The 144,179-nt window shown below is 38.6% G+C and overlaps 2 protein-coding genes across 4 annotated transcripts; one reads left to right on the top strand and one right to left on the bottom strand.

Annotated features, from left to right (window-relative positions):
- The first annotated feature begins 47,078 nt into the window (after positions 1-47,078).
- Positions 47,079-61,424, top strand: LOC114648594 (dynein light chain Tctex-type 1-like). The gene is made up of 5 exons (XM_028797715.2): positions 47,079-47,194; positions 53,761-53,802; positions 54,967-55,090; positions 59,685-59,762; positions 61,105-61,424. Exons 1-5 carry the CDS (start codon positions 47,132-47,134, stop codon positions 61,173-61,175), a joined length of 378 nt encoding a protein of 125 aa, XP_028653548.1. The 5' UTR covers positions 47,079-47,131; the 3' UTR covers positions 61,176-61,424.
- A 5,085-nt stretch (positions 61,425-66,509) lies between these two features.
- Positions 66,510-131,565, bottom strand: tmem181 (transmembrane protein 181). 3 transcript variants are annotated; one of them, XR_007934420.1, is made up of 18 exons: positions 131,143-131,565; positions 92,365-92,468; positions 89,933-90,000; positions 86,851-86,941; positions 84,152-84,273; positions 83,713-83,832; positions 83,463-83,543; positions 82,286-82,385; positions 80,882-81,012; positions 78,557-78,648; positions 77,534-77,591; positions 77,139-77,241; positions 74,770-74,821; positions 73,883-73,965; positions 71,594-71,683; positions 70,172-70,238; positions 67,056-69,039; positions 66,510-66,989 (listed from the first exon to the last, which is right to left on the bottom strand). XR_007934420.1 is itself a non-coding variant. In XM_028797712.2 (17 exons), exons 1-17 carry the CDS (start codon positions 131,271-131,273, stop codon positions 68,955-68,957), a joined length of 1,578 nt encoding a protein of 525 aa, XP_028653545.1. In that variant the 5' UTR covers positions 131,274-131,565; the 3' UTR covers positions 66,510-68,954. The 3 variants fall into 3 exon arrangements, 2 of the variants coding, with proteins under 2 accessions (XP_028653545.1, XP_028653546.1); XM_028797712.2 differs by having other exon boundaries at positions 66,510-69,039; XM_028797713.2 differs by lacking the exon at positions 131,143-131,565 and adding an exon at positions 124,521-124,657 and having other exon boundaries at positions 66,510-69,039.
- Between the last annotated feature and the right edge of the window lie 12,614 nt (positions 131,566-144,179).

Here is a 144,179-nt window from a genome sequence, read left to right as displayed (position 1 = left end):
TGTTGTCAAAATATATTATTTTTATACTAGCTGTGCTACACATCTAAGATGAGTTGAAATCTAAGTAATCAACACAGAATTCAGCGTTAACGTTTGCAGTGCATCATGTAATGCATATGTCTCTGTTACATGCCATTTGGTATGGGTTTGTAAAAGCAGTGTGAAGGTTTGTGATTAAATGACAGAGACATAGCAACCAGACAGGCACACAGACAGACACAGACATTTATCCTTTTATTAAGATTGGTAGAGACGTGTATGTTGTGTTATTTGGCAATTCGTAATTGGCTCATTTTAGGTATGTAATATGAGTATACTCTACGTCGGGCTGCTATAACATCCAGTGCTGGCTTTTGCCTGGCTTGTAATGCAACCAGGTGACTTAACCTTGTAATGTCAAGGCAAGTTTTGTATCAGATGAATGAGGACCATAAGACTTTCCTGCAAATGCATGCATTTGAATCAGTTCATTAGCTGGAGACAGAAAGTCTTTGCTTGGCCATTGGCTGAAAAAATACATATTTAAAACACTCTTGGATTTTAAGATATTGTCAATAATCATTAATTATTTGGATCACTATAATTAGAAGTACGGTTAAATGAAATCCAAACATTTATACCTGGTTCTTTCCTTGCATCCAATCGAACTTTTGCAATAAGCAGGTTCAGAAAATGAATGAATTAAATGTACAATCTAGCTTTTTATTAGGCAAAAATTCATATTCCATAATAACAAAAAAAGAAAATTTGAATTAGTGATTAAGTCTTTGAACTGTAAGCCACAAGATTGTTGGTTCAAACCCACTACTGATTCAAAATATGACTGTAACTCAGCAAATTAACTTACCAGTGCTCTCAATGTAGAATTTTAGAAATAATCATACTCAGATAATTTGTGTGTTACCTGGATTAAAGTATTAAAATGTATATGTAAGACTCCTTTCAGAGGCTTTGGAAGTGAGGTACAAAATGTTCCTTAAATTAGATTAATGCACTTCTTTTTACTCTTCTGCAGTAAAGATGACCCCAGCAAGCATTCGCACGCACAGTGTAACCCCCTGCATGGTTATTAGATGTCTCGGTATGAAATCTGAGGTCCTCTGACATTGCTGCAGTCACTATTCCAAAAACAAACCTGACTCATGTTTCTCCTGGAAATAATAACTGTGGACGAATACCTCTCATCAGGTTTCTAATGATATTCATTCATAATTAAGCACTTCGCTCTGCAAGCAAACAACAGGACAGCACAAAGGTTTCAGGCCAGGTGTGGGGTCACTCGCACACAAAACGCTGAAAGACAGAGGAATTGTACCCTGACACTCTTTAATTCATGTGGCTTCAATTAACTGTCAGGTACCGCTTCAGCTCTTCCACAACAATTTCCCTTGAATCTGACTTAAAGTGGACATAAATCTGCCGTTTTCCAACGTATTCCCCCTTACTGAAGGTTTTTCTTTGGTTATTTCTCAAACTGTCTAACTTTAATACCCTTTCTTAAACCTGAGAGCTCCTTTAGACTTTCTTGATTAATGGATACCATACTGTTTTTTTTTTGCAGCTCCCTAAATATTAGGGCAGCATTGCCTCACCTGTCAAGATGCATGGGTCTGATTCACAAACCAGTAAGCATGTTTGGTGCTTGGACATTCTCCCTGTTTCTTCATGGAGGTTTTTTTTGCAGGTACTGCCTTTTCCTCTCAAGTCCTAAAAGAAATAACTAAAATTATCTCTATAAAGTATCATCTTTGTCTGTTTGTTTGTTTGTTCGTTCTTTATATACAGCTTTGTTTTACAAGCCACAGACTTGAGACTTGCTACATAGGTACTTCTCACCATAAATCAGGTTTTGGACAAATTTGACCTTCCCCATTAAGGTGATGGATGTGGCCTGAAGTAAAGGGAGTAACAAGAAATCTTACAGTGTGATTTGTTAACAGAATATCAATGAAGGCTTCTAGTAGTTAAGCAATACCACCTTGAGCAGAGAGGGGGGCACCCTCACTAATACCCTTTCCTTTTCAATTCGTAGCTTGGAAACTCACCAGCTAGACGAGGACTGAGCCAGCTTCACTTCCATCACAAAGCCCTGCCCTGGGTCAAAACCTTGAAGTCACCGGAAACAAACGTTCATTTGATTACCCTCTGGTAAGGTTAGAACAATGAAGGCCTAGCCATTTTCTCTTTATATAATTGATACAAATTGTTTTCACACTCACATCCATTTTTCTCTAACCTCTTTTTCCTTCATCAAATGGAGTTACTGGATGGTAGCCTAAACCTTTTTATGTCCGTTACTTCATCTTTCAGATTACCACAGAAACAGGACCACTTGTCGTGTAATGGTTGTCACATTTGCCTTTCAACAAAGATATCCAGATTCCTGCCCATTTAACATTTTCTTTAATCAAGCATTTTCTGCAATATTTTTGTCATGGCCTGAAGCCTCCCCGGGTGAGGCCATATTGCCATCATGGCTGTTTATTAGAATTTGGAGTTCTTTTCATGCAGAAAATGAAAGCAGGAATAGCTTTCCAGTACTAAAAATAGTTGTGTTTAACAAGTTTAAAGATAATAAAGTTTGATAATATACCTTTTTTAGTTGCTTTTTACATTTTCACCCTTTCATTTTCTGGCAGTGCCAGGTAATTCAACTACTTTTATACACTTCTTTTGCAACCACTAGTGGTGAAAGAAACAATTCACGCAAAATTGAATTTGCATCAAAACTCAATGTTTCACTTCACAAAAAGTTGCAAAACAAGTAGCATTTCAATGCTTTCAAAATTCATGCCATTGACACAAAAAATATGTTTATTTCCTATATAGAAGCATTTCCAAGCATTAATTCACATTAGTGTCCATGTGCAATTAAGGGCTTATGTTGAATGTTTGTGTTCTGCCATATTTCTTCTTATCCTTTCTTATCCTTTTTTTTAATTATATTTTACTAGCAAAATACCCGCGCTTCGCAGCGGAGAAGTAGTGTGTTAAAGAAGTTGTGTAAACATATATATACATAAACATATATACATATATATACATATCTACATATACACATATCTACATATACATATATATCTACATATACACATATCTACATATACATATATATATATATATATATATATATATATACACATCCACATATATATACATATATATATATACACATATCAACATATATACACACATACATACACACATATATATATATATATATACACATCCACATACAGACACATATATATACATATACATATTTACATATCTACATATATATATATACATATCTACATATATATACACATATATATACATATCTACATGTATATATAGACATACATACATATATCTATATCTATATATATATATATATATATATCTATATATATATATATCTATATCTATCTCTCTCTCTATATATATATCTATATCTATCTATCTATCTATCTATCTATCTATCTATCTATCTATATATATATATATATATATATATATATATATATATATATATATATATATATATATAGAAATCCCCGCGAAGTACTGCTTTTAAATTTTTATTAAGAAGAAAAGAAAACCTTTTTAAATTGAGGGAAAATATACCAATAACAATTTGTTAAGGATCTGTTTTTTTGTGAAGCAGCCTTAACACAGCTTTTCCGCTGTTTTATAAACAAACGCCATATAAGGTCTTCCTTTTTCCTTGCTTCGCCAAGGAAGGAGCCTTTTTATTTAATCCACATGTTCTTAGCCTTTTTTTTTTCTTTTTTTACGATTGTTATAGTTCTGTTTGTATACCACGTTGTCAGTTCAGCACTCCGGTTGTAATTTGATCCAGCCGTGCAAGCTTACTGTTAAGAATGCAACATATACTTGTACAGGAGAAAAGCAATCTTGCCTCAAATCAATGGCAACCTTTTGTTGGTCTATGAACTTAATTTAAACTTTAGGTTTACACGGTGCTTTCTTTCCGAAGTACCTGCACTCATGAATATGTCTGTATGCGTCAGTCTCTCAAATCCCCGCGCTTCGCACCGGCGAAGTACCGCTTTTAAATTTTTATTAAGAAGAAAAGAAAACCTTTTTAAATTGAGGGAAAATATATCAATAACAATTTGTTAAGGATCTGTTTTTTTGTGAAGCTGCCTTCACACAGCCTCTCCGCTGTTTTATAAACGAACGCCATATACGGTCTTCCTTTTTCGTTGCTTCGCCAACGGAAGCAGCCTTTTTATTTAATCCACGGGTTGTCTGCTGTTTTTTTGTTCGTTTATTACGATTGTTATAGTTCTGTTTGTATACTACGTTGTCAGTTCAGCACTCTGTTTGTAATATGACCAAGCTGTGCAAGCACACTCTTGAGAATGCAACGTATAGTTGTACAGGAGAAAAGCAATCTTGCCTCAAATCAATGGCAACCTTTTGTAGGTCTATGAACTTAATCTAAACTTTAGGTTTACACGGTGCTTTGTTTCCGACGTGCTGCGTTCTACGTGCTGTTAGCTAAGACCCGGCACTTAAAAGTTTCTCGCTACAGCAATTTAAACTTGTATCTCGCGAATATGGCATTGCAAACGGCAGCGCGAGCGTTTCTCATTAAACTTGTATCTCGTGAATATGGTATTGCAAACGGCAGCGGTAGCGTTTCTATAAACTTCATTTAAACTTACGTTTTACACCATGCTTTGTTTCCGCAGTATCGAAGTGATCACTCGTGCTGCATTCAGTCAGTTCACATGAGCCGCTCTCTTGTGCCTTCTCAATTGTGTAATGAATGTTTTCTTCAGCGCTCTTTGGGTCTCTTCCTTGTTTTCAGTTCACGTGATTATGTAGGAGGCGTGATAACGCGATACGCGACTCCGCCTCCTCCATTACAGTATATGGACAAAAAAGAGGTTCCAGTTATGACCGTTACGCTTTGAATGAAACCTGCCTAACTTTTGTAAGTATGCTGTAAGGAATGAGCCTGCCAAATTTCAGCCTTCCACCTACACGGGAAGTTGGAGAATTAGTGATGAGTCAGTCAGTCAGTGAGGGCTTTGCCTTTAATTAGTATAGATTTATACGTTGACACCGAAGGGACTGCACCTAATTTTGTTGTAGTTGTTACAATGACAATAAAGATATTCTGATCTGATTCTGATCTGAATTCCACATACATCTGCCTGCCATTTCATCTATACTAATTAATAAAAGGCAAAGCCCTCACTGACTGACTGACTGACTGACTGACTGACTGACTCACTCATTACGAATTCTCCAACTTCCCGTGTAGGTGGAAGGCTGAAATTTGGCAGGCTCATTCCTTACAGCTTACTTACAAAAGTTAGGCGGGTTTCATTTCGAAATTCTACGTGTAATGGTCATAACTGGAACCTGTTTTTTGTCCATATACTCTAATGGAGGAGGCGGAGTCACATATCGCGTCATCACACCTCCTACGTAATCACTTGAACTAAAAACAAGGAAGAGATTTACAGCACGAGTCAAACGCGGGAACGAAGGTAAATGACGTTAATTTTTGAGTGTCTTTTAATACTGTGTAAGCATACATATTAACACATGTGCAATTAAAAGTGTGCATTTACGGGGTGATTTCTCAGGCTTAAAAGCTCGCCTTTTATCAAACGCGGGAACAAAGGTAAATGACGTTAATTTTTGAGTGTCTTTTAATACTGTGTAAGCATACATATTAACACATGTGCAATTAAATGTGTGCATTTACGGGGTGATTTCTCAGGCTTAAAAGCTCGCCTTTTATTAAAAAGGTAAATGCTAACTGTTTTCATTCTGAAGGGCACAAACCACGTTGGATTTTGTAATGATAGTTGATTAGTAAGGTCTATTAAGGGACACTTACAGAATGATTAGTAATGCCTGTGAATGCCGATGCAAGTAGGAGAATGGGCGTGAACTAAAGAACAATTAGTAACTTGTACAGTAAATGTCTCTAAAGTCTGTCTATTAAAAAGTTATTATATCTTTCAATCCTGTGTATTGATTAAACTACGAACCTAACAAGATCACTACATGGTGGCAGAAGTGGCGGATTGGAAGAGGAATGTGAAGAAGAGGTTCAGCTTTTGAACGAGCCTCGTGTCTGTGAGTAACCCGAAAACGTGATCAGAAAGCGCTAAGACGTTCTAGCAAAAGAGAAAAAAAAATATGTTAGGATTACAGCCCCCACCAAATCTCCAGTTAAAGGGAAATGTAGCTGAAAATTGGAAAAGATTTAAACAGAGATTCGAGTTGTATCTTGCTGCGATTGAAGCAGATAGGAAAAGTGAAAAAATGAAAGCGTCTATGCTTCTACATGTAATTGGCGAAGAGGCGCTAGAGGTGTATAACAGTTTTCAGTTTGAAGAAGATGGAGACAATATGAAATTGAACAAAATAGTTGAAAAATTCGAAACGTATTGCAACCCAAAGCGCAATGTAACGTTTGAGCGGCACAAGTTTTTTTACATGTTTCCAGAAAAGCGGAGAAACAATAGACCAGTATGTGACTGAATTGTGTAATAGGAGCTGTTCTAAGAAGAAACCGTCAAGACATCAAAGGACCAATAACCTCTAATCAGAACACTAACACCAGCGAAACAAATATTAACGAGAAAACAAGTATAAATCAGGAAAGAACATCTCAACTGCAAACACAATTAACCAGAAGATCAAAACGTCAAGTAAAACCACCAGAATGACTCATTGAGACATGTTGAGGATTAAAGGAACATTTTCAATTAAGAAATGCTGAATTCCTTTAACAGTTGTGCTTTTTATACATAGTTTGAATGCTGGATGTATGCCTGAAATGTTCTGGATAGTTCAGTTGTTTGAAGTGATAAAGAATTAAACGTGTGCATTTACGGAGTGATTTCTCAGGCTTAAAAGCTCGCTTTTTATTAAAAAGGTAAATGCAAACTGTTTTCATTCTGAAGGGCACAAACCACATTAGATTTCAGCCGTTAAACATGCAAAAATGGCAGTACACCAGATAAATAAGCGCAACATATTATCAGTTGTATTGTATGCTTACAATACATATAGAAATGTGTTAATCGTTAACTAATAGTATCGGATGGTGTTTTTCGACTCGCGCCTTGATTTAAACGATTGCATGTCTTGGTGGGTTTGCGTAGCTTATTGTCAATATCTTTACACCTCTTTTTAAGACTTATTGACTGAAACGGGCTTTCATGAAAAAACTTAGGGCTTTGCTACAGGATACACCCTCCACAAGTTAAGGAAGTAAAAATAAAAGGTATATATTTCTGTTTTATTTAAACCTTTTAAGTTCGTATGCATAGCCCCATTTGGCTGTTTAAGTTTGTTTTTTTTTTCTTCAGTAATATTTAATCTCCTTAAAGAAAAACAACATATGCTTTTTACTTTTTTTGTATCTCTTTAGTAATATTTTAGTGTAAAAGGATAACGAGTATTGAAACCTTTTATGTTACTTTATAAAGTTATTTTACACAATGTTGAAAAATTAATAAGAAAGCTACATATTTTGGCAGCTGCTGCTTTAATTTTCAATGAAATGAAAAAAGCTCTCCAAGAGAAAACCTCAATGAAGATGAAACAGTTTGCACTATCTAAAAAGGAGAAACCCTCATTTATAAAGGTTTGCTGCAGATGACTTAACTGAAAATAAATGAATAGTTCCTATGTGTATAATACTTATTTATCTATTTGACTTATGCCTTTATTCCACCAACTTGCAACATCTGAGGTACAATTTGTTACATTACTTTTGTTTTTTGCAGCACAGGCAGGTGAAGTGACTTCCTCAGGGTCACACAGTGGTGTCAGTACCAGGATTTGAACTGACAAGCTCCGGGTTTGCTGAAATATTACTGAAGAAAGAAAAAAAACGAAAATGGGCAAATGGGGCTATGCATACAAATGTCCATCCATCCATTATCCAACCCGCTATATCCTAAATACAGGAGCCAATCCCTGCCAACACAGGGCACAAGGCAGGAAACAAACCCCGGGCAAGGTGCCAGCCCACCGCAGGGCGCACACACCCACACACCAGAGACAATTTAGAATCGCCAATGCACCTAACCTACATGTCTTTGGACTGTGGGAGGAAACCGGAGTACCCGGAGGAAACCCAGAGAGACACGGGGAGAACATTCAAACTCCATGCAGGGAAGCGAACCCGGGTCTCCTAACTGGCACCTTTCACTGCACCACCATACTGCCCGCATACAAACTTAAAAGGTTTAAATAAAACAGAAATATATACCTTTATTCTTACTTCCTTAACTTGTGGAGGGTGTATCCTGTAGCAAAGCCCTAAGTTTTTTCATGAAAGCCCCTTTCAGTCAATAAGCCTTAAAAACAGGTGTAAAGCTAAACTTGCAGCACCGCTATTCAATTACACTTGCCTAACGCCTCTCCTAAGGGGACATACTGTGGGATCTGGGCATCAGTCAAAGCACCAATCACAGGCCCGATTAGAAAGCGGGAAGCTGTGATTTGTCGTCTCCCTCCCATGTAACAATCACAGCCCGTGTTACAACGCACTATGTATGTATGTATATATGTATATGTGTGTGTTTATGTATGTCTGTATATGTATGTGTATATATATGTTAATATGTGTATATATATATGTATATATATGTGGATGTGTATATGTATATATATATATATATATATATATATATATGTAGATATGTGTATATGTAAATATGTATATATATGTATATATGTATATGTATATATATGTTTACATAACCTCTTTAACACACTACTTCTCCGCTGCGAAGCGCGGGTATTTTGCCAGTATTTAAATAAAAATCAACTGTGAAAAAAAAAATCACTAGACTTGTTTCTCGTCACGTGTAGACATTTTTGTTAAGCCATCAGACGTGTGTTGTGTTTGTACTGGTAAGAGGACACCCACTTTGCTGATTATGATCACAGTCTTGGCAACGCAATACTAAAGATGCATCAGAGACAGAAGTGAAATTTGAGGCGCTTGGAGTGTTTGAACCCTCACCCACAGGAATCAAGAAACAGGAAAAGATGGTTAGTAAGTAATGGTGTGGAGGGCAAGTAGCTTTCTGTGTTGTGAGTCTTCCTGTGGTGTGATGCAGCACGTCACATTTTTAGAAAAAGGTTTGCACCTTGACAGTGATGTGAATGAAAATTATAAAAAGAATTGATTTTACTGGTGTGCAGGACATTTCCTGCATTATGTAGCTGTAGAAAAAAAATACATGTAAACATAAAAGTGTGAATAGGTCTTTAGGGAGTGATACTCCTTGTTTTCCATCCCAAAAACTGTTTTTTGTGAGTTTTGCATTTCGCAATTGTGAAATCACCAGTGAACTTAATTTTAGTGTTTTGCAAAACTGTAAACAATAACAACAACTAATAATAAAAACAACAGTAGTAACAAATGTACTGCATATAAACACACAACTAGGAGTAGATCTGATTGGATGGGGGCAGCACAGAATTCAGACTCCGGACAGTCAAGGGGTAAAAGTTTTTGAAGAAAATGGCAGAACTGGAAGATGGATGGAAGAGGGACAAAAAGACCAATGGGGGGTGGGAGTGGTCCTCCACAATGCTGTAGGCCTATGGTCCTAGCAGCCATGCGCACAAAGCTCTAGAAGACTCTAGATGAGATGTTAGTTCATTGCCCGGCCCACTTCTACGTATACAGACCTACTTGCAGAGGGCCAGTTTAGAATTGCTGGCAAACACAATCGACCATCTTGTGTAAATGGAAGGAGTACCCAGATAAAACACACATACAGTAGGCAAGGAGAGAATAGGCATAGAAGTTGGAGTTAGAAAACTGGATCCAGAAAGCAGCAGTGCTTTGCCAATGTTTCATATATTTTAAGGGTTTTATTAGATTTGATTTTCTCACTCAAACTTTTCCTCTCAGTCCCATCTGATTGGTTTATAATAAGAAACACTGGAGATCGGTTAAAGCTTGTTTAGGCAGTGGCAAACTTGACAGCTCTGAGAAGTTCCCAGTAAATTCCTGGTTTTCTTTAATCATCATCATTATCATTGGTGTACTTTTTAAAAGTCGGCTCTAAGTTTCCAGTTCTTCCATTTCTCTTTAATTTGAGGCTGTTTACAGGATATCCACATGTGTGCCTTCATTTTTATCACTCACTCTTGAATTCCTTTGGCTCTTCTTTACAATGTACCATTTTTCATTATTTGCTCTTTGTCTGATGCATACCCTCCGCTTAGAGATGAATAGCATTGTAAGAGAAAAAGAAACATTTTATGACGCTCTAAAAAGGTATCTGGTTTCTTTAATAACAGTCATTAAATTCAATCCTTTGTTTCCATTCCAGAGTATAAAGAGAAGCGATTAAGCTACAGCATGGCAACTGGAAGGCACTGTTCTGAAAAACAACCAGGAAGATTACAGTTATTGTTTATAACAAGAGAAATACAATGAGAGTAGAAACAAAACCCTGGGTTTGTATTATTTGCGTTGTATTAGGCGCTAAAACCCATAATTAGCTGGGCATGATGAAGAAATGGAATATGTGAACTTATGGAACACCAAGAAGTAAAGTGGAAAAAAAAAACCCTGCTGGGTTTATTCATTTTAATGAACATGGGTGCTGTTAACTGAAAAGCAGAATTTCATTTGTAAACATTGGTTCCAGGACAAACAGTTCTCTCCAATATAGTATTTTCGGGTTTGGCTCCTATTGGCCAATGTACGCTTCAAATCTCAGCTTGTGTGTGTTTTTATGGGTTCATTATCATCACGTTTGCTTATGGAGGAAAGTAATTCATTCATACTTGAGGCTGCTCCACTCCAAGAGAATAGGTAGAACCTTGAGTGTGATTCAGTCTATATGGTAGGAACACAAAAAAAGTTTAATGGATTCAACCCCCCAATCCCCCAGTATTTTTTATAAAGTGGGCAAGAATGAGGTATCACCTTTCAAAACTTCCATCAATTCAACCACAAAGAGACACTGTCTTTCTTAAAAAAATCACTAACCTATACCTTTCTTGCAAAAACAACATTATCAGTGTTCTCACTGGATAACAAGACCAGTGAAACAGGGAAATATGTGGGAAACAATAAGGGGGAAATTAAGCAAAGCATGGAGATGCCTATAGGAATTTGAATACACACTACAGAACACCAAAGCTGAATAGTGGAACAGGATAGAAATAAAAATAATTAAAAATAACAGTCGAGATATAAGGAAGGTTGATCACATACAACAACTGTTAATAGCCCTTCCATAACCACGCAACCTTAAGGTATTCCACAGCAGATTTGATGCGCAAAACAACATGGACACTGACACTACTAAAGAGACGCCTCCATGGGCAAAATGTAAGATGGCTTTTAGTCATGCAGAATTCTGAAAAGTATTTCAATTTGGTAATTTTTTAACAGTGTCACTTGTCAAGAACACATCAGTATTTGATTTTTGTTTTGTTTTTTTCAATTCATTTCAATATCTTAGTAATTTTTAGTTCTTGTTTTTTTGATTTTTTTAATCACTCTCCATATTTTATGATAGGTGCTACCATTTTACGGATCCAGCAATATTGCTTTGTGATTTTTGGTGTTGGCATGATTGTGCAAATGCAACATTCACAATGAAGCACTCAAAAAAGGAAATACTACGCAAGAGACTTGCTCTCTGTTATGATTCATATAGAAATAAAATTTGCTGTTCTGTATTAAGTTTTTTTAGGGTTTTTGGACAATAGCAAATCTTCCAGTTTATTTATTTTTATGGTTACTATTTCTAGATATACAGTAAATCTTGTTATCATTATGAATTTGCTTTAACTTAATGTCATTTTCTTTTATTATGGGTGTTGCCTTTCTGCAGTCCTGTTGCCACACATGATGCATGGTTGCTAAGGGGTGTGTCCTACAAATCACATCACACGACCACATTGGCACAGTGCTTTAAAAGCCAGTGCTACATGCTCAATGGCACCTGAGATCGCTGTTAGTAGTTTCCAGTGTGTTTGCCTCTTTAGTAATTTTCAGGTTAAGAATTACCGTAAGCGTTTTTTGACTAGAACTTTTGCTTAGCGTTCTGGTTTTGTTGTCTGCTTTTCTTGATCAACTGCTTTTGACTTTTGCTTCATTTAAGGTTTTAATCTCTCTTCTGATCTATTTTGCCAGCTTCTCTTTGTAACAGGGAAGGTTGGGTTAAAAAAAATCAGGTGGGCTTTGCCTATGCTGGTACCCATCTGAACTGCTAGCTCTTATTTTTTTCTTCAGTCCAGTATTTATGTTTTTCTTTTCTTTGCCTTTTTTGGTCCATGGCAGAATACTCTTGTCACTTGTCAGCCAGGGTTTCTCCCCTGGCTGGGGTTCAGATTTATGTTTAATGCAGCTTTTGTTCATTTTTGAGTTATGGTGTTTATGTGCGTTATTTTTAATTTTTGGTTTTGTTAATGTAAATAAGCTACCTTTGTTATGTTCCATGTATTTTATGGATGGTCCTCCAAGGAGCAAGGCCACCTGATCTGGAGGGTCTCCCATAGTTCTAGGTGATTCATTTTGAACATACCTGGGAATGGTGAGTTTACTTGCGTTTCTTTCATTTATTGCTGTTAACTGATTTATGACCCTTATTGCTCTGTTTGGTGACATCGTTTTGGATTGCTGGATTTCAACCCTATTGGCCTGGATTGCCTTTTGTTTTAGGTAACTCTGTTTTGTCTTATGTGCCCTACGAAGCTTCATTCTTGTTAGAAACGTGTTTGTGGAATAAATCTCTTCATTTTTATAAAGGTTCTATGTTGCCAGAATTGAAGGTTGTGGACAGGCAGAGAAAAAACAGTCTCAAAAATGAAGAATTTTTGGGAAGCCAACCGGTTCACCCCTTTTATTCATCTCCAGACGAAACTGAAAGTGTGGAAAAATGAAAAGAAAATGAGTGGCTTAGCGCTGCTCCCTAAGCTGGGTTTTCTCATTAACAACAAAAGGATTATTTTCTTTAATTTGCATAAAACAATGCTCTGTACTGCAGAGATCTCTGGTTTTCTCAATAAGGACCTTTTTCTGGGATGTCCGGATTTTATGGCGGTCTGGTCGGAAGGGGCGGAGCAGGGCTAGGTGCCCTTATTGGGCGGTTTCTCAGCACTGTGAAGGTAGAAGAACAAAAAAAACAAAGTTAGCAGTAGCACCCTTATCATCTCAGCAGAGTATTGCATACCTGAATTGAGCCAGCGGAGGAGTAATCTGATGCGCATGCGTGACAAGGTATATTTCCCTCCCTCTTTAAGTGTTCTTGGAACTGTTTGGAATTTATGTGCTTTGGGACTCCTAGTTTACAACAACCATCAAGTACAGTGCATCTGGAAAGTATTCACAGCACATCACTTTTTCCACATTTTGTTATGTTACAGCCTTATTCCAAAATGGATTAAATTCATTTTTTTCCTCACCCCATAATGACAACGTGAAAAAAGTTTACTTGAGATTTTTGCAAATTTATTAAAAATAAAAAAATTGAGAAAGCACATGTGCATAAGTATTCACAGCCTTTGCCATGATGCTCAAAATTGAGCTCAGGTGCATCCTGTTTCCCCTGATCATCCTTGAGATGTTTCTGCAGCTTAATTGGAGTCCACCTGTGGTAAATTCAGTTGATTGGACATGAAATGGAAAGGCACACACCTGTCTATATAAGGTCCCACAGTTGACAGTTCATGTCAGAGCACAAACCAAGCATGAAGTCAAAGGAATTGTCTGTAGACCTCCAAGACAGGATTGTCTCGAGGCACAAATCTGGGGAAGGTTACAGAAAAATTTCTGCTGCTTCGAAGGCCCCAATGAGCACAGTGGCCTCCATCATCCGTAAGTGGAAGAAGTTCGAAACCACCAGGGGCCTCATGTATAACGCCGTGCGTAGAACTCACACTATAACATGGCGTAAGCACAAAAGAGGGAATGTGCGTACACACAGAAAAATCCAGATGCAGCAATCTGTACGTACGCAAACTTTCATGTTCTTCCAATACATAAATCCCGATCAGCGTGAAAAGTAACGCACGTGCACGCGCCTTCTGTCCCGCCCCAACTCCTCCCAGAATTACACCCTTTAATATGCAAATCAATATAAATAGCCTTCTGAGAAAAGACAATGGGAAAAGCACGGGGGAAAATATAGGAATTTCAGCGAATACCAAGTGGAGGCAAAGGAAAAACGAACTATTTGTTGGTTTAAACAGTGGCATAATCAACAAAAGGAAGTTGATCAAGTGACAGAGTGTCGGAGAAACTCGAAAGCTCAAGTTCACAAAGTCGCACAGTGCCCGAAATAAAAAAGAAATCACATATCAAAGTTGCCGTGAAAAGGCAAGTCGTAGCCCACCGTCTGAGTGTCATATGAAAGCTTATTAGGGTACAGACAAAAAAATAGGCACAAAGTGGGAAAAAAGCACGAAATGTCAACTTTAATCTTGAAATTTCCACTTTAATCACATAGTTTATTTTGCCATTAAAATAGAACATCATAAACTTCATCTTAAAATCGTTTAATTTACTAGTTTCTCAAATCCCATTGTAACTAAAGTAGGACGTTAAATGCTTTGTTCTGTATTTGATCTTCTTTGTGCTCTGTGTGTGAATCAGTACCTGCTTCTTAAACAGGCTTTCTCTTTCTCCAACAGGACACATAATCCATTACATTCGTGATATTACAGCTCACTGAATAATTAAAATACTGAGATGTATACGTGATATCTTTTTCATGATGACAGGAGTTAAAGCATGTTATTAAACATGGGAACACGGTGGCGCAGTGCTTGTTCATATCTCACGCAAGAGGCTTGCTGCGCCATGCGCGACCTTCAATGAAATAATTGATCACAGCAGTACTGTCTCTTTCAAACGTACTAACCTCCAATTCCTGTCCTTACTTTTCTTTCTCCAAATACCCAATCGCCACACAATCAGCTATGTAATAGACGTGAAGCCATTTGTAAGCTTAGAACGCCAATTCTTCAAAACGTTTAAGGAACATTGAAATATCTTCATAGTACGTGTTTAATTATTCTATCCGTCTATCTTTCCAGTGTCGCGTCAGCGCAAGAATACAACGCAATGCAGTAACAATCCCTGAACTAGCTAGCGCTGCGGCACCGTGTTCTCACGTTTAATTATTAACAATACAGATTATTTAAATGAAGTTAAAGTTTTATCTGTATAATATAATCAGCATATTTTGCTGCATTTCATCTTAAAAATGAATACCGTCATCATATGTAAATACGCGCTTTATAAAGTGGCGCAGGTTGTGCAATATTATAACTGTAGTGCAAGTTTACAGTGAGGTAATTCTACAAGGAACACTTGATGGACTGATTGAGTGCGTTTAGAGTTCTTGGGATGAAACCTTTTTAAACCGCGAAGTCCATACTGGGAAGTCTCTAAAGCGTTTTGCCATGGCTCAGGCAGCGTCTGCTTCATGCTGTATACCGATATTTCTCTTTCCGATCAGCTGCTGCTGTGATTCCCCACTCAGATACAGTGATATAAATACTCCGAGTGGTGCAGTGAGAGTAATGTGGAAAAAGATGATCTGCTGTGGCAACCCTTAACGGGAGCAGCTGAAAGAAGAAGAAGATGCAGTGAGAGTTACAACGCTAAAGCAGTTATGGTATATGGAATACTATGGCTATTCCCTGGACCATTATATTGCTGCAGGTTAATTACAATCAGATGCATTACACTAATAAACAATATGCAGTTAGTTTCAGTGTATTTATAAAGCCGCGTCAGGAATGTGGAGCTAAGAAAGAAAGGGTGACCACACAGGAACAGTAGCACTGCTTTGACGCTGGGTGCCGCCAGTCCACAAAACCGAGAGGAGAAATTGCGTACGCCAAGGTATGAGTTACCGTGGAAATGTGCGTGGCTTTACACCAAGTTTAGGTTTTATACATCGCGATTTGAGCGTGGAAACGGGAGTACGCAACATTTCTGTGCGTACGCACCATTTATACATGAGGCCCCAGGACTCTTCCTAGAGCTGGCTGGCCATCTAAACTGAGCGATCGGGGGAGAAGGGCCTTAGTCAGGGAGGTGACCAAGAACCCGATGGTCACTTTGTCAGAGCTCCAGAGGTCCTCTGTGGAGAGAGGAGAACCTTTCAGAAGGACAACCATCTCTGCAGCAATCCACCAATTAGGCCTGTATGGTACAGTGGCCAGACGAAAGCCACTCCTTGGTAAAAGGCACATGGCAGCCCACCTGGAGTATGCCAAAAGACACCTGAAGGACTCTCAGACCATGAGAAAGAAAATTCTTTGGTCTGATGAGACAAAGATTGAACTCTCTGGTGTGAATGCCAGGCGTCACATTTGGAGGAAACCAGGCACCGCTCATCACCAGGCCAATACCATCCCTACAGTGAAGCATGGTGGTGGCAGCATCATGCTGTGGGGATGTTTTTCAGCGGCAGGGACTGGGAGACTAGTCAGGATAAAGGGAAAGATGACTGCAGCAATGTACAGAGACATCCTGGATGAAAACCTGCTCCAGAGCGCTCTTGACCTCAGACTGGGGCTACGGTTCATCTTTCAGCAGGACAACGACACTAAGCACACAGCCAAGATATCAAAGGAGTGGCTTCAGGACAACTCTGTGAATGTCCTTGAGTGGCCCAGCCAGAGCCCAGATTTGAATCCGATTGAACATCTCTGGAGAGATCTTAACATGGCTGTGCACCGACGCTTCCCATCCAACCTGATGGAGCTTGAGAGGTGCTGCAAAGAGGAATGGGCAAAACTGGCCAAGTATAGGTGTGCCAAGCTTGTGGCATCATATTCAAAAAGACTTGAAGCTGTAATTGCTGCCAAAGGTACATCGACAAAGTATTGAGCAAAGGCTGTGAATACTTATGTACATGTGATTTCTCAGTTTTTTTATTTTTAATAAATTTGCAAAAATCTCAAGTAAACTTTTTTCACGTTGTCATTATTCATTAGGGGAGCTGAGTAATTTGTTGGTCCCATTGTACTGAGAAAAAAAAACATTTCTCATTCATTTTAAAATACAGAAAAGGCAACTATAGGAATTACAGAACATGGATTGCTATGAAAAACTCACATATATTAATATCAATTTTACAATTTGACACACTGTGTAGATGCATTTCTTTAATGTTTCAAAAATTGTCCAGCTACTGAAATGGTAAATGTTGAAACATTCAGTATGACACCGGGTGCCCCTGGGAATTCTTCCAGCAGCACTTCCTGGTGTGGCGGAAGTGCTGCCATCCAGGACTTCACAACTGTCTGGGCGCCCCCTAGTGGTGGCCACGTCCTCCAGTAGGGATGAGTGTCCCAGCTCCGGTCCAGTGGCCCATAAGCAGACCCGGGCGGCTGCCCCCTCGTGGCCCAGGGGAGGTATTGTCCATCACGGGGACCATCCAGGCGTCCCAGCTGGGTAGGGTCCCCATCCATCTGGGATAGTGTGTACATCTATCTATCTATCTATCTATCTATCTATCTATGGTTTTATTTATTTATTTTTAGAACTTCTATAAAAAAACAAATTTCCCTCAGGAACAAATAAAGTTCTATCTATTAAAAATTTCTTTCAGAACTGAGCAAATGTCTGTACATATATAGCATGAGCATTAGCCTTCTAACAATGGCTCTTACATGCTGTATCTGTCATCTGCTTCAACTGTGTTAAATTATTATGAATGATATTCCACCAAATAAAGGCAACTCCATATAAAAATACATTCGTTTTACTAAATATATTTTGCCTTCATTGGCACTTTTAGTGATTTTTATTTATATCCTAGATACTCTCTTCCAATCCGCAGATAAAAGGAAAATGTAAACAGGCTGAATTCCCGCAGTTATTCCAATAATTGGTTAGCATGTGGTTGCAGCAAATAGTTGCGTGAAATCCATGTTGTTTATTTTATTTTTATGTTACTCTGTCTCTGATGTCGACTTCTAATTCTAATATTGGAATGACTATTTTTAGATTTAACATTGCTGGGTTTGTGTAAATACTTGAGTTTAATTCATTCATGCTGATTTGAATGTTGCCATCTCTATGAAGTTTGGATTTATTTATATGAGTTTTATGTGCTTCGAGACTCTTTACTTTTTTAAATGAGCTTATTCCCTTTTTAATTCAGTCTGACACCATGCATCTCATAGTACTTATAATTAATACAATGTTTTTCTGATGTTTATTTTTTGCATCCATCTAAATTACTTACATCACATATCATCTTGAGGAATGCCAAGGAATATGATGTGTTCCCTTCATGAGAGTGTTTTAAATTTCCCATTGCCTTCACCACAGTGAATGGTTGCCACTAATGAAAAGGACTCAGTCATGCTTGCAGGAGAGCAACATGATGGCAGTAGAAGTCATAGAAGTCCACTGTTTGAGCATACAGCACTTCATCCCTCTCTGGTGTCATGATAAATGAGAATGCATTAAATGCAGTTATCAAAACAATTATACACTATCTCCAATATTAAAATATTTATATAACATAATATATATAATATTTATATCCATCCATCTATCCATTTTCCAACCCGCTGAATCCGAACACAGGGTCACGGGGGTCTGCTGGAGCCAATCCCAGCCAACACAGGGCACAAGGCAGGAACCAATCCCGGGCAGGGTGCCAACCCACCGCAGGACACACACAAACACACCCACACACCAAGCACACACTACGGCCAATTTAGAATCGCCAATCCACCTAACCTGCATGTCTTTGGACTGTGGGAGGAAACCGAGCGCCCGGAGGAAACCCACGCAGACACGGGGAGAACATGCAAACTCCACACAGGGAGGACCCGGGAATCGAACCCAGGTCCCCAGATCTCCCAACTGCGAGGCAGCAGCGCTACCCACTGCACCACCATGCCGCCCTAATATTTATATAATATAGCATAATATATTTATATATTTGTTATATAAAAAACATATGACACTGAGTAATTATGACTAGGAACTATCCCTACAACAAGCCAATGATGAACTCTAACAAACATCAAAGCAAGGAAAAAGTATAAATAAACAGCTCACATATTCTTACTAATGCACATTAACTAAAATTAAACCAAATTGTCACAGGTGTTTCCAGTTTACTATCGATATTTTAAAGCCTGTAAGTTTGTTCTTTTCTTCAAAATACATGCTCAGCAATACCTGCCTTCAGCATTATCTGCCTTCTTTCTCTCTGTAAAATTGTGTTTCACTGCACAAAGATGCAGGTTTCAGGTGAGTACATGAACAGCACCGAGTTAGACGTAGTTCTCTACGTTATTCCCACTGCTCCTGATTTCATAAACAACTGTTGCTGTTTTTGTGCACTTAATTGATGATGTAATAATTCTAAATGGTTCTAATGATATTTCAACTAAATGTATTTTCATTTATCCATCCATTTGCTGGACCTGCTTAAGTAGATCACAAGGATGATTGATTAGTTGCAGTGAGCAAAAAGTGAGACCTTCTATTACAGGGAACGCCTAGCCCCTCACTTCAACTCAGTGTTACTTTCAATGAAACCATAAGAGAACTCCATGAGTCATAACTGCTTTTTAGAAAACAATCACTTGAAGTAGTACTGTGAGCAAGGTGGGAGCCAGTAGCCCTTTAATTTAGTACATACGTTGTCACACATGTGCGACTAGGAGTGAGCTGAGTGGACCAAGTAGAGGTAATTACTTGCCAGGCCAGGGGGTGGCGGGGAGCACTAAACCTACCTCTGGTATCTTTACAGGCCAAAAATGTGAAAACCTGCCTGATGCAATGACACTTCCAGTTCCCGCCCCTAGACTGAAGTCATTTCCGTTTCCGGCCAGATGACATCACTTCCGCCTTTCAGCTTATAAAGCTGCCATCTTTCCTCCACTAGTCAGTTCAGTGGAGAACTCAATATAGTATACATGAGTGCTGTACAAAAAAACCTTTTGCTGCCAGGGACAATATATGGGTGGCTGCCCCAAACCTTTTTACGTGTGTCAAGGCTATTCATTTTACAACGTACATTCTCAAACATGTTAAATCTGATTAAAGAACACCAGGAGGCAGAGTGTTGATCTGCTAAGAAGGTGAAACATAACTCAGTAAACACGCTAAGTTCTGAAATCGAGTCGATCTTTTATCAAACCAAAACAAAACCTTAAATCATAATTCAAAACACACTGCCAAAGAATCAAATATCAGGGGATCTAATGTCGAAAAACAGAATGCTAATGTCACAGAGACTGAAGGATGTTGGCTTGGGCAGATCAGTAAGCTGTCTGGGTATCCACCTTGTGCAAACTTTGCGGTACCCCAAGTTATCATGCACTATGGTACATGTAGATCCATAACTCATTTGCAAATATGCAGCAACAGCGGACAACACAATCCGTCAGTTTTCGCTGATGAAGGTATTCATCTTGTCGATGTGAGCTTGTGTGTGCGATATTGATGACAACCAAATAGCTTCATCGGTTACATTTGTTCTTCCCACTTTCAATCTTTCTGCCCATTCATAAACTTTTCGTTGAATCTTGCTGCTTGCACTTCTGTACTGAGCCAACATCGTTGAGTGAATTTCAACAGGTTTCACTCCTTCTGCCTAAAAATAATCTAATTTCTGCACATTGCTCAACAACACTGCAATCCCACAGCAGAGCGCCCATGTTCATTTAACCTTGGCTTCAACTAGATTTACAGCAGAGTGCTGTGCTGCATGTGTTCAAACTACCCATAAGCCATCACAAACATGTTGTATTCTAGCTTCTGTTGTGTTCTATTGTTGCTTTTTGTATTTGAGTTGTTCATGTAGATCTAAAGCGTTGCATGCCATTGTCATCTTCCATCCAGATTAAAGACTAGAAAAACAGAAAAAAATCAGAAGGCATCCACTTGCACTCATTCAGAATTTAGCAACTCAATCAAAGTAACTGAAGAATATGGCGAGACACAGAGAGAGTGAGAAGACTCCACAAAGACTGTGATTTAGCTGAGAAATGAATACAAAGTGTAATTTAAATACAGCACACTTTCAACTGCAGAGGAAAAAGAAATACACACAAATAATGGTATCACGCATATGCTGGTGTAAGGGGGTCTGTCAATCTATGGCTGAGATCTGCATTGTGTTCTTTTTACTATAAGAAGTCCAGTGTCAAATGAATAGACAGGAGCCATAAAAAGGTTTGGGGCAGCCTCCTGTATATTTGAAGCAAAATTGAGAATTAAAAGTACAATAGTACAGGTCTGAGTCCACAATAGAACTGTCTGAATGACGCAAAGATGACGACTTTAAAGGATGGCAGAGGAAGTGACGTCATTGAGGCCAGAACTGGAAGCTGTGTCATTGGGACTGGAAGTGGCGTCATTGGGCTCATGACCTTAAGTGGCATCATCGGGCTCTTCATCAAGGCCAGGCGGAATTTCCCGTAACTGGTCTGCAGTGGAAAGAGAGAAAGGATTAGTGCACATTGCCACCCCCTGGTTTTGCATGGAATTACTCTCATTCGAGTCCTTTAGCTGCCTCCCAAGTGCACGTTAGACAAGATGTATTGTAAGTGGTTTATCAAGATAGGCTAAAAAGAGTAGCACCTTTGTGAGAAGTAGCTATTACCTACACCCTTAACTTGAAAGGTATGCAAGCAATAATAATTCCCAATACGATCAGTGGGAGGTTTAGTGGAATAAACTTCACGTTCTGCAAATGGCACACACAACTGCTTTCAAGAAGCAGGAAAAGCAGAACTGCATATTCAACTTGTTCTGCAATGCTCTGTTTTCCAAATACATGTAGGTGTAAACACTTAATGTTAACTTCTGTAGGTGGAAGCCCTTAGCCCAATGTTATATAATGAAGGAACTCAAATCACAAAATAAGACAGTTATTGTCATAGAAAAACAAAATGTCAGACCATCTGTCTTGGTCCAGATAACTGACATGTGGATTATGCAACACGAGTAGCCTGAGACTCTTTTTCTTTTTTTTCCATGGACTATTGCAGCTCACCATTGAGTTCTTTTTTCTTTCATAAAGCGTATAAATATAAACACATCAAACATCTCATTTTTGGATGGAGTATTCCTTTAAGTCAATAAACAAAATTCAATAGTACAGCTCTGTGTTTTCCTAATTGCCTGTGTTGAAGGGTAGGCTGGCATCCCATCCAGGATTCATTGCAGCTTACTACCAGAATTGCCGTCACGTCTTTGTGGGTACAAAATTGGATACATGGATGGATACTTTAGAAAACCCAAATTTAGATGCTCAGTTTCGAGTGAAAAATGAAATGCCAGATCAAGCAATGGAAATACATTTTCTTTTAATTCCCAAAGAACGTATGAGATCAGCCATCAGCTGCTAAAGTAATGTTGGAAATGGTCTTGGATATGTAAGATCTTGTCATTTCAAAGAAAGGGAAACAGCTGAAATGAGAGAAAGGTCAAGTGTCACAATGTGGATCCACAATAAGACAAATATTTTGACAAAATGCATGACAACCTGGGCCTATTTTATGATTTGTACCAATAGTTTTAAAAACAGACTGATTATAGATAATATGCAATGTGATTAGTGGGGATAAAAAGAGTAGAACTATTTAGATAATAGCACATTTAAAAGTCTTGAGTCAAAACATATTCTGATGTGCAGCCACCACAATGAACCTGCCATGGTTTTTCACTCAAAATGCTGACCACAATGAAAATTCATACTTAATATTACCGGTTTGGAAAAAATTTTAATTTTCCTAGATTTCCTAGAAATTCCATAACCACTATAAGCCATTAAAGAGGCATTCTATTTTCTGTCTAGTGGTTTATATTCCACCTCTCTGAACGAGCTTCTTGTATAAAAAAAATTAACTAAATGGAATAAAAATGAGTGTTTTAAAGCAACAGTACACTGCAGAAGAGTGTATTTGGTGTGTAAGGAGCCAAACCAGGAGGCAGGCTCACAAAGTACTATGACTGACTTTTGGTTCAAATTATCTAAATACCACCATCTAGCAAAGGAGCAGTTTCTTAGAGAGTGGGTGTTGTGTCATACTTTCATTGTTTTAAAAGCATTATAGATAGCAGAATGGGTGGTGTGTACCGCTGAAGTGTATAGTAGTTAGGACTAGCAAGAACATTTTGGTTGGCACTGCAGCCTCACATCTCCAGGGACATGTGCTTAATTCCCAGCCTTGTCAGTATCTGTACACATCTGTTTACATGTTCCAGTATCCAAATGGGTTATTTGGTTTATACACACCAAACATGGGCTTGATGTGTTAGTTCCAGTGTACCTGAGATAGTATTGTACTAACAGTGGATCAAGACCAGGCTACACAGTATGATATTAAGAGGAGACAATCCTCAGGTCTAAGTGCTGTCATGGTGAACAGCAAAAACAGATCAATCCCAACTAATCCTCAGCTAATCCAGTTTTGATCTTGTGCTTTTACTTGGTCTGCTCAACTAGCTGTTTGATTGCACATTAACGGAAGTTCACTGGCAATTAATGTTTCACCCCCTCTCAATTAATGATGTGCATCTAAACATTCCTCTCAATTTAAAGGGAAAGATCACAGAGAAAAGATACATCCTTATGTAAACTTACTGTAAAATAATTACAATCATTAAGCTACTTTAGATCAAAATGAGTGTCACTGCCATTATAATAAATGTTAATCCACATATGAAAGTACTGACAACAAGGGGTACACATTAGTATAATCATATTTGAAGCATAATTGTCTCTCAATGACTAATTTCCCTATTACATACAGTAGATAATACAGAAGAGCTGATACTTGTCATGCGTTATGTGCCCCGCATTTCCTGTCGCCCAGTGCTTTCCAAATTCAATCCTGAGATCCCACTGTGGCGGCAGGATTTTGTTTCAACCAGATTCATAGTCAGTGACAACACCTGATAACACGTTGATCTCATTTAATTAGCTGGTATTTTTTTTCTCTGTAGCCAAATTAATCCATCAGTCAGCAAAGTGCATTGGCAGAGTGGTGGCTCTGAGGATAGGGATCTGCACTGGCAAACGGAAAGGTTTCTGGTTCGAATCCCGTAAATGCCAAAAAGAGACTCTGCTCTGTTGGGCCCTTGAGCATGGTCCTTAACCTGCAATTGCTGCGCACTTTGAGTAATGAGTAAAGTGCTATATACAGTAAATGCAAAGAATTATTATTATTATAATGAACAATACTTGTAAAGAATGTCTCATCACAATGCAAACTTCAGAGTACAGCACAAGAATTATACAATGCATATTGTCAGAACTGGAGGACATCCGCAAAGATACCTCCTCGTCGTATCGAAGAAATACCACAAGGATGAAACTGGCAGCATCTCTCAATGAGCACTCTCCAAACTGGCGGCCAACTGATTTCTTAATTAGAGACACCAACTCTTCATCTTTTTACAGAAGATTAATAGTTATATGTATGATGATGGGTATTTTTCTGTTCCTTATATAGTACAATATAACTATTTCTATGCATTGCTTGACTTTTTCTATAGCTTTGATTTAAATTTATTTGATTCAGTATCACGGTTCAGTATAAATATAAAATATGGTTTCCATATTTTTGTGATGATATACAGTATAAGTGCATTTCCATGCCCATAACAATCTGTCTGATGCATGTGAAATTTATTTTGTAACAGTGCCAACTGTACTAAATCTGTTAAACCTGCTCACAAGGTGTTTAAGTTAGTACACAACTTTGTTTCCCTTTCTCCAACTCCCAGAAGCACACTGCAACTTCACTTAGATTTAATCTTGGTCTTGGTCTGCTTCTAGTCTACAGCCCTGGGGCACACTGCAACAGTGCTAAACCCAAATGTTAGTCTTGTTACAATAAATGCGTACTAAGACCAGATCAACATAAAATTATACCAAGTTGATAGCACAATGCAATTGACTCATTAGGCTTAAGGGATATTGTAAATGGGCTTGGTACGAGTGAAGTATGTGTGTGAGTGTGACTTTCTATTCTGGTTGGTTCATGCCTTGGATAGTCAGGATAGGCTCAGCTCTCATTGTCTTTGTACCAAAAATATAAGGCATCAGGGGAGGGCTATTATTCTTTCCGTGGCCCATCATTTCACCTGATGTTTTACCCAATCCCTGTCTATCTGAGTCTGTTGCCTGGTAATGCTAATCATGCAGTTATTATATCATGGGAGGAGCAGAAGAAATAAAAATGCAGCACTGGCCTTTATATGTGCTCTAGCATTGTGCCTTTTCAGTCTTAGTGAAAGTCATTCCTTGTGTTTTGGATTTGATTTCTTACCCTGGTGTTGAACTTTAGTTTGATGTTTTTGAATTATGGGTGCAAGTATGGATACAATAAAGTATGATTTTTATCTGCCATTGTCTTAGCTCCTCTTCATACTCCAACCCATCCTGATCTGAACAATATCTTTGCTAACACTGTGAGCCAAATGGTGATGGGATATCTTTTAATTCTCTGTACAGGCTTGGATTCCACAACACAAACGCCGATATCATGCCCCCTCTAATGGTGTCATTAGTAATTTGGAGTCTAATAGGAGCTAGGAAAAATTGTTAAATGGGTTTTTCATATGCAGTCAGAAGCCTGAGTGGGGATTTTAAATTTGGAAGAGTGAAAAGCCAATGAAAGAAAAGGGATGGCTTGCCAAAAAGAGAATACCCTTGGCAGGCCTGGTTGGCATGTGCCACTACAGGATTGTATGGGGCAGGTAAGAGAATAATGCTCTGCAATAACTCATGAGTTGTGATACTAGGTAGTGGTGGACCACTTATGTACTGAGACTGCCTACAAGGTCCTAACTTTGGACAACAGTGTATAGTGGAGAACACATAGGTGGTTTGCCTAAACCTTTCATGGCTGTGGCAGGGAGCCCAGTAAGGAAGTGGTGAGAATATACTGTGTGAAGAAAATATGCAGATTAGCAGTAAAATCAGTTAATACAAGTGGACACTCCAACTTCTAGATTTTATAAGGACACAGTGACCCTAGAAATGATCAGAGACATACTGAATTTAGGGGGAAGAGAAGAGAGCGGAGAGCTGAACGTAAGTGGTGAGGGAGGACTGCTGTAATCTGAAGTGGGAGACAGACCCTAATGGATTTGAGTCTAGTTGATATAAGAGTGTCACGGTAAGCGTTTATGATTTTGTGTTGTGTTTTTCTCTTCCCTTGACTATCCATCCATTTTCTAAAGCAGGGTCATGGGGCATCTGGAGCCAAGCTCAGCGCATATAGAGTGTGAGGCAGGAAGAAAATCTAGAGACAGGAGGTCTGTCCATTGCAGGGTGAATACATTTACACAGACACATACTAGGGCCAATTTAGAAGCATCAATCCATCTAGCTGTCTTGTCTTTGGACTGTGGGAGGAAACCCATGCGGACAACATGCAAGCTCCACCAGGGAGGACCTGGGATGTGAACTTTGATCTCCTTGTTGCAAGGCAGTAGCACTTCCAGCCATTTTCCCTTATTATTTAGTTAATTAAAGCCCTTATTTTTGTAACGTATCTTTTCGTGGTATGGCATTGCTTTTTTTCAGACAGATAGGCACACAGTGGTAGCCCTGTGTTAGAATTACAAGTGTAAATTTACTGTAAACCTCTTTCATGATATTTCACAGTAATAAAATCTAAGCATGTTTATCTGTTTGTCATGAAAGTGGTACTCATCTGTTTTCTGCAACAAGTGATGTTAAGAATAGATTGCTGTAAAATCTCAGACCAGTGAAGTGTTTCTTGGAAGCTACTAATAAAATTAGTTGTGAATAAGAGCCACACCAGAGCCACGAACATCATGAGCCCTTTCAGAATAGTGGGAATTGAAAATAAATCCTAGATTAACTCCTGGATATACTGACAGTCAGTGGTACAGACTGATGAATGTGTGCTGCTTCTCTGTGTCCACTTACACTATTTAAGAGTTTGTTTGGGAAAAAAAAATCATAAAGAAATTTTCTTGGTGATAAAATTAAACTTTATCAAATTTTAGTGACACCTACTATTACACTTTAATAATATTGTTTACAATTCCATGTTCCAGTTCTTCAAGCATTTGTTAATAAGCAATAATGGTGGCTAGTGAACGGTCAGTAACAAGTTCTTTTTAGGTTTGTCTGTATATATGTCTGTCCATCTGTCCACTTGAAACAACTCCACTCTTAAAGTATCAATGTTGTTTAAACACTTGTTCTTCAAAATTTGTCAAGAAGGCTCAATTATTGTTGTGGTATGTCAAATCCAGCATGTTGTACACTACCACCGATTTTTCAGAAGCACTAATTTAAAATGTATATCGAAGCTTTCTAATCTTTTGTTTGTTTCAAAGCAAAGAAACATTCTGTACAACTTTAATTACTGATTAAGTTATTGTTGAGAGAACATATTTGACCCTGTCTATCTGAAACCCTTGGTATTTGAGCCCTTAAAAAAGATGGGCAAGCACACTAAGCATTGGCCCCCTATACAGAGCTTAGCTCTGGGTCTGCTACCACAGGCCTCTTTAGGATTTTGGGTTCAGTCCCAACTTGGGGTCCCTACCATGAACCCTTGGGCATTTCATTGTCCCACCTCATTCTAAAGAGCACTACATGAGCTCAGTGTTTGTGAAGCCTGCTGCTGGTTAATTCTTCTTAGCATTTAAGTAGAAGATTGTAAATGGTAGTGTGGAGTAGTAGTTAAGGCTTTGGACTTTAAACCCTGAGGTTGTGGGTTCAAATCCCGTTACTGACACTGTGTGACCACTTGACCTGTCTGTGCTCCAATTGGAAAACCAAAAGAAATGTAACTAATTGTATCATAAATGTTGTAAGTCACCTTGGATAAAACCGTCAGCCAGATAAGTAAATGTAAATGACTTCAAGCGGCAAGCATGAAGTTAAGCTCTGTGAATCTAGGGCCAAGGATGGTAAAGAAAAACTATACAGTATATATGCATAAAAGCGTGCTGAGCAATGGTGAAGCTAAAGAAGCTATAAAGATCAAAATGGCTAAGTTATGACAAATGGGTTTTGGTATTTATCAGATGAAGAAGACAGATTTTTCAAAGTAAAGTAATTCTCAAATTCCCAACACAAGTTATTGAAATGTCAGCAGAGTTGCACAGGTGGACCTCGACATAGATTTTAACTTTTTAAGTTTGTCAAGAAACGCTACTGAGGCTCCTTTATACCAACAGCAATGCTCCCGTATAATGCCTCACCAGGACTGTGACAGACAAGTCAGAGGTTTGCGTTCTTTTTATTCATTCTGGGGTGTGATCAGACCATAGTGTGTATGTCAAAGGACAGAGCCGACTATACTTCCTTAGAAGGCTGGCGTCCTTCAACATCTGCAATAAGATGCTGCAGATGTTCTATCAGACAGTTGTGGCGAGCGCCCTCTTCTACGCGGTGGTGTGCTGGGGAGGCAGCATTAAGAAGAAAGACGCCTCACACCTGGACAAACTGGTGAGGAAGGCAGGCTCTATTGTTGGCATGGAGCTGGACAGTTTAACATCTGTGGCAGAGCGAAGGGCGCTCAGCAGGCTCCTATCAATTATGGAGAATCCACTGCATCCACTTAATAGTATCATCTCCAGACAGAAGAGCAGCTTCAGCGACAGACTGCTGTCACTGTCCTGCTCCACTGACAGATTGAGGAGATCATTCCTCCCCCAAACTATGCGACTCTTCAATTCCACCCGGGGGGGTAAACGTTAACATTTAACATTATACAAAGTTATTGTCTGTTTTTCACCTGCATTATTATCATTCTTTAACTTAATATTATTTATAGTATCAGTATGCTGCTGCTGGAGAATGTGAATTTCCCATTGGGATTAATAAAATATCTATCTATCTATCTACTTATTTATTTATTAAATGAGCTAGTGAGAAAGAGATAAGTAAAGTGTTATCTATCTATCTATCCATCCATCCATTCTCCAACCCGCTATTTCCTAACCACAGGGTCACGGGGGTCTGCTGGTGCCAATCCCAGCCAACACAGGGTGCAAGGCAGGAAACAAACCCCGGGCAGGGTGCCAGCCCACCGCAGTCTATCTATCTATCTATCTATCTATCTATCTATCTATCTATCTATCTATCTATCTATCTATCTATCAAAAAGTTTGCTTAAAAATATGAACTACAAATAGTCATAGACCATTCACAGCTAACAACTGACAATAGTGAATCACTTTAGTTGAAATCTGGCATCAATGAACGTTGTGATTGGCTCCAGCAGACCCCCGTGACCCTGTGTTCGGATTCAGCGGGTTGGAAAATGGATGGATGGATGAACGCTGTTTCAGCCACCAACAGGCCTGTTTGTTCACAGTTTTTAGCTACATGTTGTTGCTGTTATGTACTTTACTAATGCATATGATTACATTCTGCTATTATTGTTATTTTTGAATATGTGTAATTGTTACAAAAATGTTTAGTGAACAAAAAAAATGTATCTTTCTTTGATTTCAGTAAATAATCAAATATTTAAAATGCTCTAAATTTCAAACCAGCTATCAAAGTTCCAGAACACATCAGATTGTTAATTCATGCATTCATTTTCTAACTCATTATTAATCTCTGTTCACTTTAGAAATTACAGGCATAGTGTTGTTATACTCTGTTAGGAAATAGGTGGCACCAGGCCAAGCCTAGTTTCTGTTTTATTTTCAGTACCTTTTTCTAAAGGTTCCTAGAAACACCTGTCACATTTCAAGGACTGCTTGGTTCCTTGACCCATTTCTGGAATCTTCACCATGGGGAAATGCCTGCTGTTTTTGTCACAGATTAGTTTCAGCAGATGTTGTCTTACAAATGATCATTTTATAGTAGAATTGTTGTCGATGGGTGCATTTTTGTTTAACAGTCACTTTGGTCTCACTAACGTTCCCAACGGGACATCTGGCTTTTTACTGAAGCTCTTTAAATATATGGACACACATTATATATATATACACACACAACTATGGTCTGAACACACACCAGAATGACAAAAAAGGAAGAGAAATTTAAAAACAAAGAAAAGAAAGGCCTGTTAGTGGCTGAAACAGCATTCATTGATGCCAGATTTCAACTAAGGTGAGCTGTGAATGGTCTATGACTAATTGTAGTTCATATTTTTAAACAAACTTATAGATAGATAGATAGATAGATAGATAGATAGATAGATAGATAGATAGATAGATAGATAGATAGATAGATAGATAGATAGATAGATAGATAGATAGAACTTTACTTCTCCCTTTCTCACTAGCTCATTTAATAAATAAATAAATAGACATACACTCCATGGTCTGATCACATTCCAGAATGAATAAAAAGAAGCAAATTCCTGACTTTGCTGTCTCAGTCCCAGTGAGGCATTATGCAGATGTATTGCTGTTGGTATAAAGGAGCCCCAGTAATGCATTTGACACACTTCTGCTGAATAATTCATTGGCTGAAAGACCTCAGTGTTAGTGTGTCACAGAGAGGATGTGCAGCATTGTTCATAATTGCACTCGGGTTTGTTTTAATTCTCTCCTTTGCTACGACTTCCAGGGGATCCGTAACACATCTAATATCTGAGCCAGCCCATTGGCTAATACAGACAGAGAAGACCGAGAAGGAATATTTTAAGGCTGAAATGAAGCTGTAAAGAGAAAGGTATCTTTCCATGGGTAGTACCTCAGAGAAACTGGGGGAAAAGTGAACAAGGATGAGACCTGAAAATGGCTGAGGAATGGCAGCCTCAAAAGAGATTCTGATACTAGCTGTCCAGGGCCAGGCACTGCATACCAAAGAATTCAAGAATCATCAATAGCAGAGAGTACAGCAAATATCAGCTCTGTAAGGGGAAAGAAGAGACTGTAGACCATCTAAGCAGCACTTGCATCAAGTCTGCACAGCCAAACTACAAAGAAAGGCATGATAAATTAGCACAAATTTTACACTGAAACCTGTTCAAGAAACACAACCTCTCAGCTACTGGCAAGTGGTGGGAACACAGCGTGGTGAAGGTACTGCAAAAGTAGGACATCAAGAATCTCCAGAACTCAGAATCCAGACAGACAAACATCTGGAACATACCGGATATCACCATGGATGCAAAGATGCAGGTGTAGCTGATAGACTTGACAAGCCCCCAGAGACAGCTGGATCAAAAAGAAAGAAATGGAAGAGAAGGTGAAGTATTAAGACCTGAAAATTTAAGTGCAGCAATTACGGTAAAAGGCAGCCACAGTGGTACAGATAGTAATCGGAGCCCTAGTTACGATTCTCCAAGACCTGGAAAAACACTTGAGAATGGTGGAGCTAGACAATATAAGGCCAAGCCAACTTTACAAGGCAGTTTTATTAGGCAAAGCACATGTCTTGTGCAAATACCTCTGAGATTACTAAGTTCTGGGTTCAGAATCGCTCTACAGAAGCACCAAAAACATCTGTCAGAACATCAAGTGACCACAGACAATCATAGATAATAATAATAATAATAATGATAATAAAAATAATAATAATTTAGCAGATTCTTTTATTTAAGTCAACTACCAAAAAATGATGCATATACAAGTACATTCGAGACCTTAGCAAAACAGTGCATAGTTAACAAATAACTGAGAAAATAATCAAATTGACAGCTAGGAGATTATTACTGCAGTGAGTGCAACAAACGACAGCAAAGTCAATAAATAAACATTAGAAAAACGTTTGATAAGATAAGAGCAGGCCACTCTGCCCAACAAATCTTGCCAATCCTATCTACGTAATTCCAAAACAACATTAAATCGAGCTTTGAGTGTTGAATAAATGACTGACAGGTACAGAAAAAGCTGTTAGACATCCAGATACGGCTAGCTGGTTGGTAGAAAACTGAAGCAGCCTTCAAGAGCTGTAATATTAGCCGGCTTGGAGAATGGCTCCTGTATTTATTTTATCAATTTGCATTAAATGCATTACAATCTTATATTAGTAAGGCCGATGCTGCCTGCTTTCACTTCAGTGAACTTTTCTTAGTGCGTGTTAATCCACAGAATGGGTTCAGTTGCTTCCCGGATGTAATTTGAAATATTGATGTACGCTGGGTGGGAGCGCCATCTGCTGGTATCAATTGCAAAGTATATACTCTTTTGCTCAATTTGTAAAATAGTTTACTTTTAATGAATATCTCAGACGTATGTGTATTATTAGTACATATTTAACAGATGTCCTTCTTCCAGGTGCCTTACAATAGATGCATACATTACAACTGTTTACCATCCCTTTATAGTTTTTAAAAATTAAAGTCAGTAACAGGAACTGAACTAGAAACATTATAGTTTACAGCCCAGTGCCCAAACCACTACACCGCAATGAGTGACCCACATAAATTAACAAGTAAAAAGTAGAAAGAAATTGTCTGAATAATTGTAAAACCATTTTGGATATCCATGCACATTCTAATGTAATTGTTTTATGGTCTAAACCTCTCTTGACTTTGGTGAGATCCTTGAATGAGGTGCCAATCAAACTTTACAATGTTCATAAAGTATATTTAAATACAGCTCTGCTTGACAGTTTGCTTAATAAAATAGGTACAGACATAGACAATCTGTTATTTTCAATAATACCTGAACTGCTTTTATTAATCTGTTTCAACTTCTATATTTGTATATCATTACAAGGGCTAGTGATACTGGTAGTTACATTTATAATTACTGTAAAGAAAAAAGGTCACAAAGTTAACTTTTAAAGACAAAAACAAACAAATGTATTGCCATTTCTTTGGAAATCATTAGGCAGGGCATATGGAATGTATTTGTGGGGCCATTTATTGAATATTTTGTACAGATTAGGTCTCCAGTTCTCGAGAAGATCAGAATGACATTAAGGAAAGTCCCGAGAAAATCTTCACCGTTTCTCTACCACACCATGATACTTCCAAGAACCAGAGCCTGGCCGCAAACTCACTTCCGGCTGCTTTTCCATTACAGGTAAGATACATCTTGCCTGAAGAAGGGGCCTTAGTTGCCTCGAAAGCTTGCATATTGCAATTTTTTAGTTAGCTAATCAAAGGTGTCATTTTGCTTGACTATAACGGAGAATTACAGTAATTGTAAGTGATATTTATCTCCATTCTTACCACACAGTGCATAGAACATACATGGAATACATTATTGCTTTACTTATTGTTTCTGTGCTGCTTTCTTAAACCTATTCTTGATTTATGGTTACTGTTTTATGAGACGTAGAACTTTTGTTATTACGGACTTTTGTTATTTGCCAATGCAAAGCATTTTATTGTAAAATGAAGATTTCTATATCGTATTGTACTTTGTCAATAATATGCGCTTCCTCTGCAGGCTTGTACACTGCCTACTCAAGATGGTGTAAAATTCAAGCAACATTTTTAAAAAAATAAAGATGTTTATAAATGGTAGGAAAAGAAATAAAGGTTTAATTATGAGCTACTTGCCTATATGTCCCCATAGGCTGTAACCAGTCAATGACACAAGTAATATCCTCCAAACTACTTCAGGAAAAAGATAAGTACGCACAAGCAGTAAACCAATTATCACCAGTTTAATTATCACTACCGGTTTAACGGCCATTTTTTTAGTTATAAACAGGTTAGCTACTTGCTCATGAAATTGTTTTCCTCTTTTCTTTTAGGGCGAGAACCATTCATTCCATATTATCAGATACCACCTCCAATCACATCTTCTTTGTCCTCTCTCTGGGCTTCATCCCCACCACCTTCATCTTGGTGCACTCCTCCACCCATGCCCAAACCACCTTAGTCTGTTACTCCTCTGCAAAGCACTTATCACCTCCATATATAGTCTTTCTCATCAACCTGCCATTCGACTTCCTCCATGTCTGACTCTCCACACAACCTTCTAAGCTTTGTTTCATTTAGCCTTCATTGGCTATGTCTCACACCCATAGAACATAACAAGTCCTCACACAGCTTTCATTAACTTTACCTTTCAATGCCAGAGATGCAGAGCGAATGACAGCTCCCAGAATTTCTCCCATACACTTCTCACCCTGACTATCCCTGCTGTGCTCATACCTCCATCTTAACTCAACCAGTCACCTAAGTAGCAAACCTTCGCCACATTCTCCTAAACAACTCTTTTGCTGATTTCTAAATTTACACTCACTATATCAACATTCTTCACACATCTTGCACACTTTCTACAAACAAAGGTCACGTCTGCTGCCATCATACTACTCTTAATGCCACTGCATATTTTATTCACACACTAAGTAGAACCTGTGCTTTGGAGGTGTCCAACCATCACATAGGTCTTTCCTGTATTTATTTCAAGTTCAGAAGTAAAAAGAGTACTAAAAAAATCTACTCAAGTAGAAGCATTGTTACTTAGACAAAAATGTACTTAAGTAAAAGAACAGGTTTTCTCATAAACAAATTCAAAAAACCAAATTACAATATAGAAATTTTACTACAATTAGGGGGTTTCACCCCCTGCTCGCTTTTCGAGTCAATCCCCTGGCCTGCGCTACACACCAGCCACTTCGCGCCTCTGCCGCTCGTGTTGTGAAGAGGGGGGGCTGAACGCACCCCAAGGAGAAGTGATCGCTCCTCCGAAACCCCCTCTTAAACAGTGATACAATGGGAAACAAATTCAGGTTTTTTTTAGCTCCTCTTTGCTCGATCTGCTGCTGGCTTGCTGCTGCTGCCATGCCGCATGATCTGCATCTCACGCAGCGCACTTCTGTCATATCACCTATGTCCATATATTTGATCTCTTTCGCTTTTGCCTTTTTAGCAATATCGTATTGAATCTTGATTCTGTGTTTGGAATTACATCGTGACAACGCAACGTATAACTGCCAGTGAGTGAAAATTGTTTCTTTCTCTCTGCAAGGAATGTGTCTGACAATATCTCGTGGGATATGAAAGTGTCTCTCTGAGAAAATCACATCTCATCTCCTTCCAAGATTTTTTAATAATAGAGAGATATATTGAAAAGTTGCCCAAACAAAAATGTAAATCCTGTATAACATGGAATGGCCCTAAACATCGTCTAACTGGATAAACCCCAAATAACCCAACATTTCACAATCCATAGAAGACTATTAATTACATAATCAACAACTGATTCTAAATGCCCATTCAGAAGTCCAATTCAGTTAGCCGACATGTTTCGGCAGTTTTGCTCCTTTCTTCAGGGCTACAGATTAATACAGATAAATAGCTTATTCAAGAAAACAAAATCTACACTCTTAATATGGCTTATTGGCAAAGCATACATAGTTTGAAAAAATATTTAATATAAATTAAGCATAATATCTTATTATCTTTTTAACTGGCAACCCCACTTTCTTTTCTTTGTTTCATATGTAACAAACTGGGTATGATTCTCTAATAAATTTACATAAAGAGATTTTCAATATTTCTACAATCTCCAAGTTAAACTTTAATATTAGATTCAAGCTTTCCTCCTAAACTAAATAAAGATAATATTAAGTAATGTATACATTACTTCTGGTCCCATGGCCTCTAACACTTAGACTATCAAATCTTACTAAACAAAAGGAAAATAATAAGGTAATTCCCTCATGGAACAGTAACCATAAGAAAGTCATCATGTAAAGTCAAGGCATTATGGGAGCAACAGGTAAGTTGCAGCCATAAGAAATAATTAAGAACAGGAAACAAATGTACAAAATCAACTAAATAAACAAGAAAAGAAAGCTCAGGGTTATGGCATTGCTCAAGCATGAAAGGAATAAATAGCCAATGGTTTTCATTCCTAATAAATCGGAGTTGTAACCTAAACTTCCCATTGACAGTGGTATATTTACAGGCCTACACTCAGACCTCATTGGACCCTTTCCTTTTGCAAAAAAATAAAAAATAAATAAAATTTTTAACAGATCATGAGTTCATGTTCATTCAAATATTTCTAAATGTCATTAAATGATAATTCATACATTAGCTAATGTATTACGTTTTATAATGAAGCACTGGGCAGACTATTTCATGACATTTCAAGAAAATACAAATAAGGATTAAATGCACCAATTTCTTTGTTCTAATTGTCTAGGGATTAGCTTGTTCATTCTTAAACCTACATATTCTGAACATTTTCTGATAAAAATTTCTTTTGCCTATTTCTATAATTAATATTATTTCATAGACTAGTAAAATATGATCTAACATTGGCTGATAAGTAGAACTTATTATTAATTAATAATTTTGTGATTTTTATTTTTGTATTCATGTGTTTGTGTGTCAGCATAAATGTTAAATATTTTTAGGAAAAATAAAACTTTTTTTTAAATTATATTGTTCCTTGCAGTTTTGATAAATTGAAAAAATAAAAAAAAATATTTAAGATTAAGGAAAAGCTGTAAAATACCATTGCTGAAAACAATTACTTGTTGATACCACTGTAGTGTAATGTTTTATCATAAATCTGTAATTAAGGCAATAAATGTGATGTTTTGATTCAGTATGAGTTGTTTCTGCCATTCATTTTTGTTCCAAGGATAAAACTAAACTGTTTAACAAACTACTCCTTACATCACATTGCTTTCTTCTGTCCTGGTCATGTTGAAGTCCAGTACCTATTAATGCATTAATTATCCATTTACACACCTTTATATTGAATGAAGGGTTGCATCTCTAGATTAGGTACTGCAAAAATCTCCACAAGTAAAGAAGAAATGGTTTATAAACATGTGCCCACCTGTATAATGCATGAAGAGTTTCAACTTTATATTGGGTACGAATAAATGATTAACAAGTGTGAAAGCATGCAAGAATTCTTGCAGCATTACAAGCAGGCCAGAACATGAAATAAGCAGTTTAACAAACTGCACAGCTCATGAGCAGCACACTTGTATATGATAAATAAAACATGTGTAACTAATATTTAAAGATATTTATCACTAATCAGCTAGACATTAGTGAATGTAGTCTCAACATGGGTAATGTGCTAACAAATGGTACAAAATGTCTTACTAGCCATTTGTTAAATAATTTCTAAATGTTTAAAAATATATATTACCTAATGTATGGATTATCATTTAATGACATTTATAACTCTTTGAATTAACATGAACTCTTGATATGTTAAGCATTACATAATGCTTATTAATGCTTTAATAACCAAAGTTATTATAAAGTGTTACCTAATAATAAGAAGAATAAAAATAATAATAATAATAATTATTATTATTATTATTATTTAACAGTTAAATTACTGGCAGCTGAACCACCTATCAATAAACCTTCAAAAACAGGTCAGAGACGACTATGTGTTTTAGATCAGTAGTATCAATGCAGTTACAGTAACAATTTTAATTTTATTATCATTATCACTAGATTCAATTATTTCAATTAGTTACAGGTACTTCAAACCCAGGTGGGAGAACAACAGACTCAGCTTGCCAAGGCGGAGGTGCGTACCTGGGTACATGAGGCCATCCAGCAGGAACAGCTGAACAGGAACAGGTATTGTTGCCTTTAGATCCAGATGACAATATTAGACATTTTTTCTTATCTTTGGGCCTAACGCTTCCCATCATCACTAGAAGTGAGTAGAATGGACACATACTGGCACCGGTGCTGAAAGGGCTGGCTCACCAAGCTTATTACAACCTTGAAGAGAAGGCCGGCATGGACTATAACCAACTAAAGAACGAGGTGCTAATGAGGTAGGTCTGAACCAGCAGGCAAGGGCATGTAAGGAGTGGAGTTTTCATCAAGGGAGATCAGCTCTTTCCCAAATTTTCAATTTATGGGTCAGAGTCAGGCATTGGCTAAAGGGAAAATGACTCAAAAAAAATGTCCAAGCTGGTTGCTTGCAACTTCCTCCTGAACAGCCTCCCCAACTTCCTTGCCCAGCCAGACATTCAAACCATGAACAACCTTACAGCAGCCCACAAACGACACTGGGTAGCCTCGTAAATCAAGTGCTTGGAGCTTTCCATTGCTCACCTCCAGTCCTGGATGGATTGCATCGCCATACAAAAGCCTATCCACCGCCAGACGGAACCATTGGTTGGACCCAAGGAGGACCTCATACCCCTCTCCTGTTGTTTCAATTGCAGGGAGGTGGGCCATACCACAACATGCTGCCTTTACTTCAATGAGCTGATGAAATGTATCTAGGTGCGAGGAGAGAGATATTGCTTCACTTCCAATCCTTTGTTCCTCCCCTACACTGGGGTGAACGTAATTAATTGGCATGAGATCACAGCAATGATAGATTCTGAAAACAACATTTCCATTGTTGTTGGCCGTTTCATGCCCCCGCAACAGTGGGAAACTGGTATGACCAGTCTGACCTGCATTCACGGAGAAACCCATGGGTACATCTAGGGTCTCATGCATAATCAGCTATCAAGAGGTTAATTGTATAATCAAGGTTGGCTGTTATGCGCAGCCCACCCTACCCTGTATTTCTAGGGTGAGACTGGTCGCAAAGTAAAAGAAGCATGAACCACCGGAGAAAAAAACTGGGCCTGATCATAGATGGGGAAAATCCATCTCAAGCTGTATCCACAGAGAGTTTTCAGTCAGCCATACAAGGGGATGGGGCTAATCAGTAATCATGGGCTGTCTTGCATTGATTTGTGCTGACGCCTCTATGGAGACAGAGGTCAAGTCATCGCAGTCCGTTGCCATTTTTCAATTTTGTCAAACTCCACCATCCTTTAAATGAGAACAATGATTCCCTAAAGTTTGCCAAAAATGTAGTTGTTCTGGTTGACGGTCAACACACCTCTCATCCCATGTCACCTGGTCCTCACTTTGTACTAAATAATAATTTTCTAAATTGTGTAGTGAAACATGAGGGTGAGGTGAGGATGCAGATTATAATTCCCCATACCTTCTGGTGACAGGTCTGTGAATTAGCTCACACCCAGCTAACTAGGTGACCAGTTTTTTGGTCAGGAGTAAATGAGGAGGCTTTTATGCATCTTGTCCAAAATGTCAATTACTGTGCTCCTCTGATACCCATGTCACTCATTGATATTCCCTTTGAGTGTACGGAGTTGATATTGTAGGTCCCCCTAGTAATCCCTCAATGCACAGCCATAAATATATGCTCATGCTATTGATTTACACCACATGATACCCTGAGGCAATCTTCGTGAGATTTCCAAATTCCAAAAAAATCGCACAGGAACAGGTAGGAGTCTTTGCACAGTATGTCTTCCCTAAGGAAGTACTAAGAGACAAGGGAATGCCTGTCACCTCAGAAACGTGCAAAGAGGTTGACAGGTTACTACAAATCAAGCACTTGAAGCCCTCAGCATATCATCCTCAAACTGATGCTCTGGTAGAGTGGCTTAATCAGACACTCAAACAGATGCTACACAAGGCAGTGAGCGAGGATGGGACAAACTGGGATCAGCTACTCCCCCTCATTCTATTTTCATACTTGGAGGTTCTACAAGCCTCTACGGGGACCTCTCCTTTTGAGTTGTTATGATCGTGGTACAAAGTTCCGTGAATTCCATCCCAGAGATCATCTCATGTTGCTCATTTCCACATCCAATTCTAAATTATTGGCCCATGGGTAAGGGCCCTTACAAAATAGGCTATATGCACAGGGTAGTGCTGATGTACTTCCTTTCTCCACAGTGCAGCTGTGATTTTTGTTTAGTGGTGAGAATGCTCATGAAAAAGAAATTTAACTTTCAGCATACAGAGAGCTCTACAGCTGAACATTGTTGTGTACCTTTATGTTAAGCTTCCAGTATGTCAACAAGATACTTAGTTTTCATACATTTTCCTTTGATGCAGAAACCCAATCTAAAAGGACTGTTGTTATCCAGAGATAGAACTTTACAGTTGGTCAACAAACCAGAGTTTGTAGTAAGTATTTTTAAAAAAGAGGATTTTCACGTGCCACGGTCTGAGACGGCAGCAATTGTTGAAGAAGGAAGCGGTTCCTGTGTTGTTTGAGTGGAACAATTCCTCCATTCCACTTTCGAGACTGGGGTTTTGGGAGAGGAGAAAGCAACTGATGGAGGATGACACACCAGACGAGGAGGAGGAGAAGGATGATAAATCCTCCAGGACCACGACTATGCTTCGGCTCCAGATCCAGCAGATGTCTACCTGGCACCTGATGAAAACATGTCTTTCAGAAAGGAGATCCTCCTGCTGAGGATTGAGACCCTAACAATGACTCAATGGTTTGGCATTCACTGTTTTGCTGGCTCAGACAGAGACATTGGCTTTTTTACAAGGTAAGATGTATAGTAGCACCATTGCCAAGTAAGTGCTACAATGAATGGACTCTCTGCTCTTCTCATGGCTTTTTGAGGTAGCTTGCTATCCTTAAAAGGATTGCTTGCCTTTTGCTGGACTAGTAGGAAAAAGCATGTGCAACTGTGCAGAGTTGCCGTTTTTATTGGCGCTCCTGCTATTGATGATGTAATTCCAACTCATTATTTTGGTGACTCATCAATGGCTAATATAATTTGTCTAGGACAATTACAGTATTAAGTCTACATATATTCACCTGTCCCTGAATAAAGTTTAATGACTAATTATTGAAATTCTGTTTTTTTAAAGAAGCCTAATGTAGTCACATATTTGTCTCATGTAATGTAAGTTCATAGTAGATGCAAGTTTTAATACGAAGTTTAATAAGAAGTTTTTAATACGTCTCCTTTTTAGCTCCTGACAATACTTGAATAATGCAACTTACATCATTTACTGTAAGACTGAGCACGTCTTGAAGCGTTCAGGTGAAAAACTTCATAACTAGTCTGTTCTAATATCAGCGTCAGAAGTGCAGCAGCTGGCTGACATGGGATATGGAAGAGAGTGGGCATATATCCTATTAAGGAAAGAAAGGGATTGTTCAGTTATTTGGTGAAACAACCAAATTGCCAACCTCACAAAAGGACTGTTGAAACCGAGGAAGGATAGGGAACCCGACCCATACACCAGACAATCCCCTTTTTTCTTTGCACAAAAATGTGCTCTTAATTTCAAAACCAATTTAACAGTCAGTCAATGACGAGAGCTCAAAGAAGCCATCTTGTCGGTCCAGGAAGTGGTAGATGAAAAACCCAGAATGACCGCTCCAATTACACATGACATCATTACCGTGTCAGGAATAGTCATCCAAGAACGCCTGTACTGCCTCCATAAGGCAAAACATGCAGAAGTGGAGCTTGAAATCAAGTGAATGCTGGGTCTTGGTGTGACAGAGAAAAGTTTTAGTTCCTGGTCTAACCCCACCGTTTTGGTCCCTAAGCTAGATGGAAGTTGACGCTTCTGCAATGACTTACGTCAACTTAATCATGTCTCCCAGTTTGATGCTTATTCAATGCCATGCGTGAATGAGCTCCTTGAGCGGCACAATTCTTGACCACTCTTGAAATGACGAAAGGGTACTGGCAAATTCCTTTAATGGAATCCACTAGTACCCCTAGTGGGCACGGGCAGTATTGTGTCCTCTCGTTCGATTTGCATGGGGTCCCCACAACTTTCCAGTGTTTGGTGGACTGAGTGCTTTGGCCTCACAATTCCTACAGTGCCCCCTAACTTGGATGATGTCGTTATCTATTCTTGCACCTGGGAGGAACACGTACAGCCGGTCTTCAGAACAATTCCGTGTAAATTTTATTGTAGATTGCTTTGTCTCACATTCACAGCCTTGATGTTTGTGACAATCAACCCAATGGGCCTGGGCCCAAGTGCGAGAGGATTATGCCAGCTACAACCTGGGCATCACAGGCATTCTTTTGGCTATAAAGCTATTTAAGACTTAAAAACTCCCTAATTATTATCATATTATTTATATTATATAATTAAATTTATACCATATTATTTATTATTTATTTATATTATATTATTATATATTTATAATATATATATATATATATATATTATAAGTTTTCGATTCCCGGGTCCTCCCTGCGTGGAGTTTGTATGTTTTCCCCGTGTCTGCGTGGGTTTCCTCCGGGCGCTCCGGTTTCCTCCCACATTCCAAAGACATGCAGGTTAGGTGGATTGGCGATTCTAAATTGGCCCCAGTGTGTGCTTGGTGTGTGGGTGTGTTTGTGTGTGTCCTGCGGTGGGTTGGCACCCTGCCCAGGATTGGTCCCTGCCTTGTGCCCTGTGTTGGCTGGGATTGGCTCCAGCAGACCCCCGTGACCCTGTGTTCGGATTCAGCGGGTTGGAGAATGGATGGATGGCTGGATATTATAAGTTATGATTATTTCTGTTAGAGACTGGATTTTATTCATTTACTACCTGTATTAGTGGGCTTCGCCTGGAGTATTTTCCAAGTGAATGGGCCTCAATTATAAAGTTATTGGTTAATTGGATGCATCAGAAGTACTAGCTAACCAAATTAGTGTTTCTCTGTATACATTATTTCTATTTTTTTTCACTTGAGCTGCTTGCTATTGAACAGGCTACATGCAGTCCTTGGTGTTGTTGGTGTGAAACAGACTGCAGCCAAACATCTGTGATAAAATATCAGGCAACAGACCAAAAAAAGTTTGGGGATGGTCACCTCGTATACTGGAAAAACAGCAGAGCGAAGAAAACACGTTTTACAAAGCAGAGTTCACAACTGAACTGACTAACAGATTAAGACTGTTTTATAAATATGGTGGGTAGGAGGAAGAGGTGGAGTCAGGACAGCCAGAACAAGAACTGCTGTGACAGGAAGGGGAATTCTGGGTAGCGGAAATGAAGTCATCAGGGTTGGTTGGAAGTGATGTCAACAGTGGATAGATCAATGGTAATGTCATTAAGAGTCAGGGTCTTCGGCTGGGCTGAACAGGGATAAGAGGAGATAGGATCAGGTGAGAGCGCCAACTCTCGTTCTGGCTGACAAACAACATTATTTGAGCCTGTAAATTGTCCCCTATACATATGTGTGTGACACTTCATATTAAAGCAGTATTTGGTAATGTTACAAAGGTAAGTCAGTCCTGATTAAAAAAAAAATTTCTCGATTACCATCAAAGCCTAAAATTAGTACTCCCTCAGAATACAGTGGGTTTGAATACTGTAAATGTTCAGTGTGATTTGGCTCCATCAGTTAATTTGCTGTGCATTTTTTATTGATTGTTTAATTTTATTTTTATTTTCTTGTTATTTTTTTAACCTTAAAAAGCACTGATCATTGTTTGGTATTGCAAACTTAATGATGATATGCATTTGGACAACAGTGTTTGCTTTTTCTAAAAAAAGACTATGCACTGATGAAAAAATAATGCCACCAGTTTATCTCAGATTTCTTCAGTATATGCAGTTGTACATCTGGACCTTCCCCTGTTTTTCTATCTTGATTAGATCTAGTTTGCCTTCTTCTCTCAAGATAGTAATAGACACATTTGCATGAAATCTTTAGCTTATTGGCAATTTGTCACATGGTATAGCCTTCATTCTACAAAAAAAAAAATAGACTGAAATATTTCTTGAGTAAGCTCTTTCATTTTGGCCATTTTGTAACTCAGAACTGAACTTTAGCAATGCCAGTACCTTGTAACCCAAGTGAACAGAACAGCTGGTGTCAGCGGTGCTAATGCAATTACGAAGGTTTCTCTAATAACCAATTAGCATTTAAACATGAGTAATTAAGGATAAGCTAAGGGAGCTTACCATTTAAATGGTGAAAAAACTGCTGCTGAAAATGTGACTTTGCACCCATATGTGAATAATAAAATGAAAACTCCGTCATTTCATGTAGAAATAGCCATTATAAACACTAGTAAGGCCTTGGATGAATTTTAAAAGTCAATTTAATGGTATATTGATTTTTAACAAAAGGTATCAATTTCAGTCAATACATGTTAATTTTTAGGTGACCCTAAACATTTAAACAGTAAAGCATACACACCCTAATCAAAGGGTAAGCGTCTGTGTGTCTCTTTATGTGTTCGACTGTTTGCTATGTCTCTGTCATTGCAAAAGATGGCTGACCACAAACATTTTTAGTAATACTGTATAATGCATTGCATTTGTCATTCCAATAGATGACGCATCACAAACATTAACCCTGCTTTTATGAATCCCATACCAAATAAAATATAACAGAGACTAATGCATTGCATAGTCTACTGCAAATGTTAATGCTGGGGTCTTTAGTTTATTACTTCGATTTCAACCTGTCTTAGAGGTATAGCACAGCTAGTGAATATATACACTGTGTCCTCTGTAATGTTTGGGACAAAGACACATTTTTCCTTGATTTCCCCCTCTGCTCCAAAATGTATTCAAATACCCTTAAATTAAAGTCTGCAATGTGCACTTTAATCACATCTGAACTGTTTCATGGGTAATTTTTAACTGTGGAGCAGAGGAGTAAATCAAGAAAAAAAATGTTTCTTTGTTCCAAATATTATGGGGGGGCACAGTAAATAGTAGCAGCTGGATGGCTGCTCAGAGGGTTAGGTGGGTACAGAGACGAGATTGATAGCAGTGAGGCAAGCACTCTTCAGGGAAGACAAAAGAAGATGGGTGGAATCAGAGTGAAGTGAAAGATAAGCGAGAGCCTGTGTGGGGAATTAACTTCTTCTGAGGGAGTCATGGCATGAAGAAGTGTGAGACTCAGAGGTCACATTTGTAATGGTGGATAGGTTGATTTACCAGGCGTTTCCTGTGGCTGAAACAACAGGATGGTTTAACTTGGAGTTATTGTCTTGTTTGCTTGAAATAAAAACACCTGATTTGGGTTTCTCTAAGTTGATGTGTGTGTGTGGTGTTACTGTCATCACATCTAACATGTGGTGTTAGAAGTGGGATGCAGTCTGGACAGATGGCTGAACCAAGTACAAACAGAGGTCTGGCACAAGGGCCAGTGATGGTGACCCAAATGTATTTGTTTCCAGGCCAGGGAGTGGCCCACAGGATTTTGGCCATGCTTCAGAGGAAGGCTGCAATGACCCTGTCCGCCAGTTGTCCACAGATAAGGTACAGCTTGCTAGAGGAACTTCATTATAGCCATTCACTGGAGATGACTACTAAGCATACTGGTATCCTATGCCAGCAGTGAGGGAATCATACAGAAGTTTTGTGATGATGAGGAATCTGGTAACTGCGCATGTGCCACTAGGAGAAAAGCTGAAGGTAGGTTGGTTTGATAGTTTGAGATCCTGTAAAGTGTATAGGAAACGCTTCCATGTTATTGTCTGGATTGCAGGGAATATTGAGTTGATGTGGCTGTGGAATTCATTCAGCTGGTCGCTTTTTAATATGATGAATGTGTTATCGACATAGCGAATCTAAGGTGGCTCTAACTCAGTTCACACCTAAACTTTGACACAGTCGTCATATTAAAAAGCGACCAGCTGAATGAATTCCACAGCCACATCAACTTAATATTACCTACAATCCAGTTCACTATGGAAAGAGAAAAAAACCAACACATTGATTTCCTGGACATCTTCATTAAAAGAGGTAGTGACGCCACTTTGATTACGAGTGTTTATCGCATGGAATGTTATGCAGACATAATTTTACATTTTTCTAGCAATCACCCCTCATCTCATAAACGGAGTTGTGTTAAGACTGCTCAGAAGGGTTTACACCCATTGTAATACAAATGAAATGAAAAACAATGAAAGACGCTGTCTTTTTCATCTGTTCACTTTACATCAAATGGCTACTCTAAAACGTTAATCAAACAATTCTTACACAGTAGATGCCACAGACCTCAGCAAACAATCGACTCCAATCTGAAGACCCCCCATTCCACCTGGCACAGCCTTCCCTATCACAGTGGTGTATAAAAAAGTACAGCGCACATCCAGATTAGGCATCAAGAAAGCACATAAACAGGCAAACACTCTGCGTACAGTTCTTTTTAATGCCAGAAACAGGAAATCGGCAGAGAGACAAGGAATGCAGTATACAGTATACCACACAGCACAGGCCCAGCTGTATATTTGGGACAAACATCTAAACCACTTGCAACAAGTATACAAGAATATGGCAATGCTGTCAGAAGACAATCTGTGATATATGCACATACAAGTTCAACTGGACACACATTTAATTGGGACACGGTGCAAGTAAGATTCAAGGCTAATACTAAAAGTGTCAGAGAGCTTGTATGTACAAAATTTAACACCAGTGGCATGTGGAGTGAACAACTGAACAACAAGTGAGCAAGAATTGCTGAAAAATCTTAATGCTGGCCTTGATAGCAAGGTGTCAGAACACACGGTGCAGTGCAGCTTGCTGTGTATGGGGTTTTGCATGGCTGCAGACCAGTCAGAGTGCCCACGCTGACAGCCAAACGCACCTACGATGTGAGCATCAGAACTGGACCATCGTCCAATGGAAGAAGGTGGCCTGGTCTGATGAATCAAGTTTATTTTTAGATCATTGGACGGCCGGGTGTCTGTGTGTCGTTTACCTGAGAAAGAGATGGCAGCAGGATTCACGATGAGAAGAAGGCAAGCTGGCAGAGATAGTGTAATGCTCTGGGCAATGTTATGCTGGCATTCATGGGGATATTACTTTGACACATACCATCTGTCAAAACCAAGCACACCCCTTCTTGGCAACGGTACTCCTTGATGGCAGTGGCCTCTTTCAGCAGGACAATGCATCCTGCAACACTGCAAAAATCTTTCAGGAATGGTTTGAGGAACAGGTGTTAACTTGGTCTCCAAATTTCCCTGATCTCATTCCGATCAAGCATCTGTGAGATGTGCTGGAAAAATAAGTCCAATCCATGGAGGCCACAGCTCGCAACTTATGGGACTTAAAGGATCTGTTGCTGACATCTTGATATTAGATACCACAGGACACTTTCAGGGATCTTGTCGAGTCCAAGCTTAAACGGGTCAGTGTTGTTTTGGCATCACGAGGATAACTTACAAAATATTAGATAGGTGGTTTTAATGTTTTTTTTTTTTTTTAATCAAAGATTACTTTTTTATTAGAATGTCATGACGGAAATTTTTGCCCGTGTCAGGGCGAGTAAGGTGAAGATAACGTGAATATTTTGAGGGAAAAGAAATGCTTCTCTCTATATAGCGTAACTATCGTTTTATAGTGCTGTTCTGACAAACCTTTTGGCCTAAATGACATTCCATAGCCGGGAAAATGCCACCACATCCAGTCTTCTTATTGGTGGATTCCTTCAACGTGATCTCCAGACACACCTCCCACGAGATGGGTCTTTGTTAGCCGCTGTGAGGGCTCGCGCATGCGTGAGTTGACGGCTAGCTTAGTCGGAGACAGCATGGATGAGTTTCAGTCTGCTGAGGAGGTAAAGTATGTCAGAGACTACAGCTCAGTCGTGTCCGCAAGTAGTTTCAATAGTAATAAATTCGAAAATCTGTAAAGAAAGAAACGTGCGCTTTTTGAAGTTGTCTCTTTTGTACCTTTGAACAGTGCGATGCCTTACTTTGTTAACTCCGGGGTTCCATTAAGCGGATTTAAGTCATTAAGAAAGACGAGACGCCTGCTGCAGTAAAGTGGTGCGGTGACGAGGTCCAAAACGGTGTTTTTGGACGTTTACATTTGTACGAACGGGTTAATGTTTAAAAGTAGCAAGATGTATTTATTTTTGAAGGGTGTAAAAATTAAAGCACATTGGCATGCATGTTTAGCCTCCGTTATCTAAAATTCACCGACGGAATTCTGTCAATTGCTTTTGTTAAACCCCCTTGGAGAACGAGACATATTTTAAATTAAAATACACACGCAGAGTTGACTTTAGTAATAGATATTCATTATGTCATTTTACTTTTTACAAATAAGCTTGGAGAACTTCGAGTAAAAGTAGAGGTGCACGGTGGCGCACTCAGAGGAGGTGCCGCCCCTCAGATCCATTGTGCTGGATTCGGACCCCGTGGCGGCTCACTGTTCAAGTTGAGGGACTTGGCTGTCATTCGTTCTGTCGGCAAAAAAATAAATATCAAAGGGAGAGCGCAAATTAACAACAAAAATATTACAGGAAAACAGTAAATTGTATAGCTGTACAATAATGCACAGTATGTAGTGAGTGCAACATCAATGGTTTTTAATAAATCGAGTGTTAATTGATAGTAGCCAAGGGTGCGCTACCTATTTATGAGAACTGAGTGTGAGCAATTCTCATAAATAGGTTAGAGCACCCTTGGCTGCACATTTTTTCTTAAAAAAAAACAAAAAACTGATATTTTATTACAGATTACTGATACAGATTAATGATAAGCTTCATAGACTACAACTGGGCGTTTCTGCTTTTATTTTATTGAACAGATTGATAATCATAATGATGAAAAAATATTTTTCGATATAAAATTAAATTACAAAGTGAGAAATTTGTGGAATAATAGACTATAACATTGAAACAGCCTGTTATTGGAGAGAGTAGCATACCTAATTATGGCAGAATTTCCCCAAACCCTTCATTAGGATTTATACAGACCATCTTGTTATTCTGCCATACCTTTGTGACACTACCAACTTTGATATTATGGTTTAAGCAGTAAAAACAATATAACAACCAGTCACCTGGGTGTACCCCTAAGACGCCTTTCCTACATTGCAATGATTAGCACTTTCAAATATATTGGAGTTTTCGTATTGGTGTGAAAACAAACCAGGAATCCTTCATTTTGCCACTCTTTAAATGTCCCTGTGTAGTGAAGTATCTCTCTCTCTGTCTGGCATGTAACTGAATTTTCTTAAATCACATTTACCACGTACTGTATTTGTACATATTATAGATTATATTGTAAGGTGGTTAACCAACATTTTTATGTCTTTTTCCTTATATTAGGGCCTGTGGGTGTGCAAATATATATGTATAAAACCAACAGGGTGAGAGATCCTTAATCAGTCAGCATACACTTACCTTGTTAGTATGTCTGTTATTTTGACTGTTTTTCCTAATTATCATTAAACCTAACAATATTTAAAAAGATACTTGTAGACTGCAGTATTCCGCAGTGGTTGATAGTAGTGCTTTTGATTTAAATGGGAAAAGTGTGCAACGTTGTAAACATCCACTCATTTGTTGTGGAAAGTCTCTTAAATGGTAGTATTGTCAGTTAAACCTTTATCTGTAATAAGACACATTTTCCATTTTCCCATGCTGTGTAAGTGTATGTATGTGCCATTTGAGTACTGAAAATCTCCTCTGGCTCATTGTTATCAACTCCCTTAGCAGCAGTCTTTTTCACCTCCTATTGCTCGCGTGTAATAAACCTTTTTTTTTTTCTTTGAGCGCACATTTTGCATTTCATATTTTCACAAACTTGGCTGCCAGTTCATTAAAATTTACATCAAATTCAACATGATCGTCATAACTGACCATCTGAGCACATTCAAAAACTTGAGACAACTTATCATTCACATTTACCACTAATTCATTGATGTCTTCAAATGCCAATGTATAATCTGATTTTACAGAAAGTGTTTTCTCTTGCAAAAGGCAAGTTATGTGTAACACATGTAATGCGCTGTTCAAAGACGCAACACATTTATGTGCTTCATGGGTTCTTTTTAGGAGACTTTTCAGCTGTAGACAGTTTATCGGACCAGGTTGCTCTTTGTATTTCAGAAATCAATGTTATTACTTTACGTACCGCCTTCATGTGGCACTGAATAGGTTTAGAAACGTGATAACCAGTAAGCTGTCTTAATTGTTACCACCTATGTTTAAGGAAAATTCATTCATGGGGTGTCTCCAGGCAAGGACTCTGCAAGACTAGACTGAATGCAGAAGATTTCAATGTTTTATCACCACTAAGGCCTAACTGTTGGAAGGGGAGGAGGGTAATTTTATATAGAAGCGAGTAGTAATCAGACTGGGTCGTCTGTAAAGGACTGGTTTACTGTAAGGTCGAACACGTAAACTTTTGTTTACTTTGGCTTGGAAACGCATGAAACTGGTTGTTGTCTGCCTTGTCTTTTGCCATAGTACACATTTACTTTGGTTTTACAATACTTGTCACTAATGCAGGCTATATGTTGTGGTGTGCCATCAACAGGCATTTTCACTGATTAAGGTCAAGTACATGATCCAAAGACCGCTGGTAGCTTTAAAGCGGAAGTGTGGTGCTGTGGCTGGGAGGCATGAAAATCGGATGTTGGGAGGCATGAAAATCAGATGTTAGGGGGCATGTTTGGCCTTGCGGACACCACTGCATTGTAGTTCATCTGGCTTAAGCTTAATGTTTCGGGTAACGCTGTCCACAGCATCTGTAAATTGATTATGTGGTAAGTGTGTGTGTGTGTGTGTGTGTGTGTGTGTGTGTGTGTGTGTGTGTTAAATTGGTTGTTTGGAAGCTGCAAAGGAATGGTGAGCACTGTGGCCCAAATATAGTGTGTTTGTATTGACTTTATTTTATGAGCCTAAAAAAAATTATTTGAAACTGAATCACTTTTTGCAAAAAAAGTAAGTAAAGTGTTGTTTGGATTCAGTATGCTGCACATTAAAACTTTTCAACAAATCAAACCTAGCAGTTGTCTGCTGGTTAGTGATAGTTTAACAAATTAAACCAACAAGGATAACTAGATGTACAGTGGCATGCAAAAGTCTGGGCACCCTTGCTTAAAATGTCTGTTACTGTGAATAGTTAAGTGAGCAGAAGATGAACTGATCACCAAAAGACATAAAGTTAAAGATGACACATTTCTTTTTAGCATTTTATGAAAGATCAGCGTATTGTTTTTCAAGATGAAAGAAGTTGCAAGGTACCTTTGTCACTGTACAGTACAATGAAATATCATTTGGAGCAATTCTATAGATGCCTTGGATAAAAGTATATGAGTAGACAATAAACTAAGTAAACATTAAACTATGACAAGCACAGTTACTATTAATAATTCCAAATACACAGAGATTAAAGGTAAACATGTAAGCAGAAATAGATAAATAATACAGTAGATGAAGTCACGTTGAGTGTAATGGCCATGAGTTCCACGTGTCATGTATAAGTGTGTGACTGTGTGGTTGATGCGGAAGTTCAGTTCAATCAGTGGTGGTTCTGTATAGGAAGGGGCAGTGATCGCTGTACATTTAATAGACCGATTTCTTTGGGGTAAAAGCTGTTCTCCAGTCCTCCCTGTGTGGAGTTTGCATGTTCTCCCTGTGTCTGCGTGGGTTTCCTCCGGGTACTCTGGTTTCCTCCCACAGTCCAAAGACGTGCAAGTTAGGTGCATTGGCAATCCTAAATTGTCCCTAGTGTATGCTTTGGGTGTGTGTGCATGTGCGTGTGCATGTGTGTGTGTGCGTGTGCATGTGTGCGCCCTGCCCAGGGTTTGTTTCCTGCCTTGCGCCCTGTGTTGGCTGGGATTGGCTCCAGTAGACTCCTGTGACCCTGTAGTTAGGATATAGTGGGTTGGATAATGAATGGATGGATGTTTTCTTGGAATTGAGTGCAGTGTTGTTGTTCTGGCCCCAACTCTTCAGATGCTCAACCTCTTCTGTATAGGTTGCTTTGTCATTATTAGAGATCAGGACTATCACGGTGATGTTGTCTACAAACTTTATTATGTTAGTATCATGGGTAGATTTGCATTATGGATGAAGAGAAGTGCTTACCCATTTGCATGGTTTGGGGGGGGGGGGGTAAGTATGGGGTGGTTTTGAAAGTGGAGCTATAGTTGATGAACAGCATCCACACACAGCTGTCCTTCTGCTCAAGGTGAGACAGTATCCTCAGTTGACCTGTTTGTCCAGTAAGCAAACTGGTGGTCCAGGGAGGTGCGGATGTTGCTCTTAATGTGTCTGAAGGCAAGACGGTCAAAGCTCTTCATAACAATAGGGTCAGCTGTTCTTCTTGTGGGACAAAATACTCAGTCTCAGTTTGTCAAACTTGTTGACTGTAGACTGGTGTTTGCGAAAACCGCTGGGTACAGCTGGCATGTTCATGGAGTTCTTTAGTCTAGCACAGTGTTTCCGACCCACTGTGGCTGTAGGTTTTTGTTCCAACCAGATTCACAATTGGTGATAATAATCAGTAACAACTGATCTCATTTAATTAGCTGGTCTTTTTTTTACTTTTCTCTTATTCTGCATTCAGAAAAACACAACAGTATGGTTTTTACATTTATAAGTCTATAAATGCGTAACTCTCTCGTTTTCCTTTATTTTCCCCTTTTCCTGTGTAGTTTGCTCCCTTCATTTAACCATAATAGTGACAATTAACAACCAGCACAGCAGACACCCAGGATGATGAAAGCAGCAACTTCATTTTCATACCTGCTAATTAGTAAATAATCAATTAAATAACTAAAACAACTGGAAAAGCAGAATGGTGGAAAATACTGTAAACGACTTAAAAAACTACATATTCCCCATATAAATGCTTATTACATTTTAATAAAAATCTACCAAACTTAGTTGGTAATTTCTACATTGACTCCAAAACACAGAAAATGGGAAATAATGACTCCCTTAATTAGGCTAAGAGTCCAATGAAAAATGGAAGTTGGTTGGAACAAAAACTTTCAGCCACAGTGGGTCCCCAGGACCGAGTTTGGGAAACACTGGTCTAGCATGTATGCCAGTTCTCTTCAGAAGAAGAAAACCTTTCCCAGCATCTTAGCTTTAATATTCAGTGTCGGAAGTTTGCAGATGGACACATAAACAAGCCTGATGCATTTTGGAAACAATACCTGTGGACTAATGAAGTCGGAATAGAACTCTTTGGCCACAATGTGCAAAGGTATGTTTGAAGAAAAAAAGGGTGCTGAATTCAGGAAAAGAACATCTCTCCAACTATTAAGCATGAGGTGGATCGATCATGCTTTGGGCTTGTGTTGCAGCCAGTGGCACAGGGAGCATGTCATTGTAGTGACGAGAATGGATTCAATAAATACAAGCAAATTATGGAAGCAAACATCACACTGTATTTAAAAAAAGTTGAAGTTAAAGAGAGTGTGAGTCCTCCAACCAGAAAATGATCCAAAACACACCTCAAAATCTACAATGGAATACCTTAAGATGTGCAAGCTGACGGTTTTGCCATGGCCCTCACAGCCTCCCGACCTAAATATCATTGAAAATCTGTCGATCTCAAAAGATCAATGTATGCAAGACAGCCCAAGAATCTTGCAGAATTAGAAAACATTTGCAAGGACAAACGTTTGGGAGGAAATGCCCAAAGTAAGAGCTGAAAGACTCTTGGCTGGTTACAAACAGCATTTACAAGCTGTGATTCTTGTCAAAGGGGGCCCTTTATTTTTGGTAATTTGTACCTGTGAATGATGGAAATAAAAATGTAATCTTACTTAAAATATTAAAGAAATGTGTCATCTTTAACTTACTATCACTTAACTATGCACAGTAACAGACATTTTAAGGTATGGTGCTGAAACTTGCATACCACTGTAGTTGTAACAATTAGTTGTAGTCTTGTACCTATAGTCACTGTCACGGCAAATCCAAGATCACAGACTATAATGGCTTTCAAGAGCACCTCTGAGACTTCCATTTAACTTGTCCAGTCAATCTTGTTCACTCAGTTCCTCATCCCAAGTGCCTTTTTCTACTTTTAATTAGTTTCAAACTCTTATATTATGCAGATGCACTTACTCAGTTTGACAGTAATATTTAAATACAATGGAATATGACAACCAGGTAGGGCCCTTTATAATTTGAATCAAGTTATAGTGGTTACATTTGACCACAAAACTGCAGTTTTTGTGGTTGTCATTGTTTTTTTAATAAATCACAGATGGAGAGCAAATGACTTGTCTTACTAAACAGAGTGTTCCTTTTACAATAAGGAATAGTATAATGTCTTACTGTAAAATGCTTCTTGAACCTGTTTGTCTGCTTAATAGAGTAAAACGTTCTCATTTTTGAATTTTAAAGTGTATGTTTGTTTATTTTAGACAACCTTTGTAGTTGAAGAAGTGACTGCTATTATTAAAGAGGTAAGAATTAAAGCTGACTAATAGTGCAGGTGTTTGCTTAGCATTTTGTGTACTAATGCAAGTTTCATTTTTCTTAACACAACTATAAATACAGTTTTGGTTCTATCACAAAGGTAATTTCTTCATTGGGTTTTGATCATTTAACAACATATAAAAGCTAATGACTCTTGTTGACTATTTTTAAAAATTTATTTAGCAAATAAGTTTAGGTGTAGAAGAACTATTTGGCTACTGTATGTCAACTGAGTGTTTTGTAAAAATGAGCTTCAGAAAACTAATTTTAATTACTGGATAATAGGTTTCCTTTTTGTGACAGCTAAAATATTTTTTTTTCTGTTAACATTGTCATGTTAAAGGACAAGCACTCACAAAATATACATACACATTAAAATATTAAACAAGTAGCATCTATTTTAACTTAAGAAGTAAAGGCTTTGTAAAATAAGTTGTCAGGGATCAATCTTATAATGAAGTACTATGTTTTTAGCAATAGCATCCAGGTAGGTGTTGTCCAAGCATTTTTTAACCTGTATTTTTTACTATACAATCATGTTGTCTAAAAAATAGTGTCCCACTATACTAAACAGGTGTTCCTTAGGGAAAGCTGTTTGCTCCTAGTTTATAGTAGTAAGCTGACTGTCATAAATTTGCCTGAATTATATCCCAGTGTACTAATAATGTCACCAGTCCAGACTAATTGCTGTACTTATGTTGATTTTATCGTTATGAAACTATATCCACATCTCATGTGAACAAAAAAAAAAAAAAAATAGAATTTTTTCTTTTTTGTAACCCCTTTTGATTTCACAAAATTTTCCCCATGATGCTCATGTGGTTGTATTTAATTGTTTTGAAAGAGTTTCAGTAAGCAGCCTGGATGGAGACATCTCTAGCAGTCTGTGTACCAACAGCTAACTCCTTTTCTGCATTCTGCATAAGAAAGATAGTCCTTAAAATTTATAGGAAATTAATAGAAGGACAGGGTTATAACATTTATTCAGGGATCATGTACCAAATTTGCTTTTCACTGAACTTATGGATCTCCTGGGATTAATAAATATTCATTAATGAAGATTTTAGAAAATTTTAAGAAGTCTGGATTATGTTTATTACCATAGGGAAACAAAAATGTCATTCTTGGTGTTTCTTTTCTCCCTCCAAAAGTGTATTGAAAATGCAATCGGAGGAAATTCCTACCAGCATAGCCGGGTTAACCAGTGGACCTCTGGTGTAGTAGAGCAGTGTTTGAGTCACCTGACGAGGCTAAACAAACCCTTCAAATATATTGGTAGGTTTTCAGAAATTAAAATTATTATATGTGTATAATTTGAATTGTTTTATTGCTTTACTGTGATTACTTTATTACTGTTTACAGTAAATGTGAGTTCTGTGTATATTTTTGGTAATTTAACTTTTTTGACATTGCCATCATTATGAATCTGTGCTGCAGGTTAATACTTTGTCTGTGCTACCCAACCAAAGAGACGCACCGTAGGCAGCTTTATTAATTAACTATGCCATAGCTCAGCCTTATTATTTCTTGTAAAAATTGTGTATTACATCATTTGCTTTAAACTTTTTAGGACATATAAATAAAAAGAGCAACCGAGTCCTCTAAAACAATGGTTTTCAAACTGTGAACTAGGCTACACATGAGGGCTGTGGAAGTCTATGGCTCAGATTTATAAAACTTGTGTACACACAAAAAGAAGCTTGAAATGTGTGTATGCAAATTTCCATACAGAAGTCGGGGATTTGTAAAAGAGAACTTGTGTACTGTATATTAATGGCAACTCTGGTCCATTTGTGTGCAACATTTCGGACAAAGTGGGAAATATAGCCAAGCCAGCTAAATGGTAACTCATGCATGTAATAATTCATAACATGTATTACTGAGCCCTTATAATGATGTGCATTGATGTTGAAACATTAAACCTCAGAAGTAAGGAACGTGACACACATGCGCTATTGTAGTTTCCTTTTAAGAGGAGCAATGTTGTGTATTTGCACCTAAGTTTTTGTTTTTTCCTCCATTTATGTAACCTACTTCTTGTCACTTGTCAGGATTAGAAACCAAAGTGCGGTAAAAGCACAGGAGTGGTTTACGCTCTGCATAGAGAAGGCTCTAAACTTCATGCGTACAGTGGATTCATAGCCTAATGGTTTGACACAACATGGCTTGTTTGGTGCACACTGTTGAGAAATCTGCTCCAGTTTTCTTAGGTCTGTGCTTAGTGGCTTAACAGATATTGTTAGAAACTAGTAATATGTAAAAGTAGAAAAGTGACATGCGACTTATATTATATTTCCATTGTTTGGTTTTAATTTAAAAAGCATCACTAGCCTCTCCCTGATACTGCACTGTAATAAAAGGCATACTTATTTAATCTTCTATTTAAAAAAAAAATGCAAAGTTGACTCACTCACTGACACATCAACAAAAAAACACTATTTCCTGTTTAGCTAAAAAGCTGAAATTTGGCAGGATGGTACATCCCAAGCGATAGGTAAACGCTAAGAAAGGACATTTAGATATATCAGTACCTAGGGGTGTAAAAAACAATAAAAACATAATAGAAAAACAAATTACCACAAAATCTTAGAACAGGGGTGGGCAGATTCAGTCCTGGAGGGCCGCAGTGGCTGCAGGTTTTTGTTCCAACCCAGTTGCTTAATTAAAAAACAATACTTGTCAATCATTTAATTTAATGGCTTGCTAGTGCTTTAATTCGGCCATGTCAAGCCATTCTCATATCCTAGATTTTGTTTCCTTTCTAAGGATATCATCCAAATGATTTGAAGTCTAAAATAAATGAGTAATTCTCAGTTCTTCACTTTTTTCTCTTCACTTTCCTTCCAAGTACTTAATTTAAACCTAATAGTGCATGATAAATACACACAGAGGTGTAAATGAAAACAAGCTAAATGGTGAAATGCTGGTTTCTTTTGTCATTTGCATCTTATTGCTAATAAGGAGCAATTAAAAACCAAGACTACAGCTGTTTAAGACTAAACTAAGTAATAAGGGTTCAACATCTTAACGAGCGAGACAACTAAAGTGAAGCAGAAGTGTTACTTGAGCAATAAGAGCTTCTTATTAAGCAATTGGGTTGGAACAAAAACCTGCAGCCACTGCGGCCCTCCAGGACTGAATCTGCCCACCCCTGTCTTAGAAGTACCTTGATGGATTTGGTTGAAATTTGGTGATGTTGTAGAAAAAGAAATAGCCGACATGTATGTTTTATTTGGTAATGTTTGTAATTAATTGTGCTCAAACACATAGGACATTGAAACATATTGTGTCCCCTGTTTTGCCCCAACGATCACAACTGTGCCAATTTATGCAAATGAAGGCCACCTGCAGAAGTCCTGTGAAAGGTAGAAGGGTCAGGAAAGTGCTTGCCAGTTGCCGTGAGTGTAGTCCATTAATTTTGCACTACTGGTCCTGTAAGAAACATACTGTATTTCAGTGGCCGCAAAGTTTAAATAAATAATAAAAGCGTCACGTCACCACTGCCACCAGCTGCTGTTCTGTTATTTATTTATTTTTATTTTTTTTTAAACTCAAACATTTTCGGGTAGCAATGTAATTGTCTTGCTGGATTGCAACGTTTATTCTAGAGTAGATTGTCTTAGCCTTTATGACCTTGGGACCCATTTTTACCATTTTAAGATTCACAAACAGCATTTGAAAACTGGAGAGTAGGGGTGGGCATGATTAAAAGGGTGGGGCCTGGGGGGGTCCCCTTGATGAAACAAGCACAGTTAGAAATAAGGAAAAAATGTTTTGCAGTGTTACCTGTTGCTTCGGTGGACCACGAGTATGTAGCATGTGACAGTAAATCTGAAATAAATGAATTACACTGCATTTTTTATCAGTACATAACCTTGTGTCTCTGAAAAAGCCAACACTGTTGTCCATTTGCATGTCATCATTAAGTCTGCAATACCGATCAACAATCCGCGTTAAGCACTTTTTGAAGGAAAAAAGAAGGTGGGAAAATAGACGCAGCAAATTAACTGATGGAGCCGAACCTCAATTGAAAAGAATGAATGATGATTTCTTTCTATAGCTAATGGAGATGCTGTTTTTCAGAATGTCATAAAAAAGCTTTTGAGTGAGTATATGTAAATATATATATATATATATATATATATATATATATATATATATATATATATTTTCACGGCATTCGAAGTCTGTGTCACAATCTGATAGTGTGGGTGGTTACCTACCAGGTAACGCTTTGTGGTTGGCCAGCAATCTGCTAACATCTGCCACGGTGCCCTCAGTTTGTGAAGAGCAGATCATAGAATGGTTGAAATAGTTTTACTGTCAAATAAATGCAAAGAGTACACGACACGTGTTTCGCCCTCATTCTGGGCTCATCAGGTGTACACACTCCACTGCACTCCCTCTCAGGAATCGAACCTCGGACGTCAGCGTCAGAGGCGATGCCCCTAACGTTGCGCCACGGCGTGTGGTTCGTTTATTTGACAGCATGTAGATCGGGGTAATTACATTCACGGCATTCGAAGTCTGTGTCACAATCTGATAGTGTGGGTGGTTACCTACCAGGTAACGCTTTGTGGTTGGCCAGCAATCTGCTAACATCCGCCACGGTGCCCTCAGTTTGTGAAGAGCAGATCATAGAATGGTTGAAATAGTTTTACTGTCAAATAAATGCAAAGAGTACACGACACGTGTTTCGCCCTCATTCTGGGCTCATCAGGTGTACACACTCCACTGCACTCCCTCTCGGGAATCGAACCTCGGACGTCAGCGTCAGAGGCGATGCCCCTAACATTGCGCCACGGCGTGTGGTTCGTTTATTTGACAGCATGTAGATCGGGGTAATTACATTCACGGCATTCAAAGTCTGTGTCACAATCTGATAGTGTGGCTGTCAAATAAACGAACCACACGCCGTGGCTTGCTTATCCAGAGCAGGGTCACGGGGAAGCTGGAGCCTATCAAACAAACAACGGATGTAAGACCGGAACAATCTTTGGAAAGGGTGTTCACCCAGCCCATCACAGGGTGAACACACACACACACACAGGTCAATTTAGCAATACCTCTTCACCTGTCCTGCATATGTCTTTGGAAAACCCACACAGACACGTGAATTCAGGGAGAACCCAGAGCTTGAACCCCAGTCTTCTTTTTGTGAGGCAGCAGTGCTGCCCATAATTGTACTACTAGTGTGTAAATCTGATTACTCTGCAGTGTAAAATGCAAGTGTTTATGATTGGTGCACAATGAATTTAAATTTGGCCAACTTGTTTCAGTTTGACCAATTTTATTTCACTGAAAATACATAAAAAAGAAGTCCTAAGTAAAGAAGCATTGGTGTATCCTAAGAATTAGTAGTGTAGGTTGTCTTTGGAAGAATTAATCTACTTTGTGAAACAATTTGAGAAGTGAATGCTTAGGAAGTGCATTCAAGATTTTGCCATTCATGAAAGTAAAACATCATGAAGTGTATTCTTGTTGATCACATTTCTCTGGGAAGGCAAAACACACACAGTGGGGGCATCTGAAACCCTGCTGTAAAGTGCAGAAAAAAAAATACCAAATGCAAAAGAAGCTGCAATGAGAGTTCAGGAAAAGGTGAGTAGCAGGCTCTGGGAAACGAGGTTCGCTGCAGGAGTGTGAGGCCTAGCCTGTAGCAGGTACACTCTAGTATTGCGTTTTAATACGTATATTGTAATTGTGCCTTATACTGAAATAATGTCTTTCACGTGTGCCAATTACCTACAGTATACCACTTGCCAACCTTTGAAATTGTATGAGATGTCTTTATCTTTGCTTGGCATACCATGCAGCAGACTTGTTTTAGTGTTGTAGATACTAAAGTATATTACTTGTATTTCTACAGTAACCTGCATCATCATGCAAAAGAATGGAGCAGGACTTCAGACTGCCAGTTCTTGTTTCTGGGACAACACTACTGATGGTTTGTAACGTTTATATTAAGTACCTTTTTTTAAATGGTGTATCTGTGCAGTGAACACCGCCTTTGTGGTTTGTTTGTGGATACATGTGTGTGTTTTAGCGTTTACTGTTTTCTCTTAAGTATTCATGATGTACGGTGGATGTATGAAATTGTAGCCTGGCCGTACTCTCCCTGTATGCTATCCTCAGGAATAAATTAAAGTTTTGTTAAAATTTGGCTAATGAAATAGATGCAACTTGTGTCTGTCCTCTCCCTCAAAATATTATGATGAACATTATTGTGCTTTATTTTAATGCATCATGCTTACAATTAAAAATGGTCTCTGAGAGGTGGGACACATTCAAAATTGGCATATTCTGCAAACCCTTGGATATCTATCTTCAAATGGAAGAGAGGTGGTCCGCCAGCTTAACGAGACCAACAGCCAAGACAGCCTCATTGGTCCTGTGGTGGCAGGGAGCACTTGGCTGTGCCCAGAAGAGAAATGGAAGCAATACAAAATTAACCTGTATTTTTTATTTTTTTTTACATAACTGTTACAATTATTTTCCATATGATAATAATAATATAGCCTCATTGAAATTTCTGCATTTGCTTAATGTAAAGTCTGAAATTAAGGTAAAATCATGTGGGACTGTTTTCACTTTTAAAAAAGGCTTGTGTCTTAACAACAAAACTAAGGAATAATGGATCATTTTTAGGACAGATACTGTACTTAAAACTTGCAGTGCTTTGGTTGCACAAGTGTGCCCACACTTCAGCTAGGTGCCTTTTCTTTGACAGCAGTAAGTCTGCTTGGGTGGGCTCCGTCATCTTGGCACACCATACCATCACAGCAGCTGATAAATATGCCCTGGTAGCTATGGTGATTGCTGTGGCACAAGGTGTACTCGATTCAGTACAATAAGGGCACATGGAAATTGGAAAAGTGCTGTGGTAAAACTTTAGAAATTCGGCTATTAAATGTTTAATGCGGATTTGCACCGAGCCCAATAACACTTTTGTGTGGGAATTCACTGGAAATGTTTCAGAGAAAACTAGTACCTACAATCGCAGATTGTCAAATCGTTAATTTTCAGAATATTGTACTGCATTAGAGTTTCTGTCTTCTACTAAAAATGACTACAGTGTTTTTATTTTTAATTATTTAATGTAGCTTCCTGTAAGTGACATTTTGCTCAACCACTAATCTGAGTTTAGGTAGAAATGCTAAATTGATATCAGTCAGTTAAAGACATCCTGAGCCTGTGATATTTTCACATAATCCATCAGTATTATGAGCTCCGTTTTATGACCTCGTCCCGCTTTGTAATAAATGGTTTGATTTTTCTTTTTATTGCAGGAAGCTGCACAGTGAGATGGGAGAACAAATCTATGTACTGCATTGTCAGTGTTTTTGGACTAGCGATATAATTGCAAATACAAAGATGACCTCAAGTCTGTGAGTTTGTGTTCAGGCTCATTGCCATTTGTTTGTTTTAATTTTTTTTTAAAGTTGTTCTTCTGCCATAGCCATTTTTATTTTAGGAGAACACTAATTTCCAAATGCACTAATGTACTGAAGATGACGCAACAGAGTACATTTCATTTTGTGTTGTTTACTTGTGTGTAAAATATTTGCTAAATACTTATCACTTTGTTTATTAAATTATGTTTGCAGCTGTTGTGTTTTTATTTTTTGAGAAAATGAGACATTTGATTATTCAAACATTCTGCGCCTTTTCTCCATTTAATATGTACAGGGTTCAGCTTCTACCATTTTGTCTTATACGCACACTGCTTTTCATACTTGGCATACATTTCTGACTGCCATTTCACACTTCTCTCAAAATATTTGACGAAAGCATGAGTCTGCTGCAAAATAGTTTTGATCTTGCTCTTATAAAACGAAATCCATGACATTATAATTATCTGACCTATCTGAATGCACACTAATAAGCCACACAACACGTTTCAAACTGCAGGAGTAGCATCAAATGAAAAAACGGGCTGGAGCGAAGGTCTGCAGGAAGTGATCCTAGCGCTGGTGGACTGTATCAGTGGCAGGGTGTGCCAGCAACTGTCTGCATTACTATGGATCTGGTCAGAGCAGATCTCAATTGTGATTCTATCAAAAAGGAAAAAGACAAGTGGCATTTGGAGACCAGGGTCACACAGTACGTCAGTGGTGTCGTGACATACGGTGTCTGCTGGGTAGTGTTTATTGTGTAATTGTTACCCCATCTAACGCAAAGTTTAACTCATAGTAAAGTGGAATGTCTAATCTCTTTGTACAGCAGAGTATCAAGTCAGTTAAATGGCCGAAGAGAGCGAGTTGGCCATTTTAGAAGGTCAGCAAGGCAGACAGACTGGTTTTGATATGACAGCACTTTGTTTTAAATGAATAGAAATGGAAGCCATCCTGCTATTTGGATCCATTAAGTCATGTCTTGGACAAGCTCACTGCCTCAGTGATGAAGTATTCCCAATACAGCCTGCTTACAAAATAGGCAAATGTCTTCTAGAATGCAGCCCTTTGCCCTTCTCTGAATTCCTGACACAAGTGTTTGGAAATAGCAGGGGCCTTTATGTATAAAACCTTGCTTTGTTTCCATACAAAAATTAAAATGTATAAATTATACACTTTGGCCAACCTAGTACAGTGACTTGGTGTGGTGGGATTCAAAATGTTTTTACTTCATTACTTGTTTTTTTTTTTTTTTTTTTTAAAGGCCATCAATGTTTATAGGGGAGCAGTTTTCCACAGCGATCAATACAAATAAGATGTTACCTCCTGTGTGATGGTTTGAACAAATTTTTTGCCCATTTTTAATATTCTAAACCTGGAACCTCCCCAGAATTGGTAGTGGCTGACTTGCTGGGTTATCCTTTGTCTTTATGATGGGCGCAGCACAGCTAACCCTGGTACGTAAACACACGTTTAGTTTCTGTGTATCACATCCCATGGTGCAGTTCCCTGTGACATAGCCATAATAGCATTAACAGCTACCTTCAGACCACCTGCCAAAACCATAAGCACTATAATTTCAGATGAATGTGACCACAACCCACTCACCTCATTCAGATTTCATACGAGATAATGGCTTCCATCACAGAAGTCTCTCCCTCTATCACCTTCACTTGGGTTCAATTCAGAATGACATTTGTGGGATGCTGTAGAAAAGTCAGAATACCTGGACCAACCCCAAAAGATTGGCAAAGAATGGGAGTAGTAGTAGTAGTAAGTCCCAAGGTAAAGGATGTCTTGAACATTGACCAGTTCTGACAAATCAATCTCTTGAATGTTGAAGGTAAGATATTCTTTAGCATTGTTGCTCAAAGGATAACAACCTACCTGAAACAGAGCAATTTCATTGACACATTGGTACAGAAAGCTGGTATACCAGGCTTCTCAGGATGCTTAGAACACACAACCATCATATTACAGCAACTTCAGTACAGCCAAGAACGGAAGAAAGATCTACATGTCATATTCCTGGATCTAGCCAATGCTTTTTGGGTCATTCCCCCATTTTCTCCTCTAGGCAGCCTTCAATTTCTTTCATGTGCCAAAGACCATCACAAACTTGCAATTCTGTATTACAACCACAGAGTACACAACATCATAGCACTGGAAGTAGGAATAATAGCAGGGTGCACTGTCTCCCCATTAGTTTTCACTACGTCAATAGAAGTGATCAGCCGAGCCTCAAAATGAGTTGTAGGAGACCGTCTGCAGTCTGAACAGTAATTACCTCCCATTTGTGCTTACATGGATGACATCACCATCTTGACATCAACCGTCGCATGTACCAAGCATTTGTTGGAAAAGCTGCATGCCAATATAATATGGCCAAGGATCAAGTTGAAACCCAGCAAATCCAGGAGCATATCCATCATCAGAGGAAAACTCGTGGACCAGATGTTTCACATCAACGAAACACCAGTTCCGATGGTATCGAAGATGCCAATCAAGAGCCTAGGCTGGTGGTACAGTGCAAGTTTCAAAGACTCCGACCAGAGTGACCAACTAAGGGAAGAAATCATCAAAGGCCTTGCTATTTCAGACGACCTCACTTTCTGGAAAGTTGGAGCTGTGGTGTCTGTAGTTCAGATTGCTCCCCCATCGGATGTGGCCTCTAATGATCTATGAGGTCCCCATCTCCAAAATCGAGAAAGTGGAGAGGACACTCAGTTCATTTATCAAGAAGTGACTAGATCTCCCAAGGTAACTTAGCAGCATCAGCTTATATGGGCATGATGCACTGGACCTGCCTGTCTGAAGCCTCACACAAGAAATACAAATGCACCACAGTAAGGCTGGACATGACTCTGACAGAGTCTCAAGCTGCTACAATACAAGTGGCTGCTCCTAGGCAGGTAACAGGGAGGAAGTGGACTCTGTCTGACGCGACATAGCTAGCAATCTGCTCTTAGACACAGAGATATTGTGGGACAGGCGCAACAAGGAAAAGGTGAGTTTGGGTTAGGGAAAAGTCAACCAACATTGCATTGAGCAACATCCACCCAGAGAAGATAGCTGGTAGGTGCTGAGGTTCTGCAGCAAGAGGAGGCAGAGACACATGCAAGGGAGGTCTCACAGTCCAAACAGGGCCAGCAGACTAGTTGGGAAAATTTGGAGCATTGTAAACGCACCCAGAAGGATTTGTGGAAAATAGAAGGAAGCCAATACAGCTTCATCATCAGAACCACCTATGATGTTCTTCCCACTACCATGAACCTACATCAATTGGCTAGAGAAGATCTATCATGTTCTCTCTGCCAAACCTGAGCAACATTAAAGCACATCCTCACTAGTTGTAAAACCAGTCTGTCCCAAGGTTGCTACACCTGGAGGCATAACCAGGTTCTGCAATAACTGGTGATTAACCTGGAAGAAAAGAGACCTACCACAAATACCCACCTTTCCCTGATCACCAGATTTGCAAACACCATCCCATTTGTAGGAGCAGGACAACCTCCAGTGAAACCGTCAAGAAAGAAACAGACCCTCCTACGAAGTGTCCGGGATTGGAAGATGCAGGTTCATCTAAATCAGAAGCTAATTTTTCTGGCAGAAATTATTACATCTAGTCTTAGGCTGGACCCAATCTTGTGGTCAGTCTCACAGAAGTCCTTGTTCCTTTTGGAGAAAACGGTGCCATGGGAGGAAGCAGCTGACGAGGCATATGAATGCAATATTTTAGTTACATAGACCTAGCAGCTTAGGCAGAACAATGTGGCTGGCGTACCCAGGTGCTCCTGGTAGAGGCAGAGTGTAGAGGGTTTGTAGCCATGTCAATAATTAGACTTCTGAAGGGGTTGGGAGTACAAGGGCAGCTCTTCCAACAGGCCGTCAAGTCGCTTTCAGAAGCTGCTTAACAAGCAGCAACTAAATTTGGCTGAAGAGAAAGAATCGCACCTGGGCTGCAAAATGAAACGAGAGGGGTAAAAGCGAACGGTAGTGCACCTGGGATTGCAGGTGGCGCTGTTGAGCCCTATGGAGGTGTTGTGGGCCTATCAACGAAACAGATAAAGTAGGGAGCCCACCTGATGACCCCAAAATAGTGATTACCTTAAAACCATTCAACACATCAAGAAAGTGATGAATATTGGGATTGTAAAATCAAGTCCTATGAGCTTGAATGACTAACACCCATTCCCAAGTGTCTGCCTCGCTCTTTCTTGTTATTATTAAGAAACAACTAAGAGAGCAAAAAAGTAGAATTAATAGGATAATAACAAGAAGTCTAGTTTCAATTTCTATTTTTGCTGCTATCCCTCTCAGCTGATCTAGGAATTCCATTAGAAGTACCCTGATAGTTTGCTGGTCTGATCTATTTCAGTCAGTGGCCGCTACAGGAACAGCAGACAGGAGCCAAAATGTTACATCCTTGCCTTCCTGCTCTTTTCACCATGTCTGTCTATATTTAATGCTTTGCCATGTTCTTTCTAGCACTGCCCTTTGTTGAAATGTACCTTAAAATGACTTGGGTACTTGGGGTAGGAGAGGAGGTCCCAGACAGTATCATGCTTGATCCCATACACTCCGTTCAATCTACTGACTTGAGAAAGGTTTGCATCCTTGTACGTAGTAAAAACTGAGAAATACAACAATAAATATTTCACATAAACATCATGTCTACCAACAGCACACTGTAAGTGCCAATCTTAGAAAGTTAATGTTAAATTCACACAAGTGTCTGCTTAATTTCAATAGAGTATCAGTTTCTCATAGTTACTTAGATTATGGTATAGTCTTTTACCCCCTGTAATTTACAACTTTCTTGGCTATTCTGGTAAAAACTGTGTTAATTAAGGCAGTCTGGAGAAGCATGGACTGTTGGATTAGTTTACAAATAGAGCACTGGCATACAGTTTTCTGACCGTTTTGATATGAACATTGAAAACTATGACGGTATGACCAAACATAGACAGATAAGCCTTAAACAGAACTTTGTTAAACAAAATTCCTTATAATATTTTTTTTCTCTATTTTTATGTGAACAGTTTTGCTTTCAGTTTTACTAAAACTTTTAAAGATACTTGGATTGTGGAATTATTTGAGCACATGTCACACTACTGCCTGAACTGTTCTATGAAGTAAACTAAAAGCTATAGAACTCTGGTAATTTTGGACAAATGTAGCTACACACAAAAAAATTTGTAAGTAACTCTTAGTAAAAACATCTGCCAGTGAAAAAAGTGTCCCGTTTACACTGTTAAAAGCACATTTTCATCATAGAAATATAAAACAAAACAAATGCATTGTACTGAGGACACTTTTTAATTATTTTTAAACATACATCACAATACATTTTAAATGACCTATGTCTGGCATACCAATGAAAAATTATACATGAATTTACCACCATCATGAAGCAAAATGAGCGATTCAGTTATCATTAAACAGATGTATGTAGGCAAGGCACAGTCTTTCGCGGACAACTGATGTGCAGCGGTGTGGAGTGTTTTACATCCACATACTGATGTACTCATGAAAGGAAATACAAGGCCTGTGCATCACTGACAACAACCCTACAAGCTCCACACGATCGGCCAATAGTGTGCAAAGATCAGTCTGTATAATGTACAAAGACTTTTCATATTTAAAACAAGCCCCAAAATTATTTTGTAAGAAACATCTACTATTGTAACGTTTTTCTCTGTCACTTGTACTAACTGCACATAGAGAAGTCAACATTTCAAAACTGCTTAGACTGTTTGATAAAACATCTACTTGTGGCACTTCCATTCATCCACTTTCTAAATCTGATTTTTTTCCTGTAGAAGGTAATTTGGAGCAGGAACTACCCTTACTGAATCAAATGCAATGCAGGGACAAGCCCTGTGGCGAAACCAGTCCAGCATTTGGCACTCTCATGCACACACAAAAAGATATGCAATAATATGTGTTGTCAGTTAACGTAAAATGGCATGTGGGTAGAAAGCAAAATACTCTGAGCACCGTGCAAACTTCACAGAGAGAGTGAACAACCTGGGAAATGAACCTGGATCACTGGGGCAGTGTGTCTGTAGTGCTAAGCAGTGTGTCTCTATGATGCACATCTCAGCAACAGATTATGTACTAGTGTTAAAGTAGCAAGTGGCCATTTCCTCTACAGCAGCAGCTATTGCTTATTTTATACACCATTTATTTACATAGCCTCACCGAGTGGCTAAAATGCACCCCAAGTAACTAAATCAATATTCCAAAATTGAATTCTGTATTGCAAGTACAATCTTCTCATCAGTCACTCCAGTCAGATACCCTAAAATTAGTATGAATTTCTACAAAAATGTTAAAGGTTGCTGATAAAAAGTACAGCAGCTTAAGACAGCATTTCTATACAGACTTGGATGTTTATAAAACATACAAGTTCTTAGTCAGAAAATCAATTGTTTCAGGGACAGGAACAGAAAATTTTTTAGGGCACTGGTTTAATGTAAGTACAAGGGCCTGATAGAGAGGTGACAGCATTAGCAAAGTAATATGAGGGCTTACCAACCTATACATGGAATCCATCAGACTGTGGTCTCCGTTCGTCTACAACCTTAAGACATATTTCGTCGACTGCAGTATTCCAAACCAATTCACTGCACAATAGATGTCATGGGGGCTTAGTCTGCAGAAAATTCAAATTAGCTGCTATTTACTTCTACTAAAAATGTCATGAAGGTCTTCACAGAGACTAAGTAAAAAGATTAAGACTATTAGCCCATCTTGATTGCAGCTACTCTATGAATAATTTAAACAAATATTGACTAATACAGAATACTGTAAGTAATCTAATACTGATTATTGTGGCAAAATAAAACTTATTTCTGGCAAAATGTAGCCAAATGACCCATGTTTTATGCAGTACAACAACTGAAAGATAACGTAGCTTAAAGAGAAGCACAAAATTGTAGTAAAAGCTTCTTGATTTTTTGTTTTGGAACACAATATAAACATACAAACACGTTTTGACTTAATTTTTAAAATTATCAAACAAAATCAAACTACAGAATTTAAAAAAAAAAAAACCTACTGAGGCGAGAGACTCAGAACTTGTATTGTGCAGGCCACTGTCAAACTTTGAATACGTTTACTCAAAGGTAAAAATATAAAGCTCCTTGGAAAAATGTCTTTAAAAGAAAAAAACCTGTAAGTTTAGCTGACAATTTTAAATTCACATCACCTACAAAATGGAATTAAAAAAGTAAACTTGCAAGACATTACAGTCTATAATGTGGCGTTTGAGTTACACTCCCAAAGCTTATTTTTTTGTTTGCAAGTTATTTTACAAAATAAATTACAGTTAAAAAAATCATTCACATAATTCCCTTTTGCACAAGTCCCAGCACTATATCATATAAGAGGAAAACTTTAAAAGAATGTCTCATAATCTTGATCTTAAGAATGTCTCATAATCTTGATCTTTTTCTTTCAGTAGCACAGTGTTGTAAAGAACATTTCTGCCAAGAGTCCGTTCACTGTAATTCCTTAAGCGAAGCAACATTCCTTGACCCAGGCACTGCAATTATTGAAGAAAACTACATGGGACCAATGACGTTGGTATTCAAAATAAAACAATTCAACCCTGAAATACCATCATTCATTATTTAAAAACTTTTCTTTTATATATTTATATACACAAAGTAAACTTCATAGGTTTCCTTCTGCAAACAAAGCACAGCCAGTTACATACACAATTAAACCCCATGTGGAAGTTAATCGCTGTCAGTCTCATCTGGATACTTGGTGCTGGCTTTTATTGCACGGCCATTTTGGAGGGGCATTTCTTCATAGTCACTTCTAAAAAGAACAAATATATTTCATATATTAATTAATTATCATTACTAAAGTGAATCTAAATATGATTGGTTACCAGTACTACTATCTAAAGAAAGCTGAGCAGCTCTTTTGTATTTTATGACAAAGATATACCTCAGCAGCTGGCTAATGTGGGACAAAAAAATCAAGAATTACCATGTGTCTTCAAATACTACCAGACACTGAGTGTAAGTATCAAATAAGCCAATCATAAAACTCTTTTCTACATATGTCAACAAAGTCTGTTTCTCAGTATTTAATGCACTTTTATCCTAAGGAAGGCCACTGTGCGTTGTTGAAGTAAGAGACAGAGGCTAAAAAGTTTTACAATATTGTGTACAGCCAACTAGAAGATACTCTATAGCGGACAGTACGTCACGTTCCAGTTTATTTAGTAAAATATTTGATTTAAACTTTCAGTGCAGAAAAACAATGAACTGCAACAATCTTCTACTGGACAGGCATGGTAATAAAAGCAAAGCAAAATTGTAGACCCAAACATATACAGTATTTAAAATCACAGAGCAGATTAATTTATAATGGAAAAAGAGCACCCTGTTACCACGAACAAGTTTGGCAGGTTAGGAAATCGGATTAACCAAGAAAAATGATTGCTTTCTGAAGGTGTAGTCCTTTACTGTTTAGATAGGTTTAAGTTTTCAAATACTGGTAAACACATAGCATTGAAACCGCCTGTGGATTAAAAAAGGATGCTCTGTGAATGCCTTATAGTTTTACAGAAAATTATGACAAGGACTGATATACTAAAAAAATGTACAAAGTTTGACAAGTGCGAAATAATGTGCTGAATTTAACAGTATGAAGGAAAGTAACAAGCATGTTGAAACAAGTCGGGCCATGTTAATACGTGTCTCAAGGTTACTCATGCACAGTTGTGGCTCAGTGCGAGTCTAACATTCCAAGAGGCAGGGTATGAAAATGCTAGATTTGGAGCAATGTCCAGTGATAAAAAGCCAAAAAAATGTATAAAAGTGGATTTTTGTGCCATGACATCACTCAGTAAAGTTTTCTCCAGATGGTATACATATTTATCTTATATATATCCATCTAATTACAATACATTGTTTAAAAATAAAAACATAATAATATTTACCCATAAATAACTTCATCATCTGAGTCATTTAACATGGAAAATGCTGGATTGTCTTTCAGTTGGGAATCTGCATTAAATAGCATGTAAGAAATATTTTCCTTAATTTCATATGGAACAACCTTACCTTCGTTTTTATAAAATAATACATATTTCACTCACAGATGTATAGTATTTGATGTACACATTTAATAACCATTTTTGTCGAGTTATTTAAGCTATAACAAAATAGCTAAGAGAGAAAACATACAAAAGTCACTGCTGGTCTTTGCTGAATCATAATAGTATGTGTATGTTAAAAAAGGTAGTAATATTAATACAATATCCACAGACAAATAGCAGTAGTAATAATTCAACAGCTACTGAAATAATGTTTATTTGATCTGTACAAAAGTATTGGTATAATTTGAGCATCCCACATAGTAACTGGTGATCTGTTCATTTTGAAGGCATTCGTTAGAAATGAGAAGCATTTACTGGAGAACTCCACATGTTTGTGTATATATTTTTTATAGTCAGAATTTAATGTAAAAGTACCTTTGTTCTCAGGAACACATCTAAAAAGCTTGCAGACATTGTGTACATAAGAGAAAATGGAATATTGCATAGGACTGTAAGCTCATGGAATATGGAGGTACACACCCTTTTTACAACTTATTCTGAATTCCAACACTGGGTTTGATGCTTGTAAATTTGTCTGAAGTAACAAGTATGAAAAGATTGTTGGATATGAGTAGCACTCAGAAAAATACTGTATTTAACGTATGCTTTAACACTAAATAACAGGCATGTGTGTTTTGGTTGTTAAGTGCAAAATGTAATTTAAAACAATACGTTCGTTATAAATGTCAGATCTCTAGTACACTGTAGATCAGTTTTATACTATGGTCTTAATGAATCAGTAATTTGTGCACAGTGATTTTACTGTAGCATTAAGAACAGATTCTAGCAGTCAACCTGTCAACTTCTCAATTAGTACAATGTTTTGAAAAACTTGTTAACTAAAGTAGAAAATTTTGTTGTTTACCATAAAACATTATTGACACAGTAAATAACACTTTGTTCAACCGGCTACATAAACAACTTTGACCAAAAGAGACCAATCAGAACACTTTAACTCATCACTTTCTATTAATAATTCTTCAAAGCAAATGCAATATTTATTTTGCATTTACATTTTACCAACATTGCTTGTTATTTTTAAATATTTTTAAATTTACGTTAACTTGATCTTAACATTCTGAGCATGTCACATTTTGGAAAGATGTACTATATATTCTAAATATAAAACATAGTAAAAGCTATCTGTTGTTAGTTCTAGAAATCCCTAAACTTACCACAGACTGAATAGTAATACATTTCTATTAGTTCATTAAATTCTACTGCACCTACACAAATTAAACAAAGAGAAACTATTAGACTTACCATACAAGGCATTTTTTGATGGAGAGTACACAAAGGCTAATGTGTAGAGATAAAAGTTCAATAAGCCATAGAAAGATAAAAATTCAGCTGGTAGACTTGTGCTAAGGAAAACAGGGTAACATGTGACATTTCATAATAATTTACAGAGTAAAGCAGGGGGTTGATATAACAAAAAATACATCTTTAACTTGTATTTAGACTAAGACTTCATATCCCTTTTGTAGCTAAAGTAGTAAACACCAATTACTTATATTGAATTTTGGCAATTTCTTCTTATTTTCTAAAGGTTTTCTTTACTTCATGAAAGCAGCCTTGTATCCCAGTCCATATTGTAGGTAAATATGCTTCAAATGTAGAGGAAGCAGTATAACAGCTTTTATATGGTCAGTTTGAAAGAATAATGGAAGATACAAAATTAATGCTACTACCGGATATGCCAGTGAAACTACAACATTCCTTAGCTAGTTTGACTTAACTACCTTCCTTTCAGTTTTACACCCTGCCTAAAAGCTTTAAAAATCAACTTGGAAAAACATTCTGTATCAGTAATCCCTTTATACAGTAAACGTGGGTTACATTTGAAAGCTTCAAATATTGTGGCTACTTTATACTCTCAATGTGCAAATCCAAGTTTCCACAATTAGTATTTATTAATACTTCTGTAATTTGTAAATCTGTTAATAAAAAAGGGCTTTTAAAGGTGGTGATCAGCATGAGCTCAAGCGCGTGCAGAAGGAACTCCGAGTCCAGCTCAGGGCGGCGAAGGAGCAGTACAGGAGAAAGCTGGAGCAGAAGTTGCAGAATAACAGCATGAAGGAAGTGTGGGATGGGATGAAGATCATCACTGGCTGCAGCTCGAAGAGGGGTGCCACCATCGAGAGAGACGTGAAGAGAGCAAACCAAACGAACAACTTCTTTAACAGGTTTGACCACCCTAACCCACTCTCACCTCGGAGTACCAAACCCTCCATCCATCCTTCTGCTGATACCAGCATAGGAGAGACATCCCTACCCACAATTACAGCAGCACAGGTGACCAGAGAGCTGAGGAGATTTCATGCCAGCAAAGCAGCGGGTCCAGATGGAGTATCGCCATGACTGCTGAAGGTCTGTGTGCTGGAGCTGGGGAGTCCTCTACAGCGCATCTTCAACCTGAGCCTGGAACAGGGGAGAGTCCCGAGGCTTTGGAAAACATCTTGTATCACCCCAGTCCCAAAGGTATCACATCCTAGTGAGCTGAACGACTTCCGGCCTGTCGCTCTGATGTCACATGTGATGAAGACCATTAACATTAATTCAAAGTTATTGTCTGTTTTTACCTGCATTTTTATTACTCTTTAATTTAATATTGTTTTTTGTATCAGTATGCTGCTGCTGGAGTATGTGAATTTCCCCTTGGAATTAATAAAGTATCCATCCATCTATCTATCTATCTATCTATCTTTAGATTTGTTTTTAATCACTAAAGCAAGACAACACTGTAACATGAGCAATGACCTCTTCTAAATAGTTCCTACACATCTACATTTTCATTTTAGTAGGAACAAAGGAATATAATAAAATGTATAAAACAAGAATTTGGAGAACAGGTGAATCCTTCTTCTATATGGACACTCCTACCTTCTTACGTTTAATTTCAAATAAATGTTTTTTTCATATGTGCAGGGCATAGTGATTTCTTACTGTACAGTATACATCGACTTTTTTATTATTTATTTGTTATTAATCTCTTTTAAATTTACAATGATAAGAATATATATAAATATTAGCTGAGAACAGGTTACCAAACCATCGTACTACTGACAGCTGTCAGTAGTGATGAACCAGTGATTCGCACGACACTGAAATTTTTAAGTGTTATTTTGAGGGGGAAAACTAAATTGCTAAACTAAGGTGTTTCATGGATAGTGGTTGATGTCCAAAGCCCTTCTCAAACAAAAGTCCATGCAGGTACACAGAGAATATGCAAAGTTCATGCAGACATTGACTGGGCCAGGTTTAGAACCCCATCTCTTCAAGTTGTGAATTTGCAGCTCTACACTGTGCCACCTATATACATGCTAAAAATACAAAAATATTTAAGAAATACCATTTTATATTGCTAGTTATTTTTTACACTTCTGAACACTTGTTAATGTATATATTCCTCTAGTCATGTTTCTCTAACTCGCTGAATAACCCACAATTAATACAACGTAGACACATCGACATTTCTTAATTCAAAATCATTCCCAGATAAGGTATATATGTTCTGCACCTGCATTACAATTTTCATTTTAAAAAGGATATAATTTTGATAGTGAGTTGACAATTCAGCTACGAAGTTATTTTGTAAAACTTTTGCTCCAAACCTTAGGTAGAGTATGACGATGCTGCAAGAAAAAAAATTAATTTCACCTTCAAAGGAATATGGTAAAAGAAAATGACCCATATCAGAACAGCTGAAAGTAAGCCAAGACAGGATGGCTTCACAGAGACCGTAATTTAAACATAACTATGCTGCAGCTGACAAATGAAGTACAGGTACTTGCCCTGAAGAAGGGCATTTTAAATATTAAAAAACACAAAAATCAGTCACTGTACTTTATCCAAGGATTACATGCCATGCTAAAGTATTTAGATATTGTCTGATTACAAATTTTACCATATCTTGACTCATTGTGTTTTTTCTTCAAAATACTTTAAAACTTATTTTTTTTACTTACTACTGTCACCAGACGTCTTGTAGTCAAAAAGTAAAATATGACGGTTGAAAAAGTGTTCTGTGGCAGCTAGATGTACATGTTTTAAACTAATTGCTCCAACAAGGATATAATGCTTTGCAAGTGGCCTGTGACTAGAGGTATACTCAAGTCCCCAGGACAAGAATGTCCTTTCATTGATAAAACACACTACCAATATAAACTAAGTTAGTTTTGAAACTTGATAACTAACGCTCTAACATACAGTAACATGCACAAGTGTGGATAAATACTGCACCAACAACTCATTTTGCTACTCTGAGAAGGTTATTTACCCAGCCAGTGCTTAAACTCTACTATCATGTAATTTAAGCAAGCCCATATTCAATACTTTAAAACTTCTTATTTTGAACATAAGGCTACTGTTACAATGTGAAGTAGTTTATTAATAAAATTACAAAACAATGGCATTTTAGGTATTTAAAATTTTTTTACCTGATTACCAGCACCACAAAGGTTAAAGCTGTCAGAAATTTTAATCTAAGGTCTGAAAAACAACAGTAGAAAGCAAAAATTACTACAAATGCTGCATTTTCAAAAAAAAAAGGAAGAAATAAAAATACATTTATCTTCAAATTATAATGTAACCACTCTAGTAGAAATTAACTTTGTACCTGGAATGAACCTGACTGAACAAAAACTCCTGACTGGTACGTGAAAGCCATGTGTTTAACAGCCACAGCTATATATCTTATTTTCCAGCACAGAAGCTTAATTGGATTTAGATCTGGGGAATTTGGAGGCAAAGTAAACTCCTTGAACTTTTTGTCATGTTCCTCAAATCATTCCTGAACAATTTTGCAGTGTGGCAGGGCGCATTGTATTGCTAAACGATGCCACTGCCATCAGCAAATACCGTTGCTGTGAAGGGGTGTATGTGTTCTGTAACTACCTTCAGGTAGTTCGTGGATGGTAAGGTAACATCCATATGGATTCCAGGACCCAAGATTTCTCAGCAGAATAGTGTCCATCACATTGCCTCTGATGGCTTGTCTTTTTCCCCATAGTACATCCTCTACTGCCATCACTTCCTGAGGTAAATAATGCATATGCACACAACAGTCCACATTATCTAAAAGAAAACATGATACATCAGACCAGGTCACCTTCTTCCATTTATCCATGTTCCAGTTCTGAAGGTCATGTACCCATTGCAAGCACTTTTGGCAGTATACAGGAGTCAGGATCAGCACTCTGACCGTTCTATAGCCGAGTTCTTCCATACGCAGCAAGCTGCAATGCACTCTGTGTTCTGACACCTTTCTCACATGGCCAGCATTAAATTTTTCAGGAATTTCTGCTAAAGAAGCTCTTCTGTAGGATCGGACAAGATGGCCTAGCCTTTGCTCCCCACATGCATCAATAAGCACTGGGTGCCCATGACCCAGTTCACCAGTTATCCTAACCTTAGACCACTTTTGGCAGGTACTAACCACTGCACACCCGACAGGACCTGCCATTTTGGAGATACTCTGACCCAGTCATTATTGTTCAGATCCTTTCGCTTGTCCATTTTTCATGCTTCCAACACATCACCTTCAAGAAATGATTGTTCACTTGCTGCCTGATAATATACCACCCCTTGAGAGGTGCCACTGTAAGAAGATAGCCAATGTTATTCGCTTTACCTGTCAGTGACTTTAACGTTGTGGCTGATTCTTGTATATATGCACACACACACATTTGCAAACCGAATTCTGAGACCAATTCTCTCATTTTTCTGGAAAAAGTCTTGCTATACTAATATACCAGTCCCACTATGCCACTCCAGAAAAACATGTGAATTACAAATTTGTTGTTTATAGTGTATATTTCATCAAGTGCTACAAATCACAAAGTCAAGTATCAGACTACCACTGAATCTCTACCACTGGGAAACAATATACATTCAGAGATTCATTCGCGCCTAGTCAATATGTACTACAAGCAATACTCTTTACATGCCACAAACAAGTGATAGGCAGTAGAATTCCATCATAGCAACATATCTCTTGAAGACAAGTTCTGGCCATCCTTCAACATCAACAAGAGATGAAAATGTTAACCCTGTGTTGAGTTGAAATGAAAATTCTAAGAATAAATGTGCATGTGATAAATAATAGTATCTGCTGTGAGTCCAATGAATCCATTAATTAATCAGGATCTGTGCATGTTTCACATCCAGAATGTTGACTCCTTAGAAGAATTACCACATGCAACACTCCACAGAAAATCTCAAGCAAATTGGGAGAGAAAGTATTTCATAACTGGTGATGAAAAAATGTAAGCATGGTGATTCTCCAGTGCCACAGAAATTCAAGCCAGTGATGAATAGATTGCATGTGCAATTTCACATGCTGAGAGTATAGTTCATGTTGATTCCCTTTGCCATTTCCAACTGTTAATCTGGGAAAAGTCATAAGCAAAGGTGTTGACAATCATCTTTAATACCCCCCACCTATGTGTCAAATATTACAAAAAATATCTGCAAAACTGTGGATTTAAAAAGATACCACTTCCATCCTATCCTCCAGACAATGGCACCACATGACTACACTACCACCTGTCCCCAATCTGCTATCACCATGGAACACTGTATGCCAATGACGAAGATGTTAAGTCAGCTAAAACAAACATTTTATCTAAGAGGCACGGGAAAGCTTCATGAACATTATGGCAAATGTATTAAGTGTTGCTTGGGATTATGTTAAAATAAAAAAGTTTCATGATTTTACTGGAGTTTCCCTACTTTCTGCTCAGCCCTTGTGTGTGTGTGTGTGTGAGTGAAAATATATAATATAAAGAGAGAAACCAAAAATATTTACCAATGTATGGCATATTCTTTAGTTCAGAGCAGGCTCTTACTATCAGGAACAGGAGATACAAAATATAGATGGATGCTACAACCAAGAAAAAAATCTTCATTCCCTGTTAAAAGTAAAAACAGCCAAAATCATATTCGTGCTGGTCAAAAAAAGGGCTATTTACAGTGATTTTAATCATTTCATTAAGTATCTTAGTCAACTTACATTATGAATGAAACTTAGTGAAAATAGAAACTAAACTTTTTATACAGTGAATAAAACAATTCTTAATGTACAAGTAAATACAGTTGCAAAAAATCATAATTAAAGTTACTATGTATAATTTTATTTCTATGTAATAATAAAAAAGACTAATATAATTTCAATATTATTCAACAGCATAAGGTAAGACTTACATGAAAACTTTCAGCATCTACCTTGTATTGGTAGGTTGGATCATGCAACTCATTCACTCTAGGAAAAAAAATATGTGGATAAATATATGGATGACTTAAATATACATCCATCCATCCATTTTCCAACCCGCTGAATCCGAACACAGGGTCACGGGGGTCTGCTGGAGCCAATCCCAGCCAACACTGGGCACAAGGCAGGAACCAATCCTGGGCAGGGTGCCAACCCACCGCAGACAAATATACATTGCCTTGAAAATGTATTTATCTCATGAAAATGTTAAAATTTTATACAGATTGGAACAAGACATGTATTTATTGCAAGAAGGAGCACATGTACAAAAAGGAAAAAAAATATAAAGACATCATTTATTTTTAAGTAGCATGCTAGTCAAAAAGTCCAATGTGCTGCTTGCATAAATATTTAGATTATGTACAGGAATTTTGGGGGATAACCACGTTCTGCCACAAAAACACAAAGTATTTTGGGTTAGGCATCTAATAGCTTTGTACACTACTAAAGTGTGATTGTTGGCATTTTGATGGTTTTGTTCAGTTGTGATATACCTTTACCCTAACTGATGCATTTTTATCGCTTCTATTCTGGCCTAATGTAATGATATTCAGCCTTAATTTTAATACCTTCTGTTAAAATTGAATGTGTACCAATGATCCTAACTTCAATGGTATGCAGGCAAAGGCTAGTAGTGGTAAGGCAATTTTGTTACTTTTAATTTATTCTAATTTTTTCTTAAAATTTTTTTTAAAGTGACATAACTTATAGAGCACTTGGGTCTGAATGCAAGAAGCATGTATCTATTTTTGTTATTAAAGTTTTCTTTATGAACATATTAGTTTATATTAAAAGTATTACTTGTAATCTAGCAACACTAATAACTTTTTCAAAAATCTAAATATATTTGCAAGTTTCTACAAGTTTTGTTTTATTAAAACAGTCTTAAGCCTCCTTTATGGAAGAATGCAATGAGCATCTAGAAAAAGAACAACCAGCAAATTATCACTTACGTTTGCCAGATTCCCAGTGTCACAGACGATACGCAGAGAAGGCCCACAATGAAAAACTTTGGCATATAAAAAGTTAAACACCTTCTTTCACCCTACACAAGAATAAGCAGATAAAGGTAATGTATGCATTACACACTCTTGCCAAAGTTGACAATTATGATACTTAAATAAAAAGTCACTTTATTATATTTCACAGATACATTTGTTATTATATAACCTGGACATTTATACGTAAATAACAAATTAACTAAAATATAATAAAATATAAATTGTGCATTTTTTCACATTTATTGTACTCAAAGGACATGCTTTTGTTGTTTTTAAACAACACAAGATCATCATGTTACTATCAAGTTGTACAACAAGTGTTTTCAGAGAGAGTGTTTACCTTGCACTATAGCCACACATATACAGTACAACAAGATAAATCTGTAATTTTAGCCATGTTGTACCATAGTCATATTTTATTAATAATGAATTAAATAAAATATAACATATCAAATTATACTGTGGAATAGCAAACAAATCTAAAGAGATAGCTGCATTTTTGGACTTTCACAGACTTTAAAATTCAAAATAACATAGCCCCACTATATATGGAAATGCATGTCAAATTAAATGGAACCTAATTTTCTTCAGTAAAAACTGATCTGTGAAATTTTCCCCCCACTTTAATAAATGGGGTTTCTGATAGATAGGTCATAGCTTAACACCTTATGTCCAAAGGGGTTTTTGGCATTATTGCACCTAAATTACATACCCAAAAATAAACTGCTAACACTCTAATTTCTTAAAATATATGAATAAACACTTTTGTTTCACACCAATATCAACTAAATAAATCACAAAAAAAGTTAGGTGTCTTAGGAATTTCTCTCCAAAAAACTGACCTTCACGGTACATAACCAAGACATTTTATGAAGCAATTTCAATTTTTGTCTGTGCCCCAATCTGTTAGCTATCACTGTACAAAGTTTACATTTCATATTCAATAGCATTGCAAAGTTATACTGTTTCAACAAGGTGTCTCCCCCATCACACTTTTGGACCTCAACAGTGATATGAAACCATGTGATGCCACCTATAAGTAATGATAGCTCAGCAATGACTCAAAAACAAAAGACCAAATTTTCTGGAGATGTTTATGACATTATAAAGCTAGTTTTAGTAAAAAAAAAAAAACTGACCAATTTTAAAATATAGGTTTTATCACTATTCAATTTTTAATATTATAATCACTCATAACATGGTAATTTTGCATTTTGGGGATAGCATGCTATTTACAGAAAATATAGAGTTGGAACAGAGCTTTAAAACAATATGGGAACCATTTCTGTGCAACTTATATTTTGGGAGATATAGCCAGTCAAAGTCATCATCCAGTTCAGACTTTATTAGCTTAAATCTCCCTTAATATTGATCCAAGACACGTGCAATTTCAGTTCCATTGGTTACTCATAAGATCAAATCAGCATGCCAAGTTTTGATAAAATCTGTGACGATGAGGTCCAAAAGTATGATGATTTGAAATGGAATTACCCTGCTGCTGTAGCCCATCTGCTTCAAGGTATGACATGTTGTGCATTCAGAGATGCTCTTCTGCATACCTCTGTTGTATGAAGTGGTTATCTGAGTTACTGTGGTCTTTCTATCAGCTAGAACCAGTTTGGTCATTTTCCTCTGACCTCTGGCATCAACAAGGTATTTTCGCCCAGAGAACTGCCGCTCACTGGGTATTTTCCCTTTTTTGGACCACTCTCTGTAAACCCTAGAGATGGTTGTGTGTGAAAATCCCAGCAGATCACACACATACACACACTCTATATCTCACTCTGAAGCATTTGGTTTGGCAAATTGCACAAACCTTGAAGCTAATAACATTATAAAAAGCAATCAAACATTTTTATGTCCATTTTATAAGTATCCATTACATTAAAACCTTGCACTTGTCTCCATGATAATTAGACACAGCTAATGCATTGCTTTTTATTTGTCATTACTTGAATTATTTCTTCTTGTCACAGTGCAATTTCTCAATGCACTTTTCCCCCCCTTACTCTCTTTTGTTGTGCCATTATTATAACATGCAATGTAAAAAGCTTACAGTTCAATAACTTTTCACATGAGAATAAAAATTGTGCTTAAAATTTCATTTCTGTATACCTAGTCTATGATTATTATTTGGTATTATTACTATTAGTAGAGACATACCAGGAAGTGACAATATTTTAAAATGTGCAACTGCATGCAATTTACTGACAGACTTTTCTATTTTTTAATAGAATCAAATTAAAAGCAATGAATGTAAATATGTTCTTCCCCAACCTGAACTCTTATTCCATGGTAAACACACAACCAGAACAGCAACATTGCACAAAGAAATATGGCCTGGAAGATATCATCCAACATGCCAGGAAACCAACTGGTCATCAGAAACGAAAGAGGAAAGAACGGATCTGAAATACAGGAAAAATGTATGAAACTACATGTAACATCACTTTTTTTTTTTTTAATTTCAAAACACATTAAAAGGAACACTAGTGAGAGCCGAGGAAAATCTTTAATCTCATGTTTTCATGCAGAATTCAGAGGAGTTAAGTTTATGATATAATAGAAAGCAATATTGATCAATGTCCTGCAATGGCAAACAATGTTAAATATGTCCAAGGAAAAACAGAAAAAAAAAAAAAAAAAAATCTTACTTTACTCAGGTTGTATAATCCACAAGTCCGCTACCCAGTCGTTGTGCTCAAAATGTGCAAAGAGCATTCTTTTTTGATGAAATGTTGTTGTAAGTAGTTACTTCATGAATTATCGGCATGCATGTAAACAGGAAAACTAAAGCACCATGAAAATGACTTTTTAAATTGAAGAAATCACCCCCACCCAAATTCGTTGCTCAAGAGTACTGTTTTTCAAGTCAGAAAATGACTTCCTTTAGGATTTCCCGTTTATGTGTGCGCTGATAATTCAGTAATTAACTACATAACATTTTAGTAAAAACCATGCATTTTGCTCATGTTTATCTTTTTCCTTTTCATGGATAATTTATACATTGTTTGCCATTGTACAACAACTGGTTGCAATTACCCTCAATTACATCAGACTTATTTTTCTACATTCTGCATGAAAACATAAGATTAGATTTTTTTCCCGGCCACCACTACATAGTACATGAATTAAGTAAACATATAAAAATTATTTTTGGATGAAGTATTTCTTTAATAATTACACATTTTCAATAAAAGTGTGGCAATCACATTTATAGGTTTTAAAAAATTCAAGTACATCTAAAAGTATAGATATTACGCTGCTCTGGACATGGACAATATTGTTATTTTTACAAGAATTTCAAATGTCCCATATATAAAACAAAAACATTTGTTGAATTCAGTCAGTCAGTCATTCTCCAACCTGCTATATCTTAACACAGGGTCACGGGGGTCCACTGGAGCCAATCCCAGCAAGCACAGGGCGCAAGGCAGGAACCAATCCCGGGCAGGGCGCCAACCCACCGTAGTGTTGAATTCAATAAATGTTTAAAGTGTATTTCTAATTCTTATTTTTAGAAATGACAAAGAAAACAAAGAAATAATCAATAACATTATGATAAGACTGCTTCTTTTTAAAAGACAACAGCTCTTTTGAGAGACCACAGCAATATACAATGTTATCATTAAATACTATCCAGAAAAAAATAAGGTAAATATTCAAACAGGAACATCTCACCATTGTAAAGTAGTAGAAGAGGCAGCAAGATCGACATCCACTTTTGTTCAATGCCCCAGTCCCTCATAGAAAATTTCCGAAGAGAATGTGCAAATAAGCACTATGAATAGCAATAAAAAAAGGTATTATACAAGTCAAGCATGGTACATAACACAGATTCATTTTTTGTAGAATTCATTAAAAATACTGTAACACAAAAAAAATATTGGTAAATGGATAGAATGAACCACTGTAATGTTTGGTTAACCCTTCAACAGCCAACTCTGTATTTTGAAATACAAGATAATATATAATGCAATATATAATACTAGTTTATTTGGAAATTACCAAAAGGTTGCTTTTAATGCAGTGCTTGAATTCTCATGCATGCTTTTTTAATACATTAACAGGGGAGGTATTTAGAAGATCTCTTATATCATATACATCATGGAAAATGGTAAAAAATATTATTAAGATGTTTAGAACACATGGCTCCCCAAAACCATTGACCATACATGTAGATGACTCCATACTGGGGAAATTACCAAGATTTCAAAAGCAATTTTAAAGGAGTTACAGTAATATACGGCAGTAATGTGCACTGTATTTTATAATTATTGTATGTGCTTTCCACAAATCTGAGCTGTGGAGTAGGCTGAAAAAAAGAACACCCAAGACTGAATCAAAACCATAAAAAAGTCTTATACTCTGATGTGAATATAACTTTTAAACACTCAACCAAAGAATGCTTTTAAAAAAGAAGTTTACCAGTGGTTCAATAGAATATCTTTTGACTTACCTTAAAAAGGATATGGGCAAGAGATCACCTTGCAATATTACAAAACTCTACTGCAAATAAAGTGGGATACTTTGATAGTAAATCTATTGAGATATTATTCTAAGAAAAATATTTTAAACATTTTTCCCAAAATGACCCATTTATATTTTAAGTAAACACTGCTGGGTACAGAATCCTATTAAAAGTGAAAAAAAAACATGTCATTTTCTTGATTTCAGCCCTTATATCTTAAAACCTGAAATTTCAATATGGGAGTATATACTGTATCTTTGACCGCATGTAACAGTTTTCAGTTAATAGTGAAAGAAGAGAGCTGATGAAAATTAACATCAGGTTTTTTTTTCTTCTTTTTGTTTTTTAATTTTAAAAAGAATAGGACAATAATTAGAAATGACCTACCGTAACCATGAAGGTGAAAACGACAAATACAAATCGAAACCAGATTTCCACTTGAGAAAATGAGGGATTATATGTCTTCCACTGTGGACAAAGATGAGGTGATATTTTATTATGCATTACCCACTTTTTGTTTAATAAATGAAACTATTCATGCTATTATAGTGTTTAGAAATAGTATTTCTGCTAAGAGCAAATATAACATTTTTACCTATCAAGCATGATACTTTAGCCATTTTCAAATCATACATACCATGAAATTAACCTCTCTAATTTCAGAAGGATCTTGCTGCAAATTCTGGAAGGTTACAATTATCTGGTACTGTGTGTAATTAAGATATCCCAAGTGAACCACAATGATTTCATCACACTTCTGAAAATATAGCAAAATATAAAAAATATTATTAATTGTCTTTGAATTTTTGGGCCAGACAACAAACTCACATTTTTGTCTTTTAGAACTAAAATTATGCAACACTTAACTTTGATTCTGTAAAAGGTTTGAGAAGTTAACCTGCAAGAAGTTAAATTATTTCCTTTATGTTCAGCAAGCATCATCAACTTGAGTCCATTTGCCTAATTAAGACGCTTTTACCAGGTGAGACCGATTTTGCACAGCACTATTATACTTTTAGTGAGATTATGTAATTTATGAAATGCAAACCAAACAACCATGAAAACTGCATACTTACAACACCACAGTGAAGTACTCTGGTCCGGTTATGGGCATCACCAGTGATGTGCTTTACACTGGCATCCTGCAAAACTCCCTTTATTGCAACATTTATGCTAAATATTTTGCTGACATCTTCATCTAAAAGGTAGAAAACATTTTCATATAAACATTTAAACTGCCTGCAAATGAATATGAACATTATTAATCTAGCAAAAAAATGTTCCAAATAAAAGCTGTTTTAAGTCTTCATGGTAGAAATTTCATCTCAATCATATCCATAATTGTGCCAGCTCATGAATCAAACGCACACATTTAAAAGGCTAAAATGTAATGTTTTATTTTATTCACCTTTCAGACAGAAACTTTCACCTATTTTTGGTTTCTTAAAAAAAAAAGAAGACTAATATTACTATAAAATACATTTGTGTATCTACATTTCTGGAACCAATGAATCACTTTCATTTTATTCTTCTTTTTTCAGCGGTGTACATTTTTTTTTTAACCATGTTAAACAACAAGATACTTGTATTTGTATAATAACTTGGCCAAGTAAATCACATTTTAAATCAGTAATATTACATGTTTTTCTTAAGAAAATGATCAGCTAAACTTTTGAATCCAATTCATCCGCACCAATACTCTACACTGGTCTTTATTTATCATCTCAGTGTTATTTGTAAACATGCAGACTAAAACATACTGTATATATATATATATATATATATATATATATATATATATATATATATATATATATATAAATTTTTACATAATTTCATAATAGTTCCAGACAGAATGACTAAGTCCGTATGATCAAAGGAGGGGGGTGGGGGGGTTTATTGTTAAATTAAAGTGCATATTGCCTTTGATTCTTGTAAGTCTAAGCATTATCCTCTGATGAAGACCCCTGATAGGGGTTGAAAGCTCAGGAATAAAACTATTTTATGATACGTGATTCGTTTTTTCTCCCTTTGTGGATCTCCAACTGCAAATATATATATATATATATATATATATATATATATATATATATATATATATATATATATATATATATATATATATATATATATATATATATATATATAGAGAGAGAGAGAGAGAGAGAGAGAGAGAGAGAGAGAGAGAGAGAGAGAGAGAGAGAGAGAGAGAGAGAGAGAGAGAGAGAGAGAGAGAGAGAGAGAGAGACACACACTGAAATGTGTTCACAGCATACAGTAGTTGATGTCCACTTGAGGACATCTTCATTTTCACTTCTTCCATCATCAGGCATTCAAATAATTTCATGTCATTTACAATTACCGGTAATCTTTCTTCACTGGACATTAGTCTAGCTTCACTTCTCATTTGTTGCTAACCCCCTTGAAACTGTGTCATGCACTGTATACTTGTACATTTCATAGTGAAGTTTCGTTAAATTAACTGTAACAGACTGTGGATGCCCTTAAAATGATTAAATTAACAGATTAAAAAATATGTAACTGCTGAAAAACTGACTGTAGATTTGTGGGTTTTGGAGCAGTGTTTCAATAAAGAGTTCTTCTACCATAAAGCAAGATTTCAGTCCTAAAAATAGTGTTTTATGATCTTACTAATGACATTTATGCAGAACTTATTGAAGCCATCTTACCGATATTATTTTCTATTTCTAAAATTGCACTCATTTTTTTATGTATTGCTTTAGTTCATTAATGTGGATATGTAGGCTTAAATATTACAATTTCTGAGAAATTACACTTTTTAGACTTATTTTAAAATGGAATGTTTCTAAATAGATTTAATCAAGTTGCATTCTCCATTATCATTTCTTTAAATTTTACCCAAATAGATGTATAACATTTTGTAATGAAATTTTTCAGTTTTTGCAGACATTTATCAAAACATAATATTCTCTAACCTGTGTTATCTACTTCAGGATTTTTATGGGAAGGGGGAGTTTTGGGGACGACAGAGCTCAATAAGTTTGAAGACTCGTGCATAATTCACACTTAGTCAATCTGAAATTGACAATTAACCTAACAAATATGGGCACGGAATTCAAATACAGGGTACTCAATTCATCCAGTGTCTCTAGACCTGGATTAGTGATATAAAAAGACAACAAACTTAAAACAAATGAGAAGCTCTGTCTCCCCATCACCTCAATGTTGAACAGTTGAGTTTATCTTATATTTTCATAACATAGGATTAGATACCAAATCTCTACAGGCACTATAGCAGCTACAAGTACCTAATTCATTTTAGAAGACAAACTGTAAACCATGCAAATGCAGACACAAACACAGCTCATACGTACTAAGATAATGGTTTATGTGGAAAGTAAATGTAGAGTAAGCTAGTACTCATTACTTGTCAACAGGAAGATAATTTATCTTAATTTCCTGCCCTTCTTCCTCTTAGTAGAAAATACAGTCAATCCCTGAACACAGTGCCAGCACACCAAAAGGCACAAACCGACATGGCTTAATTTAGATTCACCAATTATTATAACATGCATAACTTTGAAGATGAGGTAGGAAAACCAAAGCAGACAGAGGCAGAATGTGTATACTATATATGTTTCTATATACTACCATTTATTTAGAAAAAAACACAACTTGCTACTAAAACACACAACAATTCTGCAAAGCAGTTGGTTAGACATTTTCTTGTATGGTCCTAAGGATATGAAGAGGATGGTCATCTTTCTGAATGTGAATTCTAGTGTTTCCTTACCTCCTATCTGCTGACGCTCTATTACACACGTCAGCCACAACTGTTGGTTATAAGTAGATAATGGTGGTGACTTCAGATCAAATGGCCCAGTCTGAAACAAGATTTACCATACAATTAAATATGCTGTTTCATAATTATACAAAAGTACTAAACAATGTAAATACAGTGGTGTGAAAAACTATTTGCCCCCTTCCTGATTTCTTATTCTTTTGCATGTTTGTCACACAAAATGTTTCTGATCATCAAACACATTTAAGCATTAGTCAAATATAACACAAGTAAACACAAAATGCAGTTTGTAAATGGTGGTTTTTATTATTTAGGGAGAAAAAAAAATCCAAACCTACATGGCCCTGTGTGAAAAAGTAATTGCCCCCTGAACCTAATAACTGGTTGGGCCACCCTTAGCAGCAATAACTGCAATCAAGCGTTTGCGATAACTTGCAATGAGTCTTTCACAGCGCTCTGGAGGAATTTTGGCCCACTCATCTTTGCAAAATTGTTGTAATTCAGCTTTATTTGAGGGTTTTCTAGCATGAACCGCCTTTTTAAGGTCATGCCATAGCATCTCGATTGGATTCAGGTCAGGACTTTGACTAGGCCACTCCAAAATCTTCATTTTGTTTTTCTTCAGCCATTCCGAGGTGGATTTGCTGGTGTGTTTTGGGTCATTGTCCTGTTGCAGCACCCAAGATCGCTTCAGCTTGAGTTGACGAACAGATGGCCGGACATTCTCCTTCAGGATTTTTTGGTAGACAGTAGAATTCATGGTTCCATCTATCACAGCAAGCCTTCCAGGTCCTGAAGCAGCAAAACAACCCCAGACCATCACACTACCACCACCATATTTTACTGTTGGTATGATGTTCTTTTTCTGAAATGCTGTGTTCCTTTTACGCCAGATGTAACGGGACATTTGCCTTCCAAAAAGTTCAACTTTTGTCTCATCAGTCCACAAGGTATTTTCCCAAAAGTCTTGGCAATCATTGAGATGTTTCTTAGCAAAATTGAGACGAGCCCTAATGTTCTTTTTGCTTAACAGTGGTTTGCGTCTTGGAAATCTGCCATGCAGGCCGTTTTTGCCCAGTCTCTTTCTTATGGTGGAGTCGTGAACACTGACCTTAATTGAGGCAAGTGAGGCCTGCAGTTCTTTAGACGTTGTCCTGGGGTCTTTTGTGACCTCTCGGATGAGTCGTCTCTGCGCTCTTGGGGTAATTTTGGTCGGCCGGCCACTCCTGGGAAGGTTCACCACTGTTCCATGTTTTTGCCATTTGTGGATAATGGCTCTCACTGTGGTTCGCTGGAGACCCAAAGCTTTAGAAATGGCTTTATAACCTTTACCAGACTGATAGATCTCAATTACTTCTGTTCTCATTTGTTCCTGAATTTCTTTGGATCTTGGCATGATGTCTAGCTTTTGAGGTGCTTTTGGTCTACTTCTCTGTGTCAGGCAGCTCCTATTTAAGTGATTTCTTGATTGAAACAGGTGTGGCAGTAATCAGGCCTGGGGGTGGCTACGGAAATTGAACTCAGGTGTGATATACCACAGTTAGGTTATTTTTTAACAAGGGGGCAATTACTTTTTCACACAGGGCCATGTAGGTTTGGATTTTTTTTCTCCCTAAATAATAAACACCATCATTTAAAAACTGCATTTTGTGTTTACTTGTGTTATATTTGACTAATGGTTAAATGTGTTTGATGATCAGAAACATTTTGTGTGACAAACATGCAAAAGAATAAGAAATCAGGAAGGGGGCAAATAGTTTTTCACACCACTGTACATGCTTTGAAGGAAAAATCTTTGCAAAACTGTTAAGAAATTGGCAGTTTCAAAAGTTTTATTTTTTGATTTATTAAATTTAATCACTATCTTCCACACATAAACCTTTGACAAAGTTAAAATATAGAATTTATAAATAAAGACTTTTTATTCTTTCTCTGTCAAAAATAAATTAAAGATTTTAATAATTCAAATTAAGAAAGGTTTGTATTGACAGCTGCTGATTGTCTTATATGTACTAAACAGCTTAACTATGCTACATTTTTATCTCAAATATTATATACACATTTTTCTCCATATTTACAATTTTAAAACTTACTATGCTGCTGTTTAGATTACTTCCCTCATAAAGCTGAGTTTGACAGGAAATCTATTTGCTTTTTCAAAGTCATTAGAGCATAATTTTTATGCTATGTGTAATTATCTTTAAAAGTCTTCTTTAATGGAAAGAATCATTATGTCTATACAACAGTTCAAGATGCAATACAAAACAGACAAGCAGCTCTAATTAATTAGGTTATTTGTATTATGCTTTACCTTCACTTTACAATGCTAGAATTGATATGTGTGTCTGATACTCAAGTCTGCCTGGGTACTGTGATTTACCTATTTGTATATCAATGTCCTATTACACTATTATATACTTTGAACTATTTACCTCCTCCTGGTTAATCAGGTAGCATTCCTTAGTTGTTACTGTTCTCTAAATTTTCTCATTTATTTTTATCACTTATCATAAAATTAATTATATTCATTGTTACTGATTCATCTCTGTCCCCTTTGCTCAGAGTTATTTCTTTCAGTGTTTCATTTATGAACATATAAAATACCCTCTATTCTGGTCTTTATTTAATTTTTTAACCCTTCAAGGTTGTTCATCTCCAATCTGCCTTCCTCTCTTTCTGCAACATCCAGTCCTCCCCCAAAAATGTTTTTTTATGCCTTTTATACAGCAAGTCTATCTTGAAGGTGGTCCGTCACTATTTTGAATCTATAACCACCAGAAGCTCCATTTTTTGCACTTCCAAAGCCATTTCACAGTCACTTTAATCACCTTTTCTGGTGAACAATCATTTTCTGCACTGATGCAAATAACATCCAAGAATAATTTCAAAAACAATACTATCTCAATAAACAATACCCTCACAAATGTATTAGCTGTAAATATTAGTTACTCAAACGTATAAAGTGAAATATATCTGTAATTAAAGGTAATGGTTTGTTATCAGTTTCTTCAATTACAAAGTCAGTGCATAAGATTGTCCACATATAAAACACTACCAATGTGTTAAGATTTACCTTTAGGGTCCCATTTGCCTTTAAAAATTTTGATCCACTAACGGCTGTCTCTTCAATGATTTTAGGACCTGAGCAACAAAAAAAAAAAAAATTGAAAATTGTAAACTGCACAAGAATTTCCTTTGTCACAATCTTTGGAAATCAAGTCATAACACAGTGTTAATCAACATGTTCTTTGCAATACTGAGAAGAAATTATTAGAATGCCCAAGAAAAAGCCACATTACGAGCTGCTTAAATAACTGGTCAGTCCTGAAGTTAATATCAAGTATATCACATTTAGAAACCAAAGAGCCACTTAAGTCTCACAGATATAATTTTAAACACTACATTTTACTACAAATTAACACTTGCATTTAAAAACTTTTTACTGACTTCCTTCAACACTTCTATGTGGGGGTTCTATATTTAGGACTATATGCATATAGAATAAAGTATGTAAAAGACACAACAAAATAAGTATTTCATTGTAATGCTATTAATTTAAATTAATAAACATAATAAAAATACCAAGGACAAAAAATGTGAAGCATAGACTCCATGTCACCCAAGTTCACACACGTCTATATGTTACAAATTACTGACCACGTACAAGAAGAAAAAATGCACAGAGCAGCCCATCCACCTAAGATTACAATATGTACTGATTTCACTAGATCATACAGAGTTGAAAAAAGATAATCAGGTTATTGAACATATACTCATATATATATATATATATATATATATATATATATATATATATATATATATATATATATATATAAAAACATTGCTCCTCCAAGTAGCCAAACATGTGACTACAATTCAAAATATGTGGCTTACACACACGACCAACACCTTAAATATATATGTATATACAGTGGAACCTCAAGATACGATCACCTCTGTATACGAGAAATTCAAAATACGAGGAAAGTATGAGCGAAAAATTCAGATCTAAATACGAGCATTGGCTCACGTAACGAGCCACGAGCCAGGCTGTGGGTATAGCTCGCGGCTTAGGGAGGGGGCATGGTAGCTGTAGCGAGCCTCAGGGCGATCTGCGGTGTCTGCGTTTCTCACCTAAGTGCACAGGTGGGAAACTGCCCACATCCATGATTTGTCCTGTGGCTGATGGGCTGGGCAGGGTTGCCACCCGTCCTTTAAAATACGGAATCGTCCCGTATTTGAGAATGAAATTGCGCGTCCCGTTTTGAATCAATACGTATGCGTCCCTTATTATTTTGTATTAAAAGTGGTAACCCTAGCAGCTGCCATGTCTTCCCCGCATATATAGAGAAGCGCGAGCCAGTTAAGGGGGAGAAGAAGTAAAAGAAAAGAGAGGAGAGGAGAGAGAACGGAGGTTGCAGGAGGAGGCAGGAATCCGCAGCAGTAGGAAATCGGTGCGAGAGAGCGAGCGAGTACAGGCTCGCGTGTAGCTGAACAGGCGAGCCAAACAGCTGAAGCAGGACGGTGTAGAGAAGGTCAGCTGCATTAAGTGTCTCGCCTGTTGCAGAGCCCGCATGGGAGAAGCAGGTGAGACGCTAACAGAGAAGAAGCACCGGGGATTGTCATCTGTTTTTTGAAGACTGCTTCCTGTTGACGTTTTAACCTCGTGTTAAAGGATTGTTGTTCTTATGTACTTTAAACCTCCACTTCACAACTGTTTTAAGGATTATTTATTTAAAGATTTATTGAATGCTCTACTGCACTTTGGACACCTGTTTTGATTCTTTTAATAATCAGTTATATTATTTACCAGTGTTATTTATTAAAGGTAGACTACAGTATATATAATTTATCAGTGTTATTTGTTAGGAAAATTGATTTTTATGTTAATATATTTGGGATGCGGAACGGATTAACTGGATTTCCATTATTTTCAATGGGGACGTTTGTTCTAGATACGAGAAATTCGCTATACAAGCTCAGTGCTGGAACGAATTAAACTCGTATCTAGAGGTTCCACTGTATATAGTTTTTTTTTTTTTTTTTTTTTTTTTAACAATAAGTAAGTTTGTTTTCAAAAGCATTTCCCCCCTGAGAGTGCTCCATTATCAGCTGTATTCAAATAAATTAACCTTTAATTAAAAATGTAAAAAAAAAAAAAAAATCAAAAATTATACTATCTGTCAAGTGGCATTCTTAAAGTTACTGCACACAATTTAGCAGTTAATGCATGATGATATTTGTCATACTGTAGGCAAACCTCTGAACCACAAAAAATAAAATAAATTTTAAAAAAGTTTTCCATAAACAAAAGTTACTGACATGGTACAACTGGCACAGGTCTCAAATTACATAGACACTGCAGTAATAATAGCGCAACCAGCCAAGCTAGACTAATAACATCCCATGTGAATACTCCAGCTATCATTTTCTAAAACTGAGCACACATATCTGAAATACAGAAAAAACTAGTATTCCTTAAAATCAAGAGTGCATCTTTACCTGCTATTCCAATGAAGACTGTCAACCCAAAGCAGATGAAGAAAACTATAAATACCAAAACAAAATGCCGCTTGGACAGTGTATATAATCGCATAGGTGCCAATCTGAAAGAAAGAAAAAAAAATATGAAATCTTGAAATCATTTAGAAAAGTGATGTTAAACCTCTAATTGTTTATCTTCATGAGTAATATAAACTGCTCAAAAAAACTTAAGGAACACTTTGAAAACACATCAGATCTCAATGGGAAAAAAAATCCTGCTAGATATCTATACTGATATGGACTGGGTAATTTAGGAACAAAAGGATGCCACATTGTTTGATGGAAATGAAAATTATCAACCTACAGAGGGCTGAATTCAGACACCCTGAAAATCAAAGTGAAAAAATGATATGGCAGGCTAGTCCATTTTGCCGAAATTTCATTGCAGCAACTCAAAATTGTACTCAGTAGTATGTATGGCCCCCATGTGCTTGTATGCATGCCTGACAACATCGGGACATGCTCCTAATGAAACAATGGATGGTGTCCTGGAGGATCTCCTCCCAGATCTGTACTAGGGCATCATTGAGCTTCTGGACAACCTGAGGTACAACCTGAGGTGCAACCTGACGGTGTCAGATGGCCCGAAACATAATGTCCCAGAGGTGTTCTATTGGATTTAGGTCAGGTGAGTGTGGGGGCCAGTCAATGGTATCAATTCCTTCATCCTCCAGGAACTGCCTGCATACTCTCACCACATGAGGCTGGGCATTGTTGTGCACCAGGAGGAATCCAGGACTCACTGCACCAGCATAGGGTCTGACAATGGGTCCAAGAATTTCATCCCGCTACTTAATGGCAGTCAAGGTGCCGTTGTCTAGCCTGTAGATGTCTGTGCATCCCTCCATGGATATGCCTCCCCAGACCATCACTGACCCACCACCAAACTGGTCATGTTGAACAATGTTACAGGCAGCATAACATTCTCCACGGCTTCTCCAGACCCTTTCATGTCTGTCACATGTGCTCAGGGTGAACCTGCTCTCATCTGTGAAAAGCACAGGGCGCCAGTGGTGGACCTGCCAATTCTGGTATTCTATGGCAAATGCCAATTGAGCTCCACAGTGCCGGGCAGTGAGCACAGGGTCCACTAGAGGACATCGGGCCCTCAGGCCACCCTCATGAAGTCTGTTTCTGATTGTTTGGTCAGACACATTCACACCAGTGGCCTACTGGAGGTCATTTTGTAGGCCCCTGGCAGTAATCATCCTGTTCTTCCTTGCCCGAAGGAGCAGATACCGGTCCTGCTGATGGGTTAAGGACCTTCTACGGCCCTGTCCAGCTCTCCTAGAGTAACTGCTTGTCTCCTGGAATCTCCTCCATGCCCATGAGATTGTGCTGGGAGACACAGCAAACCTTCCAGCAATGACACATATTCATATAGTGACACTGGCCGTAGCCAAATGCAAAACTAGTGAAAAAAACAGAAAAGATGAGGAGGAAAAAAATGTCATTGGCCTCCACTTGTTAAACCATTCCTGTTTTGGGGGTCGTTTCATTGTTGCCCCTCTAGTGCACCTTTTGTTAATTTCACTAACTGTACTAATTTACTCACTACAGTAATCCCTCACCTATCGCGGGGGTTACGTTCCAGAGCCCCCCCGCGATAGGTGAAATCCGCGAGTAGCGACCTATATTTATTTTATTATTTATACATATTTTAAGGCTTTATAAACCCTTCCCACACTCTTATAAACCTTTCTCACTCTCTTGTTAACCTTTCCCACGCTCTTTTAAACACTTCCTATACTCTTAAACACTTTCTACATTCTTAAACACCTCAGACCAACACTGCACACTGCCTGCACGCAGCGATCAGACGTCAATGTGTCTGCACTCGCTTTGTGAAGGGGGGCAGCTGAACTCACGCTGAGCAGAAATGGACTTTGTGCTGCTTCTGCCAAAATGCCTGCTTGTCGCTCTGCTCGAGGAGTGTGTGTGTGTGTGTGTGGGTGTGTGAGAGCTGAACGCACCTTCGCTCAAACCCCCCCTCCCCGGAAGCGCAGTAGGCTCCTGCCACTTCGCATTGTCAAGGGGGTGGGGAGCTGAATGAACGCTAAGGAGAAGTGGACTTTGTGCTGGGTTTGTGCTGCTTGTCGCTCTGCGTGTCAATAATTTAAAAGCCTGTACAATCAGGCTTTTAGGTGTACATCACCAATTTTCCTGTCTCACTGTCTTGTCTTGCGTGAAGTTAAAATGTTTTATAATAGTGAGATGTTACTCATATCCTTAGCCCGACATCCACATATCATATGTGTTAACAAAGTGTGTTTTATAAGTTTACATGTGTTTAAAGCATGTGGGATGGGTATTTTAAGGCTTAAACTAAAAAAATGTTTATTTATATGGTCTTTCTATATCACGGATTTTCTCCTGTTGCTGATGGGTCTGGAACATAACTTCCGCGATAGGCGGGCAATCACTTGTATTTAAAAACCCGCGAAGTCGTGAATCCGCGAAAAGTGAACCGCGAAGTAGCGAGGGATTACTGTATACCCAAATACTGTACAGGTTAGTAACTATGGGTGGCAGAGCTTTCAGTGTAATAGCCCCTTAAATTTGGAATGCTCTTCCTCTCAGCCTTCACGAGGAAAAATCTTTCATTTATTTCAAACTCTTCGATGAGCATTATTCATTTTCTTGGCAAACACACGGTCCAGTCCCACCATCTGGAAATGACCATCTATCTGCCACAGCCAAGTGTTATGTGGGAGTCCCTTTGGCCTGGTCCAGCCGCTCAAGTCCTCAACAAAGAGGATCCTGTGAGCCGGATCACCCTCGGGGAAATCACGCCATCTGGCCATACTGCCATAACTGATGCTCGGTCACAATGCAGGCAATGTGCCTCATTCAGGACATCATATAAATTCAAACCAGTGGTACCCAAGAATTCTCCATACAGACCCAGTACCAAACGAGTCCAGTTTTAGGTCACTGGATAACGTCCATGTCTCTTAACTATATAGCAAAGCAGAAAGCACCAGGGGCCTCATGCATAACGCTGTGCGTGGAATTCACACTAAAACATGGCATAAGGACAAAAGTGGAAATGTTCATATACACAAAAAAATCCAGATGCATGCAGTAAATCTGTGCATTCGCCAACTTCCACGTTCTTCTGCTACATAAATCCCGGTCAGCGTGAAATGTAACGCACGTGCATGTGCCTGCCATCCCACCCCGTCTCCTCCGAGAATTAAGCCTCTTTGAATATGCAAATCAATATAAATAGTCCTTAAGCTCAGCATTCTGTGAAAAGGCAATGGCAAAAGCATGGGGGAAAATAGAAGAATTTCAGCAAATACCAAGTGGATGAAAGGAAAAACGCACTATTTGTTGGTTTAAACAGTGGTACAGTAGAGTCTCGCTTACCCTACCTTCGCTTATCCGACATTCTGTATTATCCGACGTCCCACCACAAAAAAAAAAACAAAAAAAAACGCATTAATCGGCAACAAGAACTGCAAGTTGCGAGTATGAGCGTAGTCTATTTTTTGTTGCTCCCGACTCTACTGCAGCTAATTACAGTGGAACCTCGGTTTACGAGCATAATTCGTTCTGGAAACGTGCTCGTAGTCCAAAACACTGGTATATCAAAGCAAACTTCCCCATAATAAATAATGGAAACTCAGGTGATTCGTTCCACAACCCAAAACTATTCATATAAAATGATTAATACAAAATATAAAGTAAAAATACATAAAACAAATTAACCTGCACTTTACCTTTGAAAATAATCACGGCTGGTGTGAGTGAGTTTCTAAACTCTTGTGGGATTGCACCCAACGGGATGACACGTGGAAGAGCATCCCAAAGCAATTGCAGTCTCCCAGCACTGTAACAGTAAATAACCGCGCTGTTCCTGTTTCAAGCTGAATAAAGCTGGTGTTGCTAAAGTACTGAGACTCAGCTTCGTGTTTTCGGGTGCAAAAAGGGGACTCGCACGTCACAGCACACATTCACACACACACACACACACACACACACACACACACACATGCAGTGACAATATTGTAGTAAAAAGTATGCACTTGTACAGATGATTATATGAGTGACGGAGTTAAGGCTCTAGAAACTGCAATTAAATACATTGAGCAACAAGAAGAAGCTACAGGAATCGACATAATAATGCTGCAAAGATGGCGAGACTTGGCAGCGAAGAAACGGCACTCGTCAGGAAAGCAGACTACGATCAAAAATTTCTTTAAATCATCACAGGACTGAACTTTTTAAGTACAGTACATACTGTATTTAACTTCAGACAATTGTGTAACTAAGTTCATTTTTTCAGTTAATTTTTCCTGTTGTTTTGTTGTAAAACATGATTAATAGATTCTTAATGTGTAAAATTATAACATAGTTTGACGTTTAATAGGCTTTTTCTGAACACCTCCCATTAATCCGACATTTTCGCTTATCCAACGTTCTGCTGGCCTGTTTATGTCGGATAAGCGAGACTCTACTGTATAAACAACAAAAGGAAGTTCATCGAGTGACAAAGTGTCAGAGAAACTCAAAAGTTCAAGTTCACAAAGTCACACAGTGCCCGAAATAAAAAAGAAGTCATCAGTTATTAAAGTCGCTGTGAAAAGGCAAGTCGTAGCCCACCGTCTGAGTGTCATATGTATACACAGAAAAGAAAAAAAATAGGGACACAGTGGGGAAAAAAGCTCGAAATGTCAACTTTAATCTCGAAATTTCCACTTTAATCAGGTAGTTTATTTTGGCATTAAAGTAGAACTGTCTCTTTCAAACATAATAACCCCCAATTCCTGTCCTTCCTTTTCTTTCTCCAAATACCCAATCACCACACACGTAATAGACGTTAAGCCATCTGTAAGGTAGAACGCCGATTCTTCAGAACTTTTAAAGAACTTTGAAATATCTTCGTAGTACATATTTAAGTATTCTATCCATCTATCCCTCCAGTGTCGCGCCAGCCCCAGCAAGAATACAGTGTGAGGCAGGAACAATCCATGAACAGAGTACCAGCTCCTTGCTAGCGCTGTGACACCGTGTCCTCACATGTTTAATCATTAACAATATAGATTATTTAAATAATGTTTTATCTGTATAATATACTAAACATATTTTGCTGCATTTCATCTTAAAAATAATATCGTCATCATATGCAAATACACGCTTTAAAGTGGCTCAAGTTGTGCAATATTATAACTATCGCAAGTTTACAGTGAGGTAATTGTAGTTAGAAGTACAAACAGTTCTACAAGGAGCACTTGATGGACTGATTGAGTGTGTTTAAAGTTCTTGGGATGAAACTGTTTCTGAACTGCAAGGTCCGTACAGGAAAGGCTCTGATGTGTTTGTCATATGAGAGCAGTTCAAATAGCGCATGGCTGAGGCAGCGTATACTTGATGCTGTATACCGATTCTCTTTCTGATCAGCTACTGTAGAGCTGTGATTACACACTCAGATACAGTGATATAAATACTCCGAGTGGTGCAGTGAGAGTAATATGGAAAAAGATGATCCACTGTGGAAACTCCTAATGGGAGCAGCTGAAAGAAGAAGAAGAAGGTGCAATGCTAAAACAGCTATGGTATTTGGAATAGTTTGGCTATTCCGTGGACCATTATATTGTTACAGGTTAATTACAATCAGATGCCTTAAACTAATAAACAATATGCAGTTAATTTCAGTGTATATGATAAAGCCGTGTCAGGTACGTGAATCTAAAAAAGACAGAGACACCACACTGGAAAAAAAGCACTGCTTTGACGCTGGGTGCCACCAGTTTGCAAAACCGAGCGGAGAACTTCCGTACACCAAGCATTTAGCGTGTGTGGCTTTACGCCAAGTTCAGGTTTTATACTTCGCAATTTGAGCGTGGAAACGGGAGTACGCAACATTTTTGTGCGTACGCACCGTTTATACATGAGGCCCCAGGTCTCTAAAGATTTGGACCTTCATACTTTTGTAAAGGTATTGGGTGCGCCACACACCCCTTTTCAGCGACCTCATGAACCCCCATGCTCTCCCAATCCATCTACTAATTTCATAGAAGAGTCACTATGAATGTCACTGCCGACATAAGTAAACCTCTCAACGTGATTTACACTCTCTCTCTGCAAAGATATAAACTGCTCATGGCTATGCCCAAGAGGTTATTAAAGGCCTGAATCTTGGTTTTATCTAGGACACACGCAGGCCCAGACACTCAGACTCCTCACTCACAGCACAGCATCATCAGCAAAGTCAAGATCAGTGAATCCCACAGTCATTAGACCCCACAACTCTGCCCAACACCCAGCCTATGCAAGCACTGAACAGGGTAGCAGCAAGAACACACGCCTCACAAACCCCAAATCAACTGGGAAAAACACAGAGGTTCTGCCTCCACTTTACACAGCACTCACAACACCAATGTACAGGCTGGCCATGACATCCAGCAACTTCGGGGGGATCCCGCAAAGTCTCGGGATGTCCCATAGGGCAGCTTGAAAAACCAAGTTGAACACGAAAATTTGACAAAACTGCATAGTAACTCTGCTGATATCTGCGTTTGTGCTTGATAAGAACCGTCACTGCCAGGATGCGGTCAATGATAGTCTTCTTAGGTGTAAAACTAGACTGCTCTGGTGGCTGGTAAATGAGCAACTAATCACAGACCTTATTGAGGATGACCCTAGCAAAAAACTTACCGGGCACTGAGAGCAGTGTTATTCCCCTGTAGTTGTCGCAATCCAGGTGATCACCTTTCCTTTTCCAGATAGGGGTGACAAATCCCATTTTCCAGTCACTTGGGATGACACTCGTCTCACACAACCATAACACTTTACAAGTTACTACACTGTTCATGTTATGCCTCAGTGAGAAAGATGGCCAATGTTTTGTCAGTGATTAACTAGTGACTGTTTATATGTATTAGTGATCTAATGCTGTATAATACTGTTTTGTTTGATTTATTCACTTTTTCTGCAAGAAATTCTGTTTTGATTGGCCGAGTGAATTTTTCAGCGAGTCTTGGTAAATGGTTTACTATTCTGCAGTCCATGTTGACTATTTTGAGAATGTGGCTACTATGTTGACCCACATGGTTAAGTGACTGAGAAAAACATTTAAGCCTATTATGAAAAAAAAAAAAAAAAAAAAAATCACACACTGCAGTGTGTTTCTGAGCTCAATTTATGGCAGTAACCAGTTATCTTACAGACATGAAAACCAACAAGCACACTGAACCCTGGAACTATGAATAACAACATTCTAAAACCTGTTTCCTTCAATTTAGGGTTTCACGGAGCCACAGTAAACCCTTGCGTCATTGGACACAAGGCAGGAAACCAACTTTGGTCAGGGTGTCAGTCCATCATATGGGCTAGGTTTATGAAAATTGTCTGTTACCCACCTTAGTAAAAGGACAAATGTCTGTGTGTGCAACCGGCTTCTACAGTATGTCTCAGTCATTCCAAAGATGGCACATCACAAACATAAACACTGCTTGCTTTTGTTTTTGATTTGGTGCACTGCAAATATTAACGCTGGAGCCTATGTTGATTACTTAGAGTTCAGCTCCTCTTAGAAAGGTAGCACAGATAGTTAATAATAAAGTAAAAAAGTGATTTACACAATAAAGTAAATGGATTAATGAAAACAAATAATGCTAGAACTCCAGCCATCCTGCACGGTCACTTTTCACCCTCCTCCTATCTGGGAAGCATCTTAAGTCCACCCAAACACGCACCTCCAAATTCAGGAATAGTCTTTACCCAAATGCAATTAGGCTAATTAACAATCAGTAATCTTGTCACCTCCACTTCTGCTGCTACTAAATCTTGCACATGAATTTGCTGTCACTTTTTGTATTTATTTTATATTTACTTTGTCTCTGGTGTTTGTTTTCTGTCTGCAAAGAAAGGATGGATGGATAGATGGATAGATAGATACTTTATTAATCCCAAGGGGAAATTCACATTCTCCAGCAGCAGCATACTGATACAAAAAACAATATTAAAGATTGATAATAATGCAAGTAAAAATAGACAATAACTTTGTTAATGTTTACCCCCCCCGGGTGGAATTGAAGAGTCGCATAGTTTGGGGGAGGAACGATCTTCTCAGTCTGTCAGTGGATATATATATATATATATATATATATATATATATATATACACACCTTATTATGTATCTTATGTATCTTATTATGAACTATTGCAGCTGAAATAAATTTAGAAAATAAGCATGTATATCAATAAACCTTAACTTGTCATTCAATGCATCTACTCCGTGCAAATGATCACGTTCTTTCAAAAAGTACATAAGATGAATCTTACTTGCATTATGATTCTTGACATCATGTCCTTGTTCTGATGGTAGCAGATCCTAATAAAAATGAATTTGTGAAGGATGTCCTTACTAAGAAGCTATTGAAAAAAATCAAACCAATACACACAGTACTAAGCAGGTAAAGTACACATATGATACAGGGAGTGTTTTTTTTCGGGTGGTGGTGTTGATTTAATGGGGTAGCACAGTGGTAAAGTGGTTAGTAAAGCAGCACTACAGATCCAGCAACCTGGGTTTGAATCCAGCATATTACTATTATCTGTGAGAAGTTTGCACCTCTTTTTCATCTGAAACACATGTGTTTCACCTTAAATGGTGATTCCACACTGGTCTTTTGTAAGTGCATGTTAGTAGACCCTGCAGTGGACTGGCACTCAATCCAGGATTGGTTCCTGTCTTGTGTCCAATGTTGCCGAGATTGGCTTCAGTGCCCCAACAACCCAGACTTATTTTGAATACAAAACTTGAAGACCAAACTTGCTTGTACAATAAAGTAACTGATATTACTATAGAAAATCAGCAAATCTACATTTTTTGGACAAGCATGGAGTGCTGCAGTCTCTTGCTGGCTTGAACATGTGACAGATCACACAAACCATCTTTATCTATGTGTGCCATGTTTTTATATGTAACTTTGTTACAGTGTCTGCTATGACAAGAATGCAGGCATTGTTCATAGAGCAGTTATTTTTGATGAATATGACATTGCCTGCATTAATAAGATAAAATCCCGAGAAATGTTAATATCAGTTTCACTCAATTATTATTTACTTGTCCTAATGACAACATGGCTGAGAGCAAGTCCACAGCAAAGGTTTACAGATGCCTAAAGAGAATTCACAGACAAATCAAAAAAGATGAGCTCAGACAAATCAGCAACATTTAGACATTTGCACTCAAAAACTCATTATTTTAGTCATTGCTGAATGTGTGTAACCATAAGAGACAAAAAGTCAACAGCAAGTCAAAGCTACGGCAGATGTTCCTGTCCCCACTTTACCATCACAGTCCAGTACTTGACTTACAAAATGCTGCATATTCATCAATTCACTGGTTAAGCGCATGTTCTCTTATTTATTAACCAGACAGAGTTACTTGATCTTGTTTAGTCGGGTTGCTGCTCTACCAAATATGCAAAGATCAAGCCACAATCTTCAGAGTGAGAACCTTGATTTCAGACTTTCAGGTGTCAATTCTCTTCTCACTGACTTGCAGTCAATTGCAAACTGTTTAAATGAGTGCAGCCTACATTCTGATGAGGACAAGAGAACGTTATCAATCAGAAAAAGCAGTAATGCTGCTCTCCAGGTTTCCATTTCAACGTAACACGCCCAAACAGTGTACCAACTGTGGTACATCTAAAACATAATCTATACTCCTCCACCTGAATCTAAGGTTCTACAATTAGTTAAGGTCCCCAATTACAGTTTATCAGCATAAGCTTTCCAGTGAGGCCAAGGAGTGCCACCTCTTGTTAACTGGAGCAAGTTCAGTAAATTGAAACTGAAGTTAAATGGAAGTTGTTTCTGAAAGGTGTTAGTGGCATAAACACAAACAAAAAATTGAAAACATTTTTCTCTCCACAAGTGAAAGGCAATGTTTAGCTCCACAGGCACAAACTAACTATAAATACTTAGCAGTGTTTTTCTAGTGTCTTCACATTAATCCAAGGCTTAATGCATAGGCCATCAATTGAACAGGAGACAAAACTAACCCCAATTGAGAAATTTAGTTACAAGAAAAAAAACTAGCTGAGTAAATGTATATGAACTACACATTTATTTTAATGATTTGTCATTAAAATGTCTTTGTACAGAGTTATTGGGTGTCAAGCAATGAAATATTAATTATTATTATTACTATTACTATTTTTTTCCCTAAATGTTATTTCCATGTTTCATTATTGATGAGCTCCCTTTGAAGAATGTATTGGTAATAGAGCATATAGTGCGCACGTCAAAACGACTGAAGTAGCAACTAAGAAAGTGGCATTTATCAATACCATTTTAACAATGACTGAAAGGGAAGGTCTACAGGACAGTAGTGAGACCAGCTATGTTATATGGGTTGGAGATGGTGGCACTGACCAGAAAGCAGGAGACAGAGCTGGAGGTAGCAGAGTTAAAGATGCTAAGGTTTGCACTGCGTGTGACAAGGATGGATAGGATTAGAAATGAGTACATTAGAGGGTCAGCTCAAGTTGGACAGTTGGGAGACAAAGTCAGAGAGGTGAGATTGCGTTGGTTTGTACATGTGCAGAGGAGAGATGCGGAGTATATTGGGAGAAGGATGCTAAGGATAAAGCTGCTAGGCAAGAGAAAAAGAGGAAGGCCTAAGGGATGATTTATGGATGTGGTGAGAGAGGACATGCAGGTGATGGGTGCAACAGAACAAGATGCAGAGAACAGAAAGATATTGAAGAAGATGACCCGCTGTGGCGACCCCTAACGGGAGCAGCCGAAAGAAGAAGACTGTCTGCCATCAATCACAGAACACCCTGGTAAAATGACAATAACATGCATTACACCTGCAACCTTAAAAGGCAGATTTTATGACATTGCTGTGTGTGAAGTAACAGCAAGCAGGTGGCTGAGCGTGCATGTTTACTGAAGGACAGGCTGGCATTTGCACAGAGCATAGGTTAAATCAAAAGAGAAGTGGCATGCAAAGATGTGGGAACACGAGGAGATCCATGGCAATTACACCTTGGTGTGCCTATGCTAAATCCATCCATCCATCCATCCTCTTCCGCTTATTCGAGGTCGGGTCACAGGGGCAGCAGGTTGAGCAGAGATACCCAGACTTCCCTCTCCCCGGCCACTTCTTCTAGCTCTTCCGGGAGAATCCCGAGGCTTTCCAGGCCAGCCGGGAGACATAGTCCCTCCAGCGTGTCCTGGGTCTTCCCCGGGGCCTCCTCCCGATTGGACGTACCCAGAACACCTCACCAGGGAGGCGTCCAGGAGGCATCCTGATCAGATGCCCGAGCCACCTCATCTGACTCCTCTCGATGCGGAGGAGCAGCGGCTCTACTCTGAGCCCCTCCTGGATGACTGAGCTTCTCACCCTATCTTTAAGGGAGAGCCCAGACACCCTGCGGAGGAAACTCATTTCAGCCACTTGTATTCGCGATCTCGTTCTTTCGGTCACTACCCATAGCTCATGACCATAGGTGGAGGTTAGGAATATAGATCGACTGGTAAATTGAGAGCTTTGCCTTATGGCTCAGCTCCTTTTTCACCACGACAGACCGATGCAGATCACGCATCACTGTGGATGCCGCACCGATCCGCCTGTCGATCTCACGCTCCATTCTTCCCTCACTCGTGAACAAGACCCCAAGATACTTGAACTCCTCTACTTGAGGCAGGATCTCGCTCCCAATCCTGAGAGGGCACTCCACCCTTTTCTGGCTGAGGACCATGATCTCGGATTTGGAGGTGCTGATTCCCATCCCAGCCGCTTCACACTCAGCTGCGAACCGATCCAGAGAGAGCTGAAGATCACAGCCTGATGAAGCAAACAGGACAACATCATCCGCAAAAAGCAGTGACCCAATCCTGAGTCCACCAAACCGGACCCCCTCAACACCCTGGCTGCAGAATCGGTGACAAAGGGCAGCCCTGGCGGAGTCCAACTCTCACTGGAAACGGGTTCGACTTACTGCCGGCAATGCGGACCAAGCTCTGACATGATTGGCAATAGTGATAGTGATTGGCAATAATGGATACAATGGATACAATGAGGCTATTAGAAATAAACTGGATGCATTAGGATTAAAAGTCAAATCGGAGGTAAAAAGCTTAGGGGTAACCGTTGATTGTAATCTGAATTTTAAATCGCATATTAATAAAATCACTAGGACAGCATTTTTTCACCTAAGGAACATAGCAAAAGTTAGACCTCTTATATCATCGAAAGATGCAGAGAAATTAGTTCATGCGTTTGTCTTTAGTCGACTAGATTACTGTAATGCACTCCTCTCAGGACTACCCAAAAAAGACATCAATCGTTTGCAGTTAGTGCAGAATGCAGCTGCTAGAATCCTTACCAGGAAAAGAAAATCCGAACACATTTCTCCAGTTTTGATGTCACTACACTGGTTACCTGTGTCATTCAGAATTGACTTTAAAATTCTGCTTATGGTTTATAAAGCTTTAAATAATCTCGCCCCGTCTTATATATCGGAATGTCTGACACCTTATATTCCAAATCGCAACCTCAGATCCTCAACTGAGTGTCTCCTTAGAATTCCAAGAGCAAAACTTAAAAGAAGTGGTGAGGCGGCCTTCTGCTGTTATGCACCTAAAATCTGGAATAGCCTGCCAGTAGGAATTCGCCAGGCTAATACAGTGGAGCACTTTAAAAAACTACTGAAAACACATTACTTTAACATGGCCTTCTCATAACTTCACTGTAATTTAATCCTGACACTCTGTATATCCAATTCATTATAATAACTATTCATTCAAAATTTGTACTAACCCCTACTCTCTCTTCTGTTTCCTTTTCCGGTGTCCTATTGGTGGTGGCTTGTGCCACCACCATCTACCCAAAGCACCATGATGTTCCAACAATGATGGATGGATTAAAAGCCAGAAGTCTGTATAACCATCAGCATAAAGTGACTCCGTGAGAACCCTAACTACAAAGAGGACTATTTCATTTATGTTAGGTAGAATGCCCAAAGGGGACTGGGCGGTCTCGTGGCCTGGAACCCCTACAGATTTTATTTTTTTCTCCAGCCTTCTGGAGTTTTTTTTTGTTTTTTCTGTCCACCCTGGCCATCGGACCTTACTCCTTTTTATGTTAACTAAGGTTGTCTTATTTGAATTTCTTATTTGTCTTTTATTCTTCTTTTCTTCATTATGTAAAGCACTTTGAGCTACTTTTTGTATGAAAATGTGCTATATAAATAAATGTTGTTGTTGTTGTTGTTGACACCGGTTGTACAGGGACCGAACAGCCCTTTTCAGGGGGTTCGGTACCCCATATTCCTGGAGCACCCCCCCACAGGATTCCTCAAGGGACACGGTCGAACGCCTTTTCCAAGTCCACAAAACACATGTAGACTGGTTGGGCGAACTCCCATGCACCCTCCAGGACTCTGCTAAGGGTGTAGAGCTGGTCCACTGTTCCGCGATCAGGACGATAACCACACTGTTCCTCCTGAATCCGAGGTTCGAATATCCGACGGACCCTCCTCTCCAGAACCCCCGAACAGACTTTTCCAGGGAGGCTGAGGAGTGTGATCCCTCTGTAGTTGGAACACACCCTCCGGTCCCCCTTTCTTAAAGAGGGGGACCACCACCCCGGTCTGCCAATCCAGAGGCACTGTCCCTGATGTCAATGAGATGTTGCAGAGACGTGTCAACCAAGAAAGCCCTACAACATCCAGAGCCTTGAGGAACTCCGGGCATATCTCATCCACCCCCGGGGCCCTGCCACCAAAGAGTTTTTTGACCACCTCGGTGACCTCAGTCCCAGAGATGGGGGAGCCCACCTCCGAGTCCCCAGACTCTGCTTCCTCATTGGAAGGCATGTTAGTGGGATTGAGGAGGTCTTTGAAGTACTCCCCCCACCGACCCACAACGTCCCAAGTCGAGGTCAGCAGCGCACCATCCCCACCATATACCGTGTTGACACTGCACTGCTTCCCCCTCCTGAGACGCCGGACGGTGGACCAGAATCTCCTCGAAGCTGTCTGAAAGTCGTTCTTCATGGCCTCCCCAAACTCCTCCCATGCCCGAGTTTCTGCCTCAGCAACCACCGAAGCCGCATTCCGCTTGGCATGCCAGTACCTATTAGCTGCCTCCAGAGTCCCACAGGACAAAAGGGACCGGTAAGACTCCTTCTTCAGCTTGACAGCATCCCTCACCGCCGGTGTCCGCCAGCGGGTTCGGGGATTGCCGCCACGACAGGCACCGACCACCTTACGGCCACAGCTCCGGTCAGCCGCCTCAACAATAGAGGCACGGAACATGGCCCATTCGGACTCAATGTCCCCCACCTCCCTCGGGACGTGGTTGAAGTTCTGCCGGAGGTGGGAGTTGAAGCTACTTCTGACAGGGGGCTCTGCCAGACGTTCCCAGCAGACCCTCACAACACATTTGGGCCTACCAGGCCTGACCGGCATCCTCCCCCACCATCGAAGCCAGCTCACCACCAGGTGGTGATCAGTTGACAGCTCCGCCCCTCTCTTCACCCGAGTGTCCAAGACATGTGGCCGCAAGTCGACGACATGACCACAAAGTCTATCATCGAACTGAGGCCTAAGGTGTCCTGGTGCCAAGTGCACATATGAACACCCCTATGCTTGAACATGGTGTTTGTTATGGACAATCTGTGACGAGCACAGAAGTCCAATAACAAAACACCACTCGGGTTCAGATCGGGGGGGCCATTCCTCCCAATCACTCCCTTCCAGGTCTCACTGTCATTGCACACGTGAGCATTGAATTCTCCCAGCAGTATGAGGGAGTCCCCAGAAGGTATGCCCTCTAGCACCCCCTCCAGGGACAAAAAGGGTGGGTACTCCGAACTGCTGTTCGGTGCATACACACAAACAACAGTTACGACCCGTCCCCCCACCCGAAGGCGGAAGGAGGCTACCCTCTCGTCCACCGGGGTAAACCCCAATGTACAGGCTCCAAGTCGGGGGGCAATAAGTATGCCCACACCCGCTCGGCACCTCTCACTGGGGGCAACTCCAGAGTGGTACAGAGTCCAGCCCCTCTCAAGGAGATTGGTTCCAGAGTCCAAGCTGTGCGTCGAGGTGAGCCCGACTATATCTAGCCGGAACCTCTCAACCTCGCGCACGAGCTCAGTCTCCTTCCCCTGCAGAGAGGTGACATTCCACGTCCCAAGAGCCAGCTTCTATAGACGAGGATCGGACCACCAAGGTCCCCGCCTTCGGCCACCACCCAACTACCACTGCACCCGACCTCCTTGGCCCCTCCCATAAGTGGTGAGCCCATGGGAAGGGGGACCCACGTTGCCTCTTTGGGCTGTGCCCGGCCGAGCGCCATGGGTGCAAGCCCGGCCACCAGACACTCGCCATCGAGCCCCACCTCCAGGCCTGGCTCCAGAGGGGTGCCCCGGTGCCCCGCGTCCGGGCGAGGGAAAACGCCATCCGAATTTTTTATTCATCATAGGAGATTACGTTGAACCGCACTTTGTCTCATCCCTCACCTAGGACCAGTTTGCCTTGGGTGGCCCTACCAGGGGCATAAAGCCCTGGACAACAGAGTTGCCAAATCAGAAGGGACAACTGAATTCCACAGGCCACAGATATCTTCATAACAGGGGACCTACATGATGGGTAGATGAATTTCAAATGTTTTGCATGCCTTCCTTGCATTCTAATGAATAGTTGTAGCATAAGCATAACTAGGCTCTTATCAAAATCCACCATTTGGAATAAACGGCTGTCATGTCAGCTGCACCGTGAACTATTTCTGCATGCATGCCTCCAAGTCTGGTGTCATGTTCACGGACTTGTAAAGTATATAAACCAGCCTTAAGTAGAATGAGGCTCATGGATATCCACGGGGAAGCCAGAACTGACACATATGTTAACGGCACAAACAGTCAACAATAAAAAAATAAATGGCCTTTTGCATCTGTTACAATATAGTTAAAGTTTCAATGATTTCACTCACCACTGGCAAACTAATTAGAAATGGCAATCGCCAAAGCCTATTTTTGATTTTAGTCACAGTCTGGAGCCCTGTATAATGAGTACTAGTACCGTAGATACTCGTGTATAAGTCGAAAAATTTATGCCTTAAAATTCATTCAAAAAAACAGGGTCAACTTATCCGCGGGGCAACACAATTGTCCATAGAATTTGGGTAATGACATTGTACACTCAACGCTTCACGGTGTTAAGTCACCGGTCATCTGCCGTTTCCCATGGTCTTTGAAATAAATTATAAGCCAGCAATACTATTGCTAATTAGCTAGTTTTTTTCTAATTTCATTAAACAATTCTTTAAACTGTGAAATACTTGAATTTGAGCATTAGCTTTTCCAGGTTTTGGATAACAAACATACAATTAGCTGCCACGTGCAACCAGATTTGGAATCAAAAGAACCAAGGCAACGCACGCTATCAATGCGATGCAAGCGCAGCCCGCGATTCAAAAAATTTCTCTGCCTACCTGTTTGTCTCATCTGACAGTAGCTGAAAGCAGCATCAGGAGAGAGCAGCCTGAAGTAGTCCAGCAGCGGGTGATCTGTCGTGTCCAACAGCAAGCCATGCTGTCTTGTGAAGTCCGGTAACCAGTTTGGCTCCCACGGATCAATGTCTGGGTATTCCTCCCACGCGAACCTTGCCATAGGTGCATCGGCTGCACGAATGCGTTCAGCTGACAGCCGATCAGCTGGCGCAGCATCGGCTGGTGTCTGATCAGCTGATACCGGCTTCTCATTCTCTTGCTCTATTCCTGATCACTGTCAATAAAATCCGATTCTGAAAAATCAGAGTCCGACTCAGCGATAATGTGCAAAACATCGTCTGCCGAGTGTTTTCTTTTCTGCACTCGCTTCGCTCCCTTGTGACATATCGACGCCATCTTGCCTTTGTTTACATTTCGCAACTCACGCACACGCAAGGATTAGTTGCCGAGTCAACGAGTCTAGCATTTCTCCAAGCACAGAGGGAATGCCTGTGACATGACAGTGAGTTTTGTCGCCATTAACAGCTGACTGTCGCCCTCTATCTCTGATAGCTGTCAAGTTTTACCCTCGACTTATACGCGGGTCATAACAAATTTCGTAATTTTCGGCTTAAAAATAAACTCGACTTATCTGCGAGATCGACTAATACGCGAGTATCTATGGTAACTAGTAAATTCTAACACTGCACTTGAAAATCACATTTTAACTTACAAATGGCTAATCCACAAAATGGCACATTGTAGAAGGAACATGGAGCCACTATACCAGCTTTTTTGTTGCCAACACTTTCAGAATTAGTTCCTACTTCACACCGGTACAGGAACTACTTGCTTAACTTGATTTACCTGTATTCAAAATTACCAGGAAATGCAAGTTTTTCTTTCACAAGTACTGAAACTCAAAGTTAATCTTTTTGGAACATCCTACATCTTAAGAATTTAGTGTTTTTCACTAACCTCTGAGGCCAATTACATCTACCTGCTGCAAAAATAATCAAATTATGATTAAGAGGAAACACAAGGAACATCATAATGTACTGTTCTTAGAAATAATACAGTATTTATGTCTGGCTAAATTTCTCCTCTCTAAAATGCTCACAAAGTTATGTTCATCTACAAAATGATCAAATTTCAAAGCATCCCAGCATCCTAAAATGCTGGTATACTAAACTGTATTACAAATACTTACAAAAGCCAATTTTAAAATGTCATGTAGCAAACAAGTAAACAATAAATCTAACTGAAAAAAATCTCTTGCATCATTAATAATTCAATAAATGTGAAACTAGCATCTACCAAATATCATATTCATGGGCTGTCTATTGCCTGATTTACCATCTGACTGCGTTCATTCAACTTTTAGTCCAATACTGTTATCATAAACATTTTTTTAAGTGCACAATAAGAAAAAAAAAACATTAGATTCTGGAACTGCTGACAACAATCTGGTCAATATGATCTTTTAACTAAAATTTTATTGAAGAACTACCAATTTTGAACCCCAAGGAAGTAGAATCAGAAGAAAATATAACAGGATATACTCCATGAGGCACAAAATATAGATACTGAGACATACAATTAATAAATTACAAAAAAACCCACAAAAAACAGGCTGAAGTTTAAGCTACAGCATTAGAGTGAAGGAGGCAGGTGATAAATGAAGCAGATTGGTAAGAAGTCGGTAAAGAACTTTGACAAGGCCAATGACTTCATTTGTTTTATGAAAAGATATGACTACAGTCAGCCTTCAAATGAAGGGAAGTACTATTGATGTTTCACCAAATGTTTAGAGTAATAATTGATGAGTGTAAGAGATGGAATTGAACTGAGATTATATTGTACTTTATGTTACCAGACCATATTCATCATTAAGATTATTGCGTATACTGGAAGAATTACAAGAAAGAATTTCTAGGTCCAAGATTAGCTTGTATAAACGTATATTGTTTCCAGTCAATGCTCTTTTATTTCAGCTTGCACGGGATCGGATTTCTCTGTCTTACAACCCATCAAATATCTAAGAATCACAAAAATGTAAAGACCTACACATATTTAAATTTTGCAACTGCTTGGAATGAGTTAGGCTTGATATTAATAGGTGATCATTTCTTCAGCTTACATTTGCTTGGAATATTTAGTATTGTCAAAATGAATATCCTCATGATTTTGGAGGAAAGAAGATGGAAATTAACATTGCAATGGCCTGGTTTTCTAAAAGCAAAAGCTTTTCCAGCTCAAGCTCTCTATATGCTTTACTCTGTACACCTACTTCAACTAACTAAACTTAATTAAGCAGAAATCCAGACATTTCACCATCACTCAGAATATGGAACCAATGTAGATGGCACTTCAAGTCCGAGATTCAACTGTAAGTTACAGATATGCATGGCAATCACTTTTTGTCAACCAATCTTAGCTTGCAATGTTTTCAATAAATGGAAGATTATTAACTTTGGAACCTTTAGACATTTCTGTACTGATAAAATGTCACCATCCCTTGAAGATCTATGTCACTCTATGGCAGGCAGTGTGGCATAGTGGTTAAGGCTTTGGACTTCAAACCCTGAGGTTGTGCATTCAAATCTTCCACTGACACTATATGACCCTGAGCAAGTCATTTCACCTGCCTGTGCTCCAACTGGAAAAAAAGAAATGTAACCAACTGTATCTAAAAAGTTATAAGTCGCCTTGGATAAAGACATCAGCCAAATAAATAAAAGTAATATAAATGTAAATGTAATCATTCAACAACTAATTTCTTCTATTAATATGTAAGTGATACATTTTGTTAAACAATACTTTTCAGGGACTTCCTTACTTTTCCATTATTTTAAGTGGTAAACAGTATACCATTTTGCACTAAGAACAATATATACAATACAGTATTTCTATAGTCTGCCACTCTCTTTAAATAAGCTCCCATTTAAATATCTCCAGATAGCAATAGAAAGGGACCTTTCAATAAGATAAATGATGTAACTCGGTCACTGACAGGATACACACCTTACCAATATAAACTAAGGCTGCAACAACTAATTGACAAAAATCTATAAATTTGATTATTAAATTCATTACCACTAATTATCAGTGTTGACGAGCTGGATTGGAGGCGTCAAACGTATTACGTTACGTCATCATTTTTGTCAGCAATACATTTCAACATGGCACAGATGGAGGGAGACGAAAGTCCAAAACTGCAACCTAAAACATCTAAAGTATGGCAGCACGGTTGGTTGTAAAATATGCCATGCAGAATTGTCATGGCATGGGGGTATTACTTTTATGCATGAGTACCTCAAGATGAAACACATGGGAGCGACTGAAGATGTGCATTCAGCATGGTAAGCTAACATCCCACAGTTTATCAGAGCTATTTCACACTTAGCTTTGTGGACCAGAAAATGATCTCAAGTCTGTCCTGTGCTCCACACTTGCTGCATTTGTTTGCTTTCAGACTTTACAGTATGTGATTCTGTCGTACTCGGGTGTGCACTCATCATGTACAATTGTGATCAACAATGGAACAGGAATAATGGATAATTTGGAACAGTTTGTAGCTTTTGTGCTACTGGCGTTAACTTGATTTTATTGTTATACTTTATGAGTGTGAAAGCATCCTTAAAGACAACTTTAGGGCTATTGTTAAATTGGTAGTTCTGCAGAAGATATATTATTTTAAATTAGTCAGTTTTGAATACAGGCAGTCCACAGCGTAGGAATAAGATCCATTTTGAAGTCTGTCATTAAGTCGAATTTGTAGGCAAGTCAAAACAGATACATATGGTTCTTATTTAGCATCAGTTAGTCAAATGTTTGTCATAGTATATAAGACATTTTACCTTTCTAGGTGCACACACTCAACACAGCGCAAACGGCAACGTGATCGGAGTTAAAAATTCCTCAAGCTGGCAACCTGCCAAAGCTGTGAAGAGCTTTCATGCAAAGATACGCTAAAGTGTACATGACGTACATTTCATCATCAGTCCTTTCTTTAGAACCTTCATGTCAGCAACCACCTGGCCTCCAGAATTGGGTAACTGTGCTGCCCTGTGCACATCATCTGTGCACTCGCTACACAAGAAAACATCCATTCATTGAAGGAGTATTTGTCTGAAGGGTCACTCCTAGCACCTTCACAATCCAACATTAATACCACACAGTGACAGCCAAACATGCACAAATGCATAGCAAAAAATAGACAAGACCCAGGGCAAAGATGAAAGTTTGTACAGACAGAAATGGAATGCAGCTAACCAAAAAGGTGTCTTCTCCATGTGGCTAATTCTTAATGCATTTGGTTTGCGCCATCCTCATTAAACCTTTGTTTCTCAGCATTTATGGTCCCGCAACAGAGTTTTGCCTGTTGTTTAATTCTTTGAAGTCCCACTACCAGCAACTGCAAACCTCCCCCTTCGTCAAATGAGATTGATCAGGGGTCCTCTTCAGTGATTCAAACTCACTTAGAAACGGGGAAACATCTATCAAAAAAAGTTCCGGAATAATTATAGAACACATACACTGCCAAAATGTGGCACAACTATACAGAGACATGATTACGAAAGTGACTAAGTAATTTTCCATCCATCCAAACCTGCTAAAGAAAGAGTTTAAGCATTACATTTTAAAAATGCTAATGTTATATTTTTTAAAATATAAAGAAAAATTACATTTATCAACTGTATAGCTAAAGGTAAAAATATTCTGTTTTGAAGACTTGCACTGTATTGTAATTTCAGCAAAAATCAACTTAACATGTCTGACTACGTTTTAAGGAATAATGCCTCATGCACACCACAGCAAGCAGCTGCCCTGACTGACTGTCTGAAATATGCTGGTAACTGACATGAGACCACTCTCCATGGTGGAGGCTGATGGATGTAAAGAAATGATTTGCATGCTTAATTCAGGTTTTTTGCTGCCTTCAAGGACATATTTTAATAAGCTAATGGAGAGGAAATATCAGGAAACATTTCAACAAGACTTGCATTAAAACTACCACCAGCAAACTTGCAATAACCACCGATATATGGGCAAGTGAGGCAACTGAAGCCTACCATGGCATAACATGCCATTTTATTGGAAAAGGCTGGAACATGAAGTCAGGCTGCCTTACCACAATGCCACTGGAGCACAGACATAAAACAGCCAATATAGTTGACCGGTTTTAGGAGGGTGTATGCAAATTTGAAATTCCTCCCAGCAAAAGTGTTGTTATTGTGCATGATTAATGCACTGGCCACACTTTGCAGTTGGTAATTAATTCTGGACTAAAACATCCAGGCCTTTCAATAGCTATTGCAACAGCACACTGCTTTGTGGAGCTTTTAAAAAAATTGTGCAAGCCTCCACCAAGCTAAAAGAAAAACAGCTACAAATGGGAACGCCTGAGCACAAACTTGTATGGGATGTAAGAACAAGATGGAACAGTACATTCTACATTATTAGTGGACTGGTTGAGCAAAGATAGCCCAGAACTGCAACACTGTCTGACCCTACTGTCAAGCAGACAGACAAGAACTACTTTGACTTAAAAGCTGAGCAATGGTGCCTGCCTGAAGAGCTTTCCACTGCTTTTAAATCTTTTAAATGTGCCAGTGTGTTTTAAGTGGGGAGAAATACTCTACAATTTCTTCAATATCCTCACTTATAATAGCTTCAGCAACAATGGAGGAAGTAGGCCAAATTTTTAGACTCCTTGCCAAACATAGTAGTCCTTGCTACTGCACTGAACCCAAGTGTTCCATGTGCAAGATAATGTACAAAAGCAGGCACTTGAAGTGAGAAGGATCACCCACAGTGTCAAGAAGACAAAATCTGTGCTGCGAGTACATCCACCAGTAATACATCTGCTGGACATACAACTGATGTTACTGTCACTGTACTTGACTCATTCTTTGGCCTGGGAAACAGCAGTGAAGAAGATAAGAGATGTGGAAGTTGAATAAATCTATGGACATGTTTTAAGGAATGAGATCCTTACATACATTAGAGAGAAACAAGCTGCCAAAGAAGAAAATCCATTACACTGGTGGAAGACCAATGAAGCTAGATATCCCACTCTGGCCAGGCTTGCAAAGACCTACCTATGTATCCCTTCTACCTCAACACCGTCTGAGCGTCTCTTTTTGGTTGCAGGCAAAATAACTTCCAAAAAGAGAGCCAGCCTTAGCCAAGAACATGTGGTTATGTTTACATTTTTGCATTGCAACTCAAAACTCCTGTAGAACCATTTTACATCCTTGGTGACACTGCTAAAGCAACTTAAGAGTTTGTTTATAAAGCAACTGATGTAGCAGTTTCAGCTATAGTTTGTTGTTTAAGCCACAGTTTGAGCAACTTAAGTAACACAACTAAGCCGGTTATGTTTAAGTGAAAAAAATATTAAGTTCATTGCACTTTAAAGTGTATATCACACTCTTATATATCATACTCTTATACATTGTAGTTAGAAGAATTATAATTAACTCTTGTTCAGATCATCAGAGAAATGATGTAAAAAATAATTCAATAAATTTGTTTTTTTAACTAAGATTAATCAAAAAATAATCAACAGATTAAGCAATTATCAAAATAATCATTAGCTGCAGCTCTAATATAAACACAGTGTGTTGTAATTTAACTATAACTAATACACGGCTCAATGCATATCTAAAATACACAGACAGTATTGTAAGAGGTAATAGTTCATTTGAAAAATCTGTTGTGATATATTAAATTGTTTGCTCCTAGCCTTATCTTATTCAATTGGAAAAGACCTATTCCATGCCCTGTAATACAGTGGTAAAATGACATCCTATACCATTTAAAATTAGAAAAAAAAAAAAAAATTCAAATCAAGCTCCAGTTCTACAAGTGGAGATGGTGCTGAATTTGATATGACTCTTTAAGGTGCTTTGAGAACATATTGAGAAATATTGAATATTGCATTTTGGGTGAAAATAATCTCAAAATAAGTTTAAATCCACACTGCCCAGCCATACTGTTGACTGTTATTTTTCATTTAAACGATTCAATATTGATTCTTAACGTCTCAAGATCGATCCTGTGAATCCCTATCCTGCTCAATTGCTATATGTAGATTTTTGCTTGTGTTTGTATTTGGAGCCCTATCCAGTAGATGTTGCTAATGTGCCTGTTAAGGCTTTCTACAGAAAAAGCACTTTATTACATCATATAGAATAAGCAGGGTCTGGCTGCAGGTAGGACAACATAAAATGGTGTGTCCTCCTCCACTGAAATCAGTGCTTTAGACACTTTAAGATGTTGTGTGGACATCCTACGGAGTCAAACGGTGCGTCATGTAAAGAACATCTGTATAAAAGCAAAGCCACATGTAAGCTGTGTACAACTTAATGTTATAACACAACAAATTAGAGAAATAATTTATCCCGACATCACCCATAAGCATAATATCAGTTAGCATCCAAACAAGTAGATCCTAAACAATCTACACTGGAGACTTCAGATAGCTTCAACCTTCCTTTTAATTCACCTAATGCCCAAAAAATAATCTACAGCAGTTTTTATCTGTAAATATAGTAAACTAGACATTAAGCCTGTTACAATAACGGGCACTAGAATAGTAGTGCATAAAGTGTGGCGTGCAGCTGATAATCGTGCCCGTGTCGTCTCTCCAGCAAGTACTGTGCAGTTCCCTAGCAAGTATTTTAATCTGTGCTGGCGTGCAGCTGATTATTGTATGTGTGGCGTCTCCCCAGCAATGGATTTTATGTGCGCGAAAATAAATCTACTTTTAAAAGTCATCCTATTGTAATATCATGAAAATTCGTATATTTAGGAAAACCCCTTCAACGACTGACACTTTACCGGGCCAAGCTTCTTAATCGCAAATCTGACATCCTCAGAGTGAACACTTGCACAACAACAAACACTAATCCAACCTCTTTGGGGAAGCTGGTCTCCGCGTCTCAGTACCCAATTGTATTTTTCGTGCCTTATGTTTTACGTCTTACCTCATTTACCGAAATCCGATTGGATCTGACGCACGATATTTTATAGGTCCCGCCCTCTCTGTCTTGTGTGACGCGTCAGGCGGCCTTTGAAGCATTTGCTTTGAAGCATCGCACCATGCCCCACACATGCGCACTTCACCAGAAGACAAACACACACGGACACTGGATGCACACAGGAGTTTTATTAAAGAGGATGAGACACTACACCATTGTTGAAACTGAGGGCTTTCAATGAATGATACAGGTTTTTGAACTGTGGTATGCTATACCAACCAGAAAGAAAATGAGTGAAGTTATTGTACCTAGGCTTCATGAAGATCTTAACCAAAGCCTTGCCATGTCTCTCTGGTCAGCATAGACAGTACCTGAGATGGCTGGCTGGCCGTTGTTCCAAAAATCTCTCATTTCCAATGTGTTGATCCATTACGTGACTGCATCAATCACAATTTTGTGTGTTGACAAATCCAATAAACGTTGCATCTGTAAACACAAGGCTGATCGTACTGCTATGGTGGAAAAAGTCTGCAATGCCCCTCAACCAGCCAAGCAAGTGGACAATTGTTGGAATTTTCAGCACAGCTTGCGATACCAAAGTAAGCACATGCACTAAGCAGCCGGTATGAAGTATCTCCACAAGCTGTACCAGACAGATCATGTTAGTGGAGTTGTCAGTCATGATGGCCGGTTCTTTTTCTTTTATGTTCCATTTGTTTAATGCTGCCATCAACAAGCATCAACACTACAGCCTAATTTTAAAATGTTTCCTTTTTGTCTGAGGAGGAACTGAGAGGACACATTTTTGAGACTGATTTATGTGACTGCTACACCTGAGCAACTGAAGATATGTGTAGCTTGTAGAATTATGGAAAGACACAAGTCTTCCCACTGTATCTCCGACTTTGACTAATTCAAGATTATTTTAATTTGTCCAATTGTGGAATAAATCTAACCACTCATTACAACTGAAATATGTAGAAGAGTATCGCTGAACACACAACATGTCAAACCTTGAAGCAGATGAGCTACAGCAGCAGGAGAACAAAACAGTTGCCACTCCTGTCACCTAAGAACAGGCAACTGAGGCTACAATTCGCACAGGGTCACCTAATCGGACTATAGAAGATTGGAAAAGCGTTTCCTGGTCTGATGGTTCTCGAATTCTGCAGCGACATTCAGATGGCAGGGTTAGAATTTGCTATCAACAACATTAAAGCATGGATCCATCCTGTCTTGTATCAGCAGTTCAAGCTGGTGGTGTAATAGTGTGGGGGATATTTTCTTGGCAAACTTTTGACACCTTAGTACCAATTGAGCATCATTTAAATGCCACAGCCTAAATGAGTATTGTTGCTGACCATGTCCATCCCTTTATGACCGCAGTGTACCCATCTTCTGATGGCTGCTTCCAGCAGGATAACAAGCCATGTCACAAAGCTCAAATCATTTCAAACTGGTTTCTTGGAACATGACAATAAGTTCACCATACTCAAATGGCCTCCACAGTCTCCAGATCTCAATCCAGTAGAGCACCTTTGCCATGTGGTGGAACAGGAGATTCACAACATTGATGTGTAGCCAATACATCTGCAGCAACTGTGTGATGCTAATATGTAAATATAGACCAAAATCCCTGAGTAATGATTCCAGCACCTTGTTGAATCTATGCCATGAAGAATTACACCAGTTCTGAAGGCAATAGGGGGGACCAACTTGGTACTAGCAAGGTGTACCTAATAAAGTGGCAGCTGAAAGTATATGGTGCCTTATTTCTGATCACTGTGCCAGCAGCACCCTATTTATAGAAACTCCCTATTCTATATGTTTTTTATTTACTAGTTACTAGTTGTAATTTGAATTATTATTGATAGTAGCAACTAAAAATAGAATAAATGGATTTTAAATTTACAGATGATCTGCAGTCAACATACACCCAGGCAACTGCTTACCTAAACTGCCCTGGAAACATAAGAGACACTGAGAAAAATGCATTCTGCTTGACTGTTACTTTCTTGAAATAAAATTAACAAAAAATACAATTTCGTGATTCAGACATTGAAATTCTGACTGCCAGAGTCTGTCCGTGTTATTTGCCCAGGGAAAGAAGTTACATCATCCTTTCACTGTTTATATATAAATAATATATATATTATTCCTCCCTCTGCAAATACAGACTCAGCAATGGAAGTGATTCACTTTTGTTACTAACACTTTAATGGTGACACTTTCTGACTCTGCAGTTACAATATGTGCCGACTTCAATCATATGCCTTTGGAAAGAACAATGACAAATTTCCATCAGTTTGTTTCATGCTCCACTCGAAGAAATAAGCTAGACCTGTTCTATTTAAATTTTAAAGATGTGTTTAAGTGTAAAATTGTGGAACCTTTGGGCAGATGTGACAACAACCCGATTTATCTTATTCCTAGCTCCAAAACTATTATTAGACAACTACCGGTTTCCACCAGGGTTGTGAGAAGGTGTAGCCTGGATCCTGAAATGGCTCTGAATGACTGCTTCAAAAGGACAGACTGAGAAATAATGTACGAGTCACGTGGGGAGGAGGATATCAAGCAACTCAGTCACTGCATCATTGACTATATTAACTTTTCTGTTAACACTATGGTACCTTCAAACACAGTGTGTTCCTTTCCAAACAACACAACATCCCAAAGTATTAGGGAGGTCTCTCTGCCCACAGGGTTTCTAATGCAGCTACTGCCAATTATGTACATCATAGTTCACTGTTAAGCCTCCTTGTTTCAAAGCATGTCTAGCTCTGGAACTTCCTGGACTCATTACAGTTTCTGAAAATTTTATACAACAATGTTGTTTCTTCTCTATCTGGCTACATTCATTGTGAGCATGGTTGTTTGCATCCTCTATTAACCAAAATAATTTTCTTTGCATGCCATCACTATTCAAATTTGCATAAGCTCACATTCTACTAAATGGCAACAATAGAAAAAGTACTTTGCAAAAGACTCTTGCAGAGTTACAGAGTGTAGAACAGACTTTGACCAGAGTTCTCGGGTGGCTGCAGATAAAATATTATCTACGTGTATCAATATCGGACAGAGTTCACAAAAGCAATTATTAGGGCATATCAGAAGCAAGGCAAAGAGGGAACTTATCTTGAATTGTGCTGGAATATTTCAAAATTCCCAAGATAAAAGGCAAAATAAAATATGCTGTACATAAAAACTGGAATGGATCTCTCTGTGTGTACAACTTTAGTGATAACTGGGATTAACAAGATTGCAAAAACTAAAACATCTATTAACAGCTAACAACCCAACAAGATAAATTATGTCAGTTTACACCTAAAGAAAGCCTGCAGAAAGCTTAGTGGTCCCTATATACTGTATAACATGGAATGCATTCAACTCCAGATAACCTTACCATAGCATTATTTTCATTCTCATCCCTATCTCATTTCAAAATTAATCTGAAATAATCTGATGGAGACAAGGCCATTGAATCACAAATAAATGTAGAATAAATATACATATAAACAGTTAATCGTAGTTGGCTTATCTTAGCTTTTTGTAGAATTTGAAAGCAGGAAAGAACTAAGGCCTGAATCTGAAGCTGCCCATGCATAACAGCACCTGTGAATAAAAATAATAGCTATAGCAAAATAATATTTGGTCAAGTCACAAACTAGCAAGGCCAGCCAAATACAGTGAAGAAGCACTACAGAAAATTTAAATTAAATACATTTTTGTATAGAACACATCACTAAGTATGACTTGTGATTTGACATGAATTATGGAAATCACAGATTTAATTTGAAAATCCCACATGATCTACCAAACTTATAAGAGTTAAAAAAAAAATCCAAATGCTCTTTCAAAATAAAAAAAAAAAATAAAAGGTTTTGTTATTTCCAATTGAATCAAATTATTTTCCGAGTTCAGAAATAGCGATATATATCTCCTACACACATTGGAATACGACCAACCAGCTGTGATCTACACATGCTTTACCTTGCAGTATGTCAGAGCTGAATGATTGAATTTTAAAATGATAGCAAACACCACATACAAAGCCCAGATAAGGTAATAAAGTCTTATCCACTAAGCAGTATACACAGGTTACAGTTTCCCATCCATCCACCATCAATTTCCTAACCATCTTATTCATTTCAGGGCCATGGGGAGTTGGTGTCTATTAAGACAGCACTAAGCTCAGGTCGAGATGACACCACACTAAAAGGCACACTTGCATAATTACACACACACACACGCACACATTTACTCATGGAGGACCAATCTAGATTTGTCAATTACCCTAACCTGCAGGTGTAGCAGGTAAAAACACATTTTAAAATGCATAGTGATTGATGTGCCTATGGCTAGTCTACAACAGTAACAAGGTGAGCTACTCTGCATGTACATTTCAAAATAAAAATTAAAAGCAAAACAATTCAGCATCATCCAGACATTCATGTGGTTCATCATCTCACAATTCCACCTTGAAGTGGGAGCAGGCCGCTTTAAGGATACAATTGTGTCAAAGCAGAAAGTAAGAAGGGTAGTTTTGCGGGGCTACTTAAACATATTCCACTTCTAAAAACAAATGAGTAAATACCAAATTTGTAATATTTTGGGGGTTTTTGAAGCCAAATTAGTAATTCTGGGTAATTAAATCATTAATTTGTGACAGTTATGACTTTTAATGGACAAGTCAAATTCAAATTTCGTTTCATTACTTCTTACTAAACACCTAATGCTTTATGCTTGAGCTGAGGCTGCCACAAATCTCATAACTGCACTTGATCAAAAAAAAAAAAAAAAACTGCTTTGAAGAATTTTTATAAATTAAATGTTATACATGAAAGTATCTTTCATAACCCTGAATGTTCACAGTACTTATTACATGTGGTACTGATATAATATTTTGTTTTAAGCAGTATTTATTTTCAAATTGCCAAATTGAAAATGTTACTGAATAAATGAAGTTATGTGCATGTGTTATATCAGGCTGTCTTTTATGATCACATAATTCTATATACAATCAAGACTAAAATTTTACCCATTTGAACTTGTAATGAGTAACCCCAAACCAACAGAAAACTCACTGCTAAGGCTGTGTGTGCAACTGTACAATCATAATGTAGTAACAGACATTTCTGAATATTATACTGTAATTGCTTCCAGGCATGGCATCAAGCTTTTCTACAGAAGCATTCTCTCTCTCTCACTTTCTCTCTATTTAAAAAAAAATTCTTTTGTGTAAAGAATGTTATTAATACTGTTAAGATCTGGTATCTGGCTTGCTACAATAATTTTTTAAATGGATTTTTAAATTGAACTGAAGATACGCTGCTATCATCGCAGAACCACGCTTCAATCCATCTCAAATGCCTTTTCAAACAAGCTGCGAATGAGATGTCACAGGGCACAGCGGATCTACGGTAAGTAAACTTTACATCTACAACATCCAAGTACTGTAAGCAAGAGACTCTAACGAATGTAAAAGGGGCTATATTAAATATTCCTGTACTCAGCTGGTAGCACTGCAATCACTTCTGCCAAAGGAGTGAGCTCACACTTTACCAGAGGAGCAGCTTGTCCAAGGATGGAAAGGGCAAAAATCTAGAGTGGGATAAAAGTAAGGTGGAAAGTATTTAAAACTGGCCAACCTCTAGGTAACAAGAAATGCTCGATCACTTTCTAAGTTGAAAGAACTGTCACATCTCATAGCAAATTACAACATGTTCGGTTACTATGGCATTTTTGTTACTGTGGCAAATCAGCTTAAACTTGCTATTTAAGATGCATATTAAAGCTGGATGGTTTCCATCTGATATGACCAGACAAAATGTAAAAAGCAGGATGGGCCTGGAGAGTTATGTCAGTAGAAAAAGCAGGGGAGGTTTAGACACTTGGGTGATGGGGAAATATAAGATGCGAGCGCATTACAATTAAAGCCAACACATATGATCCACACTTTAAAATGGTGACTGAATTTGTCCAGAATGCATTATCCTGTTAATGTTTATTTTTCAAAATTTGCAACTTAAATGATTTTCTTGGATATCAAGACTCTAATGGTGAGTTCTGAACAAACCTATAATGACATGTTCCTTTTATGGACACCAGAAGCTGGACCTGCTGTATTCATTTTTTTAATGCCTTCAGATGTTCATCTGGATATGTCCGACCATCTTGCTGCCACCTATAAACCTGCTACTGACAGCAGCAGCTCTTCAAGGAGTGACGGTTTGTTGCTTGTTATATTATTTATATATATTTTCTCTTTCTCACTCGTCTGTAAAGTTTTAATTTTGCCTTAGTGACAATAATAGATAGATAACCTATAACATTAGCATTCATGAGCATTCACACTTTAAATGTACAATAAAATATCTTGACAATATTAAGTTCATTATTGGGGGAGGAGGAGTAAGAGGAAAAAAAAAACTCCACTCAGCTGTACTGCTGGGGAAAATAAACATCCAAACCAAGGTAAAACCATGCAAAACAACAGTCAAAAGAAATACAATGTCATAGTTCTGATGAGATAGGACAGCTAGTCAGTTATCCTCTCTTGGGCATTTTATCATATCATAATTGATTTAACCAAGTAAAAAAATACTTTCTGTGCTGACCCAGATTCTCCCAGTAACACCTTCTACAGGCTGGAGCAGCATCTTGGCAATTTAGCAATGGCACAAATTCCCATATGATAATAAGAAGTGAAAACGTGTGTATTGCGTTTCATTTGACGGCTTGGACAAGTGTACATATTAATTATTTAATTTATTATTTAACTGTGCTTCAGGCTGCATTTTATAAACAGATCTGATGCATGTTAGAAAATGGACACAGATTCATGGTTCTAACTTCTAAACCAGTCCAATTAGAAACTACAATCATAAGCAACTTCAAAGAAAATCAGCACGAGATTTCATGTGCGGCGACTGCGTTACGCAATTAAAAACCAGTAGGTCAACAAGTTAGCTGTGATCGTCTGAGCAAGAGCTACGTTTTTCCTTCATTCACAAGGTTAACCTTTTGAGAATCACAGATGTTGGAGTTGATGACTAAAGCAAATCAAAAACTTTTCAAGACAGTGCTCAAAGTTATTAACAGTCATCTTTGTTAATGCAAAAAACTCGGCTTGTCCTACCGTACTACTTAAAATAATTAGCATATAGTTAAATCGTACTTCTATGTCCTACGCTTTTACAAGATTTAAGCAAGCGTAGATACAACTACAGTAAATGCTTCCATACTGCGAGATCATCAAAGCAACACCGCGTCCTTTTAGGCATTTTGCCAAGCACTAGAGTTCCCGCCCACCCCGAAAAGGCCACGCTCGCACTTACCTGAGGCCAGTTCACCTGCTCGCCCAGGTCACGCACGACTCACTAAGTTTCACTCGTATCGCCTTTAATCAGTCGTGTATGTAGTAAGACGCTTCGAGCGGCACTGCACAACTATTCTCAGCGACACAGATAAAGTCACAGCTGCCGTCTCTATAGTAAGTCGTCGTGTGCTGCTTCTCCGCAGATTTCCTTTAACCTGTCATCATCATTAATCCCTTATCCTGTACCTGAAGCAAGTCTCTCGGGATGTAAGCAGAAAAAAAATCAAAGCGGGCACAATACAAACGGCTTCGGCCCAAGCGTTTAAAGCTAAAAGTTTACTTACGGTTCCATAGTTGTGGTCTTGGAGCCCAGGATGCCTCCGGTTGCCAGACTCCTAAAGTGAGGGAGAAGAGTCCAGCCAACTCACATCCGCATACCTCTGACGGGGCGATGGCGACCACGCCTTCGCAGAAGACTGCACATGCGCTACATGGGCGGGGCCAGCTGGAACACAAGAGCAGGAGCTGCAGGACGCTGACGTGTGCTCGAGAAGCGTGATGTCACCAAGAGGCACCGGCGGTGTAAATCGTGGAGCTGCGCAGTGCTCCAGGAAGGTGAAGTTAAATTTACATGGAAAGGCGGTCTACCCAATTAAGGGACGCAAGAATGTATTTTTAAATTATCGCTGTATCACCTCATGATTTGAGCTACTTTTTATGACTAAAAGGAAACCAGATTTGTTCCCTTCTGTCAGATCCTATGAAATGCTGAAGCGCCGACTTCTTGTGCTGTAAGCAATCTTAGATAAGAGAGCAAAGCTACAACGCAGTTTGGGAGAAGAAAACGGTCATTATTTAAGAAAGTGTCAAGTCAAAGTCCAGTTCAAAGCCTCCTAGACATGTTGCCAAAGGCTCTGAAATTAGAAGTTAATTTTATAAAACCCTCAAATGTAATTCCCTATGATATCTTTATAGTACTGTAACTAACTTTACAGTGGTAATCAGCTGTCTCCCATATCACATATGGTTTTGTGAATTTTAAATGCAGTTATTTCCAGAGTATTTTTTTATTATTATTATGAAGGGTCATGCAGATGTAGTGTTTAATCTTATTGCCTCTGATCTCCACGTACAAGGATACAGTTCCCAGGGTGGAGAGAATTTATGTGGAGCTCTGTGTGCTTGAGTAGGACTTCAATGTACATTCCAGCCCACCTTACCTCTATTACTCCCCAAGGTGTGTGTGCATTTGTATGTTCTGAGATGGGTTTGTGTCACATTCAAGTATGGCCTCTACATGCTCTAAATTATTCTGGAAGGATTTAGAAAGCAATGAAAGTTAAACTTTTTGTGCAGAAATGGCCTTTGTACCTTATTGACATACATGAGTATATGTGGCCCAGATCAGTGCACAAGAGGCAGAAAATTCAGGGTTTTTTTTGTTTATCCTCACTTATTTAATGTTAATTGAAAGAAAAGTTAAAATAACTCTTACAAGTAAATAAAACCAAATATTTTTTTTGTTTTGCTTTGTTTTTGCTAGCATGCAAATTGTGTATGTTCAAGTTGGGGATCTATCCATTCAAACCATTGTCTATAACTAATTTTTCATTTAATAATGCACAGTCTGAGTACAGTGCTCTCTAAATGCAGGTCTGGATGCTATTCCAGATTTTTGTAGGATTTATTCAACTCAAGGAAAATTTAACAATTGTCAAACAACTGATGGAGTCTTTCAACTTAAACAGATTTCTCTGAATGAAATTCAAGTGAGTATTGGAAGAACAGGTTAACTATACAGAAGACATCACAGCCTGGAATCCTACCTGGGGCTCAAGCACTGTAAGGTGGCAGTACAGCCATGTGTTCTGGTGTTGGGAGTCATAAATACAATTTCAGTATATAATGCTGGATATTTTCAGAGGCAGTCTAACACCCTCATAATAACTGATAAAGCAGATATATCTGTGCACTTTTCTCTAGGATTCAATGTGTAGCACAAATAGGAAATGATTGGGAAAACAATGACCACTTAGTAAATTCACCAAAATACAAATTACACAATATGAGTGCTTGAAAAGCTTAACAACTCTAATGAGAAACAATCACCTAAACACTCGAAGGAGCAAGTGATGAACACTTACACAAAAGTCATTGTAACTTTTCATCCATGGAACCCCCCTACCAAGCCAATATACCATACATCTATTTTATGAACTGGTTCTTTCCTTTCTATGGATACAGGTGTTGAAGCTGTAACTCATGCAAGAAAAAAACGTTTAGAAAAATAATGGGGCACCTCTGTATGGTGATGACTTATGTGCCTTAATGATCTTGGAAAAATTAAAAAATACAACATAATTTCACTGCACATTGTACCTGTAAAGCTGGTGTGTGATAAATAAAACTCTTGAATCTCAAATCTTGCTATGTTGCCTGTAGATACCGTATGTGCTATTGTTAGACCAGTTTGCCAAGACCATCCCTAAGGCCAGAGAGAGAAATCCATAACTGATCTTTGGGAATGCACTTAATAAATCAAGGAGAATTTTGCCTAAAACAAGGATTCCAGGCCCAATTCCTGGAGCAAGGTGTTGGGGTGGTGTTTTCCAGTAAGAGCTTGGTGGCTGGACGACCCATGTAACCAAGGTGGAACCTACATGTGGGCGCATCACACATAAGGCAAAAGGTGCAATACCACTTGTATGCCCAAAAAAGAGTGTGAGGGACCCAGAAATACTAGACCTTGGCAATGAAAAGTGGCTTTTCAAAATGGGGAGGAAAACCTGTCTGGCAGGGAAGGAGCAAGAAAATGTATGGGAAGATGAAAAATTACAAGCAGGCTTAGTTGGATTAACCTTATCTTAATCAAGGGTGGTCTTTCAATTGCTCTGGATTTGCTTCATTGAAGATTCGCCACATGAATGCCATACAATTGGATTGTGTTCCTTTGGACAACTGGGTCAGCTCAATGCGATATCAAGTTACAAAGAGAAACTGTTGTTTGTGTGAATGTACCAGATAACTATTCAGCATACTGTGCCAGGAAGGAGCAGCCTGCATGTTCTTAATCAGATTGATAAATTGTTGCATCATTTCTGTGAGTGGTGAACAATTCTATGGAAAGCATTTCGAGATAATACATTTTAGAAAATGATTAGCACCTCTGGAGGACTTCCTTACCTGTTTAAAGAAATGGCTCAGGAGTGCAATGGTGTAATAGACAGTTCTGGTGGGAAATATCAAACAACCAAACTTTATTGTTTAGCACATTTCTGTAGTGTCCACCATCCCAAGGAACTTTAATAACATTAGTAGTACGTTGTAGTTTTGTCCACGACTATATTACAATTGCTTATCCACAGTGCAAATATACTTAAACAGAAAGAGTGCATATGAATGAGAGCACAGTTATGTGCAACCCCTCACTGCCCACTTTGCACAGATGGCTCAGAATACCTTTTCACTGAAGCAGCTACTGTTATGTATGTTTTGGTTCAAATTGCCCACGGTTTTCAAAGGATGGAATATGATATTTAATATATTACCCTTCAGCCTAAATTGAGGGATACGAGATGCCAACACACTGTTAAAGCATACCTCTCCTTCCAAAAGATGGTGTAGTTTCTGTATATACTGTAGCTTTATGCACATTCATCTTTAACACTTTGAATAAAATACATTGTTTACTTAAGTACAGTGTATTTAGAAAGTATTCAGATCTCTTCAGTTTCTTGCACACATTATTGCATTGTAGATTTAATTTTATAAAGACTAAGGGCTTCACCCCCTGCTCGCTTCGCTCTCCCACCCCCTAAATTCCCCACCCCACCCACCGACATGCGCTACATGCCAGCCACTTCGCATCTCTGCCACTCACGTTGTGAAGAGGGGGGCGGAACACAGCCCAAGGAGACACGATCGATCCTCTAAAACCCCCTCTTAAATGGTGATACAATGGGAAACAAATATAGTTTTTGTTTTTACCTCCTGTTTGCTCAATCAGCTGCTGGCTTGCTGCTGCTGCCGGGCTGCGTGATCTGCATCTCGTACAGTGCACTTCTGCCATATCACCTATGTCCATATATTTGATCTCTTTTCGCTTTTACCTTTTCATAAATATTGCATTGAATTTTGATTCCGTATTTGGAATTACATCATGACAACACAACATATAACTGCCCGTGAGTGAATATCATTTCTTTCTCTCTACAAGAAATGTGTCTGACAATAGCATTCACACAAATGAGAAATGATTGAACCGTGTGCGTGCTTGCAATTTTCTGTCGCAGGATTTCATTTTCACCAAACAACAAATCTTTTAATTCTCATGGATACGCCTCTTCATTGGGAAGAAACACTACTTTTTTTACCCTGATGGCAACACGAATTAGATGACCTATAAGTCTCCGTCTTAAACTTTAAATCCGAACAATATATTCGATCTCTTTACGTTGTTCCGTTATTTCACCAAGTAATAATTTCAATTTTTTTGCAAATGCGATCTTTGCTATCCTTTTTTTGAGACTTTCGAATTTTCGTACTTCCATTATCTCTAACCTGCTCTGCATGTGTATCGCGCCAACGTTTTTGAATTCTTTATGACGTTCTACTTTGTCATTTACTCTTTGTCTTTTAATTCCGGCCCCGGGCATGGTTAAATCACTTGGCACAAAGTCTCATCTCGCAGGACGTGAAAGTGTCTCTCTGAAAAAATCACATTGTCTCCTTCCAATCTTCCAAGATTTTTTTTATAATAGAGAGATACATTTGCCATTTTCCCCCACCAATCTTCACTCAATAAAACCCATAATGACAATTTAGAAACGTTTGCAAATTTAATAAACATCAAAAACTGAAATCTCTCAATTCATATAAATCTCACACCATTAATTCAGTACTTTGTAGATTCCCCTTTTGCAGCAATTATAGGTTTGAGTCTTCTTAGGTAATTCTCTAAAAGCTTTGCACACCTGGATCTGGGCAGTTTATCCCATTCTTCCAGGCAGATTTTTTCAAGCTCCATTAGATTGGATGGGTAGTGTCAGTAAACTGCCATCATCAAGTCTCTCTACAGATGTTCTAGGAGGTTTAAGTCTGGGCTTTGGCTGGGCCACTCAATGACAGTCAGAGGCTTGTCATGAAGCCACTCCAGCATGGTCTTGACTGTATGTGGCAAGTCATTGTTGTGTTGAAAGGTGAACTGTCACCACAGTCTGAGGTTGCATACACGCTAGTGCAGGTTTTCTTCAAGGATCTCTTTGTATTTGGCTGCATTCATTTTCCCCTCAATTCTAACCAGTCTCTTTGTCCCTGCCACTGAAAAGCATCCCCATAAGATGATGCTGCAATATGTTACAGTATATTGTATTGAGGATTACTTGTGTTTTGTTCTGTGTATTGTATTGTATTGACCACTTTCTCTTTGACACCCACTGCACGCCCAACCAACCTGGAAAGGGGTCTCTCTTTGAACTGCCTTTCCCAAGGTTTCTTCCATTTTTTTCCCTACTAGGGTTTTTTTGGGAGTTTTTCCTTGTCTTCTTAAAGAGTCAATGCTGGGAGGCTGTCAAGAGGCAGGGCATGTTAAAACTCATTGTGGCACTTCTTGTGTGATTTTTGGCTGTACAAAAATAAATTGTATTGTATTGTATTGTATTGGCAGGATAGCCATCTCTGGAAAGAGTCTTTGTGGTTCCAAACTTCTTCTGTTTTATATTGAGTCCCCAGTGCCCCTGAGAATACACAAAGCTTTAGAACTGATTTTAAACCTTTACCCTGATTTATTCCTCACCACAATTTGATTACAATGATTCACAGAAAATTCCTTGGTTTTAATGTTTTGTCATAATGTGCAGTGGTCAGTTGTGGGACATTATTTACACAGTTGTGTGCCTTTCTAAACAATGTCCAATTTTTTCAGTTTCCCACAGGTAGACTCCGTTCCAGTTCTTAGATACACCTCAATTACAGTTAAAGCTACAGGATGCACAATTTGGAGTGCCACAGCAAAGGTACTGAATACTTTAATAAAAAAGAGGTTTCAGTTTTTGATTTTGAATACATTTGCAAGCCTTTTTGAAAACGTGTTTTCACCCGGTTATTATGGGTTATTGAGTGTAGTTTGATGGGCAAAAATGGCAAACGTTTCCACTTTGAATTAAAAAACACAATACAGTTTGAAGAAAGGGATCTGAATACTGTATGGATCCACTGCAATTGACTTCATGTATCAAATAAATAATAATGTCCAATTAAATACCTATAATTTGAGGTTTAGAAATCAAGATTTATTGTAGATATCCAACGTGTGTTTTTCAGAACGTTAACTGGCAGTGATTCTATAGTGTCATTTTAAGATAATGCTCATTGTCCTCCCATATTCGAAATCTCGAAGACGTGTGCATTTGGTTAAATTATGAATTAGTCTTGTATGTCGTGTGTCCCCTGCGTTGAAAGACACTTTGTTCAAGGTTCTGCCTTATTTTTGATTGTGTAAAAATAGAGGCCCACCTCCACAACATAAATTGCGTTGATTGGGTTCGAAAAGCAATGGCTGGATAGATCAATACCATCATTGTATTAATGATTACGTTCGTTGTCCCAGTTTGAACCCGCATTTTCCATATTATTCAAAAATGAGGTGAGTCGTTTTAACCAATCGATTAACCCTGAAAAAAAAAAACGTCGCGCACATAAACCACACCATATTGGTGGGTGAGTAGCACATGGCTGATCGAATTCGTTACCCCATGTTGTATTAAGACACGACTTTTTTTTGAAGACATCACTTAACGACGTTAACCTCCAACACATTAAAACGTGCGACTTCTCTTCTGTGTGTCTTGCGGGGATAGAGGGCATCAACGACTGTTTATCATCATTTTTGCTGAGTTCCCCCTATACGATAAATTACCTCTGCGTGCGTTTTATTCACATCTGAAACACAAAGAAAGATAATCTTACCTGTAATAGCGATCATCTCTATAGGGCGTCAGATCCTCCTTTAATTCGTTATAGGCCTCGTGCACTTTTTTGCAGAAGTACTTGAATTCGCTATAGAAAGGGTTTTCAAAGCCGGGATACTCGGTATCCATCCTTACGGGTCCAGAAGAGATATTGTTGATTATTGGGTTTTCGTGCAGCTGCTGCTTTCGAATGCCTGGGATCTTCACAGCCTCCCTCGAATTTAAAAGGATGCCAGATGGTTAATGTCGTTAAGTTATATCCAGGCTGGCCTTCCTCTTGTTATATCTGTACTAGCTGGGAATCAGTAGCGGAAAGGTGTCAATAGACACCGGAGAGAAGCCACTGACAGTACCACCTGAGCAGTCTTTGGGCAGCGCATTATTCAGCACCGAGGACAGAGCCTGCGCGTGGAGGCTCAGCCCTCCTCCCACTCTGAGCCGCCAAGCTGCACACCCGCAGGCTATTTCAAACGTAAGCAAGGATCACGTGTCGCTGGGATTGAAAACGGCTGCCTTTTCATTATGTCTTTTAGTGCTTGCTAGTTGCATCTAGAATCTAGAAGAGTAACGGAGAAAGCACATTTGTAGGAATGAGGGTTGGGGCTAGGGCTAGCGTAATTGCTGGAAGGCTACTGGGTGCACTTTATATTTTGGCGATTAATCTGAATTCTTGCGCGGCTGCAGTCGGGTTATTTTTCCATTGCTAATAAAACATCACAACACTTTATACATCAGGAGTGCCAGACTAAACTACAGTTTCCTAGTCGTTGGCAATTGTTTGAGATTTTTATATCATGTGAACACCATTTACCATATGTAATTGTGCTATTAGCTGTGAGATTTCACTTGTGAATTGCTGCATTCAGCTTTGGGGCGTTGTTCCAAATGAGCTCTTACTTAAGGGCACAAACAACCATTTCTGCCTTTACAAACCTCCTGCAGTGCAAATTTGTGCTATCTAGCATCGTCGTTGCTGTGTTGAAGCATATGCTTTCAACGCACTTACAACAATTTCAAACCTGTGACGTCTAGACAAGGAAATGTTTATTTTTAATTTCTTTACCTTACGTAACAGTAGTGTCTGAAAGGTGCTTCTGAGATAGCTCTTAAATTATTGTCAGTTATTCTTTAATTTATTAATATATCAGTGTAGACAGCTCCTCTTGGAAAATCATGAATACATACAGAAGTGAAACTTCTGGGATATTGATCTGGTCAGTTAAGTAGCTGAGGGGGTTGTTAATCATTTTCAGCTGCTTTGGTGCACTAGAGGGGCAACAATGAGACAACCCACAAAACAGGAATGGCTTAACAGGTGGAGGCCACTGACATTTTTCCCTCCTCATCTTTTCTGACTGTTGTTTCACTGGTTTTGCATTTGGCTACGGTCAGTGTCACTACTGGTAGCATGAGGTGATATGTGGACCCTACAGGGGTTGCACAGGTAGTCCAACCTTTCCAGGATGGCACATCAATACGTGCCATTGCCAGAAGGTTTGCTGTGTCTCCAGCACAATCTCAAGGGCATGGAGGAGATTCCAGGAGACAGGCAGTTACTCTAGGAGAGCTGGACAGGGCCATAGAAGGTCCTTAACCCTTCAGCAGGACTGGCATCTGCTCCTTTGGGCAAGGAGGAACAGGATGAGCACTGCCAGAGGCCTACAAAATGACCTCCAGCAGGCCACTGGTGTGCATGTATCTGACCAAACAATCAGAAACAGACTTCATGAGGGTGGCCTGAGAGCCCAATGTCCTTTAGTGGGCCCTGTGCTCACCCCCCGGCACCATGGAGCTCAAATGGCATTTGCCATTGAATACCAGAATTGGCAGGTCCACCACTGGCCCCCTGTGCTTTTCACAGATGAGAGTAGGTTCACCCTGAACACATGTGACAGACATGAAAGGGTCTGGAGAAACCGTGGAGAATGTTATGCTGCCTGTAACATTGTTCAGCATGACCGGTTTGGTGGTGAGTCAGTGATGGTCTGGGGAGGCATATCCATGGAGGGACACACAGACCTCTACAGGCTAGACAATAGCACCCTGACTGCCATTAAGCAGTGGGATGAAATTCTTGGACCCATTGTCAGACCCTATGTTGGTGCAGTGAGTCCTGGATTCCTCCTGATGCACGACAATGCCCGGCCTCATGTGGTGAGAGTATTCAGGCAGTTCCTGGAGGATGAAGGAATTGATACCATTGACTGGCCCCCACACTCACCTGACCTAAATCCAATAGAAGACCTCTGGGACATTATGGTTCAGTCCATCGGATGCCACCAGGTTGCACCTCAGACTGTCCAGGAGCTCAGTGATGCCCTGGTCCAAATCTGGGAGGAGATCCCCCAGGATACCATCCATCGTCTCATTAGTACATTGTCAGGCATGCATACAAGCACGTGGGGGCCATACAAACTACTGAGTATGGTTTTGAGTTGCTGCAATGAAATTTTGGAAAATGGACTAGCCTGCCACATCATTTTTTCACTTTGATTTTTTAAATTTAGCCCTCTGTAGGTTGATAATTTTCATTTCCGTCAAACAATGTGGCATCCTTTTGTTCCTAAGACATTACACAGTCCATATCAGTATAGATATCCAGCAGGACTTTTTTTCCCGTTGAGATTTGATGTGTTTTCAAAGTGTTCCTTAAATTTTTTTGAGCAGTTTATATATACATACATATATACTGTATATATATATATATATATATATATATATAATATATATATATATATGTGTGTGTGTGTATGTATATATATATACTGTATATATATGTATGTATGTATATGTATATATATACTATATATTTGTATGTATGTATGTATGCTGTCACACACACGTGTTTAGGAAACAACTAAAGGGCTTGAGTACATGTAATTCCACGCCGGACCAAGGCGAAGTGCACCATTTCTCTCTCTCTCTCGATCTCTTACAGACCATTCTAAGGAAATCCCGCCCCGGCTCTGGGGCAGCCAACGATGTCACTTCAAATTCCGGTCCTGATGACATCAGTTCCTTTACTGCCCTTTAATGCTGCCATCTTGTTTATACTAAATCAGTTCTGTTTTGAATTCAGTCGTGTGAACATGTCTGTTCTCTTGAATCAATTTTGCAGCCGGGAAAAATTATACGGGTGGCTGCCCCAAACCTTCTCAATGTCTTATGGTCATTCTTGTTACAATGTATATATGTATGTATGTATGTATGTATGTAAGTATGGACAGTATGTATGTACAATCCCTTTTAACCAGCCACCTCAGGACTGGACCCATGGCTGGTTGCCATTTTGGCCGGTTAATCCGACGCATACCTATTTTCATGTAGAAAAATATTTCTAAGATATGTACTGTACCTCTTTGACATTCCTGAAGAAACCATATCTACAAGGCTTCATGCACAATTTCGCACTCAGGTTTTTTTTCTCGTACAACAACTGGACAGTGTGGTGTAGCAGGTCCACAGCTCAAGTCAAAAAGGTCACTTTTTAAATAAATAATCACTGCACTCGTGGCTTAACGAGTATGTGTGGGCCGATCGGGTTCCTAGGGAATTCGTAATGTGGGAGATCCTAGCTTAAGTGCACAGGTGAGGAGTCGTCCGCATCCGTACTTGTTCTCGGGAACTGCTAATTGCCATATCTGATCCACGTCCCCATGATAAATAGAAGCGTGAGGCGGCTAGGGGGAGAACAGGAAAGAACGGGAGGTTAATGGAGATGGAAGCAGATAGAGGAAAGCCAGTGCAGGAGAGCGAGAGCAGATTCAATGGAGCAAAGGCAGGCAGCTGGGAGGTGAACCCCTGCTGATGAGTGATTGGCTGACACTCAGTGAAGCTGAAGAAAGTGGTCGCTTCAGCTGAGCGATCATGGAGCTGGAGTGAGTAGTATTGAAGGCGACTGGCCGTCGAAAGGCAGTGGCAGTCGTGGAGGCTTTGGGCTGGTTTAGCCCCAGCGTGAGCACCCTGGCCGCTGGGGAAAGAACCCAAGTCTCGGTCCGGATGGAGCCCGACGTAGCCAGGGATCGGAGGGCTACCAGACCAGTGTGGAAAGGCAGCTGCAGCTGCACCTGCAGGTAGGGCGTCTCCCCTGTTGCGAACTCCAATGGAAGAAGCAGGGGAACCACCAGGTAGAAAGAAGAAGGCACCGTGGAAAATTCATAAAGGAATATGTAAACGGAAATCACTGAGCATAGGAGCCTCTCACCTTCCAGGAAAGAAGGAAGTGCATACATATAAATATAAAGAAGAACTCAGGATCAAAACCTTTTTTTTTATTTTATTTTATTTTAACAGGCTGGTTAATCCATCGGCCAGTTAATGCAAGGTCAGTTAAGAGGGATTGTACTGTATATACTAGGGGACTTTGCCCCCTGCTTGCTTCGCTCGCCAACCCCCCTGCCTGCGCTACGTGCCAGCAACTTCACGTCTCTGTCGCTCGCGTATGTGGATTTCACTTTCACCAAACAACAAAACTTTTAATTCTCGCGGATAGTCCTCTTCATTGGGAAAAAACACTACTTTTCCCAGATGGCAACACGAATTAGACGATCTACAAGCCTCCGACTTAAAGTTTAAAGCCAAATAATATCTACATACTTCTGTCATATAACCTATGTCCATATATTCAATCTCTTTTTGCTTTTACCTTCTCGTCAATATCGCATTGAATTTTGATTCCGTGTTTGGAATTACATTGTGACAACGCAACGTATAACTGCCCTTGAGTGAATATAATTTCTTTCTCTCTACATGAACTGTGTCTGACAATAGCATTCCACAAATGAGAAATGATTGAATCGTGTGCATGGTTGTAAATGTTTTAGATGTGGGCAGGACTTTTCCAAATGTCATTGCATAAAGTCTTGTCTCGCGGGACTTGAAATTTTCTCTCATGGGATATCACTTTCACCAAACAACAAATCTTTTAATTCTCACAGATACGCCTCTTTGTTGGGAAGATACACTACTTTTCCCTGATGGCAATACGAATTAGTCGATCTACAAGTCTCTGACTTAAAGTTTAAAATCCGAACAATATTTTCGATCTCTTTTTGCTGTTCCGTTATTTTACCAAGTAATAATTTCCATTTGTTTGTGCTAATGCAATCTTTATTATCATTCTTTTGAGACTTTCGTATTTTCAACTTCCATTATCTCTAACCTGCTCTGCATGTGTATTGCGCCAACGTTTTTTAAATCTTTACAATGTTCTACTTTGTCATCTACTCTTTGTCTTTTATTTCCGGCCCCAGGTGTGGTTAAATCTCTTGGCACAAAGTCTCATCTCATGGGACATGAAAGTGTCTCTCTGAGAAAGTCACATCTCGTCTCTCTTCCCAAGATTTTTTTTATTATAATAGATATATATGTATAGTGGTTGTGAGGATAAGACAATTCCTTTTTGTTCTGCTGGAATCCAGGTACTTCCAGGCAGGTGACGCAAGTGCATTAAGAAGGGTGGAGACTACATTGAGAAATGGCATTATCAGTTTTGTTAAGGTTTGTTCCATTTTCTAATAAATGCCATTTTCTAACTTTATCATGACTCCCTCTCGTACTTGGGGTTTATCCTGTTGGGAGGCAAACCTCCAGTCCAGTCTGAGGCCCAGAGTGCTCTGGAGCAGGTTTTCATAAAGGACATCTCTGTACTTTGCTCATTTCAGCTTTCCCTCAAACCTGTCTCGTCTCCCAGTCTCTGCTGCAAAAAAAAAAAAAAAAAAAAAAATCAACCCCACAGCATTGTGCTGCCACCACCATACTTCACTGTTTAAATGATATTGCACTGGTGATTATCAGTGACTTATTTCCTCCAGACATGATGCAAATATTTGGCTATCACTGGTTACAAGCAGGCTGTAAAACATGCAGAGAAATGGGACAAGAACAGATCTAATTAACTGAACCAGTTCATCCACAGGTTTGCCTCATTCTTGTTACTACAGCACTCCCCCAACACGGCTAGCCTCTGTGTGCAAGAAGAGGTGGTTCCAGAATCCCAGCTGCCATCTGCACCCTGCACTACCTTACCCTACAATGCCATCACACCTGTGGTCTCTGGCCCATCTCCACTTCCTGGACTGTAAGACTCATCTGATCAGTTCAGCAAAGATCTGGGAAAACTTTGAATAAACAAGGCATCAGGGCCAGAAGGAATCAGCCCCAGGATAATGAGAACATGTGCCAAGCAGCTCCCTCAGCATCTGTTCGCTCTGCCCCTGAATTTGCACAAGGTTCTCCAGCTGTGGAAAACATCCTTTGTGTTCAGAGTGTCAAATAAAGGCCATTCCAGTTATCTCAAGGACTTCAGACCAGTTGCTCTTATTTCACACATCATGCAAACCTTTGAGAGGCTGGTCCTAAAATAGCCATGACCCCTGGATTCTGAACATCTGGATCCTCTGCAGTTTGCCTATCAGACACATACAGGTGTGGAGACCCTCTGATCTACATGCTACACAAAACCTACTCCCACTTGGACAAAGCCAGCATCACAGTCAGTGATTTTTTAAAGTGCCTTTAACACCATTCTGCCTTATCAACTTGGGGAAAAGCTGAAGGCTTTGCATTGTGATGCCCCCACAGTCTCCTGGATCATGGACTACCCGGCCAAAAGACAGCAGTTTGTGAGGCCGAGGGACTGTGTGTCAGAAGTGGTGATGTGTAATACTTAAACACCCCAGGGAACTGTCTTGCTCCCTTTCTGCTTACCCTCTACACAACAGATTTTCAGCACAATACCAGCACTTTCCATCTACAGAAGCTTACAGACGACTCCTCCATTATAGGTTGCATTAATAATGAGGATAATTCTGAGTACAGAAAGGTTGTGGAGGACTTTGTCTTGTGGTGTAGGAACAACAACCTGCAACTCAACATCAGCAAGACAAAAGAGCTTGTGGTGGACTTAATAACATCCACTTAATAGTATCATCTCCAGACAGAAGAGCAGCTTCAGCGACAGACTTCTGTCACTGTCCTGCTCCACTGACAGATTGAGGAGATCATTTCTCCCCCAAACTATGCGACTCTTTAATTCCACCCAGAGGGGTAAACGTTAACATTCAACATTATACATAGTTATTGTCTGTTTTTCTGTTTTTCACCTGCATTGTTATCATTCTTTAATTTAATATTATTTATTGTATCAGTATGCTGCTGCTGAAGAATGTGAATTTCCCATTGGGATTAATAAAGTATCTATCTATCTATCTATCTATCTATCTATCTATCTATCTTCCAGCATGCCAAAGAGCCTCTGAGACCAGTCATCACTCAGGAGGAGGACATGGAAGTGGTTCAGAGCTACAAGTACCTGGGGATTCACATAAACAACAAACTGGACTGATCTGTCAACACAATGGCGCTGTACAAGAAGAGCCAGAGCAGACTGTACTTCTTAAGGAGACTCAGGTCTTTTGAAGTGTGCAGCAAGTTGCTGGAAATGTTCTACCTGTCCATAGTAGCCAGTGTGGGTTTTCTACGCTGCAGTCCCCTGAGGAAACAACTGGAACTCAAAAGAAGCGCAATGTCTGAACACACTTGCTAGGAAGGCCTGCTCAATCACAGGGCTAACTCTGGTCACCCCAGAACCTGTTATGGAAAAAAGCATGGTGGCAAAATTGGAAACCATCATGAAAAATCCCCTCCATTCCCTCCAGAACTCTCCTGGAGCACTTTTAGACACAAGCTCATCCCACCACAGTGTGCTAAGAATCGCCAGTGAGAGTCTTTTCTGCCCACTGCTATCAGGCAATTCAGTGCTCTCTCCCAATGTACTCAAATTAATTTTGAAATATATACACAATATTCATTTATTAATTTTATTTATTAATTTATTGTTTGATTGATTGGTTGTATTATTTGTCCTGCAAGTGTGTGTCTTTCATTTTTATGTTTCTACTGCTGTATGCATCTGAATTTCCCCTTGAGATTAATAAAGTTTATTTTATCTAATCTTGTCTGGTTTCATCAGACCACAGAATTTTGTTTCTCACAGTCCGAGTCCTATAGCACCTTTTTGTGAAACTCCTAGTCAGCATCTGTGTGTCTTTTACCGAGCAGAGACCTCTGTCTGGTTACTCTGTCATAAAGCCCAGACAGATGGAGTGTTGCAGTAATGGTTGCCCTTCTGCATTTTCATCCCCATCTACACACATATTCTCTAGAGCTCAGACAGAGTGACAAGCAGGTTCTTGATTGTCTCTTTTACCAAAGCCACTCTCCCACAATTGCTCAATTTGGCTGGATGGCTAGCTCTAGGAGGAGTCATGGTTGTTCCCAACTTCTTCTAATTGAAGAAATATGAAAGCAACTGGGCTTTTGAGAACTTTCAATGCTGCAGGAAAGTTTATTGTAACCTACCCCAGATTTGTACCTCGATTCAATCCTGTCTCTAAGCTCTGTTGAAGGTTCCTTTGACCTTACAGCTTGGTTTTTGCTCTAACACACAATGTGAACTGTGTGACCTTAAACAGACATGTGTGTACTTTTCCTAATCATGTGTAATCAATTGAATTGACCACAGGTGGACTCCAAACAAGGTGTGGAAACATCTCAACTGTGATCAATGGAATGGGTTGCACCCGAGACAAATTTCAAGTGTCATATCAAATGATATGAATACTTCGGTCAATGTGATACTTCAGTTTTTTATTTTTTGTAAATTTTCCAAATTTGTAATATCCTGTTTTTGTTTTGGCATTCTTCGGTATTGAATGCTGCTTGATGAGGGAAAAAATTAATGGAAACATTTCGGCATAAGGCTGCAATGTAACAAAACGTGAAAAAAGTCGAGGGGCCTGAGCGATTTCTGAATCCACTGTATGTCTAACAGCCAAAAACCCCACTCACTAATTATGAGCACTGCTAAAGACAAAACTGAGAGAGAATTAATTAATTGATTAACATCAATTGATTCTTTACACCTTTACTTGTCCACAATAGGCAGACTTGAGAAATATAGATCTGGGTGGATACGGGGCAAAGAAATTATTATTTAGAAAACGTGTATTCTCGTATACATTGGTGAAACAATATAAAATAGAAGTACACAAAAAGAGAAAGCAATGCAAGTGCTAGTGGAGAGGTCACTGTCAGAAACATTACTAAGGCAATTCAAAAGGCTAATAGCCGGCTTGCATAAAGCTTGGTCGGGATGGAGGAGAAGTTAAGAGAGGGTGTGCTTAAGCCATATAATGTACTTGAGAGGCCACATCTGCAATACCATAAGTGGTCTCAGTCTTCATACAAAAGAAAAAATATAGCAGTGCTAGAGCAAATCCAGAGAAGACCTACTAGATCCCAGAATGGAAAATAGAGATAAAAAGGTGGCACGGCCTTCTTTCAAATTTTTGTTAAATGCACACTGGTTAAATGGTATCTCTGAACTGTCTTGGTGTGAGTATACAGTACGTGTATTTAAGGGTGCCCTGTGATTGACTGGTCCTATTTTGCCCAAATTAGACCATACTTCTGTGACATTTGTCTAGAAAAATGCAGGTTTAAAAAATGGACTGAGGAATAGGAAGCCTCAAGTCAAAGATTTAAAAATCTTTAAGTGAATGAACATCCATTTTTAAATCTGCCTAACCCAAATAGAGGGTCAGTAAAGCCTACTTTGGTGGTTTTGAATATAAAGCAGTGTGCCAATTTATCTCAGGATACGCCAGAATACCCACATTCACTCATTAAAGTGATTTGTTTGTTGCACTTTTTTATTGAATATTTTAGGTTAACTTGCACATTTGTCAGCTCAGCGTTTAGTGGGTAGGAAGAGCAGGGTATGTTAGCCCCACAAATGGACCACATTGAGTTTTCAGAATTGCCCCGTTGAAAGGCGGTGTGTCAAAGGCACAGCAGATACACAAATAACCACAACAAAAAGCAATCAAGACACAAATAATTTTATGCTTGTAAGTTAAAGAAACATTACAGGGTACAATCCGCTGCTAGAAGAACTCCACCTAATGAAGGCAGGGTGAATGTTCTATGCTGGTCAGGACTCTCTCTAACTTTGTTAGCTGAGGTGCTCTTAATGCATGGGTAGCTGTCTTTTCCAGGTGCTGTCAGTACATACAAGAAGGTTACAGAAATTCAAAAGTCTTGGGGCTGAACAGGTCAGCAGTGGTGGTGGTCCAATGTGTCTGGGGTCCAGTGGTCATTAGCTTTTCAAATGCCAGGGTGTGTTAACACTTTTTGCAACGCTAAAAAATATGGTACAAACCAATCAGTGTCTTAACTAGGAGCTTCCCCTGCCCCTTTTCAACATTTTCTATAAACAAGGATACATTCTCTGCATTTTTTCTGGCAAAGCCCACACACTGTACTTACATATATTAGAACAATAATGAAAAAACAAGAAATACATAATAAAAAAAAATAAAGGCAAGTAATGTATCACTGTGCTAATAAGTAGAGATATATACAGTACTAGCCGTCCCCTGTGGCTCCATCCATATATTAGTGAAAAAGGACAGCAAGAAGGGCCCTGCCCAGCTCCCCACTCCTGACGTCACACTTCACCCTGCACTTGGCCTGCAGCCTCCGTCTCAGATTAGCGCGAATATGTTTCTCTTGTAAGCAAACTATGATTCTTAGAGCAATGAGAGAAGTCACAAAATCAACCGGAAAAGCCAGATCTAAATCCGTTAAGTACATCTCTCGCTTGCTAGCTAAGCGGTGATATGGTACGCACACTTACATAAGAAAGATATATAATTAAGAGAAATAGAGCCACCTGAGCAGGTGGCTTCTTATAACCCTTGTTCAGATAAAAGAGGCTACATGGATTGTTAGTGCAGGCTTTTTTAAATGATCGACATGCAGCGCGACATGCAGATCATGCAGATCGGTAGCAGCAGCAAGACAGCAGATGATCCAACTGCATCTCCTTAGCGTGCATTCAGCCTCCCCCTTCATAATGTGAGCGGCAGAGACGCGAAGTGGCAAAAGGACAGCTGCTGTACTGGCTTTTAAATGATCGACACGCAGCGCAACATGCTGATCATGCAGCACGCCACTAGCAGCTCCGGGTTGGAACTCATTCACTACAGCTTTATTACTAGCAAATATCAAGAAATAAAAAATGAATGAAATGAAAATAACAATCTCTTTAAATTGTATATCCGGTTAACCAAACCCGAGGGTTGGCAAGCGAAGCGAGCAGGAGGCAGAGCCCCCTAGTATGTAATATTAATAAGATAGAAAGAAACAATTACTTGAAAGTCTGACTTTAAGAGAATATTTAATTTTTTAAACATTTCCATGCAATGATATAAATCAGCCTTTCCACCTTAAGAGCAATTACTTGTTTCTGGAGCAAGATGTTGAACACAGGGAATATTTGGTTTATTTACAAATATTCAGTACTCAAGAAATGTGGGGTCTTTTTCTCTCCCTCTCTGTACACTTGCCCACTCATCAACTTTATTCACTTACAAAAAAATGCCAAAAGGTCTTAGAAACCCATTAGTCTGTCTCTGTCCTTCTCTCTCATGACCCTGTCAGATATTGCTACTACCAAGATACCCAAATGCAATTTCTCTATGGACTATATGCCACTCAGTGAGAGTTCTGGCATCCGCTGTTCTATTAGTGGTGCTCTTTGTTATACACTGGGTGTCTTTCTTGACAGAATTGGCACTGTCTGCTTGTTTTTGTTTTCTGGTCCCATGTATGCATCTCAGCCTTCTTTTCCACTATTTCCCCAAACATTTTTTTTCTCTGATGTACGAGTCTCCTCAGTGTCTCATGTTAACACTAGCAAACACTTCTCACTTTTGGGCTGCTATCAGCCAAAACTCTCTATCCAACCCATTGGAAATCTCATTAGCAGGATAACTGTGGCAATTCTCTATTTATAATACAAATCATCCTCCAAATTCATTAACCACTGCTGACTGTCTCATCATTTCTACTACTATGCTTTATACCTTTGTTTAGTTTACCTTTTTCTTGACTTGCAAGTCCCCAGTACTAAAGTTTCAGTGGGACTGCGGAGATGGGTGGGTATTTTGAGAAGAAAGCTTTGTCTTGGGTACTCTGAAGTGTTTAATGAAAAATTCAATGAATATTTGATTACAAAAAAAAAAAAAGAATCCAAGGACCAATACAAAGGTGATGCAAAAGGCAGAGACCAGCATGCTTACATAGCTATGTTGGGGGGACTACTGTGATGCACAAGGGTATATTAGGAACTGTCAGGAACTCTTCAAGAAGAGTCTACAGTTTAGAGGTCTTGTGGTAGCACAGCTCTTGCTTCTTTATAAAAACGTCAGGTTGTTAAGTAATTTGTAATGATCTCTTTTATATAGCACATTTTTCTGGAAGCACTACCATTAGGCAATCAAGACAAACACCATAAATACCACCAGTCCATAGGCAACTCATTTATTACCAAACCTCATGAAGAATAATTCATAATAACACAACATGTTAAGAGTGTTACAAAAATGATGAAAAAGGTAGACACATTTATGTTCTGTAAAGGGCATAATAAAAATACAGAAATGCTGCATTCATTTTTAAAAGTACTATATCAGAATCTGCTGGTGTTTTTGATTTGTTTCATATTTGGCCAGATAGAGTGTTATTATATGTAGTCAAAAAGACTGCTGAATTTTGGAGGTGTTGAACTGGGATGACAATAATTAAAATGCAGTATAAAATTATAAAATTTAAAGAAAGATGTGTCAAGGAAATGAAGGTAAAAATTAATTCTGAGATATGGTATTTATCAAACAAAGAAATCTTAAATTCTCGGCTGACAAAATCTATGATAGCAGCAGATTTAAATATGCCACCAAGTTCTATTTATCAGAAAGACTGCAGGATCCTATTTTCAGATTTGAACTTCAAACATATATTTAACAAAAATAAATAAATACCTCATTACTGTTATGAATACATTTAAAGGTTTTTCAGCAATCCTTTAGTATGAATTTTAATGTTACTGTCAGTCAAGGTCCAAAAGTGAAGCACAGGCTCACATAAAACAGCTTGGATATCAAAGCTTATCCAACAAGAGCCAAAAAACTC

This window comes from Erpetoichthys calabaricus, chromosome 3 (assembly GCF_900747795.2).
Source record: "Erpetoichthys calabaricus chromosome 3, fErpCal1.3, whole genome shotgun sequence".
Classification (NCBI taxonomy): Eukaryota; Metazoa; Chordata; class Cladistia; order Polypteriformes; family Polypteridae; genus Erpetoichthys; species Erpetoichthys calabaricus.
The sequence above is the reverse complement of the archived record's forward strand: the minus strand, read 5'-3'. Positions and strand labels throughout refer to the sequence as shown.

What these genes read in the sequence shown, in the direction of transcription:
- tmem181 (XM_028797712.2), bottom strand. Translation starts at nt 131,273, where the DNA reads ATGGATACCGAGTATCCCGGCTTTGAAAACCCTTTCTATAGCGAATTC. An exon ending in AGTCTTCATTGGAATAGCAG is followed by an intron (nt 90,001 to 92,364) that starts GTAAAGATGCAC and finishes TTTGTTGCTCAG; the next exon opens with GTCCTAAAATCATTGAAGAG. An exon ending in GATGATGAAGTTATTTATGG is followed by an intron (nt 69,040 to 70,171) that starts GTAAATATTATT and finishes TGTTCTTTTTAG; the next exon opens with AAGTGACTATGAAGAAATGC.
- LOC114648594 (XM_028797715.2), top strand. Translation starts at nt 47,132, where the DNA reads ATGCGTGAGTTGACGGCTAGCTTAGTCGGAGACAGCATGGATGAGTTT. An exon ending in TGACTGCTATTATTAAAGAG is followed by an intron (nt 53,803 to 54,966) that starts GTAAGAATTAAA and finishes TCCCTCCAAAAG; the next exon opens with TGTATTGAAAATGCAATCGG. An exon ending in CTGGGACAACACTACTGATG is followed by an intron (nt 59,763 to 61,104) that starts GTTTGTAACGTT and finishes TTTTTATTGCAG; the next exon opens with GAAGCTGCACAGTGAGATGG.